Source organism: Saccopteryx leptura, chromosome 2 (genome assembly GCF_036850995.1).
Source record: "Saccopteryx leptura isolate mSacLep1 chromosome 2, mSacLep1_pri_phased_curated, whole genome shotgun sequence".
NCBI classification, from domain to species: Eukaryota; Metazoa; Chordata; class Mammalia; order Chiroptera; family Emballonuridae; genus Saccopteryx; species Saccopteryx leptura.
The window spans coordinates 137,432,483-137,576,661 of record NC_089504.1 but is presented as its reverse complement, the minus strand read 5'-3'; the positions used below and the strand labels follow the sequence as shown (position 1 = coordinate 137,576,661).

The 144,179-nt window shown below is 41.6% G+C and overlaps 2 protein-coding genes and 2 pseudogenes across 5 annotated transcripts; 2 read left to right on the top strand and 2 right to left on the bottom strand.

The window, feature by feature from the left end:
* Nucleotides 1-58,950: 58,950 nt before the first annotated feature.
* On the top strand, nt 58,951-108,068 carry AMN1 (antagonist of mitotic exit network 1 homolog). Of its 2 annotated transcripts, XM_066368910.1 has the most exons (7): nt 58,958-59,458; nt 76,996-77,128; nt 86,848-86,992; nt 88,812-89,026; nt 89,335-89,391; nt 98,665-98,776; nt 107,647-108,068. In XM_066368910.1, the coding sequence occupies exons 1-7, from the start codon at nt 59,421-59,423 to the stop codon at nt 107,718-107,720; spliced, it is 774 nt and encodes a 257-aa protein (XP_066225007.1). In that variant the 5' UTR covers nt 58,958-59,420; the 3' UTR covers nt 107,721-108,068. The 2 variants fall into 2 exon arrangements, with proteins under 2 accessions (XP_066225008.1, XP_066225007.1); XM_066368911.1 differs by lacking the exon at nt 76,996-77,128 and having other exon boundaries at nt 58,951-59,458.
* Nucleotides 67,005-67,094, top strand: LOC136396568 (U6 spliceosomal RNA; annotated as a pseudogene).
* Nucleotides 69,495-72,674, bottom strand: LOC136393899 (elongation factor 1-alpha 1-like; annotated as a pseudogene).
* A 3,443-nt stretch (nt 108,069-111,511) lies between the features above and the next one.
* On the bottom strand, nt 111,512-119,242 carry ETFBKMT (electron transfer flavoprotein subunit beta lysine methyltransferase). 3 transcript variants are annotated; one of them, XM_066368909.1, is made up of 5 exons: nt 119,043-119,242; nt 116,968-116,993; nt 116,216-116,654; nt 113,640-113,770; nt 111,512-112,451 (listed from the first exon to the last, which is right to left on the bottom strand). In XM_066368909.1, the coding sequence occupies exons 3-5, from the start codon at nt 116,539-116,541 to the stop codon at nt 112,108-112,110; spliced, it is 801 nt and encodes a 266-aa protein (XP_066225006.1). In that variant the 5' UTR covers nt 116,542-116,654; nt 116,968-116,993; nt 119,043-119,242; the 3' UTR covers nt 111,512-112,107. The 3 variants fall into 3 exon arrangements, with proteins under 3 accessions (XP_066225006.1, XP_066225005.1, XP_066225004.1); XM_066368908.1 differs by lacking the exon at nt 116,968-116,993 and adding an exon at nt 116,764-116,910; XM_066368907.1 differs by lacking the exon at nt 116,968-116,993.
* Between the last annotated feature and the right edge of the window lie 24,937 nt (nt 119,243-144,179).

Below are 144,179 nucleotides of genomic sequence, written 5' to 3'. Positions count from 1 at the left end.
CCTTTGGGGTGTTGGAGCCTTTAAGGGCGTATCCTAAAAGCTGGTAGTTCACCTGATCTCTATTGGGCTTTTTCTGCCTCTAGGTATCTTAAAAGCCATGCTCAGAAGATCTCGCTGAGGGGTTTGAGGATCCCCATCCGCCTATATAAACCTTTTTCATATATCTGGAGCTATTTGGAAAAAGACAAAACAGTGTTATTAGCTGGATCAAATAAAAGAAGTAGAAATTTGCAGGAGAAAAAGATTTGGCATCTCCTGTTCATCAACATTCAAAAGAAATTTAAAATTTTTAAAGTAAAAAGCATGATATGGTAGACCCGTAGGAGTTCCAGGATATGACTCCCCCCTTTAAAATTTTTTTAAATTGACCTTAAAATATTTGCTGAGTACACTTTAATAATACTTTGACTTTAAAGATTGTAGAAATACCCATAATTCGAAAGGTTTGACAAAATACAGTAAATGCTTTTGCAACATATGCAGGAGCATTGTCAATTTAACCAGTTTAGGAAATCCAATAATAGAAAAATGCATTCAGACAATGAGCTATAAATTCTTAGCAGCCTCTCCTGTTCTGACAGAGGTTACTATAAATCCAGAATAGGTATCCACTGTAACGTTGACATAGGACTGTTTGCCGAATGAAGATATATGAGTAACATCCATTTGCTAAAGTTGTCCTGGTAGGAGTCCGTGAGGGTTAACTCCAAATGAAGGGACAGATTGTAGTATAGGACCCCTTGGACAGGATTTACCAATCTGCCGTGCTGCTTCCCAAGAGAGTTGAAAGTGTTTACACAGGGCTGCAGCATTCTGGTGATGAATAGTATGAGACTGAATTGCTTGATCTGTCATGGTTGCTCCAAATAATTTTCTTTTGGGTAGCTTGATCAACAAGGGCATTCCCTTGTGCTAAAGCTCCAGGAAGCATGGAGTGAGCTTGAGTATGTCCTATAAAACATGGAGCTCTATGTTGACATACAAGTCTTTGAAGAAGGAGGAACTGCTGAAATAGTTCATCAGCAGTTCTCCCTAAGACAGCAGTCTTTATAGTGGAAACAACCATAAGTAAATATGCTGTCTTTATATAAATTAAAGGAGGAATATAGCGAATGCTGAAAAGCCATGATAATGGCATATAATTCTAGACTTTGAGCTGATTTTAAGTTGACAGTTTCAGTATAAAGTTGTCCATTGATTTGCAAGAGCGATTTGCCATTTAGTGGAAGTTTCCCAGAGCCATTGTTGTTGATCCTTTGAAAAAAAGAACAACAATAATTTTGAGGCTCAAAACCTATAAACTGTAAGGGTCGCCTATGCCCCTTGATAATCCAGGAGACAACAAGATCAAAATAAGGAAGTGTATTTCATGGGCTATTAAATGGTTCAATGTGCCCAAGCTGTAGCTGCTCTTGTACCAATTGAGCAGCTGCCCTAAGTTTCTCCTGAGAAAGGGGCCATTGGTCTACCCATACAGGATTATCTGATTTCCAAGTAATTGGGTCTGCACAATGCATAATTGGGGTAGCAGGAGCTACCAAGTCCCCTATGCTAAATTTTGATATCCTAATCCACACCTTCTGGTATTGGGTGCCACTTTTATGGAGGTGAGAATTCCTTGCTGTTCTTTCCCTAGTCCCTTAGTGGGCAAAAATCCCCGATCAAGCATCTGAGTTCTGACTAAACCATTAGGACTGACAAGCAATGCTCCCATATTTCTCAAAACATCTCTACTCCACAAATTAACTGACCATCCAGGGAGCACATAAGGCTTAAAAAATCCAGAATGACCTTCTTAATCTTCCCAATGTAAAAAACTAGAACTTTGTTGAGGGGATTTACTCTGCCCTATACCTTGTAATTCTGTGGCTCCTGCATGAGTGGGCCAGGAAGGAGGCCAATGTAGCTTAGCAATAACAGATACATCAGCTTCAGTATCTAAAAGTCCTTTAAATTTATGCCCATGTATTGTTAGTTCCATTTCAGGGCATTCCTGACCTATTTTTTAAAATCCAATTGGCAAAATCAGAGGAGCCAAATCACCAATTTTCTTGGAGTCTCTTTTGCAGGATGTGGCCTGAGAAGCAGAATTAGCATCCTTATACTATTCTTCTAACTGCCTGAATTAGCCATGAGACAAATTCTTTTTTTTTATTTAATTTTAATGGGGTGATATTGATAAATCAGGGTACATATGTTCAAAGAAAACATCTCTATGTTATTTTGACATTTGATTATGCTGCATTCCCATCACCCAAAGTCCAATTGTCTCCCATCACCTTCTCACTGGTTTTCTTTGTGCCCCTCCCCTCCCCCAACCCCCTCCCTCTCCTCCCTCCCACCCTGTAACTGCCACACTCTTGTCCATGTCTCTGAGTCGCATTTTTATGTCCCACCTATGTATGGAATCATATAGTTCTTAGTTTTTTCTGATTTACTTATTTTGCTCAGTATAATGTTATCAAGGTCCATCCATGTTGTTGTAAATGATCCAATGTCATCATTTCTTATGGCTGAGTAGTATTCCATAGTATATATGTACCAAAGCTTTTTAATCCACTGACAGACACTTGGGCTGTTTCCAGATCTTCACTATTGTGAACAATGCTGCCATAAACATGCGGGTGCATTTCTTCTTTTCAAACAGTGCTATGGTGTTCTTGGGGTATATTCCTAACAATGGTATAGCTGGGTCAGAAAGCAGTTCAATTTTTAATTTTTTGAGGAATCTCCATACTGTTTTCCACAGTGGCTGCACCAGTCTGCATTCCCACCAGCAGTGCAGGAGGGTTCCCTTTTCTCCACATCCTCACCAGCACATATTCTGTGTTGTTTTATTGATGAGTGCCATTCTGACTGGTGTGAGGTGATATCTCATTGTGGTTTTAATTTGCATTTCTCTAATGATTAGTGATGTTGAGCATGTTTCCATATGCCTATTGACCATCTATATGTCCTCTTTCGAGAAGTGTCTATTCATTTCTTTTGTCCATTTTTGGATTGGATTGTTTGTCTTTCTGGTATTAAGTTTTACAAGTTCTTTATAAATTTTGGTTATTAACCCCTTATCAGATGCATTGTCAAATATATTCTCCCATTGTGTAGTTTGTCTTTTTATTCTGTTGTTATTGTCTTTAGCTGTGCAGAAGCTTTTTAGTTTGATAAGCCCCATTTGTTTATTCTGTCTTTTATTTCACTTGCCTGTGGAGACAAATCAGCAAATATATTGCTGGGAGAGATGTCAGAGAGCTTACTGCCTATGTTTTCTTCTAAGATGCTTTGGTTTTACGACTCACATTTAAGTCTTTTATCCATTTTGAGTTTATTTTTGTGAATGGTGTAAGTTGGTGGTCTAGTTTCATTTTTTTGCAGGTAGCTGACCAATTTTCCCAACATCATTTGTTGAAGAGGCTGTCTTTACTCCACTGTATGCTCTTACCTCCTTTGTCAAATATCAGTTGTCCATAAAAGTGTGGGTTTATTTCTGGGTTCTCAGTTCTGTTCCATTGATCTATATGCCTGTTCTTCTGCCAGTACCAGGCTGTTTTGAGTACAATGGCCTTATAATATAACTTGATATCCAGAAGTGTGATACCTCCCACTTTATTCTTCCTTTTCAAGATTGCTGAGGCTATTCGTGTTCTCTTTTGGTTCCATATAAATTTTTGGAATATGTGTTCTATATCTTTGAACTAAGTCATTGGTATTTTAATTGGTATTGCATTGAATTTATGAATTGCTTTGGGTTATATAGACATTTTAATGATGTTTATTCTTCCTAACCATGAGCACGGTATATGCTTCCACTTGTTTGTATCTTCCCTGATATCTTTTATCAATGTTTTATAATTTTCTGAGTACAAGTTTTTAATCTCCCTGGTTAAATTTATTCCTAGGTACTTTATTTTTTTGGTTGCAATGATAAAGGGGATAGATTCCTTAATTTCTCTTTCTGACAGTTCATCGTTAGTGTATAAAAATACCTCTGATTTCTGAGTATTAATTTTATATCCTGCCACCTTGCTGAATTCATTTATCAGGTCTAGTAGTTTTTTGAATGTGACTTTAGGGTTTTCTATATACAATATCATATCATCTGCAAATAATGATAGTTTAACTTCTTCTTTTCTAATTTGGATGCCTTTTATTTCTTTTTCTTGTCTGATTGCTGTGTCTAAGACTTCCAGAACTATGTTGAATAAGAATGGTGAAAGGGGCCACTCCTGTCTTGTTCCTGATCTTAAGGGGATTGCTTTTAATTTTTGCCCATTGAGTATGATGTTGGCTGTGGGTTTGTCATAGATGGCCTTTATCATGTTGAGGTATGTTCCCTGTATTCTGACTTTGCTGAGAGTTTTGATCATGAATGGGTGCTGGATTTTATCAAATGCTTTTTCTGCATCTATTGAAATTATCATGTGGTTTTTCTCCTTTCTTTTGTTTATGTGGTGAATCACATTGATTGATTTGCGAATATTGTACCAGCCTTGCCTCCCCAGAATAAATCCCACTTGATCATGGTGTGTGATTTTTTTCATATATTGCTGGATCCGGTTTGCTAATATTTTGTTGAGGATTTTTGCATCTAAATTCATCAGGGATATTGGCCTATAATTTTCTTTCTTTGTGTTGTCTTTGCCTGGTTTTGGAATCAGAATTATGCTCGCCTCATTAAAGGAGCTTGGAAATCTTCCTTCCTCTTGAATTTTTTGAAATAGCTTGAGAAGGATAGGAGTTAGTTCTTCTTTGAATATTTGGTAGAATTCACTTGTGAAGCCATCAGGCCCAGGACTTTTCTTTTTGGGGAGTTTTTTGATAACTGTTTCAATCTCATTTGTTATAATTGGTCTGTTTAGGTTTTCTGATTTTTCCAGATTAATTTTTGGAAGTTTGTATGTTTCAAGAAATTTGTCCATTTCATCTAGGTTGTCTAGTTTTTTGGAGTACAGTTCTTCATAGTATTTTCTTACAATATTTTGTATTTCTGTTGTGTCAGTTGTTACTACTCCACTCTCGTTTTTAATTTTATTTATTTGAGTCCTCTCTCTTTTTTTCTTGGTGAGTCTGGTTAAAGGTTCATCGATCTTGTTTACCTTTTCAAAGAACCAGTTCCTGGTTTTATTGATCCTCTGTATTGTTTCTTTAGCCTCTATGTCATTTATTTCTGCTCTGATCTTTATTATTTCCTTCCTTCTACTAGCTCTGGGCTTTACTTGCTGTTCTTTTTCTAGTTCTTTTAGATGTAGGGTCAAGTTGTTTATTTGACCTTTTTCTAGCTTCTTGAGGTATGCATGTAATGCTATGAACTCCCTCTCAGGACTGCTTTTGCTGTGTCCCATAAATTTTGAGTTGATGTGTGGTCATTATTGTTTGTTTCTAGGAATTATTTAATTTCTTCTTTGATCTCATTGTTTACCCACTCATTATTTAATAACATGCTATTTAGTTTCCAAGTGTTTGAGTATTTTTCAGTTTTTCTGTTGTGGTTGATTTCTAGTTTCATTCCATTGTGATCAGAGAAAGTGCTCGATATGGTTTCAATCTTCTTAAATTTGTTGAGACCGCTTTTGTGCCCTAACATGTGGTCTATTCTAGAAAATGTACCATGAGCACTTGAAAAGAATGTATATTCTGCTGTTGTAGGGTGAAAGGTTCTGAAGATATCTATTTAATCGAGTTGATCTAGTATGTCCTTTAAGTCTGCTGTTTCTTTGTTAATTTTCTTTCTTGAGGATCTATATAGTGATGTTAGTGGGGTATTGAAATCCCCTACTATTATAGTATTGCTGTTGATCTCGCCCTTTAAATCCATCAAAGTCTGCTTTATATATTTAGGTGCTCCTATATTAGGTGCATAGATCTTTATAACGGTTATATCTTCCTGTTGGATTGCTCCCTTTATCATTATGTAGTGACCTTCTTTATCTCTAACTATAGTCTTTGTTTTAAAGTCCATTTTGTCTGATATAAGTATTGCTACCCCAGCTTTTTTTTCATTTCCATTTGCATAAAATATTTTTTTCCATCCTTTTATCTTCAGTCTATGTGCATCTTTTGTTTTAAGGTGTATCTCTTGTAGACAGCATATGTATGGGTCCTGTTTTCTTATCCACGCAGCTCCCCTATGTCTTTTGATCAGATCATTTAATCCATTTACATTTAAGGTTATTATTGATATGTAATTGTTTATTGCTATTTTATTCTTTAAAACTGTATTCCTCTTTTGCTATATTCTTTTTCTCCTTTGATCTGTTTACAACAGGCCCCTTAGCATTTCTTGCAGCCTTGGTTTCGTTGTAGTGAATTCCTTGAGTTTGTTGGGGGTTTTTTTGTCTGTAAAGCTTTTTATTTCTCCTTCAATTTTAAATGATAGCCTTGCTGGATAAAGTAGTCTTTGTTGTATTACTTTGAATATTTCTTGCCATTCCCTCCTGGCCTCAAGTGTTTCTGTTGAGAAGTTGGAAGTCATTCTTATGGGGGCTCCTTTGTAGGTGATAGTCTTTTTTGTCTAGCAGCTTTTAATATTTTCTCTTTATCACTTAGCTTTGGTATTTTAATTATGAAGTGTCTTGGTGTTTATTTCTTTGAGTTTCTCTTTAATGGATTTCTCTGTGCTTCTTGAACATGTGAGATATTTTTCTGCCTTAATTGAAGGAAGTTTTCAGCTATGATATGCTTGAACAAAGTCTCTATCCCTTGTTCTTTCTCTTCTTCTTCAGGAATCCCTATGATGCAGATGCTATTTCTCTTCATGTTGTCACAGAGCTCTCTTAGAGTTTCCTCAGACTTTTTGAGTCTCTTTTCTTTTTTCTGCTCTGCTTCCATGCCTTTATTTATCTTGTCCTCTAACTCACTGATTCGATTCTCAGTTTCATCCATCCTGCTTTTAATTCCTTCCATTGTGTTCTTCATTTCTGATATTGTATTTGTCATATCTGACTGATTCTTTTTTATTTCAATGTTCTTTTTTATATTTGCTATCTCTTTATTTAGGTGTTCATAATGTCCATCTATTGTTGTTCTAATATCTTTGAGCATCCTAACAATCATTATTTTAAACTCTGCATCTAGTAATTTGGTTATATCTGATTCATTCAGGTCCTTTTCTGGGGATTTCTCTTGATTCATTTGTGTTACATTTCTCTGCCTTCTCATTTTCTCTGTATAAAGGAAGGTTTTGGCCACTGGAGTCTACTGGGTGTGGCCTCTGTTCCCTAAGTATGGTCTGTCTGCAGGCCCGCCACCTCTTCTGCTCTTGCTACCTAGGGCGTTTGGGTATGGGCATTGCTGGTGCCGGCCCACTGGGGCTGTTGCTGTGGTTTCCACCTCTCCTTCACGGGAGTGGCTGTGATCAAGTGCTCGGGTGTACAAGCCTTGGTGGCCTTGACCTTTGCCCCTTCCCCATGGTGGCATTATGCTCAGCCCTGAGGACAGTGGCGAGCACCTTTTCTCAGCTGTGGGTCTCTGCCTGTTTCCAGGCTTTCACCCCACCCTTGCAGGAGGAGCCTGCCCATGGGACGGCTGCAAGCCTTGGCTCCAGAGGCCAGGCGGGACTGCGTGCCCACGCTCAGTAGCAGGACTCTGCTTGTTCTGGGTTTTTGGCTCCATCCCCGCAGTAGGAGCCAGCTCCCAAGTCAGGCCACAAGCCTCGGTTCCGCAGGCGGGGCAAGGCTGTGATTCTGTGCCCTTGTTCAAGGGCTGGTCTCCACCTGTTCCGGGGTTCCCGCCCTTCTCCCGCAGGCTGGATTGCAGGCTGCCTGCATCTGGGCTTGACAGCTTTTGCACGCCCCCTTCTCCCCAGCCGAGCAAGACTGAGCTCACACCTGGGCCCAGTGGTGTCCAGCTGGCTTCCGCCCTTGCCAACAGAACCATGCTTCCACATCCCGCCACCACGCACCCTCAGGCAAGCCCACAGCCATGTGGGTGGGGACGCTGCAGCTCATACCCTAACACTCACTACTGTAGTCCCGAAAGCTCCCTCCTTCTAAGCGACTCTGCTCTGAGTGCTGCGGGAGAGCTTGTTTGGCTGGCATTCTGCTTCGTTTTGCTGGTATTGCTGTTTCCAGGGGAAATATTCACTTCAGATTTGGGGAGTGACTCGTCCCAGGGGTTAGGGTGGCTATCTCTCAAAATGTTTCTCCCTGTGCCTTCTAGATTACACTCTCTTCCTGCTACTCCGGTACTCTCCTCTCTCCCCATCCCCTGGAGCCCCAGGTGAGTGGTTGTGAGAGAGGAGTTCTGCGCAGTCCTTTTAAGAAGAATCCTGGGTCTGAGAAATCAGTCTCTTTCTCACAAACAGTATCCTGACTTGTTTCCAGCTAAATACTGTCCATATGCCTCTTCTAGGCTCTGGGGCTGCAGGCTGGGGCTTTGTTCCTGAGATTCAGGACCCTCCCCTCTCTGCTAAACTCACTTCCCACCATGCAAATCTCTCCTGGCTGCCGTTAGCTCCGGGAAGCTGGGCAGCCCTCTCTGTGTTTCTGCTTTTCCTATCAGTCTTGGTGTGGCTTCTTCAGTGTTTCTTGGTTAAAGAGTCCTCTTAGTTTAGTCCAAAGTTGGTTTTTCCAGATGATAGTTCTTAAAGTTAGTTTGTAATCCACTTTGGTTATGGGAGGTGGATGTTGGTACGTCCACCTACTCCAGCGCCATCTTGTCTTCCCTCTGGTTACTTCTAATATGTCCATTTTTAATTTTTTGAGGAAACCCCATACACTTCACAGTGGCTGCACAAGTGTGCATTCCCATCAGCAGTGCAGGAAGGTTCTCTTTTCTCCACACCCTTGCCAGCACTTATTGTGTGTTGTTTTGTTAATTAGCACCATTCTGACAGGTGTGAGGTGGTATCTCATTGTGGTTTTAATTTGCATTTCTCTGATGATTAGTAATGTTGAACATTTTTTCATATGCCTATTGGCCATTTGTATGTCCTACTTGGAGAAGCGTCTATTCAGTTTTTTTGCCCATTTTTAAATTGGATTGTTTACCTTCCTGGTGTTGAGTTTTAGAAGTTCTTTATAAATTTTGGTTATTAACCCCTTATCAGATATATTGGTGAATATGTTCTCCCATTGTGTGAGTTGTCTTTTTATTTTGTTCATGGTGTCTTTTGCCTGCAAAAGCTTTTTAGTTTCATATATGTGGACAAGTCCCACCGGGGGTGAGGACAACAGAGATGCAAAGACCCAACTCTGGGGACCAGGTTCAGTGATGCAGATCCACTTTATTCAGGAAGTAAACTAGCTTATATATAATACATGGGTTCAGCCAATAGGATGTTATACTAGGACAAATGGCCAAAAAAGGTCAGGAGGCTGCCTGGCTATCGCTGAGTCATTTCCATATAGCAAGCGAGCTCCCTCTGAGGTGTGCTGGGGAGGGTTTATCCTTGCTAGAGTGTTTTCACAGCATAACATCAGCCACAGCTGCCAGGAAATGCTCTGCACTCTACCTATATCTCACCCTTCTCTTTTAATTAAGGCCAGTTGAACTTGCTTGATGACAGCTTGTTGCTGTTGTAGCTTCTGAATGCTATGCATTATGCAATGGAACCCTAGTAGAACTAAAACAACTATAATACCTATTATACTATATGCTAATAGATTAGCTGGATTAAATAATGAGACAAGCTCCTGTAATGTTTGACTAGTTAAGAAATAGAATGAGGGTCTTAAACAGGGGATTCCTCCTAGGGGTCAGGATGTCATTTCCCTCCCATTGTGTTACAGAGACCTTCTAGGTTCTGTTAAACACAGTTTCATTTTGATTGTAAAAAATGGACGTAGGTCCATGCACGCCCCCTTCCCACAAAGGTCCCAGCATCCAAACACGAAACGGATGGCTTGCCGTGGGCTGCATACTGCATATGGTTGCATTCCGTCTCTCATCCTCCGAAGCCAAACTCCGAGGTTGATGATCTGTGCATCCGGGCCAGAGGCAATGCGGCAATCTCTCCAGGGAATTCCTTCTCTCGGGAGTGTTCTTAGATGTTTGTCATACAGGAAGGGGCAAAGAGGTGACCCTGGGAAAGCAAGGTTAATGGGACAGGCCCAGCTGTTGGTAGCTAGGGGGAGGAGGGCTTGTAGGCCAAGTACTGAGCCTGGGTTGGTAGTACCGTTTTCAGCAAAGTCCCCATGGTATGATTTCGAAGGAGGACCCATAGCTCCGAGGGGACGGTGTTACTATTCAGAGTAAACTTAGGTAGCATTGGGTCACTGAGGTTACCCCATATAATGCCGTTCCACTGTTGGGATTCCCGGCCACTACTGTCACAAGGAAGACTAAGGGAGCAGTTACTGGAATATACTACTGGAAACTGTGGGCTATTAACTTAAACAGGCATAGTTATGCCAGGATGGGGAATAGCCGCCCAGACATGAGGATCTTCTTGCACCTGGGAGTTTGCTGTGATAATGGCACACATGAGGAGGAACAGAGTGAGGACCTCCACCAGGCGGCCATTCAAAGCTGAGGCTGTCCATCTCCTGAATTGGAGGGTTCACAGGTGTTGGAGGCATCATCAGTGGGGTCATCTTGGGATACCAGGAGTGGCCGTACATTCCTTCCTGGGATCCAAATTGGATGCCTTGCATTAGAAGGGGGTGCAGTCCCTGCCACTGAGCTGTGGCTGGGTCCTTCCAGTATACCAATGGTAAAGGAGTTGGGTAGCTACGAAGGCCTCCCCAATGTTTGTAGGCTGGGGTTATACCATCAGAATCAAAAGTTAAATTAAAAGGGTTCTCTGTTCTGTTCCATTGATCTATATGCCTGTTCTTTTTTTTTTTTTTTAAGATATTTCCATGTTGCTTTTTTTTTTTTAATAATTTTATTTTTTAATGGGGTGACATCAATAAATCAGGATACATATATTCAAAGATTACAAGTCCAGGTTATCTTGTCATTCAATTATGTTGCATACCCATCACCCAAAATCAGATTGTCCTCTGTCACCTTCTATCTAGTTTTCTTTGTGCCCCTTTCCCTCTTCCTTTCCCCCCTCCCCCCATAACCACCACACTCTTATCAATGTCTCTTAGTTTCACTTTTATGTCCCACCTACTATAGAATAATGCAGTTCCTGGTTTTTTCTGATTTACTTATTTCACTTCGTATCATGTTATCAAGATCCCACTATTTTGCTGTAAATGATCCGATGTCATCATTTCTTATGGCTGAGTAGTATTCCATAGTGTATATGTGCCACATCTTCTTTGCCCAGTCATCTATTGACGGGCTTTTTGGTTGTTTCCATGTCCTGGCCACTGTGAACAATGCTGCAATGAACATGGGGCTGCATGTGTCTTTAACGTATCAATGTTTCTGAGTTTTGGGGGTATATACCCAGTAGAGGGATTGCTGGGTCATAAGGTAGTTCTATTTTTAGTTTTTTGAGGAACCATCATACTTTCTTCCATAATGGTTGTACTACTTTACATTCCCACCAACAGTGTATGAGGGTTCCTTTTTCTCCACAGCCTCTCCAACATTTGCTATTACCTGTCTTGTTAATAATAGCTAATCTAACAGGTGTGAGGTGGTATCTCATTGCAGATTTGATTTGCATTTCTCTAATAACTAAAGAAGATGAGCATCTTTTCATATATCTGTTGGATCTATATGCCTGTTCTTATGCCAGTAGCAAGCTGTTTTGAGTACAATGGCCTTGTAGTATAACTTGATATCAGGAGGTATGATACCTCCCACTTTATTTTTCATTTTCAAGACTGCTGAGACTATTTGTGTTCTTTTTTGGTTCCATATAAATTTTTGGAATATTTGTTGTATATTTTTTAAGCATGTCATTGGTATTTTAATAGGAATTGCATTGAATTTGTAGATTGCTTTGGGTAATATAGATATTTTGATGATGTTTATTCTTCCTATCCATGAACGTGGTATATGCTTCCACTTGTTTGTATCTTCCTTGATTTCTTTTATCAATATTTTATAATTTTCTGAGTACAAGTCCTTTACCTCCTTGGTCAAATTTACTTCTAGGTACTCTATTTTTTTTGTTGCAATAGTGAAGGGGATTGTTTCCTTAATTCCTCTTTCAGACAGTTCATTGTTGGTGTATAAAAATGCCTCTGATTTCTCTGTATTAATTTTATATCCTGCCACCTTGTTAAATTCATTTATCAAGTCCAGTAGTTTTTTGACTGAGACTTTAGGGTTTTCTATGTACGGTATTATGTCATCAGCAAATAATGAGAGTTTTACTTCTTCTTTTCCAATTTGGATTCCTTTTATTTCTTCTTCTTGTCTGATTGCTGTGGCTAGGACTTCCAGAACTATGTTGAATAAGAGTGGTAAAGGGGGAACCCATATCTTGTTCCTGATCTTAAGGGATTGCTTTTAATTTTTGAGCATTGAATATGATGTTGGCCATGGGTTTGTCATAGATGGACTTTATCATGTTGAGGTATGTTCCCTATATTCCCACTTTGCTTAGAGTTTGATCATAAATGGGTGCTGGATTTTATCAAATGCTTATTCTGCATCTATTGATATTATCATGTGATTTTTATCCTTCCTTTTGTTTATGTGATGAATTACATTGATTGATTTGCTGATATTATAGCAGCCTTGCCTCCCCAAATAAATTCCACTTGACTATGATGTATGATTTTTTTCATGTATTGCTGGATTCAGTTTGCTAATATTTTGTTGAGAATTTTAGCATCTAAGTTCATCAGGGATAATGGCTTATAGTTTTCTTTCTTTGTAGTGTCTTTCCCTGGTTTGGAATGAGGATTATAGTTGCTTCATAAAAGGAGCTTGGAAGTCTTCCCTCCTCTTGAATTTTTTGAAATAGCTTGAGAAGGATAGGTGTTAGTTCTTCTTTGAATATTTGGTAAAATTCGCCTCTGAAGCCATCTGGTCCAGGACTTTTGTTTGCTGGGAGCTTTTTGATAACTGTTTCAATTTCATTTGTTGTATTGGTCTGTTTAGGTTTTCTGATTCTTCTAGACTGAGTTTTGAAAGATTATATGTTTCTAGGAATTTATCCATTTCACCAACATTGTTCAGTTTTTTGACATACAGATCTTTATGGTATTTTATTACAATCCTTTGTATTTTTGTGGTGTCAATTGTTACTTCTCCACTTTCATTTCTAATTTTATTTGAGTCTCTCTCTTTTTTTCTTGATGAGTCTGGTTAAGGTTCATCAATCTTGTTTACCTTTTCCAAAAACCAGCTCTTGGTTTCATTGATCTTCTGTATTTTTTTCTTTTTGTATTTTTCTGAAGTTGGAAACGGGGAGGCAGTCAGACAGACTCCCACATGCGCCCAACCCGGATCCACCCAGCATGCCCACCAGGGGGCAATGCTCTGCCTATCTGGGGTGTTGCTCTGCTGCAACCAGAAGCATTCTAGCGCCTACTATTATGGCCATGGAGCCATCCTCAGTGCCCGAGTCAACTTTGCTCCAATGGAGTCTTGGCTGCAGGAGGGGAAGAGAGCGACAGAGAGGAAGGAGAGGGGGAAGGGTGGAGAGGTGGAGAAGCAGATGGGCGCTTCTCCTGTGTGCCCTGGCTGGGAATTGAACCCGAGACTCCTGCATGCCAGGCCGATGCTCTACCACTGAACCATCCGACCAGGGCTTTTAGCCTCTATGTCATTTATTTCTGCTCTGATCTTTATTATTTCCTTCCTTCTACTTCCTCTGGGCTTTACTTGTTCTTTTTTTAGTTCTTTTAGATGCAGGGTTAAGTTGTTTATTTGAACTTTTTCTTGCTTCTTAAAGTATGCCTGTAATGCTATGAACATCCCTTTCAGGACTGTGTCCCATAAATTTTGAGTTGTGGCATGTTCATTTTCATTTGTTTCAAGGAAATTTTTTATTTATTTCTTGATCTTGTTGTTAATGCATTTGTTATTTAATAACATGCTATTTAGCCTCCAAGTGTTTGAATGTTTTTCAGTTTTCCTATTGTAGTTGATTTCTAGTTTCATGCCATTGTGATCAGAGAAGATGCTTGATATGATTTCAATCTTCTTAAATTTACTGAGACTTGTTTTGTGTCCTAATATGCGGTCTATCCTAGAGAACGTACCATGAGCACTTGAAAAGAATGCATATGCTGCTTTGGGGTGAAATGTTCTGAAAATATCTATTAAATCCAGTTGATCTAGTGTGTCATTTAAGGCCACTTTTCTTTGTTAATTTTCTGTCTGGAGGATCTATCCATTGATGTTAGTGGAGTATTAAAATCCCCTACTATTATAGTATTGCTGTTGATCTCATCCTTTATGTCCATCAAAATCTGCTTTATATATTTAGGTGCTCCTATATTAGGTGCATAGATATTTACAACAGTTATATCCTCCTGTTGGATTGCTCCCTTTATCATTATGTAGTGACCTTCTTTATCCCTTACTGTAGCCTTTTTTTTAAAGTCTATTTTGTCAGATATAAGTATTGCTACCCCAGCTTTTTTTCATTTCCAATTGCATGAAATACTTTTTTTCATCCCTTCACTTTCAGTCTGTGTATCTTTTGTTCTGAGATGGGTATCTTGTAGACAACATATGTATGAGCCCTGTTTTCTTATCCATACAGCTACCCTATGTCTTTTGATTGAAGCTTTTAATTCATTTCCTTTAAGGTTATTATTGATATGTAGTTGTTTATTGCCATTTTATTCTTTAAATCTACAATCCTGTTTTTCTCAATTTTTTTCCTTTGCTCTTTTTACTGCAGGCTCCTGAACATTTCTTGCAGTCCTGGTTTGGTTGTAATGAATTCCTTGAGGTTGTTTTGTCTGGGAAACTTTTTATTTCTCCTTCAATTTTAAATGATAACCTTGCTGGATAAAAAAGTCTTGGTTGTAGATTATTGCTTTGCATAACGTTGGATATTTCTTGCCAATTCTGCCTGGCCTAAGTTTTTCTGTTGAGAAGTCAGATGTCATCCTTATGGGGGCTCCTCTGTAGGTAATTAACTGCTTTTCTCTTGTAGCTTTTAGTATTCTTTCTTTGTCTTTTAACTTTTTTTTTTTTTTTTTTTTTTTACAGAGACAGAGAGAGAGTCAGAGAGAGGGATAGATAGGGACAGACAGACAGGAATGGAGAGAGTTGAGAAGCATCAATCATCAGTTTTTTGTTGCGACACCTTAGTTGTTCATTGATTGCTTTCTCATATGTGCCATGACCATGGGCCTTCAGTAAACTGAGTAACCCCTTGCTCGAGCCAGCAACCTTGGGTCCAAGCTGTTGAGCTTTGCTCAAACCAGATGAGCCCATGCTCAAACTGGCGACCTTGGGGTCTCAAACCTGGGTCCTCTGCATTCCAGTCTGACGCGCTATCCACTGCGCCACCGCCTGGTCAGGCATCTTTTAACCCTGACACTTTAATTATGATGTGTCTTGCTGAAGGCCTCTTTGGGTTCCTCTGCAATGAAACTCTCTGTGCTTCTTGAACTTGTGTGACTTTTTCCTTCATCAATTTAGAGAAAATTTTCAGATATGATTTCTTCAAACAGGTTCTCTATTCCTTGTTTGTTCTCTTCTTCTTTAGGAATCCCTATGATGTGTGATGCGGATGTTGTTTCTCTTCATGTTGTCACAGAGCTCTCTTAGAGTTTCCTCAGACTTTTTGAGCCTCTTTTCTTTTTGCTGCTCTGCTTCCATGCTTTTATTTATTGTGTCCTCTAAATTGCTGATTCAATCCTCTGCTTCATTCAGCCTGCTATTAATTCTTTCTAGTGCAGTCTTCATTTCTAATATTGTGTTTGTCATTTTTGACTAGTTCTTTTTTATGATTTCAATGTCCTTTTGGATGCTTGCTATCTCTTTATTTAGGTGCTCATTATGTCCATCTATTGTTGCTCTAAGATCCTTGAGCATTCTAAAAATCATTATTTTAAACTCTGCATCTGGTATTTTGGTTACTTCCATCTCATTCAGTTCTTTTTCTTGGGATTTCTCTTGTTGATTCATTTGGGTAGCATTTCTCTGTCTGTTCATTTTGTCTGTGTATTAGGTAGCGCTGTCTGACTTTGAAATTTTTGTGTGGTCTTTTGAAGATGTTGGGTTTGGTGGTAATGTCCTCCAGGCCACTTGTTTTCCTTGCTCTAGGAAAGCTTCTTGAGGGTACCATTTTCCTTCTTGTAGATGCAGTTGGTCTTTTTGTGGGTACATTTATCCCTTTAGGCTGGCTGGTTCTAAGGGTCAACCTTGATTATTTGTATTATACCCTGTGCAATGTCTGTCCTGTTGGGTGTATTTATTCTCCACAGTGTCTGGTGCCTGCTAGACTTCACCTTTGGGTGTGCTGCTTGTGTAGGTAGTTGAGTTTAGGATTGGTGCTTTCTGCCACCCACTACCAGTAGTGTTGGGTCTAGTTCTTCTTGGGTTGATGTCAGCTGTTGTTTGTAACCTGCTGTGGGCTACCAGTCTGCAGCTACTGCACTTTTTTCTGTTTGTGTCTGTGTTTTCTGTGTCTGGGTAGTGTGGGCAGGGCCAACCTTTGTATAAGGATTAGCTACCTCCTGCTTAGAGATGACAATATCTCTATAAATGCCACAAACTCTGTAAGATTTGTCTCCAGATCCAACAATAGACTCACAGGGACACACACTTTAAATGTCCATGCTCCAAGCCTCTCTCCCTTCCCTCTGTGGAATCTAGCCTAGTAGGACAGCATATCCAATGCCCAGGCTGCTGACTGTGAAGCTCCACCCTATTCAATGCACATGAGCCACTGTGCTGATGCTGATCACAGAGAGTGGAACTTGCCTCAGCTGGGCCCAGTGTGAGGAGCTTTTCCTTAGGATTCCACTGTAGCAAGGGTTGTCAGGTCCTGAACCAATGCTTTCCACAGCTGGCCCCTGGATGTGCCAGCCCTGGGCCTCCCAAGCAGGAACCCAGCACAGACCAGTGGGAGACACTGCCCGTGACTGGCCCTCAGTAACCTTCTTGTAGCTACAAGCAATTCAGAGTTTGTGGTTGCCTCTGCTGGGCCCAGGTTTACATGAAAATACCAGCTACATATCTAGGCTGGCTTTTACCCACCCTGGGACTGGGGGAAAGTCCACTCAAATGGCCAAGTTTCCCTGAGTCTCACGTCCTGCAGCCTGTCTGCTGGCTGCTTGTTGGGTTCAGCCAGAAAAACCCTCTGCTAGAGTCTAGAGCCCATGGCAATGCAGTGATTAGGAAGGGTGGTGGGTGTGGCTCTGCCTCTTGGCCTCAGGTGTCAGTTTGTCTGGACTTTTTTCACAGATATCAGTAAGGTGTGACCCCAGGAGTCCAGTGGGTATGGCCTCTGAGACCCAGAAGTGTGGTCTGCCCCCTCTCCAGACAGTTTAAGCTGAGTCTCTTGTGAGGTGGAAGCACTAGTCGTAGACTCCAGAGAGTATGTGTGTGTGTGTGTGTGGGGGGGGGATCTCTGGTCTCAACACCAGAAAACTGAGTCACTGCTGCACCATCCCCTGCTTCCTGGCCTCTCAGATGATTTGTCACCATCCCTGGTGTAGGAGAGACTCCTAAGGGCAGAGCAGCTTCTTTTCCCCAGACTGATACCACTCAGAGGGGATTGCTCTACCCAAGAAAGATGACGACTGCAGTGCTGGAGAATGACTTAGCACAGGGGTTCCTGTTTCCATCCCCCACAGTGTCTCTCCCTGGGCCTCCAACTTTACACTCTCCTCATGCAACTCCAGTCCTTTCAGCTCTCCCCCACCAGAGCCCCAAGTAAGTGGCTGTGAATGAGTTTTCTGACCGGGCCCTTTAAGATGGAGCCTGTGTTCGAGAGGTGTGTCTCTTTCTCACTGACAGAAACCTGGCTCTTTTCACAGCTAAATGCTGTCTGGGCACCTCTTCTAGGCTCTGGGGCTCTAGGCTGGGGCTCCGGGCCTAGGGTTGAGGACCCTCACCTCTCAGGGTAACCCACCCTATCGTGAGAGTCCCTCCTGGCCACCACTCACTCCTGGGAGCAGCGCAGCCCTTTCCGCATCTCCGCCTTTCCTACCAGTCTCGGTGTGGCTTCTTCTGTGATCCTTGGTTATAGATTCCTCTTAGTTTAGTCCAAAATTGGTTTTTAAAGATGATTGTTCTTAAATTAAGTTGTAATCCAATTTGGTCCTGGGAGGTGACAGTTGGAATGTCCACCTACACCATCGCCATCTCTTTTCTTCAAAACAATTTTGTTTTATGATGTTAATTCAGCCTACTACAAGTTAGATTTTTGCCTTTTTATTTGTTTGCATTTTTTTTGTTTCCCTTAGTAGTGAGTTAAAAGTTTTATTTATTTAGATTTTGCACATTTCTTGTTAGATTATTCCCAGGAATTCTTTCTTTCTTATTTCTATTGTAAATAGATTTTTTGACTCCTTGATATTTTGTATGTATGAAAATGACTGATCTATAAATATTAATTTCATATCAAACCACTTGATTCTCTTAAGATCTATAAAATTTTGTGTATTTCTCCTCAGTTTTCCAAGTATATGATCACATCAACTGCAAGTGATTTATAAACTTACTACCTCCATTCTCCACAAATAATTTTTTTCCTTTTTTGAGAATTTTATTACAATATAGTAAGGTAAAAGTTTAGCAATACTTTGTGAGCTATAATTAAAATATAAAGTATGATACACAATCTTAAAGTATGTAATTTTAAGTATAGTCACAAGGTTATATTACCATCACCACTCTTTAACTCCAGAACATTTTGCTACCCCAAAATAAAATCCCACAGCCTGGAATAGTTATTTCCCATCTTTTCGCCCCTCAATCTCTGGCAACTACCAGTCTATTTTTTATCTCTATGAATTTGCCTAGTCTGGACATTCCACAGAAATGGAATCATACAAATACTTGGCTTCTTGGTCATAGCTTCTTTCACTAGGCATAATGTTTTTGAGGCTTATCCATGTTGTAACATGCAGCAGAATTTCACTTTTTTTGTGTGTGTGGCAGAGACAGAGAGAGTCAGAGAGAAGGACAGATAGGGACAGACAGACAGGAATGGAGAGAGATGAAAAACATCAATTCTTTGTTGTGGTCTCTTAATTGTTCATTGATTGCTTTTTAATATGTGCCTTGACCTGGGGGCTACAGCAGACCGAGTGACCCCTTGCTCGAGCCAGCGACCTTGGGCTCAGTCAAGCTCATGAGCCTTGCTCAAACCAGATGAGCCTGCACTCAAACTGGCGACCTCAGCATCTCGAACCTGGGTCCTCCACATCCCAGTCCAATGCTCTGTCCACTGTGCCACTGCCTGGTCAGGCAGAACTTCACTTTTTTTTTTTTTTTTTTTGCATTTTTCTGAAGCTGGAAACAGGGAGAGACAGTCAGACAGACTCCCGCATGCGCCCGACCGGGATCCACCCGGCACGCCCACCATGGGGCGATGCTCTGCCCATCCTGGGCGTCGCCATGTTGCGACCAGAGCTACTCTAGCGCCTGAGGCAGAGGCCACAGAGCCATCCCCAGCGCCCGGGCCATCTTTGCTCCAATGGAGCCTTGGCTGTGGGAGGGGAAGAGAGAGACAGAGAGGAAGGCGCAGCGGAGGAGTGGAGAAGCAAATGGGCGCTTCTCCTGTGTGCCCTGGCCGGGAATCGAACCCGGGTCCTCCGCACGCTAAGCTGACGCTCTACCGCTGAGCCAACCGGCCAGGGCCAGAACTTCACTTTTTTATGGCAAAATATAACTTCATTTTAATGTATGTACCATATTTTTTATCCATTCATTAGTTGGACAGAAGGGTTGTTTCCACTTTTTGGCTATTTTAGACAATGTTTCTATAAACACCTGTGTGCAACATTGTGTATGGATATGTATTTTTATTTCTCTAAGTTTTATACCTAGGAGAAGAGTTGCTTGCTCATATAGTAACTATAGGTTTAACTTTTTAAGAAACTGTCAAACTGTTTTCCATAACCACCGAACCATTTTTTATTTCCACCATCAATATTTGAGGGTTCCTATTTTTCTACATTCTCGCCAACATTTGTTATTGTCATTAAAAAAAAATTATTATAGACCTTGGCCATTGGCGCAGAGGGTAGAGCTTTGGACCAGCATACAGATGTCCTGGGTTTAATTCCCTGTCAGGGCATACAGGAGAAGTGACCATCTGCTTCTCCCTCCCTCTTTTCCCTTTACTTCTCCTTCCCCTCCCACAGCGGGTAGCTTGATTGGTCCCAGCATGTCAGCCTCCAGAGCTAAAATAGCTTGGTACTCAAGCATCGACCCCAGATGGTGTTACCATGTGAGTCCTGGTTGGGGCACATGTGGAAGTCTGCCTCACTGTCTCCCCTCCTCTCACCTAAAAAAATATATATATATATTATTAGAGCCATGAAGTGGTATCTCATTGTAATTTTGATTTTCATCTCCCTAATGATTAATGGTGTTAGGCATCTTTTTATGTACTCACTGGCCATCTGTATACCCTCTTTGGAGAAATGTCTATCCAGATCCTGTGTCCACTTTTCATTTGTCTTTTATTGTTAAATTGTTAGAATTCTTTATATATTCTACATTACAAGTCCTTTATCATATATATGACTTGCAAATGCTTTATCCCATTTTATAAGTTGTTTTTTCATTTTCTGGTTAGTGTCCTTTGAAACAGCTTTTTAAATTGTAATGAAGTCCAATTTATCTATTCTCTTGTTGCTTGTGCTTTTGGTATACAATACAAAGTCACAAAGTTATATCTATGTTTTCTTATAGGAGTTTTATAATTTTAGCTTTTAGATTTAGGTTGTGATTAATTTTGAGTTAACTTCTATATATATAGTGTGTGGTACTCAGGTTCCAAATTCATTCTTTTGTATATAGATGTCTAGTTGTGCCAGAACCATTTGTTGAGACTATTCTATCCCCTATTAAACTGTCTTGATACCTATGTTGAAAATCAACTGACTAGCCTGATCAGGCAGTGACACAGTGGATAGAGTGTCGGACTGGGATGTGGAGGACCCAGGTTCGAGACCCCGAGGTTGCCAGCTTGAGCACGGGCTCATCTGGTTTGAGCAAAGCTCACCAGCTTGGACCCAAGGTCGCTGGCTCGAGCAAGGGGTTACTCAGTCGGCTGAAGGCCCGCGGTCAAGGTACATATGAGGAAGCAATCAATGAACAACTAAGGTGTCGCAACAAAAAACTGATGATTGATGCTCCTCATCTCTCTCCATTCCTGTCTGTCTGTCCCTAACTATCCCTCTCTCTGACTGTCTCTCTATCTCTGTAAAAAAAAAAAAAAGAAAGAAAGAAAGAAAGAAAGAAAGAAAGAAAGAAAGAAAGAAAGAAAGAAAGAAAGAAAGAAAGAAAGAAAGAAAATCAACTGACCAAAAATGTACAGGCTTATTTCTAGACTCCCAATTTATTCCATTCATCTATATGTCTATCCTTATACCAGTACCACAGTTTTGATTGCTATAGCTTTGAAGTAAATTTTGAAATGAGAAAGTGTTAGTCTTCCAACTTTGAACTTCTTTTTCAAGATTTTGGTTATGTAGGGCCCCTGTAATACTATGGGAATCTGAGGATCAGCTTTTCCATTTGTATCAAAAACACTATGGAATTTTAACAGGCATTGTGTTGAAATGATAGATTCATTTGGCGAAGTATTAGACATTCTAATTCATTAACATAGATACCTTTTTAATTAGCCTTCTTTAACTTCTTTCAATGGTATTCTGGTTTTTACGGTATGAATCATCTACTTCCTTTGTCAAATTTATTTTATTATTTTTTAAAATTTTTTATTCAGTGAGAGGAGGGGAGGCAGAGACAGACTCCCACATGTGCCCCGGCCGGGATCCACCTGGCAAGCCCACTGGGGGCGATGCTCTGCCCATGTGGGGAGTTGTTCTGTTGCTCAGCAACCAAGCTCTTCTTAGCACCTGAGGTGGAGGCCATGGAGCCATTCTCTGCACCTGGGGCCTACTCACTCCAATTGAGCCATAGCTTCTGGAGGGGAAGAGAGAGAGAGAGAGAATGAGAGAGAAGTGAGAAGGGGAGAGGTGGAGAAGCAGATGGGTACTTTTCCTGTGTGTCCTGGCCAGAATCAAACTCAGGACATTGTCATGCCGGGCTGATGCTCTACCGCTGAGCCAACTCGCCAAGGCGTATTTTATTCTTTTTGATATTTTTATAAATTGAATCTATTTTCTTAGTTGTATCTTTTGATTGTTATTGCTAGTGTATAGAAATACAAGTTTTGTATATATTGATCTTATATCTCTGTAACATCACTGATCTCATTTATTAGCCCTAATGAATTTTTTATGAAATTGTTAGTTTTCTTTATGTCACCTGCAAATAGAGATAGCTTGGTTTTTTCATTCTCTTGCCTAATTTTTCTGGAAAGAACCTCCAGTACAATGTTGAATACACATGGCAAGGGCAGGCATCCTTATTTCCAATATGTTTTAATTTCTCATTTTTCCCCAAATTATGAAGTTATTTTCATGTCCTAAGAAATGTTCCTAAGAAAATCTTAGTGGTAATTGTAGTCATTGTTTCTATAGCCTTTTTAATGAGAGTGCTTTTAATACTTTCATATTGAACATAAGCTAGCCTGGGGGTTAAAATAGATTCATGTCATCTATTCTTATTCTTTTGTGAGCAATTTTTATTTAAAAGTAACTGTTAAAAGTTTTTATGAACTCTTTTTTCAAAATTTGTAGTGATTATCTTCCTTGGATCTATTCACAAAATATAGATATGTAGATGTCCTAGTATTTAATCATTCTTGTATATATGAAATAAACCCCACTTTATTTTTTAAAGATATTACAGATTATTTTTTCTAATATTTTACTTAATATTGTTCTATCAATATTTGTAAGTGAAATTATAGTCTTTGTCAGATTTAGTATCAAAATTATTCTTGCTTCATATAAAGAAGGTGGAAGGTTTCTTTCTTTCTCTAAGTACTGGGATAGCTTAAATAGATTTGAAATTATCTGTTCTTTAAAAGTGCAGCATAACCAGCTATGGAAAGTACCTGGTTCTTTTTTGTAGGAGAGTTTTTTGTACTTTCTTTTATGGTAACTGATTTGTTTATACTTTCTGTTTCATTTGAGATCAGTTTTGGTAAGTTACAGTTCTTTTAAAAACTCATTTTATCTAAACTCTCCAAATTATTACATGAAATATATTTTTGCTTTTTCTTAACTAATTTAGCTAAATATTTATCTATGTATTTTATTTTTTATTCCTTTTACTTTTGTTTTGAACATTTATCTATTTTTTCCCATGCAACCAGCTCTGGGATTATTTAATTCCACCAAGTTTTGTTTTCTATATAATTAAGTAGTTACTATCTTTATCTTTTTAACTTCTTGTTTCTGCTTTCTTATTTACTTTTCTGATTCTTGTTTAACTTCATTTAGATGCTTACTTCATTGGTTGTTGTTGTTTTTTGTTCTTTTTTAGCAAGGGAGACAGAGACAGAGAGAGAGACAGACAGACAGACAGGGAGGGAGAAAGATGAGAAGCATCCATTATTTGTTGCAGTACCTTAGTTGTTCATTGATTGCTTTCTCATATGTGCCTTGATCAAGGAGCTACAGCCAAGCCAGTGATCCCTTGCTCAAGCCAGTGACCTCGGGCTTTAAATTAGCAATCTTTGGGTTCAAGTCAGCAACTATGAGGTCATGTCTATGATCCCATACTCAAGCCAGCAACCCTGCACTCAAGCTGTCAACCTCGGGGATTCGAATCTGGGTCCTCTGTGTCCCAGGAAGATGCTCTAACCACTGCACCACTGCCTGGTCAGGCTAGATGCTTACTTCATTTGTTTTCATTCTTCTATATTAGTTAATATTGTGAAAATTTTCCAAATGCATTGTGATTTCTTTATGGATAAAACCTAGTCTGGAATATTTGTAAAGTCAGATTCTAGGATATATTTGTATCATGATGACCTGTTATATTTGCTTAAAAAACCAAATTCATTTAAACAAGTACTGATAACCATAACAACAAAGCTGGTCAAACTTAGTGCTTGACATAATTTTGATCTGCTAAAAGATGACTGGGACTTGAATTTCATGCAAATTTTTTGCACGGTAACTTGTTTGCTCCATCTCAGACCCAAACTCCACACCATGTGCCTAAAGCCAACTGAAATATCCTGCTTTAACATTACTGTTTTTGCAATATTTGACACAGCTCATTAAATTCAAGACTGACCCCCCCCTCCCACCTGACCAGGTGGTTGCACAGTGGATAGAGCATCATATGGGACGCAGAGAACCAGGTTCAAAACTCCGAGATCGCGGCTTGAGTACGGGCTCACCAGCTTGAGCATGAATGAGATCATAAACATGACCCCATGGTCACTGGCTTGAGCCCAAGGTTGCTTTTGCGGCTTGAGCAAGGGTCACTCGCTCTGCTGTAGCCCTTGCAGGTATAGGCAAGGGCTTGCCTTACAGTTAAGGCACATATGAGAAAGCAATCATCAAACAACTAAGGTGCTACAATGAAGATTTGATGCTTTTCATTTCTCTGCCTTCCTGTCCCTCCCTATCTGTCCCTCTCTCTGACTCTCTGTCTCTGTCACACACAAAAAAGACTCCCCCTAGCAGTTTTAGTACACCCTTCCTCTTTGTACAACCACCTGTTCCATGGTCTCTGTATTTAAAAGTTTTGCTTGCTCCTTCCTTCTAATTGATGTTTCTAGCTTAGGTCTTGAGTGCCTCCTTATTATAATAGTCTCCCTTAATAAAGTCTTGCTGCTAATATCCAGACTTGCATTTTTTCCTTGATAACATAAGAGTTTTAAAGACAGTTTGATTACTAAAACGCCATTGATTTTGGACTATAATTTTGCTGCTAGCAATTTTTGCTTATTAAATATTATATTTATAAATGTAGTAGGTTTTTGGAATCTCCTAGTACAATCCCTAGGTATCTTGAATAAATCCAGGCCAATATACCTGCTATTGTGGCATGTTATAAAAGTATTTAAAATACAATGTTTCCTCTAAACACTACTTTAGCAGTATCACATGCGTTCCAATATATAATATTTTTATTATCATTATTTTCTAAATAGTCTACAATTCTATTTGGATTTTTCTCTTTTGCCCAAGAGCTGTTAACCCAAGATATTTTATTTCCAAGTGGGTAGGGGCTTTTTTTTTCTTGTTATGCTTTTGCCTTCTCATTTTATTGTATTGCTACTAGAGAAAGTTGTCTGTACTATCATATCTTTTTAGAATGTACTGAGGTTTCCTTTTTAATTGGGAACATAAATAAGAGGTAGATCTGTTTTCAGAATCACAGAATTTGACATGCATCAATTAGCTCTATCTTATTATGTTATTTAAGTCTACTATATATTTTTTTTTATTTATTCATTTTTTAGAGAGGAGAGAGACAGAGAGGGAGAGAGAGGAGAGAGAGACAGAGAGAGAGAAGGGGGGAGGAGCTGGAAGCATCAACTCCCATATGTGCCTTGACCAGGCAAGCCCAGGGTTTCGAACCGGCGACCTCAGCATTTCCAGGTCGATGCTTTATCCACTGCGCCACCACAGGTCAGGCCAGTCTACTATATATAGTATATATATATATATATATATATATATATACTATATATATATGTTGGAGCCCACCTGCTTTGCAAGGGATGATCTAGATCAGTGGTAGTCAACCTGGTCCCTACCGCCCACTAGTGGGCATTCCAGCTTTCATGGTGGGCGATAGCGGAGCAACCTAAGTATAAATAAAAAGGTAGATTTAACTAGAGTAAGTTGTTTTATAAAGATTTATTCTGCCAAACTTAGCGGAAATCCGACATAAAGTACTTGGTAAGTAATTATTATTATATGCTTTAACTTGCTGTAACTCTGCTTTATAAATTTTATAAAAAAAAGTTACTTCCCTACTTTATAAATCACCATTACTGTGGAACCAGTGGGTGTTAGAAAATTTTACTATTAACAGAGATACAAAAGTGGGCAGTAGATATAAAAAGGTTGACTACCCCTGATCTAGATGGTGAGATTCCCAAGGTGAAGTGCAAGGAGGAGTCAGAGGAAGGTGAAATATTCTGCAATATTTTATTCCTGCTTCATCTCTGCTGCTGCTTCTCCTATTCGAGCAATGCTGGCGTGGGTAGATATAGGACTTAAAGACAATAGTGTCATGGTACCAACATTACATCAACTATTACATCAGCGGTGATGTCAGCTGTTGAGTCAGGCAAAAGTCAGATCCAAAGCTGAGTCAGGAAGCCCAAATATGCATTGGAACTAGTGCCAGGGCAAGCAGCCTAGAAAATCATGGGAGCCGATACTGCTTCTGCAGTTTCTCATGTTAAGCAGAGTTCACATCCTGGATTTCACTATTAGGGTCCCCACAGCCGCATATAGTATATTGTACACTTTGTCATGGACTAAGGCTGAATAAAGTACCCTGCCACTAAATGTGTTTCTGTCTACTTCTCTGTGTTTAAGGGCTCTGTGCATATTGATGTGGTTATTTGTATGTACATATTCATAACTGTTATCTCTGTGAATTTTACACATTAGTTATGAAGTGCCCTTTTGTCTTATGTAATGCTTTTTGTTCTCAATTCGTAGGTTAGATAGAAAGACAGACTTCCACGTGTGCTCCAACTGGGATTCACCTGGCAACCCTGCCTGGAGTCCATGCTTCAATCAGCTGAGCTATTTTTAGTGCCTGAGGCTGATGCTGGGATCAATGAGCCATCCTCAGTGCCCCAGTCAGTGCTGAAAACAATTAAGACACTGGCTACAGAAGGAAAGAGAAAGGGCAGGGGAGTGAAGCAGCTGGTCACTTCTCTTGTGTTCCCTGACCCGGGAATCAACCCAGGAGATCTGCACACTGGACCGATGCTCTCACTACTGAGCCACTGGCCAGGGCCAACTCATTCATATTTGAAATTAAAATTGTGACTACTTTTGTCTAGTCTGGTTTACCCATTCATTTATCACTTTTTATCTCTTCATTTTCCATTCTTCTAATCTTTTAGTCTTAGGTTTCTCTCTTTATAGTGTACAATTTTTTTTGTTATCCAATACAACATTTCTCCTTTTAATGAGTGAATTTAACACATTTATAATTACTGCAATTATTTATAATTATTGATATGAAAGGTATGTTTAGTCATGGTTATGTCATGCTACTTTATGAAACAGTTCATGTTCCAAGTTAAAATATAATCACCTATGTGAGATTTTGCTTGTGCATTTCTTCTGATGATTATGTATGTTTGTATTTTTGCTTAATGTCTAATCTCTTTTCTTTAGACAGGATTATAAATGTCCTATTCTAAACAATAATGAAATTAGTACCTTTCCTTTCTTCCCATCTCTCCTTTCCATAATTTTCCAACTTTAGTTAATTATATGATCTTTATATTTATCTTCCTGTTTAGTAACAATTACCTCCACATTTGTTTTAGTCTTAGTCTTACTTATCAGCAGTTCCCTTACTATCTACCTTATGCTTTCTATAGTCATCTCTTCTTTGATAAAATGTGTCCACTGGCATATTCTTCAAATGAGTTAATGGAAACTCTAAGATCTTGTGTTTTCAAAACTGTTTGCCTTTATACTTAAGCAGCAGTAGGATTGGATGTAAAATCCCTGATTCACCCCTTTGTCCTTGAGGATTTTGTCTCTTTTGCTCTGTCTACAATGTCTTCTAGAGAGGAATGTTGTGAAGAAATCTGAAGTATCCCTAAGTGTTCCTCACTACAAGTGATATATTTTCTTTGACTTTCAAAATGGTTTTTTTTTTGTTTTTGTTTATTAATTTATTGATTGAGAGAGAAAAACATAGATCTGTTTCTGTAAGTGTCTTGACCAGGAATCGAACCTGCAACCTCTCTATATCAGGATAATGCTCTAACCAACCGAGCTTCCAGCCAGGGCTGTTTTATTTTTGAAATCTAGTCATTTTATGAGCATATATATTGGTGTTGACCATATGGGGCTATTTGTTAGTAGTATATGCTCTTTTACATTTTCAGACTTAAGTTTCCTATTTCTGTAATTTTTTCTTGAGTTATATCTTAATTTTTTTTTCCTATTCCATAATTTATTTTCTTCTTTGCTTTCAAATCTATGGATTTATATTTTCCTCAGTTCTGGTAAATTCATACTATTATCTCTTCATATATTGCCTCTCCTTTTTCATTATTATTGCTACTTGGAATTCTAAGTTTTAGATCTTCTCATTTTAGCTTCCATATCTTTTAACCTTTTTTTTATATTTTCCATTTCCTTATTTCTCTTTACTGTATTCTGGGTTAGTTCTTCTGATATGTCTTCTGGTTCACAAACTGTCACTTGAATGATCTAATCTAGTTAATCCCTCCACTGCAGTTATTTTGGGGAAAGGTTGCCACCAACAATTTTATATATTTTATATTGGGTTTCTTTGGAATTGTTTCCATAATGTTCCTGTTCATTCATTTCCAAAGTGTTTCTAGTTGAATGTTCACTCTTTTTAATTGCATGCTCTATTTAAACACTTCTTACATAGCTGTTTTATGTTGTATGTATGTAATTGTAATTTCCCATCCAAGAACTAAACAGGCCCGACCCTGCTTAGCTTCCGAGATCGGGCGTGTTCAGGGTGGTATGGCCGTAGACTGTAATTGTAATTTCAATACTTGAAATCATTGGGGAATCTAAATCTGTTGTTTCTTGTTTCTGCTGACTCTCACTCATGGTATTGTCCTCTCGTGTGTTTGGTAATCTTTTGAGTTCATTGCTCAATCATAATCTGTGGGAGTCCTGTGAACCAAATTTGGTGAGCTCTTCCAGACAAGGTTTGTTTCTATTTCTGTCAGTAACCAAGACCATTTCCTTCTTGGCATTTTTGGCTTAGAGCATCCTATATTGTTTGTCCACACGGCTGCTGTGCCAAGGTTTAGTACCCACAACAATTGTGTTGCTATAGGAATACTTTCTCAGGCCAACACTGTTCTTTCTGGCTTCCTGCCAATCCAAGTAACTTCCTGTTACTCTGGCTCACCACTGTTTCCAAAGCCAGTAGAAATTTGGCTTATGACCAAAATTTTGTACGGGAGTTTGACCTTGACTTTCCCCTAGCCAATAGAGATAGGACATTACCGGGGTGTTCACAATGCAAACTCCCTGTTCTCCCCACAGTCACAGGTGCAGGCTGTTCTCTGCGAATACAGCATGTCCATGTTGCTGCACTTTCTCTGCTTCTTGGAATATTACGCAGTCCAAGGAAGCTCCCACAATCAGCCTGTGAACCTCATTCCCCTCATTCCCACCTTTGAAACAAAAGATCTTAAATCTCTTCAGAAGAGATTTAAGTTATGTCCTTAACCTTCAAGCAATATATTTTGCTAAACCCTAACCCTGACCCAAATCCAATCCCAAACCCTAAATCTAATGAGACCTTTCTAAAATATGCACTCTTAACCTCCACCCATACTCAATCCTTATGCTTCTTTTGCAATTTAGAGATTTGTCTGATAGATTTTTCTTCTCATTCTGCTTGTTAATTTCAGATGATTATCCCCAAAAAGGAATAATGTTAACTTTATACCACTGCCTTCAAATCTTAAGTCCTGCTACATTCATGCCCTTATAAAACTGTGTTTGGCAGTTTGTCTCCACTAACATTCAATTACCAGGTGCAACTCATCTTGGTTTAAACATTTTCATAGCACTTTAATCTTATGTGTGGTTACCACTGTGAGGTCTTAGATCTCCACTGTTTAAAAAATGTTATCAAGGACTTTGAAAGTGTTTTTTCTAAAGTGAAAACATAATGATGAAATAGTAATGTTAATATTAAAGTTAAGAATGTCAAGTGTAAAAAATGAACAGGACTTCAATTTTCAGATAAGTGAAGAGGCCAATGTGATAATTTCATATAAACAAGTGAAAAAAGAAAAATATGAATAGCAGGGTAAGAGTCTATATCTGAAAATTAGCAATCCAGCTATTCTTTCTCATTGTGTTATCAAGAAACTGTCAACTTTTGGCAAGAAGTTAAGCAGACTTTCAGTTCAACTTCTAACAAAACACTATGACCTCTGGAAACCCAATTACATTTTTCAATACTAAAATAAACAATATGGTACAAAATTAAATAATTCTTTTTTGCTAAGGTCAGAGAAAGGCCAAAACTACAGACATTTTATTCAAAGTTGCCCTCCTCATATGGTAGTTCTCACTGTTGTCAAAAGGTTTGTAAAAATTAGCTGCAAGGTTATTGAAAATATGCTAAGAGTGAAAGTAAAACAAGCTACTGGCAAAATTTCATTGTCCACTTATTTTTCATTGTGTAATGTCAATGGCATTCAATGTGAAAAAGGAATTACTGGCCTATGCTAGTAAATAGTCTGTTTAGAGTTGGATGAAGCCACAAATTATTAATGGACAGAACATGAATCAATTCTTGGCATTTCTGTAGTATAGGAAAGAGAAGTATTAGAGAACTTTTTGTTCTGCTCATTACTAACATCTAATGCTTCAGAAGGAAGTGGTTTTTATTTACATAATCACTATTTTGTGAGCCAGAACATAGACTGGAAAGGATACACTGGATTCAGTTCTGATGGTACACCAGCTAATTACATGTAACAGTAGCAGGTACACATTAAAGCTAAAAATGCATTACTTCATAAAGAAGAATGAGTCATCAGTAACATGCCTCCTGATCTTATTAAGAGGAAACTGTGAAAAGAAATTGTGGATAAACTAAATGATGACCACTGAATGTTCAACACCACAGTGTGCTTTTTTTTTTTTTTTTTTTTTTTTTTAAGTGAGAAGAGGGGAGATAGAAAGACAGAATCCTGCACATGCCCTAACCAGGATCCTCTCACAACCTTATCTGGGGCTGATGCTAAAATCAACTGAGCTATCCTCAGTGCTCAGGCCAACGCTCAGACCAATGGACCCACTGGATGCAAGAGAAGAAAAGAGAGAAGGGGGAGAGGGGGAGAGGAAGGGGAAGAGGAAGAGAAGCAGATGGTCACTTCTCATGTGTGCCCTGACCAGAGACCAAACCCAGGATGTCCACACACCAGGCTGATGCTGTATCCATTGAGCCAACCAGCCAGGGCCCACAGTGTGTCATTTAAAGCCAATCACACCATTACCTGCTTCCCCTCCAACACAGCTCTTAATCAAAATTCCAACCATCTTTATCTTGTTATAGCTAACGATTAGCTCTCTGTCCAATCATAGGATCTCTTAGCACCATTTGACTATTCTTTATTCCTTGAAACATTTTCTTCTTTAAGCTTTCCTGAAACCACTCTCCTATTTCCCCTCTTCATCACTGGCCTGTTCGTCTCGCTCTCCTTTCTAGTACCTACCACATTCTCTGCCCATCTTCTAAATTTTAGCACACTCTAGAACTGAGTCCTTGATACTCTTCTCTTCTTTGTCTACACTCTTTCTTTGTATTCTCAACCAGTCCCATGGCTTTATGACAGGGATCCCCAAACTACGGCCCCGCGGGCCACATGCGGCCCCCTGAGGCCATTTATCCGGCCCCCGCCGCACTTCCAGAGGGGGCACCTCTTTCATTGGTGGTCAGTGAGAGGAGCATAGTTCCCATTGAAATACTGGTCAGTTTGTTGATTTAAATTTACCTGTTCTTTATTTTAAATATTGTATTTGTTCCCGTTTTATTTTTTACTTTAAAATAAGATATGTGCAGTGTGCATAGGGATTTGTTCATAGTTTTTTTATAGTCCATCCCTCCAAAGGTCTGAGGGACAGTGAACTGGCCCCCTGTGTAAAAAGTTTGGGGACCCCTGCTTTATGACAACCATATGCTACAGGTTCCCAAACATATACCTATACCCTGTTTCCCTCCCTAAGCTCCACATTGATATACCCAATTGCCTTTTTTGACTTCTCCCATTGGATCTGAAAGAGCTATTCAAATAACATACTGTAAAGATAATTTTGTTTCCCCTCCCAAAACTCTGCTCCTCCTGCATTCATTGCTGTCTCAGTTAATGGCACCACACTGTTGCTTCAGCCAAAACTCAAGGCTATCCAACTGGTTTTCCTGATTCGTTTTGTGTTTCACCATAACGTCTTCTCCACAGACAGGGTACTCCACTCAGTCTCAAAAGCAATTGTTTCCTATTTACACTTTAAAATCTATAAAATATATTTTACATACAGAAGAATAGGTACAATACATTATGAAGTACTAAATATCCATGCACAGGTTTAGAAATGGAACACTAGATACAAAAAAATGGTGTCGGGCTTCCGACCTCACACTATATACAAAAAGTAACTAAAAAATGGACCAATGATCTGAATGTAAGAGCTAAACCTATAAAACTGTTTGAAGAAAATACAGGAATAAATCTTTGTATTCATGGATTTAGCAAGGGTTTCTTATATATGACACCAAAAGCACAAGCAACAAAGAAAAAACTTGAACGTCATCAAAATTTTAAAATTTCACGTTTCATAGATGGAACAATTACCTTACAAGGCTACTTTCTGCTTACCTCTCCTCCATTCAGGTAGAGATAATGGCAATACTTTTTTTTTAATTCTCTCACTGTTTTTCAGTTTCATCACACCTACCCACCCATACACACACGCACACACGCTTAAACAATACAGTTTAATTTTATCAATCTTGAAATTATATGATATAAATGAAATTCCACTGTATATATATTTTTGTGACTTGCTTCTTTTTACTCAATATTATATATCTGAATTTCAACCATTTAATGAATATAACTGTAGCTCTGTATAAAATTTCATAATATACCTATAATTAATATAATTTAATTATACTATTTATGGACTATGGGATATTTTCAATTGCTAGTGTTAGAATGAACATTCTGATACCTGTTTCCTGGACTCAAATACAAGAGTTTCTCTAAGATACTAAGATATCTAGGAGAATATAGATACTGGACTGAATAAACATGAAGGCATGCAGCCCCAATTTTCCAGAAATGGTTATACCAATGTAATTAACACTCTGACCGTCAGATGATTTTGCATTGATATTGTCTAAGTTTTCTTGTAATGTTAGATTTCTTCCCCCATTTGAACCAATCTGGTGGCATATACAGGTATTTTATTGTGGTTTTAATATGTATTTCCCTGGTTGATTAATGAGATTGGACATTTTTCATGTTTATTGACCATCTGAATTTCTTCTTTGGGGGAAATTTCTTCCTTAAGTACTTTGCTAATTTTCTAATTGTGCTTTTTTGTTTTTTACCATATTGATCTGTAGAAGTACTTTTTATATTCTAGCTACTGACCTTCTTTAGTTATTTGTGTTGCAGATATTCACTCCAAATTTATGGGTCAAATTGATCTGTTCAAAATGCTTATTAGATTTAAAATGTTCTTGTTCAAAGACTTCCAGTGGCTTCCAATTGCACTTAGCTGTAAAAATAAACTTTCATGATCCTCAGGCTCTCTATAATCAAGTCCCTGCCTACCTCTTTGTTCTTATGTCCTTCCTTCTAAGCTCCAGCAACAATGGCTTTTTTTGTTCTTCAGTTATGTGTATGAAATAGTCTTGAGCTCCTTCTCTTGTACATCTTTGAGTAAGTCTTTGGCAAATGCTCACTTGCACATCTGTGCCTCTGCAGGAAGTTAGAAAGGCCTACCTGCAGGGTACATAACACTAGCTTTGATAAAGAACGCTTTCTTACAGCCCTGGCAGGTTGACTCAGTGGTAGAGCGTTGGCATGGCGTGTGGATATCCAAGTTTGATTCCCGGCCAGGGTACACAGGAGAAGTGCCCATCTGCTTTCTTCCCCCTCCCCCTCTCACTTCTCTCTCTCTCTCTCTTTCTCTCCCCCCCTCCCCTCCTGCTATGGCTCATTTAAACGAGTTGGCCCCAGGCACTGAGAATGGCTCCATGGCCTCTGCCTCAGGCACTACAAGAGCTCAGTTGCTCAGCTACTGATGGGCAGATGGGCAGAGTATTGCCCCCTAGTGGGCTTGCTGGGTGGATCCTGGTCAGGTTGCATGAGGGAGTCTGTCTTTGCCTCCCTTCTTCTCACTGAATTTTTTCTAAAAAATGCTTTCTTACAGCTGCATAAAACCAGAAGAAAAAACAAACAGCAAAAATAATCTCAACCACAAAAGAGGAAAACAGAAATCAACTTGTGTAATATCTATTGTTAAAGCTTATCTCCAATATAAAATTATCAGCTTAAGTAGCAGACCAGATGTCACATGTAAGAAAAATTATGTAAGTCACAGAAGAAGCCCTTCAAATGAGACAAGTCTCTTGAAGCCTAGAAAAACTGCATTCTTGGGAAGGAAATACCAACAGGAACTATCACACCTGAAAATATAAAAGTTCTGAAATTGAGTTCCATACCTTTGTTAATAGATGGACTATGACTAAGGCCTGCTATGAGAATTCTCAATTGAGTCTGACCCACTGAATTAAACAATTCTTGTGATTCATACCAAGTTTGTCTGGTCTCAAGGCATTTGCATTTAATGTTTCTTTTAAAATAACAGCTTTGAGATATCATTCATCTTATTATACAATTCACCCATTAAAATATATACATTAATAGATTTTTTTAGTATATTCACAGAGTTGTGAAACCATCACCACAATCAATTTTAAAACATTTTCATCACCCCAAAAAGACACCTGTTCCCATAAGCGGTGTGTTTGCTCTTCTTTACACTTAGGATGTCAGTCTCCAAATTTCCTAAGACTGGCAACTACTTCTTGACAAGACTCAAGTAAAACATGATCATCTCTAGGAACGTCACTTTACCACTCCTTTTAATTATTCCCTGACTCTCTGTGGATGGCAGTGTTTGTTCTTACAGTCATTCCCTCTCGTCCCCTCTTCTCTTCTAACAGAATCTTGATTTTGTTTAGGTATCCAGTAGCCATGAGCTACAGGGGTGGTCAGCCCCATCCACAACCCCATGGGATAAATCGCAATTGATCTTAGCCAAATATGATGTCTCATTTCCTCTGACAATGATTGGTTTAGTCATGGTATGTGCTAGGGATACTACTGGGGGGTTCTCCTAGGCAAAGATTTTTAGAACTTTAAAAAGAAAAAATGAGAAAGAATAGGTATATTTTTCCTGCCTCCAGACACCTTAGTGCAAGGATGTATTGCTTAGACCAGGGGTCCCCAAACTACGGCCCACGGGCCACATGCGGCCCCCTGAGGCCATTTATCCGGCCCCCACCGCACTTCCGGAAGGGGCACCTCTTTAATTGGTGGTCAGTGAGAGGAGCACATTGACCATCTCATTAGCCAAAAGCAGGCCCATAGTTCCCATTGAAATACTGGTCAGTTTGTTGATTTAAATTTACTTGTTCTTCATTTTAAATATTGTATTTGTTCTCGTTTTGTTTTTTTACTTTAAGATATGTGCAGTGTGCATAGGGATTTGTTCATAGTTTTTTTTTATAGTCCGGCCCTCCAACGGTCTGAGGGACAGTGAACTGGCCCCCTGTGTAAAAAGTTTGGGGACCCCTGGCTTAGACCCTTAGAGCCATCTTACAAGCATTTGAGGAAAACTCAAAAGAATCACAGAGATGCTGGGGTGGAGTCATATGTCATTGAACCACTGAGCAACCAGCCCAGGGCAATCCTATCCTGACTTTTCAAGTGAGGTAAAAAAAACTGAATGAATGTTAAAGCTATTTTGCACTGGGTTGGGTCAGCCAAATCTATCCTACATATTAATCTATTACATCAGCCTCTTTTATTTTCTTGTTAGCACTTAACATTTTCTGTCATACCTTGTTTGTTTATAGTTTGTCTCCATCAATTAAAATATAAGCACCTTGAGATCATGGCCCTTCTCTTGTTTGCTACTGTGCTTGAAGCATCTTAGATAGTACCTGGTATCTCATCCATAGCCAATAGTTATTAGTTGAAAATGAATGAACAATGCCTTGCTTTCTCTCTTTCCCTGACTTCCAATCCTTCAGGAAGTCTGTTGGTTCAACCTTCAAAATGTATCTACTCTGACCAGCTCTGGCTTTATCATCAGTGCATGTCCAGGTTGGAAGTATTGTCTCACCCTCCTGTTCACCTAGTCAACTTCTCACTTCTCTTCCTATTTTCATGGATTCCACTTTATTTTATAGGATTTATTTATTGATTTTAGAGGAGAGAGAGAGAGAGAGAAAGGCAGGGGAGGAGCGGGAAGCATCAACACATAGTTGCTTCTCACATGTGCCTTGACTGGGCAAGCCCAGGGTTTCGAATGCTGAGTGACCTCAGCATTCTAGGTCAAGGCTCTATCCACTGCGCCACCACAGGTCAGGCTGGACTCCACTTTTATGGAGGTGCATGCAGGGTACAGGGTTGCCCTCAGGAAACCACACTCTACTGGAGGAGGTAGGAGAGGGATACTGACACAGATCATTACTGTGCAAGAAATAGGGAATGCACAAGTGAGTATGGTGGTTTGGGCAGATGGAGACACGCAGTCCTTACTCCAGTTGTGCAGCAGACTAGGCAAGAAATAAGCAACCACTTCTCTAGGCTCTGTGCAGGGGTGAGGTGGGGGTCAGCATTGGGGTGGTTATAGAAGGAGAGGTCAAGCAAACAGTTGCATCTGTTCTTCCCCTCAGGTGATACTAAAAACAAAAATAATCCCTGAGTCCAGAGTGAGTACACATCATCATACCTCTCCTCTCATATACTTCGGTGGGAGGGGCCTGCTAGCCTCAGCTGGCAGATAGAGAAATTGAGGCTCAACAAGGAGAAGCATTTCCCCAGGGTGCATCTCTTAACAGTGAGGCCACAAGCAGACCAAATGCCTTTTTGCTCAGGAGCAGCTCACGTTACAGCTTGCTGAGCACCCAGCCAGCCTCCCGGAACAGAGGCTCAGTAAATAGGAACTGCTCATCCCCCTCCCTTTCTGGGCTCCTTTGAGAGGTCATTCTGTTAGAGATGAGGAAACTGAGGAACGACTTACAAGGAATAACAGAGCAGAGAGGTAGACCTGCCCCAGGACCTCTGATTCTAATCATAATAACAGCCAATATTTATGGAGCATTTCCAATAGGCTAAATCCTGTTCCAAGCCCTTGGCACACAGTATCTTTTTCCATCCTCCAGCAATCCTAGAAGGTTATAAGGTACAAATCCAAAATCTCTTATTGGTTTTTGGAAGCCTAAAATGCTCTGAAAACCAATAGACTTTTCCTATATTTGCTGCCCAAACTGTTTTGGTGGCAAAATTTATCCTTAATAGATAAGAGGCTATTTAAGTTATTTACAATTTTTAAAGAATTTTTTCTTTACAAATTTAAAAAATCAGGACATAAAGGCATGACTATCCATACCTTTATTAGTGTTCCCTTGCTGTGTAACAACATCACTACAAACTTAGTGAATTAAATCATCATATATTTACTATCTCTAAGTTTCTGTTGGTCAGGCTTCCCAACAGGCTTTCTCTGTTTAGGGTCTCACAAGGCTTCAGTCAAGGTGTCAGCTGGGGCTCTGTCTCATCTAGCTTCAAATGGGGAAGGACCCCCTTCCAAGCTCACTCTGTTTTTGGCAGAATTCAGTTCCTTGTTGGTAGGACTGAGGGCTTCATGCTGTTTTTTGTTTTTGCTTTTGTTTTTTCCCTGTCTTTCAGAGGCTGCCCTCAACTCTTAGAAGCTGCCCGCATTTCTTGCTGTGTAAGGTCCCCTGCCACAGCCATTGGCTTCCTCAAAACCAGCAAGGGGTTGGGGGAGAGAGGCTGAAACTCCAACAAGATGGATACTACAATCTTATATAACATAAGCACATAATAATGTTACATGTAATCACGTACTGCCTATTATCTCTGCTGTATTCTTTCCATTAGGAGCAACTCACTCCCAGGTCCTATCCACACATGAAGGCACAGTTCACATAAAGAAGTGAACTCCAGGAGGTGGAGATTGTGGGGCCACCTTACAAATTTGTCTACCATAATACTTTTCAGTGCAGAAATAGTAATGTTTGACTATATCCTAGACTCTCATGGTGGTGTCTCATAACATCTGACATATGCACCATGGTAGCATTCTAAAATCCTGAAATTTTAAATTCTGAGACATATCTGTCCTCATAGGTTATGGATAAGGTACTGAGGCAGGTTAGTAAGAAACCAGGAAAATTCCATGGCAAGTGGAATTAGGAAACTGAGACAAAGGGTTGAATAAATGGCTGGGCAATTAACAGCCAGATAATAAATCGCAAGCCCTCTCCTCCTTAACTGAAGGTGCCTAAGAGAAGATGATTTAAATCACCATAGTCAGGGAGGTAGAAAACAAACACCAGTTAGATCCAGTCTAATCCAAGACAGGTAAAATTGACCAGAGAATGACCTCAAAGCTTATTATACCATTATTATAATAAAAACTGACACCACAAGTAGAAGCCCCTCCCCCCCAGGACCAATTACCATAACACTTCCAGAATTGACCGTTTTTTTAGGAACAAGACCCCCTCCCAACAGGAAGGCAGAGTCAGAATTTGGTGCCACAAACTTGGAGACAACCCCACCTTGGAAACACTTAAAATCCCAAGAACTAACTGATCATGTTCACAACTCACTCGTGAGTCGGCCATTGACCCAAGTGGACTCATACTTTCACTTCTTTGACAGCGGAGCCTGTGCCCTGGCATCTTTTTATTTATTTATTTTTCTCTACCTGGATAAAACTTCCTTTGTTCTCACTCTGACTCAGCCTTGAAATTTTTCCTGGGCAAGTCAAGAACCTGGAGGTCACCTGACACGAAAATGGACCAGATGACCGAGGGGAGGCTTGTAACAGTACTGTATTACAACTCTCATTTTACAAGGGGAGAAACTGAATTACAAAGAGGTGACTCAGTCTAAGGAAAACTCACCTCCATGTGTTTCTCCTCTACGCTCAGTACTTTACGACTATACTGCTTCACTTCTGACCTCAGCCGTGGGTCTTCCACACATCAAGCAATTCTTCAACACCAGCTAGGTATCCTACAATGTAACTCAATTCTGACACTGTCTACCTGGAGATAGCATTAACTCTATCTACCTGGAGAGAGTAGTTTGGGCCCACAAGGCCCCTCCGCACCTAAAGGCACTTTAGGTGCCAATCACAAGTCCAGGTTGTTACCTGCCTTCTAACTTACTATATATAAATTGGAGTTTTCCACAAACCCCTCCTCAGGTTCAATTTTCTGTCAGAGCAGCTCACAGAACTCTGAAAAACATTTTACTTACTAAGTTACCAGTTTATTATAAAAGAATAGAACTCAGGAATGGCCTAATGGAAGACATGCACAGGGCAGGTTTCGTGGGAAGGGGCACGGAGCTTCCATGCCCGATCTGGGTACACCATTCGCCCCAAATCTTCACTCTTCACTAACCTAGAAACTCTCCAAACCTTGTCCTTTGAAATTTTATGGAGGCTTTACTACATAGGCCTGATTGATTAAATCATTGGCCATTGGCAGTAGAGCTTACATCCATCTGCTCTCCGCTGCCCAGAGGTGAGGAGTAAGACTATTAGATCCAACCCTCTAATTTCTAGTAGGTTTCCTCAGCACCCCCCACCCTTAGGAGTTTACCAAAACTCACCTTATTAACATAAACTCAGGTATGGCTGAAATGGCAGGCTTGTTAGGAATACAAAACACTCCTTTCAGGTTTTGTTATGGGATTCAAGACAAACCTCCTTCCTGAATCCCATACCCTTTCCTTCTCCCCACCTCTTTTCCTTTTTATCATACCACAAAGTTGAGAAATGATAGATACATGAATTTACCAGGAATTCCAACTGCCCTTTTGATGTTCCGCTTATCTGTCAGACCTCACCCTTACTCACTGAACTATCACCCCTGAGGCAGAGGAATTCCAAGAAGCTGGTCAGCCGCCCCAAGGAGGAGCATTCCGGACATACCAGGACTTTTGATTCAACACCCACTTGCTCAAGATTCTCCTTTACCCTATAAAATTCGTCCCCCTAGCTTGTACTGGTGCTCTTCTCCCTGGAGAAGTGCCCAGCAGGGTTCCTTTCTTCCTTTCAATAGAGCCTGTTACTCTGGTCCTTTTAGACTCCCATGGATTCCAACAAAAAGTAAGTTTGACTTTCAGGTCAGAGCCCAACTTTTGGCTACCTGCAGACTCCACGGTTCTGAGATTTAGGAGTCCATGATGCAGAGATCCCAAGAGCCATCAGTGCCATGACAGCAGCCTAGGAATGACGGCTGCAGAGCCCCAGACAAGGGGTCCTGTCGGTGCACTAGCTGCTTACCACCAGCACAGAGAATCCTTTCCCTGGAGGGCACCTTCTGTCTGCTTGTGAAGGGGGCTGAGGATGCAAAGTAGGGACTAAGGAGAGGTGTAGCTTTTGGGGAAGCCACCGCCAGGCTCGGCTCTGTTCAGGCATGCTGTGAGTCCCTCTGCACGGCCCCCTCCATCCTTAAACCTACAGCCCAAGTGGTATTAATCCCCTTCTTTAAACTTCCAATGTTTTCCATTTCATTTTGAGTAACATTCATATTCAGTCCTTTGATCATCAAGGTTTTACCCAGTCTGGCTTTTCTACTCCTACCTCCTACTATTCTACCCCTCATTCAGGTGCAAGGACCTCCTTCAGTCCTTCAAACTTTACAAAGCACATTTCTTGCTTCAGAGTCTCCCTTCCGTCCCCAGGTCTTGGTGTAGTTAGCTCCTTTCATCCTTCATATGTGTTAACTAATGAAGGAGATGGCTGTAATGCCATAAGCAAACCAAAATCTAAGCCTGGAAATGCCTCTAAGTTACAACATCAAAACACTTAGGGCAAGCAATTATAGTCAGCTAGGCTTTAAGTTATAGCCAATCAAATAACTCCTTTCTTTCACACTTTCTCTATACTCCTATCCTCCCTCAACATGCTGTGTCGGCAGAGTGCGCTACCTCTGGTGTGGCTGGGGATTCCACACAAGGGAAAGTATGGGTATAACTCGGGAGATACTGCGAGTTGGGTTCCAAACCCTTGCGGTAAAGCAAGTATCGCGAAAAAGCAAGTTGTAATCTTTCTGTTGATGGAGGATCTTGCCTCCAATTTGTAAAAATCTCACACCTGTGAAACACAATCAAGCAAAGCATAATAAAACAAGAAATATCTGTAATCCCTCTCCACCTCTCCCTTCCCGTCCCCCAATCCTATCTTGTTCTTTATAGTCCTCGTCTCCACATAGTTTTGTTTGTGTATTTGGTTTCATAGAAACCAAATGTAACTCCAGGAGGACCCCTTATTATTTTGGCTCGAAGTAAGCTATTATTCTTAGTAATTTTCAAAATGTTTGTGATATTTAAGTACTTTATCTAAAAACCAGTGGCCTGTTTTATGAAATGAAAATTTTCCACTCCTACTATTCTATTTTTTCTATTCTGGGCTCTAACAGACTGACTTTATAAACTGCATCAACTGGGATCCTTGACCTCTAACTTCCAGTTGGGTTGAAGCTCTGCGAGGCACCAGCAGGAGAGCAAAAGGAGGATGGAGAAGGGGTTAGAGTATTTATTCTTCCAGCTCCCTCCTAGCTGATTTGCCATAGATTATGTCCCTTTATCAACACAAAAGGCATAGCTTCTTTGAGATGGCCACTCTTTCCAGATTTTGGTGATTACTCACTCTCCACCCTTTCAGGATGAGGAGCGGTAAAGTGTGAGAGCCCAGCTATGAGCTAGAGCCCTGAGCACCTGCACAATAGCTATGCCAAAGGACATGACCCAGAAGGGAGAGTGCATGCACTGTAGTTCCCACAATTATATAACCTGCTGCCTTATCTATAGTTTACTTCAATAGAAGGGGCGTTGCACATGCATAAATCCTTCTACACCGTATAAGAAAAAGCCTTTGAAAATAATGTGCATAGTCACTTCTATAACTTTCTCTCCTCCATGTTGACTCCTTATACATTCTTTTCCCTCAGCACCACCTCACCTCCCAAAGGACCTCTTAACACTGACATAAAGGCTTCGTGCTATTTCTAGTCCTAGGATATTGAACTACTGTTATCCCTGTTTTCCCTTAATTCCACCCATTCCTTTGTAAATAGCCTCTTTATTATGATGTCTTTGCTTATCTTGTTGGAACTTGCAGCTTCTCCTGCTTGGATCCTGAATCATACATTGTATGCCTCAAACTCCTGGGAACTTGAAAGACACAGGCCTCCAGTGAAGGCTATCAAAGTTTTCCACACTGTCGCTGTCTTTTTTGGGATATTGATTTTAAGCTGCTTATTGAGAAACAAGACTCAGTTGGTGGGAGCATTGTCCCAATATGTCTAGGTTGCAGGTTTAATCCCCAATCAGGGCACATATGAGGCACAAACAAGAAGCAACCAACAAATGCATGAATAAGTAGAATGACAAACTTATGTTTCTTTCTCTCTCTTCCCCCATTTCCTCTCTAAAATCAGTCAATCAGTAATAAAAATGAAAAAAAATAAAGTAGTGGCTCATATGGCTTACCTTTATTCTGTTTATTTTCAGCCTTCTTCAGAGTTATAATCTAAAGATCAGCTTTAAAATTATAATTGACCAAGAGATTGGCAAACCAGGGTTCTAGTCTCACCTATGCCATTTGTCTGCTCAGAAATCTTGAAAAATCGGTCAACTTTCCTGGAAGTTTTTCAAGCTGTAAATTAAGATGTTGGAATAAATTATAGCTAAGCTCTTCATTAGTTCTATATCTTTAATGTCTATATTTTATAATTGTGAAGATGGCCAAGTTTTTGTTTTAAAAATGTAGGGGCAGCAATATACATGGTCATGCTTAAGAATTCAGCTTTTCATCCTAATTGCTTGGTTTCAAATCCCAGCTCTACAACTGACTAGCCACCTGAGTTTAGGCATGTTTCTTACCACCATTGAGGCTTTGTTTTCTCAGATAGAAAATGGGTGATAATGGTAAAAATACCAATCAGGGTTGCTTTGAGGATTAAATAAGTTAGAACTTGTAAATGTTTACTGTGTACAAGGCATTATTCTTACCACTCAGTAAATATTCACAACTATCGTTGATAACTGTTAAAAGAAAATTTTCCATAGACAATTTACTGATCTAAGAGGCTTTTATTCAGCAATTCATAATGAGGCGGCATCTACTCAGCAGCTAAAAAGGAGCTCTGATGAACTGTACAAGGCATGAAATATTTACAGACCAAAGTGAGAAGGCAGTTATACTGGGCATTTTCTGATTGGTTAGAGAAGGGTAACTTCCCTTATATGGAACAAAGGGAAGTCTAGGAGTGGGGTCAGGCAACTTATGCTGAGCAGGCAAGCATTGATTGGTCAACCTAGGACTTCCTTTTCTGGGAGAGCTGAGGACAGAAATTTTGTTAAATTCCAGTTTGTAGATTTGGGGCATTACATAACTGACACCATCTTAGGCCTAGTCTAGACATTTTAGCAATACCCAACTGAAATGATTTGAGAGTATTAATAGTTGATAATGTATATGTTATATTGAATTGAAAATTAATATTATAAGAGCAATTGCTATTTTGAATCAAAATAAAAATAGTATGGCCTACGAGTGAAGAACCTAACTTGTAGTCTGTTCTTGAGTTTGAAATATGACATGTAAAGATGATTTGAATAACAATTTATTGTCATCTAGCTGTATGCACACACATTCTTATTGACCCAATATTACATATATAATATATAGTGTAAGAGATATACTTAGTTTTATATACACAAACACAACTAAGAATGAATAGCATTATCTTAAAAAAGTAATATTGTTTATTATTCTTATATAACCTATCCAGAGGAACAAACTATAATAAAGGTTTTTTTGTTTTGGGGGTTGTTGTTTTTTTGGTAGAAAATGGGTAAGGTTCTGAGCTATAGGAAAATACAGTAAAGCGGGCACAGCAAGCAAAGAAGTGAGAAGGGAAAAATGAAATGATATCCTGCCATTAGCCTCCTGCCCTGTCCACAAATCACTTATCATGTACCAGAAAAGACTTTTTCTCTTAATGACCTTGCATTCCAAGATAAAGCATGAATAACAGGAACCTCCTAAAAGCCTTGACTAACAGGAAATCCTAAAAGCCTTGTCTCCCAAGATAAGCCACAAAAAATAATAACATCCTGTTTTCCTTACCAAAAGACAGGAACGTCTTGTTCTTACCCAATCTGAACTGTCAACTGCCATATCTGAGCTATAAATATCTGTCACATCATCTGATCTACAAATTCCTCTTATTCTATTGGATGAGCCACTACTTCTGAAAGCCCTAAAAATGTTTCTCTGCGTTAATATTTGTCGCTAAATTTTATTTTGACAGAGAGTTACTGAACAGTCAGTAGTAGAAACTGATTTTTTTTTTAACTCAGTGAGAGGAGGGGAGACAGAGACAGGCTCCCACATGTACCCCTACCAGGATTCACCTGGCAAGCCCATCTGGGGCATTGCTTGGTTGTGAGCAACCAAGCTCACAACCTGAAGTGGAGGCCATGGAGCCATCCTCAGCCCCCGGGGCCAACTTGCTCCAATCCAGCCATGGCTGCAGGAGGGGGAGAGAGAGAGAGAGAGAGAGAAGCAAGAGGGGAAGGGTGGAGAAGCAGATGGGCGCTTCTCCTGTGTGCCCTGACCAGGAATTGGACCAAGGACATCCACACACCAGGTCGATGCTTTACCACTGAGCCAACCAGCCAGGGTGGAACTGATTTTCTTCAGGAAGTCCTGAGCATGGAGGCACCAGGGGCCATATTCATGGATGGGTCACTTGTGCAGTTGCACAAGGCCCTGCTGTTGGTTTAATGCTCTACTATCTACCATACTGAAATTCTTTTTTTTTTTTTAACCATCACCAACTCAATTTTTATTTTTAATTATGGAACAATAAAAATATTATCATGCATTAAAGATCAAGATTTATCCCAACCATTACACTGCCATTGAAATTCTTTTTTTTTTTTTTTTTGCATTTTTCCAAAGCTGGAAACAGGGAGGCAGTCAGACAGACTCCCGCATGCACCCGACTGGGATCCACCCGGCATGCCCACCAGGGGGCGATGCTCTGCCCATCTGGGGCCTCGCTCTGTTGCATCCAGAGCCATCCTAGCGCCTGAGGCAGAGGCCACAGAGCCATCCTCAGCGCCCAGGCCATCTTTGCTCCAATGGAGCCTTGGCTGCGGGAGGGGAAGAGACAGACAAGAGAGGAAGGAGAGGGGGAGGGGTGGAGAAGCAGATGGGCGCCTCTCCTGTGTGCCCTGGCCGGGAATCGAACCCGGGACTCCTGCACGCCAGGCCGAGGCTCTACAACTGAGCCAACCGTCCAGGGCCTGAAATTCTTAATAACTTTTTTTAAAGGGTCTCTGAAAGTTATATTGCTGGTCTTAAATGCACCATAAATTTCTCTCCTGAGCAGCCAAGTGGAAAAGAACGTGGTCTTTGGAGTCTGACAGAAATCTTTCAATGTTATCTATAAAACAGCATGATACCTCAGACGTATTTTGTGATTACATGAAATCATGAGTATTTACCATGTTTGACACCTAGAGAGTCCATAAATAATAGTTCTGAATTGTCCCATTTTACTTTATTTTGAGCTATGTCCTTATACAATCTACATCTTTCCCTCAACATGAGTCTAAATAGAAGCAGCAATTCATTTGAACAAGTATTTATTATGAGAGTTTGGCTAGTTAGGTATTCATTTCCTTACATCCCATTCATTCTTCCTATTACAATCAGGCTGTATCCTCCACCATCACCTCAATGACCATCAATGACTTTCTCATTGCTAAATCATCTTCAAGTGTTATCTTACTTGACCTCTATGTAGCACATGATAATTTTGATCATGTTTATCTTCTGTAGCATCCCACTACTTTTTTCTCTCTTTGGATGCTATTTCTCAGTGTCAGTTGCCAACCAATGGCTGTTCCTCAGCTCTGTCCAAGGAATTCTTGTGGCTCTTGTTCTCACTTCACATATATTTGTTGGGTGGGCTCATCTATTCCTATACTTTCAATTTCCTTCTATATGCTGGTGAATCCTGCTATGAATTTGTAACTGTTTAGGTGTTTCTGACAGCAAGATATGGGGAATTCAAATCCACTGATTTTACCACAACAAAGGCAATTAACTGAATTATGTAACAGAAAATAGTGTTGAAATACAATTCTGGGCCCATGATGGAACCACTCCTGTCCAGGGTACCATCTCAGCACACCAAAACTTTGGATAACTTTCATGTTCCTGTCAATGTTCTGCTTGACCAGAGGCACAGTATATTCAGCCAGCCAATCCCCAACTGCCAAGAATCTGTAATGATTTTCTTATTCTCAGATATGCAACTTAAGCCAAATACTCTTTGCTTATTCCCTTATTAACTAGGTAGCCTTATATAGACATTTCCAACCTCCTAGCCAGTCACGCCATTTCCTCATTGCTGTTTCATGCTATAAAACTTGCTCTTTCCCAAACATCCCTCAGGAATAGTGCTCCACTGCTTGTGAGTCACTGTATTCCCCAACCCATGTAATGTTTCCTCTTGAACAAAGGACATCACACTTGTTGCTAAATTTTTTTTATTTTTGCCATTTGACAGTAGAAAAGACGGGTGGTATTCAGGTACAGTTCAATAAGGATGCTGGCTGTTCTCCTGAAATTCTCTTACTGTCTTCCTCTATTTAACTTTATTCAACATGATAATGATGAAAAAAGAGAGTATGTTGCTTGACAAAGCATTGTCATACATTTGAGGAAACTTCTTTCCCAGAAATCGTCAGCAAAACTTGTCCTTTTTCTTATTGGCCCTAATCAAGTGACATGCTCACATGCCCATTCTTGATCCTATCCTTGTGGCTGAGGAAATATCACGACTTCTCGATGGGTTTAGGCATGCCAATTCCTGAATTGATCACAGCATAATAATTGGTTAGCTTAATCTGGACCCACCTCTGAAGATGAAGTTAGTTCTTCAAACTATACTGTTCACAAAAATTAGGGGATATTCCAAAAATGAATATGAAGCGATAAAACATCCCCTAATTTTTGTAAGCACTGTACATGGCTGCTATAAAATAAGGAAGGAATGAAATGAGTATGTCAAGGCAACCACAACGTATGTCAGCTCTATCTTATTCAGGGGTAAGAGACTTCAAATAAACTCTTGAAATAGTTAAGTATCTGAGAGGCTGGTGTGGAGAGTTGACTGGCCCTAAAACCTGCAAGAAATCATTGTAAAAATTGTTCTAAGAATTTCGATATCACCAGGGATTATACATCTTTGACCTTTGAAATAATTGGCTAGAAATAACCAGAACTTACCCTGTTATGTAACTGATAGTCTCTTAAAACAAAAAAACAACAACAAAAAAACCCAGCTGTGATTACTTTTCCGACTACCTAGGAGAATGCAAGCACCTAAAGCTGAACACTACTTAATACTGGGGCAGTGACCTACATTTTTCTGAGTCTGAAGAATCAATCAATGGGAAGACCTGATGGACAGCCTGGGCAGCACTCAAGCTGGGCAGGATTCAAGCTGAGCAGCGTTCATTGTGTAGGAAGGCCCTGATCTATTCTGTCAAGTTCTTCCATAGTTTTCCATGGTATTCTAGGTCTAACTAGCTTCCAGAAGAACAGAGGCTAACAAAAAAAATTACTGTATTCATAAGTAAATGCACATATTATTAGTGCTACCTGACCTCTTCTTTAAAAGCAAAGCAGCACAATTTCCAGATCTATAGCTCCAAGCCAGTATTTTCCAAAGACGTGTCAATATCTACATGTCCAAAATTTAAAAAACCTCCCCCTTTGAAAAACCCTTGTAATCCTCTTAGCTCAATAAATGGCACCACCGTATGCCACCCAGCTCTCCAATCCCAAAACCTAAAAAGTAGCCTTGACTCTTCAATTTCCCCCAACCCAATCCCAATCAGTCTCTAAATCCTAACAGTTCTACCTCCATTACCTCTTAATCTGTCCATTCCAGTGTTGTTACTGTAGCTGAAGATATCAAAAGAGTCCAATGAGGTCTCTGAGCCTCTACCTGTCACCTCTACAATTCACTAACCACTGAACTGCTTTAGATATCTTTCTAAACTTCATCTTCCCTATGTATGCTCTGTCCTAGCTTAAAACCAATCTGTGAGTGCCAAAAAGACCTCCAAACAAAGCCTAAATTGTCTTACATAACACAGACTGTCAGACCCCATTTTAACTTTTTGATCAGGAGGAGGGCAAACCATCAGTCAGCCAAATCCAGCCCACTGCCTGTTTTTTGTAAAGATCAGGAAAAGATCAAAATGTTCAAAATAACAGGATGTGGGCTAGGCACTAACAGAACAGGGAACTTAAGTGTTAAAGGCAGGTCCTGCCCCTGACCGTTAGAAGTGCCTCACCCAAGGTTACTCAAGATGTTGACTTACTGCCAAAAGAATAACAGTATGTGTTTAGACTTGAAAAATTTCCATTCCTTATTAGGATAGTTATAATGTACAACTATAGCCAATAGCTAACTGCCACATTTGCTGCTTCTATGAACTGCTTGCTTGCATAGTTTATATAAGGACTTAGTTGTAAGCGCCAGGCGCGATTCCCAATTGCAGCTCCTTGTGAGTACGGTGTCTCCGGACATCAAGGGAATTCACCCCTGCGCAGGTTAAACTGGCCAATAAAGTAACATCTATACTCCTGAAAGTCTCTGATGTTTGTTCTTGTACCCGGTGAATGCTACATTTTGGGGGCTCATCCGGGATCTCCCTTGGTGGAGTTTTGGGTCGGAGACCAGAGGGACAGCTCGAGCTGAATAAGTATTCACTGAGGATCCTCATTTGGTTTGGCTCCAGAGCGTATAATCCTGAGGTAGTAGGTGGGACGCTGCTGGTAACCTACCCAGGGCTTTCAGAAGCGGGACACCGCTTTCTGAAAGGTGGCTTTGTTAACTTTAGGAGTGACCGGTCACATTAGGATTTTTTTTTTTTTTTTTTTTTTTTTTTTGCGCCGCGCTGCACTGTGTTTTGTCTGAACTCGAATGACTGGATTGAGTGTGAGAGAATCCATTACTGTTTGCATACTGCTTGTTGGTACTGCTGTTTCGCTTCTTGTTTTATTATCTCTTGAGTGTTTAGAGCAGGGGTCCCCAAACTACGGCCCGCAGGCCGCATGCGGCCCCCTGAGGCCATTTATCCGGCCCCCGCCACACTTCTGGAAGGGGCACCTCTTTCATTGGTGGTCAGTGAGAGGAGCATAGTTCCCATTGAAATACTGGTCAGTTTGTTGATTTAAATTTACTTGTTCTTTATTTTAAATATTGTATTTGTTCCTGTTTTGTTTTTTTACTTTAAAATAAGATATGTGCAGTGTGCATAGGAATTTGTTCATAGTTTTTTTTTTATAGTCCGGCCCTCCAACGGTCTGAGGGACAGTGAACTGGCCCCCTGTGTAAAAAGTTTGGGGACCCCTGGTTTAGAGGCAGACAGAGCGGGATACAGAAGAATGGGACAACAAGAGTCTGTGCCCGGTTCTCCGCTCGAATGCCTGTTGAACAACTTTTCTGACTTCCAGAAGAGGGCCCAAGGGTACGGTGGGCTACCTCCAGATCGAGAAATCCTCCGGACCTTAAGCCAATTAGAATGGCCCACCTTCAACGTAGGGTGGCCCACTGAGGGCACTTTTGATCTCCCCATTTTGTTTGCTGTTCGGGCCACTGTCTACCAGATGCCACATCCAGACCAATATTTATATATAGATGTGTGGATTGATATTGCCACTGAAAAGCCGGGTTATATCAGGAAGTACATAAAGAATAGCAAAAGAGGAAAGAGGGCAGTGTGCCTTGCTGCAGATAACCAGAAGGCAGGGCAGGGCAATAAGAAGGGAAAGGGAGAAACCAATCCCCCTGCACAGCCTAGCACGCCATCTAGACTTTACCCTGTTTTGCCCGGGCCGCAGGAAGACCACCTAGACCCAGTGAATTTCCCTCCACCCTATCAACAGCAGGAGGAACCTGATTCTTCGCAGCAAGATGTGAGCGGGCTTCTGAATCCGCCTTACACCCGAGGAGGGGCGGTTTACGGGGCGGAAGGCGCCGCCATTTTGCCTCCTTCGGTGGGAGGTGCCCAAGAAAACGCGGCCATTTTGCTGCTCAGAGAGGCGCCACCAGCACCAGATGCAGGTCCCCAAGCGCCACCTCGTTTTATCTATGTGCCCTTTTCCTCCAGTGATTTATACAATTGGAAACATCAAAATCCTCCTTTTTCTGAGAAACCGCAGGGATTGATATCTCTGCTCGAGACCATTTTTAGGACCCACTAAACAACGTGGGATGATTGTCAACAGGTCTTGCGAACTCTTTTTACTACAGAAGAAAGGAACAGGATAATGAGAGAAGCAGCGAAGGCTGTTTTAGAGGACGAGGGAGAGGAGGGAGAAGTTGAGAATGTCCTTCCTACAAAACCCCCAACTTGGGACCCGAATACCTCTGGGGGAAGGAAGACACTCCTCCAGTACCACCGGGCTCTGTTACAAGGTTTAAAGGCAGCAGCCAGGAGACCCACCAACTTTAGTAAGGTAAGTGAGGTTGTCCAGGGAAGGGAAGAGTCCCCCGTCGCATTTTTAGAGTGGCTAATAGAGACCTACCGGGTTTATACCCCTATAGATCCAGAGGCTGAAGAGAATCACAGGTTAGTGAATATAGACTTTGTGACACAAGCTGCATCAGATATTAGGAGAAAGCTTCAGAAGTTAGAAGAATTAGAAGGGAAAAATAGAAGTGAGCTGCTCAAAATAGCTCAGAAGGTATACATAAATAGGGATGACCCAGACATAGGAAAGGCAAAGGCGGTCGCCAAAATCCTCCTTGCCGCTCAAAAGCCCGAAGGGAAGGGAAAAGGAGAGCAGCAACGACGAGGCAAGGAAAGAGGCCTGTCACGGAAGCGAATAGACAATGGAGGAGAGAATGCCCAAGGTTAAGGGCTAACAGGGGCCAAAACAAGTCCCAGAGGTCTTGCTCCAAACCTTAGACTGACGGGGCCAGGGCTCCATTCCTGTCGGCTCCCAGGAGCCCATGGTCACCTTAACAGTCGAAGGAAAGCCAATAGACTTCCTAGTCAACACGAGAGCCACCTATTCAGTCCTAAAGAAACCACAGGGCCAAATGCAAAAGGAAACTACAAAGATAGTAGGGGCAACGGGCAAAGCGGAAGCTTACCCATGGGCCACTGCGAGAATTACTAATTTGGGCTGAGGCACCATCACCCACTCTTTTCTAGTCATTCCAGATTGTTTTTATCCTCTTATGGGCCGAGACCTCTTACAGAAACTTCAAGCCACAAGCACCTTCAAGCAAGGAGACAACAGTTCCTGAGAAGAAGGCGAGGAAGTCAGTTTAGAGGTAACGGTGCCCCTATTTGAAGAATACCTGATAGCAGCCCTCCAGGAAAGTAAGGACGAAGCCACCGGGGTCCCAGAGGAGTTGTGGGAAAAGGTGCCCGGGGTGTGGGCAGAAACCAACCCACCAGGCCCAGCCGCTCACCAGCCACTGGTCATAGTGCAGCTGCTGAGCACCGCCAACCCGGTGCGGGTAAGGCAATAATACCGCGTACCTGCACGGGCTAAGCAGGGCATAGCATGGCACTTGAAGCGCTTGTTGGAGGCAGGCATCCTCCGCGAATGCCAGTCGGCCTGGAACATACCTTTGCTCCCCGTCCAAAAGCCTAGGACCCAGGATTATCGCCCGGTGCAGGATCTGCGAGAAGAAAGTGCCCAGGTAGAGACCATTCACCCCACGGTGCCAAATCCCTACACTCTGCTAAGTTCGTTGCCCCCTACTCATACCTACTACTCAGTACTAGATTTGAAGGACGCTTTCTTCTATATTCCACTGGCTCCCAGGAGCCAGGAGATATTTGCTTTTGAATGGAATGATCCAGAAAATGGACTAGTGGGGCAGTATACATGGACCAGGCTTCCCCAAGGGTTCAAAAATTCCCCCACTATCTTTAATGAGGCTTTGAGCAAGGACTTGCAGGGTTTTCACGCCGCCCACCCATTGATTGTACTGCTTCAATATGTGGATGACCTCCTCATCACTGCAGCAGACGAAGGAAAGTGCAAGGAGGCCACCCGAGATCTACTCCAGGACCTCCAGCAAATGGGGTATCAAGTCTCTGCCAAGAAGGCCCAGATTGTCACCCAAATCGTGAGTTATCTAGGTTATAACTTACAAGGGGGACAAAGGACATTATCCAGTCAAAGGATTCAGACTGTACTACATATCCCAGAACCCACTAACAAGAGGCAAGTACGAGAATTTCTGGGAGCAGTAGGCTATTGCAGACTCTGGATACTGGGGTTTGCAGAGCTGGCCAGGCCCCTACACGAGTTGACTCGGGGCAAAGAAGAACAGTTCATTTGGACAGATAAGGAAAGGAAAGCTTTCCAAGCACTGAAGGAGGCCCTAGTAGCTGCCCCAGCATTGGCCCTACCAGATATGGCCAAACCCTTCCAGCTGTACATTGCTGAGAAGGGAGGGGTAGCCTTGGGAATCCTCAGCCAAGAGCTAGGGCCATGGAAAAGGCCCATAGCATATCTGTCCAAGAAGCTGGACCCCGTAGCGGCTGGCTGGCCAACCTGCTTGAGAGCACTTGCCGTTACCTCCACCCTAGTTAAGGAAGCTAATAAACTGACATTGGGCCAGGACATCCAGGTTATTGGAGAGCACTATCTAGAACAAGTGCTGCGGGCCCCACCGGATAGGTGGCTCTCCAATGCACGACTGACACAGTACCAGGCACAGCTATTAAATCCCCCAGCAGTACAGTTTTTGAAGATGGCAGCCCTAAACCCTGCCACCTTGCTACCTTTACCGGACCCAACAGTGGTCCATGACTGCAGACAAATACTGGACACTGTCACCGGGGCTAGGCCGGACCTTCGGGACCAGGCCTATGAGATTGCAGACCTCACGCTGTTCACTGATGGAAGCAGCTATGTCTGAGATGGACAAAGATATGCAGGAGCAGCGGTAACCACCAAGGACAAAATCTTGTGGTAAGGAGCGTTACCAAAAGGTACATCTGCGCAGCGAGCAGAGCTGATCGGACTGATGCAGGCCCTCCAGATAGCGGAAGGGAAGGTAGCCAACATCTACACGGACAGCAGATATGCCTTTGCCACTGCCCACGTTCATGGTGCCAGCTACAAAGAAAGGGGCCTACTAACCGCGGGGGGAAAAGAAATTAAGAATAAAGCTGAAATTTTAGCCCTGCTTGAGGCCATTTGGTTGCCCTCTAAGGTGGCCATAATTCATTGCAAAGGACATCAAAAGGGGGACTCTCCAATTATTCAGGGAAACCATTTTGCTGACATCGCTGCCAGAGAAACCACAGAAGGAATTGCAGAAACTTTTCTGCTCTTGCCTCAGCCCTTGCTGCCCCCAGACCCTAAGTATACTCCTGAAGAAGAGTAAGAAGGAAAGCAATTAGAGGGTAAAAGAAATAAGCAAGGATCGATAGAACTTCCAGATACCAGACTCTACCTGCCCCAAGGAGTTATAGGAGAAATTGTAAAGGAAATCGACGTGAGTTCCCATCTAGGGCAAAATAAGCTAGAACAACTAATTAAGAAATATTATTTAGGAGCCCGGATTAGGGATGTGATTCAATCCATAGTCTCTAGATGTAGGACATGTGCCAAGGTTAATGCTCCAAACAAGAAACTTCCCCCTTTAGTTAGATATAGAGGAAAATGCCCAGGAGAATTGTGGGAAGTAGATTTTACAGAAATGACTCCAGGAAAGACAGGGTTCAAGTATCTACTAGTACTCATAGATACCTTCACAGGATAGACAGAAGCCTTTCCCACAAAAGGTGAAACTGCTTCCACAGTTTGTAAGATTCTACTAAGGGAAATCATCCCTAGATATGGGATTCCCATAGCAATAGGATCTGATAATGGACCAACTTTTATCTCTAAGATCTCTCAGGAGCTAGCTAGAAGGTTAAGAATTAATTGGAGATTACATTGTATTTACAGGCCTCAAAGCTCAGGGCAAGTAGAGAGGATGAACAGGACTTTAAAGGAAACTAAGTTAAAAGAGGAGACCAGCGAAAACTGGGTAGAGTTGCTCCCTTTTGCCCTATTCCGGGTTAGATGTACCCCTTACACTAATAAGTGGACCCCCTATGAGCTCATGTTTGGACAGCCAGTTCCTCTAGTTCCCCAGCTCACCAGAGAGGAAATAGAAACATCTAACCACAACTTCCTCAAGCCCCTATAGGCACTGCAGCAGATCCGGAGAGAAGAGAGCTATGGGAGCAGAGGACTGCAGCATCGGGAGACAACACCCAGAAGTTTTCGCCACCGGACCCTGGACAGTGGGTTTGGATCCTTAACCACCGTCGAGGGAACCTAGAGCTGCGGTGGCAAGGACCGTTCCAGGTATTGCTCAGCGCTCCTTCTGCAGTCAAGGTAGCTGAGAAACCTTACTGGATTCACCTTTCTCCACGTGAAACCGGCTCACTCACCTGAAGAGGAGTCTCGAACATGGCAAGTCAAACAAACCCCTGGAGAACCTCTAAAACTCACCTTCTCCTCTGTGGATTGCTAGTGGTCTATTGTTTTTCTATTTAAGGGTTAGAATTAAATGAATGGGTATTAATCAGAACAGCTGATGGTGCAATAATAGCACAAAACAAAACATGGGGCAACCAAGTAACTCTCCAAGTAGATTTTTCAAAGCTTTTTGATGAAGCGTTTTGTGACTGTCCAGCTGCACAAAGATATGTAGGAGTAGTAGGGAGTAGAAATCCTTTAGGGATAGCACATTGGGATGAGCATGCCGTGTGCGACTCCTGTGGTATACTCCACATTATGCGTGCGTGGAGCCTCCCTCAGGGCAGCGCCGCACTTGTGGCTCTATAACTTATAAGGTGTGGGGATGTGAAACACTTGTTAGTGAATTCCAATGGAGGCCACCAAGACCTGACCCAGACATAAATCTCCTCCGCCTAGAAACCAGACTAGGGGGAAAAAGACCTTTAGATGGGATTACAATTGCTCTATAAACAATTGTAACTCTACCATTATTACCATCAAAAGGCCCCAAGACTCAAGTTGGAGCATGGGAAAAACATGGGGTCTAAGACTCTATGTGAAGGGGAAGGATCCAGGTACTTTTTTTACTATCAGAAGACTACCCACACAGAATAAGCTTCTTTTTCCAGGGGGAAGGAATAGGCTACCCCCTAGAATGCCCAAACCACCAGCCACCCATCTGACCAGCTCTTCTACAAGCAAGACGGACCCAGTTAGTCCAACCCCGTATAGTGTACCAGGGAGACAGGATCCTGAGGTACCCTACCAAACTCTCCGTCCGTCACTAGACGGACAGCAGGAAGAACTAGGTTTATTAGACAAAGTGTTTACCTTCTTTAATAACACGCAGCCTAACATCGCTGAGTCTTGCTGGCTGTGCCTTAGCCCTAGACCTCCATTCTACATTGGGATAGGAGCTAACACGTCAGAAGGAGGGAATTTAGTTCCTAGCACTCTAACCCCTCCCACAACCGGGAAACAGGATCAAATAAAAGATTGCTTCTCTGGGGGATCTCTCACTCTAGCTGAGTTCCATGGAAAAGGGACTTGTTAAACTCTCCTAGCAAATTTCACTTTACAAGGTTCTAATTACAGTGACTATTGCTTTAATCAAGAAACTCTGTTTAATGATACAGGAAAACCTAAGATAATGAAGGCATCGGAAGGACTGTGGTTTGTGTGTACTCAAGGTATATTCAAATGTATTGTTCCTACACACCCTGAACTTTGTGTAAGTGCGTACATTATCCCTCAAGTATATCTATATGGAGGCAACCCTGATTTCCTTCTTAAACCCCCTTTTAAGAGAAAAACGAACTCCGTATTTAATACCTATCAAAGCCACTTTAGGTATTGTAGGATCAGCAGCAGTAGGGACTGCCTCTCTGATTCAAGGAGATTTTGGTCTAAAGCAATTATCTAATACTTTCTCAAAAGACATTGCCCTGCTCCAAAACCAGGTAATTTTCTTAGAAAAGCAAATAGATTCCCTAGCAGAGGTGGCCCTACAAAACAGGAGAGGATTAAACCTTCTTTTCCTCAAACAAGGAGGGCTGTGTGCTGCCTTAGGAGAGGAGTGCAGCTTTTATGCCAATCATCCTGGAATAATTAGGGAAAATATTAAAGTGTTAGCCAATAGGTTAAAGAACAGAAATTTAGAAGAAGAGGATAACCCAGGCTGGTATGCCTCTATGTTCAGGACCTCTCCGTGGCTAACTACTCTCATATCCACAATTACTGGGCCACTACTATTACTTTTGTTAGCACTCACTGTTGGGCCTATAATTCTTAATAAACTCCTTGCATTTGTAAAAGAAAGAATTGAAACCATAAAGGTAATGGTTCTATCTCAACCCTACACCATCCTTCCATCCGATGAGGAATCAAGGGTTTGATTTATGCCCCAACAAGAGTAGGGAATGTAAAGATCAGGAAAAGATCAAAATGTTCAAAATAACAGGATGTGGGCTAGGCACTAACAGAACAGGGAACTTAAGTGTTAAAGGCAGGTCCTGCCCCTGACCGTTAGAAGTGCCTCACCCAAGGTTACTCAAGATGTTGACTTACTGCCAAAAGAATAACAGTATATGTGTTTAGACTTGAAAATTTTCCATTCCTTATTAGGATTGTTATAGTGTACAACTATGAATCAGCCAATAGCTAACTGCCACATTTGCTGCTTCTATGAACTGCTTGCTTGCATAGCTTATATAAGGACTTAGTTGTAAGTGCCAGGTGTGATTCCCAATTGCAGCTCCTTGTGAGTACGGTGTCTCTGGACATCAAGGGAATTCGCCCCTGCGCAGGTTAAACTGGCCAATAAAGTAACATCTATACTCCTGAAAGTCTCCAACGTCTGTTCTCGTACCCGGTGGATGCTACATTTTTATACAATTTAAGGTTTTTCTACATTTTTAAGCATTTGAAAGAAATAAAAAGAATGAATATTCCATGACACTGAAAACTATGAAATTCAAACTTCTGAGTCATAAATAAAGTTTTATTGGAGCACAGTTGCTCCCATTCATACTGTCTATGGCTGCTTTTGAGACACAAGTTGGGTCGACATGACTAAGCCAGGATGGCCTACAAAACCTAAAATAGTTACTATCTGGCCCACTGTAGAAAAAGTCTGCCAGTCCTGCTCTACACTCATCTCTCACCAATCTCCAATGTAGTCATCCCAAACTCTTCAAAGTCCCGAACAGATCTCCCTTTTCTCTTTGACATGCTTGGCCCAACCCTCCATGGGTGCTCTCATAGAACTAACTCCCATTCAGCATTTAACAGTTACTCTGATTGTCCTTTTACTTGTCTGGTACAAGTGTTCACCACTGTACCCTCAGCACCCAGAACAATCCCTGCCTTTCTTCAGTGCTTCATAAACTTGTGTTGATGAAGGAGCAGTATCCAGAAAAGATGAACAAGACTGGTTTCCAACTTTCAAGAGCTGACAAAAGGAAGACAGTAATATACACAACAAATTAATCTACACGTAAGAATGAAAAAGCACTAAAAAGTAGCACGTGCTCTGCAGTACATATCTAAGGAGAAACCATTCTATCTGAGGAAGGAAGCTCCCCCTTTTTTATGAAGAAAGAGTTAAGAGATAAAACGGAATCACTATGGTCAAGTTGCTAAATTTTAAAATCAGGTAAGTTGAGGAATTATGAAGCAACTCTGTTCTTGCTTTAAGTAGCCTGGGAACTTAATTTTTTGAACTTCTCAGTTGTGCCTGGAGATAAATATATATATATATTATTGACACTTGTGTACTTTATGATGTGATCACTACACTAAGTCTAGTAACCATCTGTCACTGTGCCAAGTTACTACAATCTTAAACTGAGAGTTTTTATAATAAAAAGTCATTTAAAATAAAAAGTATAATATATATATGTGTATATATCAGTAATGAAAGAACATCCAGTCGAAAAAGTCTTATAAGAGTTCATTTGAACCAAACTGACAATTGCCAGGAAGCAAAATCTCAATGGATTGAGATGGTAGGCAGAGAACAAGAACAATGAGGGGTTCTATGGTCTCATGCTCTGGTGCTCCTGGCTGTGCCTTTAAAGGGTCTGAAAAAACAAACTACTATGACATTTCAAAGATATGTTATCTTAGATGCACAAAGACAACAGACATTTCAAAGGTAAAGACTGATCTTTATCAAGGAAGCTACAGGACTAAGACGTGACTACCCACCATGACCATCTTTCAACTAGGAATTTTTACGTTCAGACCACCTTGTGTGACGTTCCCTCTCTGGGTTTGTAAGGCCAGCAGACCTCCCCTGAGCTTGTCAAGTTTATTATGTGGTCCCTTGTTCAAACTTTATGAAGAACCTGAGAAAGGATGTTAACATCTCCAGACCACCTGACGTCTGGCTGATTACCATCTTGAACGAATCTAAAGGCTGAGAACACAGAACTGATTCTTCTCAAAAATGTGACTTTTTATTATAAAAACCCTCAGTTTGATTGTAGTAACTTGGCACAGTGACAGATGGTTACTAGACTTAGTGTAGTGGTCACATCATAAAGTACACAAGTGTCAAATCTATGTTGCACACCTGAAACTAATATATCATATACAACTATAAGAATTTTTTTTTTTAACTCTCTGCTTTTCTTTGCAACATTATGGGTAGTACCTAGTTCTGTTTCTGACTTGAATATCCTAAGATCCTTTAATAATTCTTTGTCATTTATTCCTAATCAAAGCCTCCTAACTGTGCTGGGTGGACATTTAGAATCCTTTCTGATTTGAACATTAAACCCCTACCTCCGTGATGAAATCGTTTCGAGCTTTTTTTTTGTTGGCACGTAATGTCCTCATCTGTGAAATAAGGCTCAATAATTCCAACTTCATAGGATTAAATAAATAAATATCGTTAATTACTGAAGTACGTGCCTCACAGAAAGTTCTCAGTAAACCAGTCATCCCTGGATCCTCTAAAATGCCCCGTTTAACCATAGTGGAGTCTGTATCCAGCGGGCTCTCCAGTGTACACCGCCACATGTATGGCCCAGCATCAAACGCATCCCTGTTCTAAGAGCAGCAACGCGCAACTCAGAGGTGCAGCTGGCCAGGCTGCGCGTGGTTGGAACTCCCGAGAAACCGCCCAGAACTGGAGCCCGCGAGGTAAGAAAACTACAACTCCCATAGTGCTCCACGCGAGCTATATTTTATCACCCCAGCAGCCCAAACCGCGAAGCTCTCCAAGACTCCGCCCCAAGGATTCTCAGCCTTTTCAGTCCCCAGCGTGGTCCGGTCCCAGTCGCTGAAAGAAACTGTGTGACGTCACGAGGTCCTGCCCGTTGTGTATGGAGCTGGAGTTGAAGGACCGTTTCTGTCTGGGTGTCGGCAGCCTTGGAACCGCAGACGAGGCTCTGGTGGACCGCCGCCATGCTCCAACCGCGGGAAGTCAGCGATCTCCGGGATCTGTGAGTCCACCCTGACCCCGCCTCTTCCTCGCCCGGCCCAGCACCTCCCCCGCCCGGCCGGGTTCAGCGCTGCTCTCCCTCCCGCCCCCTTCCCACCGCCGCACCTCCGTAGAGGCCCGGCTGGTGTTTTTCTTTCTAGGTTTCTGATGTGTAGTCTCCTCGTGTTGACAGCCGGGCCCAAGTGGGCTGCTGGGCAGGGCTGCCCCTCCGTCCTCTGCTGTGGACGTCCGCAGACGGGGGTCCGAGTTCTCACCCAGCCTTGACAGTTCGACGCCGGGGCGGTGTCTGGCAGTGACCGGTTTGTGACGGGAGCTGAGAGCCTTGGTGGAACAAAACGCTAGATGGGGCTGTCAGAAGGCCTCAGCCAAGATCCACCCAGTTACTGTAACTGGGATAAATATTGATTCTGTGCAGCAGCGTGGATTCTTGACAGCGATTGCGAGGGACAGCCGTGTCACCGTGGAAGAGCAACAGTCTTTCTTGATCTATAGAATTAGTATAACAATACCTATTGCAGGGAGTTGTGGTGAGGAATAAATTTAACCTATGCCCAGTATCACAAGAAATTTTAGAGAGCTTTACCTGATATGTATGTTGTGTTGAGGGAGAAACAAGTAGCTCAGAGTCATGTAGTTAGAATGGTTTAAAACAGGGTCCCCAAACTACGGCCCGCGGGCCGCATGCGGCCCCCTGAGGCCATTTATCCAGCCCCCACCGCACTTCCGATAGGGGCACCTCTTTCATTGGTGGTTGGTGAGAGGAGCATAGTTCCCATTGAAATACTGGTCAGTTTGTTGATTTAAATTTACTTGTTCTTTATTTTAAATATTGTATTTGTTCTCATTTTGTTTTTTTACTTTAAAATAAGATATGTGCAGTGTGCATAGGGATTTGTTCATAGTTTTTTTTATAGTCTGGCCCTCCAACGGTCTGAGGGACAGTGAACTGGCCCCCTGTGTAAAAAGTTTGGGGACCCCTGGTTTAAAAAGTGAGGGTGATGAAGTTTTTTAACCTTTAAGATGATTATTATAATGAGAGTTTACAGACAGCAGGGGGTTGGCTAAAAGTGGTTACTTACACTATTTTAGGAAGACTTAAGTTATCAGAAGCATTTACAAGAAATAATCTGTTAAATTTTCACTTTGTTCATGAAATAAATGAAAGTTTAGCTTATGTGGCTTAATTGGTTTGGTCTAGTCGGGGGATTTTCAAGCCTGGGCTCTTTATTTTATTTTTTAAATCCCTCCATTTGGTTATTCAGTAAGCTAAGGGTGCAAAGCAATATTGTGTTACTCTTGCTACTGCCCTTGTAGTCATTGGAATGGATGGTTATATAATTATTGCAATACCTACAATTGCCCAGTCATCCTGGACATGGTTTGTGGGATCTTTGAATTCTTCAGGCCGTCTAAGCCTGATAAGTAACATTGGATATAAGTGGTTGCTGAAAGGCATTTAGAACTCTTGAGAGGATACAATGCACTAGGGAGGCTAAAATGGTGGTTATGAGGAGAATAATAGCTAGGGATTGGAAAATTCCCAGAACAGAGATTCGCAGGAGCCGAGATTTAAGCAATTAGATAAATCAAGGAAAGAACTCTTGCCTATTTGATGAAAGATCGGTATCTGATGTTTAAGACCTTTTAGGTTTTGAGTAAGAATCCTTCCTCCCTCCCTCCCTTCCTTCCTTCCTCCTTTCTTTCCCAGATGAGAAGCATCAACTCATAGTTGTGACACCTTCAGGTGTCCCCAAACTATGGCCCTACGTATGCGGCCCCCTGAGGCCATTTATCGGCCCGCTGCACTTCGGAAGGGGCACCTCTTTCATTGGTGGTCAATGAGAGGAGCACTGTATATGGCGGCCCTCCAATGGTCTGAGGGACAGTGAACTGGCCCCCTGTTTAAAAAGTTTGGGGACCCCTGCTTGTTCACTGCCGGGGTCCAGCCCCGGGGGGAATCCAGGGGTCCCACAGGAAGAGACGGTGTTGGCGTGAATCGAGTGAGAGAGCCGAATTCTTTTCTTTCTCTTTATTCTCTCGTTAGCATTTACTGCCAGGCATCTCTGCCAAATGCTGGTCTAGCTTTCTTTTTATACATACACACTAAGTTACAATCATATGATATTCAGAATACATTGATCAATCATTGTTTTTGTTTCACTATGCTTACATTTTTTAGGTAACTATAAATCAGGTGGTAAGTCATTCAACGTACAGTTATATTGAATACAATAACTTGAACAGCAATAACAATGTTGGTACAAACTTCTAAAAGGTCAGTACTGAATAACAACTCTACCTTACCTATGATGCTATTGTCTAGTCAAATTTTATTTATTACTATATTCATACACTAGTTAAGTTCTAACTCTACTTTTCTCAGAGTGTTCCACCACCTGCAGGTCAGGTATGCAAGAAGAAAGGAAAGTTTCTTTACTCTACTGCATGAAAAGGCTCAGGGAGGTAAAGTGATGAATTAAGTGAAGGCTGAAAGGTGCTCTGTGTATAGTTACTGTTTCCTACCTATTCATAAGTCACACTCTATTGTTTCTAACATGATTAAGAAGAAGAAGTTCTCCTACTAACTTAACCCTTTACGAGGGATATCATAGCCAGCCTCTTATGTCTATGAGCCCAGTTCAAGGGGCTTACAGGCTTTTCTGTGGAACTCACACCCTCTGTCTCATTTCCAAAGACATTACTACGAATCTACAGGGAAAGCACGGTACTATTATCCCTGTGCCATAAATGATAGCACACACCCAGAAAAGGGGGGATATAAGGCCAGATTAATTCAAAAAGGTCAAAGGGGGAAGTATCGTTGTGCCTTTCCTTTGCAGTGACTTTGTCAACCCGCAGCTATTAGTATTCACTGCGGTGACTTTATCAACCAGCAGCCATTGGTCTTCTTCTGCTGTGACTTTGTCAACCAGCAGTTGTGGATCTTCTCCTGCTGTGACCTTGTTAGCCAGCATTAGTGGATCGGCTCCCGACAGTTCACTGATTGCTTTCTCATATGTGTCTTAACCCGGGGGCTCCAGCCAAGCCAGTGACCCCTTGCTCAAGCAGAAAACATGGGATTATGTCTGTGATGCCATTCTTAAGCAGGCAACCCCGTGCTCAAGCCAGATGAGCCTGCACTCAAGCAGGCTACCTCAGGGTTTCAAAGCTCGGTCCTCAGCGTCCCAGGCCAACACTCTATCCACTGCTCCACCATCTGGTCAGGCAACAATTCTTGGTTTATTAATATAAATTTTTTTTTTTACTATTAAAGCACATGCACCTCATTGTTGGATGGTTAGGGTGTCTGAGGCTATGCAATTGTCTAATATAACTTGGCTAGAGTTTATAGATTCTTGCTGTAATTGTTGAGATTTTGCAGAGGATAAGATCTCTCCTAATGAGGTTTAAATGCAGTCCTTTGTTGATGTCTTCTCCAATAAATTCTTTAGATTCTAATCTGTGCAGCACATTGTCATTTTCTTTTCTTTTTTTGATTAATTTTAGACAGAGAGAGGAAGGGAGAGAGAGTGAGAAGCATTGATTTGTTGTTCCACTTAGTTGTGTATTTATTGGTTGCTTCCCATTGATTCTGTGCGGCAGCGTGGATTCTTGAAAGCGATTGCGAGGGGCAGCCATGTCACCGTGGAAGAGCAACAGTCTTTCTTGATCTATAGAATTAGTATAACAATACCTATTGCATGGAGTTGTGGTGAGTAATAAGTTTAACCTATGCCCAATATCACAAGAAATCCCTGACCAGGGATCAAACCCACAACCTTGGTGTTTCGGGAAACACTCTAACCCATTGAGCTACCCAGCCAGGACCATTTTTTTAATTTTTAGATTCCACATATAAGTGAAATTATATGGTATTTTTCCTTATCTGTCTAACTTCTTTTACTTAGCATAATAACCTCTAGTTCCATCCATGTTGTTGTAAATATAACATTTTATTCCTTTTATGGCTGAGTAATATTACATTTTGTATGTGTTTGTGTGTGTGTGTATATATATATATGCCATATTTTCTTTATCCATTTATCAGTGGACACCTAGGTTGCTTCCATAAATTAACTATTATAAATAATGATACAATGAACATAAGGGTGCATATGTCTTTTCAAAATTGTGTTACTGTTTTTTTTGTATAGATACCCAGAACTAAAATTATCGGGTTGTCTGGTAGTTCTATTTTTTATTTTTTGAGGAACTTCCATGCCGTTTTCCACAGTGCCTGTATCAGTTTACCAACTTGAATATACCATTTCCACATGACCAGCAAAGCCTTTGGTTCTTTCTCTTATAAGTTATAGAGTCTGAGTTGATTCATTCATTTAAGGTATCAGACCATACAGTCACAAAGACTCATGCTCAGGCATTCAGTTTCAACAAAGGCTTGTTATCAGGTTAATAGCTGTGGTGGCAGCTGCACTGGGCAGGTAGTAATGTTGTACAGGTATACTTAATTTAATTGCACTTTGTTTTATCGCACTTTGCAATTTTTCAAATCAAAGTTTGTGGCAACCCTGTGTCGAGCAAGTCTATCGGTGCCATTCTCCCAACAGCATTTCTTCACTTCATGTTTCTGTGTCACGTTTTGTCATTCTTTCAATATTTCAAACTTTATTATTATTATTATATTTGTTATGTGATGTGTGATCAGTGATATTTAATATTACTATTGTAATGGTTTTTGGGTGCCACAAACTACACCTGTATAAGACGGCAAACTTAATTGATAAAAGTGTGTGGTCTGACTGCTCTACCAAATGGCTATCCTCCTGTCATTTCCCCTCTCCTCTATTTCTTGAAACCCAACAGTATTGACATTAGGCAGATTATTAACCCTACAATGGCTTCTAAGTGTTCAAGTGAAAGGAAGAGTTACATGTCTCACTTTAAATCAAAAGCTAGAAATGATTAAGCATAGTAAGGTAGGAATGTCAAAAGCCAAAACAGGTCAAAAGTTAGGCCTTGTGCTTCAAACAGCCATGTTATTGGATAAAATTTAAAGTGCTAGTCCAGTGACTACATGAGTGATAAGAGAGTGAAAAGCCTTATTACTGATATGGAGAAAGTTTTAGTGGTTGGGTTGAAGATCAAACCAGCCAAAACATTCCCTTAAACAAAAGCCTAATCCACAGAAAGTTCCTAACTCTCTTCAGTTCTGTGAAAGCTGAGTTGAGAATCCTGCTGAAGAAAAGTTTGAAGTAGCAGAGGTTGGTTCATGAGGTTAAAGGAAGGAAGCCAAAGCCATAACATAAAAATGCAAGGTAAAACAGCAAGTGCTTATGTAGAAGCTGCAGCAAGGTACCCAGAGTTCTAGCTAAGATAATGAAGGTTGCTACACTAAACAACAGGTTTTTCAATGTAGACAAAACAGCCTTCTATTGGAAGAATATGCCATCCAGGACTTTCATAGCTATAGAGGAGAAGTCAGTGCTGGTCTCAAGCTCCAAAGGACAGGCAGGCTCTCTTGTTAGGGTCTAATGCAACTTATGACTCCAAGTTGAAGCCAATGCTCATATACCATTCCAGAAATCCTACAGTCCTCAAGTATTATGCTCAGTTTACTCTGCCTGTGCTCTATAACTAGAACAACAAAGCCTGGATGACAGCACATCTGTTTACAATGTGGTTTACTGAACATTTTAAGCCCACTGTTGAGACCTACTGCTCAGAAAAAAAGATTCCTTTCAAAATATTACTGCTCATTGACAATTTAATTAGTCACACAAAAGCTCTGATGGAGATGTACAGGATTAATGTTATTTTCATGCCTGCCAATATAACATCCATTCTGCAGCCCATGAGTCAGGGGTGATTTTGTCTCTCGTGTCTCATTATTTAAGAAATATATTTTGGAAGGCTATAGCTGCCTTAGATAGTGATGGGACTGGGCAAGGTAAGTCGAAAACCTTCTGGAAAGGATTCACTATTCTAGATGCCATTTATGACTCATGGAAGAAGTAAAAATATCAACAGCAATAGGAGTTTGGAAAAAGTACCATAAGTTGATGAATGAATTTAAAGGGTTCAGGACTTCAGGGAGGAAGCAACTGCAGATGGGGTTGAGCAAATAGCAAGAGAATTAGAATTTTAAGTGAAGCCTGGAGATGTGACTGAATTGCTGCAATCCCATTTTAAAACTTCAATGATGAAGAGTTGCTTCCTATGTGCAAACAAAGAAATTGGTTTCCTGAGATGAAATTAACTCCTAGTGAAGATGTGAAGGTTGTTGAAATGACAACAAAGGATTTAGAATATTACATAAACTTAGTTGGTAAAGCAGAAACAGGGTTTGAAAGGACTGACTCCAGTGGTGTTTTTACTCTAATTCTAAAAGGAGTTTTACAGTGGGTAAAATGCTATCAAAAAGTATCACGTTCTACAGAGAAATTATTCATGAAAGGAAGAATTATCAATGTGGCACACTTCACTATTTTCTTATTTTAAGAAATTCCCTGTGCCTGACCAGGCAGTGGCGCAGTGGAGAGAGCGTTGGGTGGGATGCCGAGGACCCAGGTTTGAGACCCCGAGGTCTCCAGCTTGAGCACGGGCTCATCTGGTTTGAGCAAAGCTCACCAGCTTGGACCCAAGGTCGCTGGCTTGAGCAAGGGGTTACTCGGTCTGCTGTAGCCCCATGGTCAAGGCACATATGAGAAAGCAATCAATGAACAACTAAGGTGTTGCAACGAAAAACTAATAATTGATGCTTCTCATCTCTCTCCATTCCTGTCTGTCTGTCCCTGTCTGTCCTTCTCTCTGACTCTCTCTCTGTTTCTGTTAAAAAAAAAAAAAAAAAGAAAGAAAGAAATTGCCTGTTGCTCACCTCAGAGGCACATAGAGGCAGTCCCTGGGTTACAAATGAGATAGGTTCTGTAGGTTTGTTCTTAAGTTGACTTTGTATGTAAATTGGAACAGGTGCATTTACCTATTAAATGCAACTTAGATGTTTGTCTTACATAGTATTTATTTATACCTTTCTGTGCATATAAATACTTAAACATTTTCAAATACCATCTTAAACAATCTTAGATGATGCAGAAGATGATGGACTTGTTGGAGATGATGGGACTGGTGTTAAGAGAGTCAGGGTTTGATTCTGCTGCTGGAGTCCATTCCTTGAAGTAGCATCAAGGGAGGTTTATACAGAACTTTCCTTTTTTTCATCATAAATGGTCCTGTACCATCTCAGGCCTTCGTTAACTATACGATAAACTTTTGTGAACCTCTCTGTATTAGCATCTTGCTCCTCTGACTTTGCCATTCCTGCTCCAGTGAGACAAGAGGCATGAGCTAACTCTTTTGTAGAAAACTTTTTTTTGGTTCTGGAGTTCTAGGTCACTGTTTTCTTCCCTAAATGCTATCACCTGCTGCTCTGATTCCGTAAGGTCTTCAGTGGCTAGGTCTTTGTCATGGGAGTCAAGTAACTATTGATATACATCATTTTCACTGATGTCCAACTGCAGTTGATTACCAATAGCCCTTATGGCACTCCATTCATAAATATGAGTTGTACTTAAGGCAGATTTTTCTAACTCAGAGACTTACTATATACTAAAATTGGAATGATACATAGATTAGCATGACCCCTGTGCAAGGATGACATGCAAATTCATTATTCTGTATTTAAAAGAAAGAGAAGAAATTGCCACAGCCATCCCAATCTTCTTTAACCACCACCCTGATCAGTAGTAGCTCTCAACATCAAGGCAAAACCCTCCACCAGCAAAAAAATCACAATCCCCTAAAGGTTCAGATGATGGTTAGCAATTTCTTTTTAGCAATAAAATATTTTTATATTAAGTATATACAATTTTAGACATAATGTTACACACTTAATAAACTATAATATAGTGTAAGCAACTTTTATATGCACTGGGAAACCAACAAAATTCATGTTAAGTCACTTTATTGCAATATTCGCTCTGTTGTGGTGGTCTGGAAATGAACCCGCAATATCTCTGGGGTATGCCTGTACTTGAAAAAAGGCTTGTCTGAATACTTGAGCAGCTTTAAAGTCTTTAAAGCTGTGATTTCTCTTTCTCTTCTTGGGATTATATATTGTTTCTGCTGGACTCCTCAGGAGTGACAGAGGTAAGCAAGGAGGCTACTTACATGTACCCTGTTACCTTTCTACATGTGGCTGTTCTAAACAGGAGAATCGGTTCTGATACTTATGGATTAGAGAAGTATAACCATGGAACACATTAATATCAATTATAAATTCAGTAGTGAAACCCAGAACAACAGTATATTGATAGATCCAAAGGGCTTCACTCATAAGGTCACTTTAGCTTCTCTTCCTCACTGAAAACTTGACCCAAACCCCATGATTGAATTTAGGTGCCTTTTCTCCCTAAGGCAGTGGTTCTCAGTGTGCGCCAGGGTGCAGTGGTGCATCCTAGAAGATTTCCAGGTGCGCCTTAGGGTATTCCAGAGAAATATGTGCCTGTTGGGGAGCAAAAAACCAACAGGATTTTGGGAGTTTAGATTTTTAGGGGACAGAGGTGTGGGGAATTGACGGTAAGCTGACAGTCTGTCCAACCCCCCACCTCACTTGCCTGATTAGGTTGCAAAAGGCTGTTAAGCTGTGGTTTACACTACCCCCCATGTTCCCCAGAAAGACCGGAGGAAAGTTTCTTCTATCCTTTGGTGTCAAGTTAAGATGATATGTATGGTGGGGGTTTTCTGCACTCAACACAATTAAGAGTAAAAAGAAAGGAACTCTTCAATGTATTGATGAGGAAATGAGAGTTTGCCTTTCAAATATATGCCCAAACATTGAAGAAATTGCTAGGACACATCAGGCTCATGTTTCTCATAAACACAAGAATGAAAAAACTTAACACATTTGTACCAGGACCTGCCGAATTTACTAAATCTTACTAAGAATATATCTATATATATAAAAAGATAACTTTTTTGTCATTTTTTAAATTTTTTAACTCCTCTTTTTTACTAATTCTAAAAAGCATAACTCAAAAAATGTAACATAAAAATGTTTTTTAATGTCAGAATAAATTAATTTTGTCATATTTATTTTGTTTAATTGCCATAAACGCACGCTTGGACTTTATTTTTTTTATTTAATATTTGACTTAATTATAACATATTTCTCAGAAATTTGTATACAGTGCACCTACAATTATGTAGGATTTTAAATGCGCCTCAACTTCAAAAAGTTTGAGAACCACTGCTCTAAGGCATCAGAGCCCAGAAGCTTAATGCATGCATAAGTTATGAATTACAGCAAAAGTGAACAGATGACTGTGTTATTCCCTAACTACCGTGTGGGGATTGCGGAGTGGTGGGAGAATGTTGGGAATGGCAAGGATGCTTTTTTCTTCCTTGGCCCCCACTTCAGTATTGGTGTCTGAGCATAGGCACTGCTTCTTCTTTTTTTCAACTTCCAGTATCATTTATTTTTCCTACAATCTGGATATAATTAACTGTGTCAGGATAATGCTCAGTACTATTTATGCCTCATTTTAGGTGTTTTAAACTACCTCAGTCCTTGTAAATGTGAATTCACATTCCAGTAAAACTGGGAAATTAAAAACTGACATACCAACAAATTTACTCAATACTGATGTAGCTATAAAATTTTATATGTAACACATGGACTTTAATTTAACAGAATTTGACATTTATAAACTAACTTGCACATAAAATTACTCTGCTTATCTGTCCTAACCTATTTAGTGCTGCACCAGCAGACCCCCTCTAGACCTCTTCCTGTAGCTTTTTACTGTGTAAACAAATAATTTCTCCCCTTAAACAAAGTGAAAAATCCAAAAGTTCCCACCCAGAAAGAAAAAGTTAACAGAATTATCCAATTCTAAAGTATCAGCAGACCTAACACCAGAACTAGGTTATGGGCAGCTCTTATCTTTTACCTGAATAGTATAATAGAAGTTACAGTGTTGACCAAAAAATTGCCACACACACACAAATGGTCCACAAAACATTCTCCATTCCTTTTGAAGATTTTATGACATGTTATCTTAACCAGTCTTTTTCTACTAAACTTAAATGGCCAATTGAGACAAACAATTCTGATACTGTTCTTCCACCACTGAGTAAGACTGGTGTGGCAGGTATTGGGGATAAGGTTCATTTAGCCTTTGTGCTCTCTGGGCAGACTTGGTGACTTTGCCAGCTCCAGCTGCCTTCTTATCCACTGCTTTGCTGACACCCACAGCAACTGTCAGTCTCATGTCACGGACAGCAAAACAACCCAGAGGAGGATAGTCAGAGAAGTTATCAATACACATGGGCTTGGCCCTGGCCAGTTGGCTCAGTGGTAGAGTGTTGGCCTGGCGTACAGGAGTCCCGGGTTCAATTCCCAGCCAGGGCTCACAGGAGAAGCGCCCATCTACTTCTCCACCCCTCCCCCTCTCCTTCCTCTCTGTCTCTCTCTTCCCCTCCCGCAGCCAAGGCTCCATTGGAGCAAAGTTGGCCCGGGTGCTGAGGATGGCTCTGTGGCCTCTGCCTCAGGTGCTAGAATGGCTCTGGTTGCAACAGAGCAAGGCCCCAGATGGGCAGAGCATCGCCCCCTGGTGGGCATGCCGGGTGGATCCAGGTCGGGCGCATGCAGGAGTCTGTCTGACTGCCTCCCTGTTTCCAACTTCAGAAATATACAGAAAAATTAAATAAATACACATGGGCTTGCCAGGAACCACATCAATGATGGCAGCATCACTAGATTTCCAAAACTTTGGGCCATCTTCCAGCTTTTTCCCAGAACTGATTTTTCCAGCACTAATTTGGCCTGGCTGATTTGGGATAATCACATCCAGCTGTTTCCTTCCATTGGTGGCTCATTTTTGCTGTCACCAGCCGTATCTCCACACCAAACATCTTCGACAGACACGTTCTTGATATTGGAGCCCAATTGTCCCCAGGAAGAGCTTCACTCAGAACTTCATGGTGCATTTTGACAGACTGCTTCAGTTGTAGTGTGGACTGGAGCAAGGGTGATCACCATCCCAGGTTTGAGAACACCAGTCTCCAGTTGGCCCACAGGGACAGTACCAATACCACAAACTTTATAGACATCCTGGAGGAGCAGGGCTTGTCAGTTGGACAAGTTGGTGACAGGATGCAAGTTAGAGCTTCAAACAGTGTGGTTCCACTGGCATTGCCATCTTTACAGGTGACTTTTCATCCCGTGAGCCAAGGCATGTTGGCCCTGGCTAGCGGGCTCAGTGGATAGAGCATCAGTGCAGCGTGTGGGCATTCCAGGTTCTATTCCCGGTCAGGGCACACATAAAAAGTGACCATCTGGTTCTATCATCTTTTTTTCTTTTCCTCTTGCAGTCAGTGACTTGGTTGGTCCAAGTGTTGGCCTCAGGCACTGAGGGTAGCTCGGTTGATTCAAGCATCTGCCCCAGATGGAGTTACCAGGTGAATCCCAGTTGAGGCACATGCAGGGGTCTATCATCCCTCCTCTCAAAAAAATAAACAAACAAACAAAAAAACAACAACAACTAAGACATGTTAGCAAGCACCTGGCTGCAGACAAGCATGTTGTCACCATTCCAACTAGAAATTGTCACAAATGCTACTGTGTCAGGGTTGTAGCCAATTTTATTAATATAGTTGCTGACTTTAACAATTTTCTCACACTCTTCTGGCAGTAGGGTGGCTCAGTGGAATCTATTCGTTAATGTCCACAATCAGTTGTTTCACACCTCGTATGTAAGCCAGAAGGGCATGTTCACAGGTCACCTGTTCTTGCAGATACCTGCTTCTAATTCACCAACCCTAGCAGCAACAATCAGGACAGCACAGCCAGCCTAAGATGTGCCTGTAATTATGTTTTTGATAAAGTCTCTATGCCTTGGGGTGTCAGTGAGGGTCACATAATCCTTGCTGGTCTCAAATTTCCATAGGGATATATCAATGGTGATAACATGTTCACGGTCAGCTTTCACTTTATCCAAGTCCCAGGCATACTTGCAGGAGCCCTTCCCCATCTCAGCAGTCTCCTTCTCAAATTTTTTGATGGTTCTTTTGTCAGTCCCACCACATTTATAGATCAGATGGCCAGTAGTGTTGGACTTGCCAGAATCTATGTGTCCAATAACGACGATGTTGATGACTCTTCCTCCCCATCCCCATTTTGGCTTTGGTTTAGTGCTGATTTTTACAAAACCTGTGTTCTGGAGGCAAACCCATTGCAAAACAAGAAAGTAACTCTGCTTCTTCTCCTGGCTATCTCCCAGTGATCAATCCTACTCAGCAGTCCCTTTCTTTCTGGCCCAGTGGACACCACTGCATTTTACCTTACAGATCTTGGTAATTTTGGTCACCTTGAATGCTCAGCACACCATCATTCTCACCTGTCACATTGGACTATGGTAGGAGCAAGATGCATAAGCAGCTGGCTTGGCACTGTTAGGCAAGGCTTTATTATTCACTTTTGTGTTGAGGAGCTATTCCCTGTTGCTCAACAAAATGAACCTCTAATAGTTTTGATTCATCCAAAACTCTGTCAAATAGCAAGGTGCTCACTACTGATACCATTTATTTCAGCATTAAGGTTTAATTGCTTCAGAAGCCACAATAATGATGCCTTTTAATAGGAGCCACAGGGTTTGCTACCCTAATTGTCATAATAACATCCCTTCCTCCTCCCATATGGAGGAGAGTGAGCAATAGCTAAAACACCATTCAGGTGGCTTGTTTCAATCCTACTTCTCATCACTCAGCCTCATCAACAGATAGGGCAGTGGAGACTCCTATTCCTTTACCCTTTACCCACCAACTGGGGGAGAGCATTTGCTTCTGAACCTCAGGGAGTCTTGTATCTCCAGACCCGTCCCACCAGACCCTTGTCCTTCCTCTTCCCTAAAGCCATTGTGGGGCAGTTGTGTCAGGCTTGCTCACTGGCTTACCAGCTGCAAGCCCTTTGCCTGATTGGTGCGTGAGTGTGTGGCAGTGCCATGTATGTGTGGCCTATGTAAGGCTATGGGTCCTTGCGCTCAGGGGGATTGTGGGTGGCAGATTGCTTGACCGCCACTGTGAGGGGCCATTTTGCTATTTCTTTGCCTGAGAAGCAGTTTTCCCTGTCTGTGTGCTTGTCCGCCGTTGTAAGACTTTATTAAAACAGAATGGCCCAATGCCTTTTGGCTCTGCAGTTTCTCTACCATCTGCCTGAATCCAATGTGGACCTGCCTGGCCTCAGCCACCAGCATTATAGCCATGTTTCAGTCAGCATCCAGTTCTCATTACCAAACTGTCAGATCAAGGGTTTGATTTTACTTAACACACTAATAAATTAGACTGCTACTGTTTCATGGATGCTGGCAGAGACACAAGATTCCTGGACCATGGACAGAGGACTTTGTTACTCACATTGCATCAAGCAGTGTGACCATTAATATGTTTGCCTCAGTTCCCTTTTCCCAAATCCCATGGGGGTGACACAGAGGGCTCAGATGCTTGCACATATCTGTGGGTGCATTAGAGAACACAGAGCTTGGGTAATAAATTATTTTATAGCCAACAGTAAGAGTACTTACCCTTTGTCCTGGAGGGAGACAATATCTAATCCATCCAGGTGAGTGTAGCCAAGATGATGGGGCTACCTCTCCTCCAAGCTCCTAGCTGAGGGCTTCCGTAGCTTCCTGGGAAAGGCAGAATGCCAGTGTTTTTCATCATCTCCCTCCCTGCATATCTGTTTGCAGGCTAAATTATAGTTGAGTATGGCTAAAAGGTTGGGGGATTGCTACTTCCACCTATCCCCCCCCCCATACATAGGACAGAGGCTTATCTCAGTATGTTATGCTGAATATATGGGGTCACAATCTGCCTTATCTGAGCTCATTCATGGGTGGAGTTTCCATCCTAGAAAAGGCAAGCCAAGAAGACCCAGAGGTTACTGCCCAACATCCTGCCCCTAAATCAGAAGTGTCCCTCAGAAGCACATTGTTATCCCTGCTCCCAGCTCTGAAACTGGCTCAGAGCTTTTCTCCAGAGGGAGAGGCAGGCTGCAAAATACCGAATACCAAAGTTATTAAGAAACTGACTTTGAGAGAGCGGGTAGGTGAAGTTCATGCCTAAGGGCACTCTCAGAATCAATGGAGATTCTGGTATTAAGTAATTACAAAGAGACTGATAGGTTCATGTGAGACACAAACTAAACACAGGCCAGCAAGTTTATTAGAGAAAACCTAGGAAAGAAACATCTTAGAAGAGTCTGCCTGAGGTCAGAACAAACCTTAGAAACAAAGGAGTCCAAAATGAATTGGATGACATTGTGGAGCAATGTGTACTCCCCGCATTGTTGAAAACATTAATGTAACCAATTGAGGCTTAACAATAATCAGAGATAGTCAAAGAGAGCCCTACACAGTCAGCACTGGATATAAGTATTGTCACCCTGGGATGACTGTGATACAGAGCTGTGCCTTCACAACACAACCAACACAGGAATCTTTTGCAAAACTACGTGTGCAAAAGAAGAGTTAACAGTCAAAGTTTACAAAACATGTAAAGGGAAAAAATAGCATGAAAGAGACTAAACAGAAAATAGAAATGATACTTTAGGAACTGTAGACTATAGAACAATTAGAAAGTTGGGGTTTTTTTATAACTTACAGAGAGGAGTGGGAGAAAATAGAAAGTATTAACTCATAGTTGCTTCATTTTAGTTGTTCATCAATTGTTTGCCCAGGGTTTCAAACTGACAACCTCAGTGTTCCTGATCGACGCTCTATCCATTGCACCACCAGAGGTCAGGCATTGCAGTGTTTTTGTTGTTGTTTATTTGTTTTTAACAACAGAGATGGGGGGGGGAGACTGGAAAGGAGAGAAATGAGAAGCAACCACTCATAATTGTGACACCTTAGTTGTTCACTGATTGCCTCTCATACGTGCCTTTACCAGAGGGCTCCGACTGAGCTGTGACCCTTTGCTTAAGCCAGCGACCTTTGGGCTCAAGCCAGTGCCCATTCTGTGATCCCACACTCAAGCCATCAACCCCATGCTCAAGCTGGTGAGCTCATGCTCAAGCCAGATTAACCTGCACTCAAGCCAGATAAACCCACACTCAAGCTGGCAACCTCGGGGTTTTGAATCTGGGTCCTCAGCATTCCAGGCTGACGCTCTATCCACTGCACCACCACCTGCTCAGGCTGCAGTGTTATTTATAATAGCCAAGATTTGGAAGCAGCCCAAGTGCCCATTAGTGGATGAGTAGATAAAAACGCTGTGATACATTTACACAATGGAATACTACTCGCCCATAAAAAGGGAATCTTACCTTTTGCAATAGTACAGATAGACCTGGAGAGTTTATGTGGTGTGAAACTAGCCAGTCTGAGAAAGACAAGTACTATATTATTTCACTTGGATGTGGTATCTAATGAACAAAATAAACTAACAAACAAAAGAGAAACAGACTGACAACTGTCAGAGGGGGTGGGGGTTGGGAGCTCGGTGGGAAAGGTAAAGGGGTTAAGCAAAGAAAAATAACGCATTGAAACAAACAGTATGGTAATTATAAGAGGGAAAGCAGGTAGAGGGAAGCAGAAGAGGGTAAGGGGGGAATGGAAGGAGACTTGACTTGGGGTGGTGAACATACAATACAATATACCAGTGGTCGGCAAACTCAGTCAACAGAGCCAACTATCAACAGTACAATGACTGAAATTTCTTTTGAGAGCCAAATTTTTTAAACTTAAACTATATAGGTAGGTACATTCCTTATCGAGGCAGCACCTGCACATGGTATTTTGTGGAAGAGCCACACTCAGGGGGCCAAAGAGCCGCATGTGGCTCGCAAGCCACAGTTTACCGACCACTATAACACACCAATGATGTATTATAAAATTGTACACCTGTAACCTATATAATATTAACCAATGTCACCCCAATAAATTCAGTTTAAAAATAAATGAAAAGAAACATGAAGTGTTACAGGCTTCCTGGAAAACAATCTGACAATATATGTTAACATAACCTAGAAACAGTGGAATGTTTACCAATAGGAGAATGACCAAATAAATCATCCACACTGTGCAATATTAGATAGCCATTAAAGGAGAATTAAAACTGGCCCTGGCTGGGTGGCACGGTGGATAGAGTATTGTCCAGGCACACCAGGTGACAGGTTTGATCCCTGGTCAGACACATATGAGAAGCATCCAATGAGTACACAATGAAATGGAATAAAGAGTTAGTGTTTCTCTCTCTCTTTCACTCTCCTTCTCTCTCTCCCTTCCTCTCTCAAATCAATGGAAAATTTTTTTTTAATAAATAAATATTTAAAGGAGTATTAAAACTGTATTTGATGCTTTAAAGAATTTCATAGGAGGCCCTGGCCAGTTTGCTCAGTGGTAGAGCATTAGCCCGGCGTGTGGATGTCCCAGGTTCGATTCCTGGTCAGGGCACACAGGAGAAGTGCCCATCTGCTTCTACCTCCCTCCCCCTCCCCCTTCTCTCTCTCTCTTTTCTCCTCCCCTCCTGCAGCCATTGCTCAATTAGAGCACGTTGGCTCCAGGTGCTGAGGCTGGCTCCATGGCCTCCGCCTCAGGTGCTAAGAAGAGCTCGGTTGCTGAGCAATGGAACAATGCCCCAGATGGGCCCAGCATCACCCCCTAGTGGGCTTTCTAGGTAGATCCCCCATCAGGGCATATGTGGGAATGCAGTAGTCTGTCTCTGCCTCCCCTGCTTTCACTGAATAAAAAAAATTATGTCTATGTGGGGGTATTTGTAGGCAGAAATTAAGATTTATATTTATTTGTTTGTTTAGTATGAGTTTCTCAGACAGTTAAAATTTTAGGCCATATATGTGTATGTTGGTCATAAAGGTCTTGGTTGTTGCCTGCTCTGATAACTCTATTTTTAAGCATATACAATACTGGTACTAAGTTTGTTTTCTCCATGGTTTGTACTATTTGTGGAATCTTTGTGGTTATAGTTTTCTCTAATGATATTACCCACATAATTTTTAAGAAAACAGTGAAAACAAGTTTGATAGGTTAATAGATAAAACTTGTCAATTAATAGGCCCTAGTTTAATGTTTACTTAGGAATATGGGACTGAAATCTTGTGTCTTTGGAATTAGAGACTGACTCAGAAAAAACACTTTTTTGATCATTTAGGATGCATTTTAGTAAATGAGGTATACTGAGAAAAAAATTAAAACTCACTCTTCTAAGAGAAAGAACAACTTGTCCATTACTGAGCACAGACTAAGTTTTTGACTCTTATGAAGCTTACGTTGTAAATATTAGTATAAAATGTATACCCTCTTTAACAATATTGTAATAGCTATGTATGGTGCCAGGTGGGTGCTGGAAATGTCGAGGGGGCACTTTGTAAAGTATGGGATTGTCTAATCATTCTGTTGTATGCCTGACATTAACACAAAATAATATTAAATGTCAATTATAATTGAAAAATAAAAATTTTAAAATGTACCCTCTCTTTATGAAAGGACTAAGTGCTAACAGACAGCATTAAATATTAAGGATCAGTACTAGCACAGTATAATTAACTATATTGCATTTGCATTTCAGATGTCTTTGGTTCTTCTCGGAGAATATTTCCAGATATATCACAGACATTAAGTCTTTGCCTCCCAACATAAAAGACAGACTGCTTAAAATAATGAGCATGAAGGGGAGCATAACAGATTCAAATATAAGTGAGGTAAGAGTATGTACAACTATAAAGCAAGCATATTATATTTTACTTTTCAAATAGGGTTTCAGCTTTCTAGAGCAATGGTATATAATAGGATTAGTAATAATTTTAAAATATAAAAATGCATCAGAGTTCTTTTTTTCCCAGATAACCAAAATGTTTGTGTGTAATATTTCCTAAAAAATCTTCTCCTGCCATTCTTTTGGTTACTCCCTTGTCTTCCTAGTACCAGTATCCTTTATTTCCATGTTTTTAAAATTTTTAAACTTTTTTGATCAATTATACCTCAATAAAGCTGGAAAAAGTAAAAAATTAAAAGCAGGATGAATAAACAAATAGAAAAAAAAAAGAACCATGGTAAGAAACATGTTACATCTTGATTCTAGTACACAAACCATACTTACCTAACAATAGAGCAGGTCCTCAGATAACATACTTTTGTTACAATGTTGATGAGGTGCCATCGGAACTTAACACGTTTCTATCAATTAGCCTATGGTGAAATGATTTCAGTTTAGGTCATTTGGTAGTCACAAAGCCTATCAATGACGTGAAGAGAGGACCCACTGTACTGTGTGCCGTGCCCTGGGATGTTCTCTATTTTATTCTGTTATGTCCTATTTCCTTTAAAAATGTTCATTACAGCCTACTAAGTTGATGTTATCTATTCATGGATAACCATCAGCAGTTATAAATCACTCTTCTAAGCTCTTCTCATTCCTCTTCTGGATACTTCACTCCTACTAATTAATACTTACTCCCCTCCCTAACTAAGCTAAAACAGGCTATTCTTTAAGGCAGTAAATATACACTGCTTACAAAAATTAGGGGATATTTTACCACTTCACATTCATTTTGAAATATCCCCTAATTTTTGTAAGCAGTATATTAAGGGTCTCCAACCTGAATTAAAATCCTAGCTTTGGCCTGACCAGGCAATAGCGCAGTGGATAGAGCGTTGGACTGGGATGCGGAAGACCCAGGTTCGAGACCCTGAGGTCGCCAGCTTGAGCGCAGGCTCATCTGGTTTGAGCAAAAGCTCACCAGCTTGAGCCCAAGGTTGCTGGCTTGAGCAAGGGGTTACTCGGTCTGCTGAAGTCCCGCAGTCAAGGTACATATGAGAAAGCAATCAATGAACAACTAAGGTATTGCAATGCACAATGAAAAACTAACAATTGATGCTTCTCATCTCTCCGTCCCTGTCTGTCTGTCCCTGTCTATCCCTCTCTCTGTCTTTGTAAAAAAGAAAAAAGAAAAAAATCCTAGCTTTACTACTCTGTCTTAGATTGAACCTCAGTTTTCTTAACCATAAAATAGGGCTGTAGCCGTCATTACTGTCTACAGAGACTAGAACTACAGTAGCTCCCCCTATCTTGGGGGGATACATTCCAAGACTACCTGTGGATGCCTGAAACTGACTAGTCCTGAACCCTATATATACTATGTTATTTCCTACACATACATACCTTTTTACTTAACAGAAGTACTTTATGGCTTCTCTTTGGCATATGTGAATTGCCAGGTCACCAGAGGTGGATTTAACGGTGGGCACCCTGGGCGCGCTCCCTGGGCCCCGACTTCTGAAGGGCCCCACAAAACCCCAGCTTTACCCTTTTTTCTTTTTTCTTTTTTTTTATTTTTTTTATTTATTTATTCATTTTAGAGAGGAGAGGGAGAGACAGAGACAGACAGAGAGAGAGAGAGGAGAGACAGAGAGAGAGAGAAGGGGGGGAGGAGCTGGAAGCATCAACTCCCATATGTGCCTTGACCAGGCAAGCCCAGGGTTTCGAACTGGCGACCTCAGCATTTCCAGGTCGACGCTTTATCCACTGTGCCACCACAGGTCAGGCTTTACACTTTTTTCTAATGACACCAAGTTTGGTTTCATATGTGCAATTTTAACATTAATACTACATGATATTTTTTATTTATTTAAAAATATGGTTAACATGTATTTTTATTTTCCCAGGTTCTCTCTTTTTTTTATTTTTTTTTATTTTTTTTATTTTTGTATTTTTCTGAAGCTGGAAACGGAGAGAGACAGACAGACTCCTGCATGCGCCCTACCGGGATCCACCCGGCACGCCCACCAGGGGGCGACGCTCTGCCCACCAGGGGCGATGCTCTGCCCCTCCGGGGCGTCACTCTGTCGCGAACAGAGCCACTCTAGCGCCTGGGGCAGAGGCCAAGGAGCCATCCCCAGGCCGAGGCCATCCTTGCTCCAATTGAGCCTCGCTGCAGGAGGGGAAGAGAGAGACAGGGAGGAAGGAGAGGGGGAGGGGTGGAGAAGCAGATGGGCGCTTCTCCTGTGTGCCCTGGCCAGGAATCGAACCCGGGACTCCCGCACACCAGGCCGACGCTCTACCACTGAGCCAACCGGCCAGGGCCGGTTCTCTCTTTTTTTTTTAAGGGGCCCAATATTTTCTTCTGCACTCGAGGCCTCAACTGACCTTAATTGGTCTCTGCAGCTCATTACTCTTATGCTTTGAGACCATTATTATGTAAAAGAAGGGTTACTTGGAACACACGCACTGCAATACCATGACAGTCAATCTGATCACTAAGATGGCTACTAAGTGACCAATGTGCAGGTAGCTTATACAGTGTGGATAAACTTGGCAAAGTGATGATTCACGTCCCATGCAGGATGCAGCAGGACAGTGCAAGATTCCATCATGCTACCCAAAACAAAGCACAATTTAAAAAGTGTGAATTCTTTACTTCTTGAATTATCCATTTAAATATTTTTTTTTTAATTTTAAGCTCTTTTTTTTCCTTTTATTTTTATTGTGACAGAGAGAGTCAGAGAGAGAGACAGATAGGGACAGACAGACAGGAATGGAGAAAGATGAGAAGCATCAATTCTTCTTTGTGGCACCTTAGTTGTTCATTGATTGCTTTCTCATATGTGCCTTGACCCGGAGGCTACAGCAGACCAAGTGACGCTTTGCTCGATCCAGATGAGCCTGTGCTCAAGCTGGCGACCGCGGGGTCTCGAACCTGGGTCCTCCACGTCCCACTCTGACGTCCTATCCACTGCGCCACCGCCTGGTCAGGCATTTAAAATTTTTGAAGTATGGTTTACCACGGATACCTGAAACTATGGAAAGTGAAACCACAGATAATGGGGGACTACTGTACGAATTGCTGTTTTGCCACACAGTCTCCCCAAAGCCTGTGATCAAAAGGAAGCAAACTAATGATGCACTCCAGCGTATGGCGATCCCTGTGACTTCACATTGTCTTGTGCTCATGTGTCTTAGTGTTGTTTCTACATTAACCTGAAGTACCTTTAATGCTTTATTTTCTTCATGTTAGCTTGCATTAGAACACAGACATTTTAGTGTTGCAGTCTGCTTGGCTATACAGAGGTAGAATAATTTACTGTTGATGTATATAATTTATGCATGGCTCCCAGATCAAACATGACACTACAGAAATCTAGTGAGCTTTCTCTTCCCCACCACCCCCATTTTGTTCTATCTCTTTCATCCAGTGATTTTCAACCTTTTTCTTCTCATGGCAGACATAAACTAATTACTAAAATTTTACGGCACACCAAAAAAAATTTTTTTTGCCAATCTGACAAAAAAAATAGGTATAATTTTGATACATTCACACCAGACAGCTGTTGTGTTGGGTATTGTCATTTTAATTTTTGATTTGACAATCTAAGGGAAAACAGGTCAGTGCCCCTGCTAAATAGCAAGTATTGCATGTTATAAAAATTCTTGCGGGACACCAGTGTGCTGCAGCACACTAGTTGAAAATTGCTGCTTTCATCTATATTTCAGTTACTTAAATCTTGAATATTCGTTTAAACCTAATTTTACCTAAATCAGAATGGGCTAAGGGGATGAATAAGATAGAAAAATGATTTTCCTTGGTGCTCTTTCTTTAATCCCCTTCCTTATGTGTGGACAAGGCCCGCCGGGGGTGAGGATGACGGAGACGCAGAGATCGAACTCCGGGGACCAGGTTCAGTGACGCAGATCCACTTTATTCAGGAAGTAAACTAGCTTATATACATGGGTTTAGCCAATAGGATGTTATGGCCAAAAAAGGTCAGGAGGCTGCCTGGCTGGCGCTGAGTCATTTCCATATAGCAGGCAAGCTCCCTTCCTGGATATGCCCAGGAGAGTTCCGGGAGCTGGAGTATTCTCACAGCATTGCGTCAGCCACAGCTGCTAGGTGAATGCTCTGTGCTCTGCCTACACTTATGAGAGTCCCACTTATCAACCAGGTCTAATTTCTGTTGCAAAGTTGCACACATCTTTGGATAGATTTTTTTGAAATGCTTCCTAAATCTTTTTATCTCTGGATGAAGAGGTGTTTTTTAACGTAGCACTATGAGAGTAAAACAGCAAAATGGAGTTGATATTGTCAAGAGCAATCTAACATGGAGCCAGAAGGCCTCCAGAAAGCTGAGCTAACACAACCCCTCCATGGGAGGTTGAACTTTTGAAGTTGGCCAAACCGCAAATGGCTGCATCCTGGTACAGTTTCTGGAACTAGATCTGTATCACTGAACTATGAGATAAACTTCCACATAGCGATGGACATAAGCAATCAATCATATGTAGCACAGTATAAGTCCTCTTGCCAGCACCAATCTCAGCTCTTTCAAAACTTGAGCAACCCATTTGGATGCCCTCCTTTTTCTGTTTTGTTTTGTTTTTTTATAAACTCTCTTTCTTTCTTTCCCCTTTGGAACAACAGTTGGGTTTCTACCCAAATCTGCATGTCCGGAATTGCAATTTCTAAGGACTCCAAATAAAGCTTCTGTTTGCTTTGCAGTTCTTGGTCAAAATTAATTGACATTACATGGTATCAAAAAGTGAGATTCAGAATGACTTACCTCCCCTTCCGGTGCCTTCGTGGATTGAATAAGGTGCCAACAAGAGTCCATTGTACTCTCATCTTCCCGCTGGCCCCAGGTCATGTGGTAAGTCCTCCTGGATCTGAATCCCCCACCTTGGTTGAGGTTCACACTATATTTGGGCATCCTATGTTGTGGCTTTTTGTTTTGCTTTGTTTGGTTTGGTTTGGTTTTCTCTATGGGACTTAAAATGCCTATCTGGTGAATGATTCTCTTTTGAAAAATGGGAAGTTCAGTTGCTAAGGGAACACTGCTGAACAGCTACCCTTCTGGAACTTGTGCTGCATCTATATACAAAAATTACAGGACCTCCTCATCTTGCAAATTTCTATCCCACTGGACCATAATTACCTGGGACAATTTACAGTTAAACTGGCCAACTTCAGCTCTTTTGAAATCCCTAATTTAGTCTATCTGCCCAATTAGAAAAAGGCTATAAAACTAAGTAACCTTGCCTGTCCTTTGGTGGTGCAGTGGATAAAGCGTCGACCTGGAAATGCTGAGGTCGCCGGTTCGAAACCCTGGGCTTGCCTGGTCAAGGCACATATGGGAATTGATGCTTCCAGCTCCTCCCCCTTCTCTCTCACTGTCTCTCTCTCTCTCTCCTCTCTAAAAATGATGAATAAATAAATAAATAATTAAAATAATTAAAAAAAAACTAACCTTATAGGAAGTATATTTTAATTGGCATTTTGAGGTCTTCAAATGTACAAGTGATCCAAAAATTGCTTCACTCCAAAACACAAATTCTAAATAAACCAAACCAAATTCTGAGTTATCTGAGAGGCTTACTAAACTGGAAGAAACTTGTGAATGTTCTTCTGACATCCCTTTATCTGCACAGTCTGCTCCTTTGCTGCCTGCCTTTTCCTTCCCTCTTGGCCCTTTATTCACTGATCTCCCTTTTTATAATGATGAGCCTGAGACTTCATTAGACACCCTCCTGCTCTTACCACCCCACTGAAAGTCAAGCCACTGATCGGATGGGTCCTGGCCCAGGATGAAAAACCCTTATTTCTTCCATCCCATGGACTAAAGCTAAGTTCTGTGCCATTACTAAATTTTTTCCTAAACCCAAAGAGGACCCCACTGGGTTTGCTAAAGAATTTCTGACCAAACATATGCTCCAGGGTTCTCTGATCTCTGTCAGCTTATCCACATGCTAGTCGGAGGAGGACATGCTGGAGAATGGATAAACAAGGTGGACAGAAAGAGCCTCTGAGGGACTTCTCCCATCTAGGACAAGAACCATAATGAAGTCTCAGAACTGGCTAAACAGCTTCAGGAAAGATACCTGAGGCTTTCCTTCCAGTCATTGATTGGAAGAAAATTCAAAAATGTGTTCAAAAACACGATGAAACTCTTTTTGATTATCACTATGATATATTTGAAAAGTTTTAAACAGTATTTCAGCACAGATGAAGTCCACGAAGACACTTCAGTGCTTTTTAATCATCCTTTGTCAAGGATCTATAAGACGAACTAAAACAACAGGTTTAAAAAGTTACGATTAGTTGAGCCACCAGGCAAACCATGCTGAGCTACTCTCCTGTGCTATGTGAATAGATACCAGAAAGAAGGCCACGTAAGACCTAAGTGCCCAAATCCACAGTGTAAGTCTGCTCGACAGCACCAACCACAGCTCTTGTAAAACAACTTGTACAACCCTGTGGCAGTGCCCTCTTCCTGTCATTATATACTCTCTCTCTTTCCCCCTTGGAACACAGTTGGGTTTTCTACCCAAATTGCAACTCCAGAATTGCAATTCCTGAGGACCCCAATTAAAACTTCTTTTTTAAAAAAAGATTTTTTCCCATTGATTTGAGCAAGAGAAAGGAAAGGAGGGGGGGATGGAGAAAGAAAGAAGCATCAACTCGTTGCTCCACTTTGTGTACTCGGTTCTGGAAATGCTGAGGTCGCCGCATTCTCCTACATGCCCTGACAGGGGATTGAACTCATGACCTCAGCACACAGGGACAGTGCTCTACCCACTGAACCACCCATCCAGGGCCCAAAACTTCTTTTTGCTTTGCAGTTCTTGGTCAAAATTGACAACAACATTAGAAACCAGGAAGAAAAAGATTGATATATTTGATTGCATCAAAATATAAGCTGCCTTGTAGCAAAAAGAAAAAAAAGAAGTAAAGTCAAGTAACCAGGAAAAAATATTTGCAATACATATGACATTTTATGGGTTTTTTATTTTAACAATATGAAGAATGCCCGCAAAACAATAAGAAAAATCAAAACAAATCCTAAAATAGAAGAATTAGAAAATACTCAAAGGAAAGAAATATAGATCACCAATAACATATAAAAGAATATTTAACCTCATTAGAAAGAAAAGTCACACACACACACAAAAGAGAAGTCACAATTTGTCTTTCAGTTTGGCAGAGACTTAAAAAATAGAACTTCCCAGTGTTGGCAATAGTGTAGGGAACTGTCACTTTTATCCTCTGCTGATGGAGTGGAAATTGATGAAAGCCTATATAGGAGAACAGTTTGGCACTATCAAAAGTCTGAAGTTTTGCTTACTATTGACTCAACTAATAGTACTGCTGGTATTTTTTTTCCAGTTTTATTGAGATATAATTGATATATAACATCGTGCAAGTTTAAAGTGTTAATCACACATGATGATTCGATACACTTAATTATTGCAAAATGATTACCACAATAGGGTTAGTTAGCATCTCCATTACTTCACATAATTATCATTTATTTCTGGTATTAATCTCAAGAAAATAATAATTGGGAAAGCACACAAGTATGCTCATCATAATGTCATTTATAATCATGTGAATAGTTATTTCTCACAGAATGTTATCCCTGTTTTAATAATGAGGATAGTGAGGAACAAAAACAAACAAAAAAACAGCTTGATCACACTCGTAGAGTTTAAACTCAGGCAGTCTGCCTCCAGAATACAGCTCTTAATCACTCTACTATATTGCCTCCTAAATCAGCCTAAATGTTCAGCTTAAGTGTTTGCCAGTGTAAGATGCATTTACTAAATTATAGAATGGTATGCAACCACGTTACTTTTATAAAAAGTGCTCATAAGTACATATGATCTAATCTATTTTCTTCAAAGTTTTTTTTTAACTCAAAAAGCATGAAAACTATAATTATGTTTTTCTTTGGTTATTGGTGTTGTGGGTAATTTTAGTTATAGTGGTTAAAAGCATGGCCTCTGGGATTAGAAAGACCTGGCCTGGTTCCCAAACCTAGCTCTGCTCCTTTTCTGGTTGTGTAGTTTGTGTTGCATGTGTGCACGTGAGAGAGAAAGAGCAAGAGAAGGAATACTAAATGACAGTGTATACGGCACACTTAGTGCTCTTCCTGCTATGTGCCCAATAAATAGAAATATATAGTTATTCTTATCATTTGTATAATTTTTTCTAAACTGGCTGAATATTTTATGATACAATAATAATGCATGACTTTTCTATTAAGGGAAGTAAAGCTATTTCTATTTTGGGGAAAAAAGAAAAGAAAAATACTCCCAGAGAGAAAGCTCAGCATGCTTTGAAACTGATCTGTTTATTGCCCTCAAGTGACTATTCAATAACACTGGAGTTGTTTGTACTATGTTCCAAAAGTAAGAATGAAGCAAGTAAATGTTCTAGATAAGCAATCCTAGTACAGGAGGCCCTTGGGTTACAACAGTCTCGACATACATTTTGAGTTTACAACACTCACTCCCATAAAAACTAAAAAAGAGACAAGTGTTTTGGCTTACGCCATTGTGTCGTACTTTGGACTATGTGGGTGAACTATATAGTTTTGCTGTGTATGGCGGAAGAATACACAGTAATGCAGCATATGAGTGAGGGAGTTGGTGTCCCCCAGCACGTTTACCCACGCCATTTTGGACTGTTAAAAGCACAAGTGTTCCGTTTGTGTTGTGACTTTTTGGCCCATATTATGGCTCCTATATTTATGTCCTTTTCCTTTTACTGTGACTTAGTTGTGTTTTTATGTTCTAGTTTACAATTGCACAGCTGTTAGAATAGGTAAGTGACTTAGGCTAGGGTGTGTTTCGACTTACACCAAAATTCAGGTTATGTCACTGTTGTAGGAACAGAACTGTGTCAGAACCCAAGGACCCCCTGTACTCAGAAGCATTTGGTACATAAAAGGCGCATAGCTAAAATCTCTGTTAATAGGCAGGAACTCTCAGAAGAGTTGATTCTGCTTCTCAAGTCTAGCAGGACTTTACTCTGTATTCAGTTGTGTGTGCTCAATAGTGCTGTTTGTTCCAATAAAGACATTAGAGCAGGGGTAGACAACCTTTTTATACCTACCACCCACTTTTGTATCTCTATTAGTAGTAAAATTTTCTAACCGCCCACCGGTTCCACAGTAATGGTGATTTATAAAGTAGGGAAGTAACTTTACTTTATAAAATTTATAAAGCACAGTTATAGCAAGTTAAAGCATATAATAATTACTTACCAAGTACTTTATGTCAGATTTTCACTAAGTTTAGCAGAATAAATCTTTATAAAACAACTTACTATAGTTAAATCTATCTTTTTATTTATACTTTGGTTGCTCTGCTACCGCCCACCATGAAAGCTGGAATGCCCACTAGTGGGCGGTAGGGACCAGGTTGACTACCACTGCCTTAGAGGCATTAGAAGCTATACCTCCAGTGGGAAATAGGCTTGGTTTTCTTTTCCTGCTTTATATATCTGTCTCCGCACAGATATGTTTCTGTATTCTTGGCTGAATTCTTCATCCTCCAGTTGTCTGTTATAACTGCAAAACACTGAATATGGAATAAACATTTTTATTTATATGAAAAAATTAGTTTTTCATAATCATTTATTTATTACAGTTTTTACATCCTGGAGTCCAAACTATAAATCTATGGAGTTGTGATATTTCAGATACCGCTCTCCTGCACCTGTGTAACTGCCGAAAACTGAAGAGTTTAAATTTAAATTCCTTCAGTAAAAACAGAGTTTCTGTAACTACAAAAGGTATGTTTATTAACACAGAATGAATTGGTAGATTACTATTCAACATCTGGTATAATTTAGGAGCAAAAAAGGAAGGAAATGTGTGAAAAGAAAGTATGAAGATGTCAAAGAAATAGATGCTATATTTATCAACAGTAATTTTAAAATTAAGACAAAGACTCCAAATTAGAATTCTTGCTTATGACCAGTGCTGAAAGTTAAGAAGTACACTCAATAAGTCACTGCCTTGTATTTTAAACATATTTAAAACGAACATGGATGAAGACCTCCACATTTTAAATATTTTGCCGGACAGCGGAACAGGAAATGACCAGTTCATACTTCGTTAAGACTTTTTGGATCTGATATTACAACATCAAGTTAAATTATCATCGGATTCAATTTACCAGGCACTCTCCTATCAGTCTGTACAATCCATAGTTTTTAAATATAACATAACCAGACAACAGCCTTTTTCAGTGTCATTATTACATGAATTAGTGGATTTTTACCATTTTTTTCCAAAGTAGTATTTTTACCTTTTCCTTCAATATAAAAAAGTTGGATTTATTTGGCTAAATTTTGGAAAATGTTGTGGGTCATTGGCTATATTTTGCAATCATCTTGGTTAGCAAGTTAGGATTTTCACAATATTGCTAAGAAGCTTAAGTTTTTATATTTTTTTCTCTCTTTTTAAAAATTATTTATTTATTTATTTATTTTAGAGGAGAGAGAGAGAGAGAGAGAGAAGGGAGGGAGGAGGAGCAGGAAGCATCAACTCCCATATGTGCCTTAACCGGGCAAGCCCAGGGTTTTGAACCGGCGACCTCAGTGTTCCAGGTCGAAGCTTGATCCACTGCACCACCACGAAGCTTAAGTTTTTAAATGTGTACACAAATAATGACTCACTAAAAAGAACTTCCATTCTGTGCAATGAAGAATAAAACAAAAATTCTTTCTTAAGATATGAAAACAAAAATTATGTATAAATTTACTGTCTTCTATTTTGTATATTTTTCCCATAAAGTTATCTTTTCACAGTAGACTAAGGGCTCAGGATCCCATTCTACTCTTTTATTTATGTGGCACCTTATCATGTACCAATCTCGAACTGCATTTGCATCGGTTTAATTTTTTTTTTTTTTCGTATTTTTCCAAAGTTAGAAGCAGGGAGGTAGTCAGACAGACTCCCACATGTGCCCAACCAGGACCCACCCAGCATGCCCACCAGAGGGCAATGCTCTGCCCATCTGGGGGCATCGCTTTGTTGGGGCTGGAGATTTAAGGACTCCTCTTTTCTTGATGTTCATCAGTAAGATTGGTCCAGGCTAACAGAGAGGGAGCAGGGTGGTAGGAAAGGGCAGAATCAGAGGGAAGAGAGAATGCAGACAGGTATGATTCCAAAGGACAAGCTGGGAAACATTACCTAAGACTGTTGGGAAGTTTGACTTTGACTTTTCTTCAGAGGCTATAAGAAAATTGACTATTACTTTAAAACTTTTGTTTAAACAAAAAGGAGAATCATTTATTATTAAATAACCTAATATGGTTCTGAATGACTTTGCTATTTCCTAAAAACAAATCTGCTCTCTACTTGTAAACAATAAAGACTGACCATTAATGGCAGATGTTCTGAAGAATATACTACAGACTGTAGACAATTCCTAAAACATTCCAAAGACTTAAATAATGACAGCATCATTGGAAAATAAGTATGTCCTCACAGGTGGACGACTTAGAAAAGGGCTATCATGTACTGGTGATTGCTAAACTAAAAATCAGTCACATTTTTCATATATATACATTTTTAGCTATTGATACATAATTGTATTTCCCCCAGGAATAAAAGCTGTGGCTTCATCTTGTTCGTATCTGCATGAAGCGTCTTTGAAGAGATGCAATCTCACTGATGAAGGAGTGGTCGCTCTTGCACGCAGTTGCCGGCTGCTGAAGTTCGTTGATATAGGCGGCTGCTTAGGAATCACCGATGCGTCCTTACATGCACTAGGAGAAAACTGCTTGTATTTGCAGTTTGTTGATTTTTCAGCTACTCAGGTAAATGAAATATAGACTTGAAATATAGAGATGTGTGTTTGACCAATGTATTTTCGATGGCTCATTAGAAGAGCATAATTATTTTTGTTGAAATTGTTGACGACTTCATGCTTCACTGGTTAAATAATGGCAGTATAATTTGGCACATTCCGCTCAATTGTTTTAAGTAAGGGGGGAGGCATTGTGCCTAAAACACATATTTGTTGAATGGGAGGCAATAATGCTGTATCTAAATGATTAATTATTTATAGAAAATTTTACTTCCATCACCTCCATTTATGTACTTTGTTGCTTTTTCCCTTTCTTAGGTATCTGACAATGGTGTGGTTGCGCTTGTTAGTGGACCTTGTGCCAAGAAATTAGAGGTAATTAAAAAATATCTATAAAGAGGCTCTGGTGGGTAGCTCAGTTGATTAGAACATCATCTCAATACGCCAAGGTTGTGGATTCAATCCCTGGTCAGGGCACAACCAAGAATCAACCAATGAATGAATGTACAATAAGTAAATCAACAACATTTCTCTCTCTCTGTTTCTCCTTCTCCCTTGCCCTCTCTCTAAAATCAATCAATAAATAAAAAAATTAAAATATCTATAAAGAAGATGCTAACTAAATTTTTATATTATCTTCAGAAATTATTTTTTAAACCTAGCAGACAACCAGTGCCTTATTATCAATTAGGTATTTCCATGGACTTCTTTTTCTCTACTTCTTTATTCCCAGAGTAAAGAAAAACTGGTAAAACAGGAGATAAAGTAAAATAAAATAAAAACCAGTTTTCCTTCCAATGAAAGTTCTTACTTTCTGGAAGTTTTAGGTTCTAACATATTTAAGTATAATTTTATTTTGGATGAAGACTGAAAATTTATCACTGTAAAATGATAAAGTGCCTGACCAGGCGGTGGCGCAGTGGATAGAGTGCCAGACTGGGATGCCAGGACCCAGGTTCGAGACCCCGAGGTCACCAGCTTGAGTGCGGGTTCATCTGGTTTGAGCAAAAACTCACCAGCTTGGACCCAAGGTTGCTGGCTCAAGCAAGGAGTTACTTGGTCTGCTGAAGGTCCGCAGTCAAGGCACATATGAGAAAGCAATCAATGAACAACTAAGGTGTCGCAACAAAAAACTGATGATTGATGCTTCTCATCTCTCCGTTCCTGTCTGTCTGTCCCTGTCTATCCCTCTCTCTGTCTCTGTAAAAAAAAAAAAAAAAAGATAAAGTGATATTCTTTAGCATTTTCAAGTCTGTCTGATATTTCCACTAGGAGCACTTATTCTCTTGCCATCGTATATTTATAGATCCATAAAGGATTCCACTATGGCATAACAATTATTTTTAGCTGAAGAGTTTTGAGAATCAGCCCATGCAAAAAGAAGCCTTTTCTGAACCAACATCTTTGCCCAATTTACCGAAAAGCAGAGCCTTTCAAAAGAATTTACTTGCCATCAACCCCCCACCTTCCAGGAAGACTTTCCATATCAGCAGAGATCAGTCCTACACTGGAGAAGTCAGATGAGAAATTGCATTAAAAAATTGTCACAAGAGTATCATACCTCCCATGTACTCTCCTAAATTCCCATTTGTCTTTCCCAAGAAACATTTGGTTTTCCTCATGTCCTTGCTCCCCTCCCCTTCCCCTACTAAGATGGTATATAAACTCTGAATTCTAGCCATATTTTTTAGCCACTTTCTCTGTAAGCATGCATGTGAATAAACTTTGTCTTTTTTTTTCTTGCTAATATGTCTTTTTTGTATTTTTCCAAAATGGGGGGCAGACAGACTCCAGCATTCACCCAACCCAGATCCACCCGGCATACCCACCAGGGGGCGATGCTCTGCCCATCTGGGGCGTTGCTCCACTGCAGTTGGAGCCATTCTAGTGCCTGAGGCAGAGGCCATGGAGCCATCCTCAGTGCCTGGGCCAACTTTGCTCCAATGGAACCTTGGCTGCAGGAGGGGAAGAGAGAGACGGAGAGAAAGGAGAGGGGGAAGGGTAGAGAAGCAGGTGGGCGCTTCTCCTGTGTGCCCTGGCTGGGAATTGGACCCAGGACTTCCACACACCGGTCCGATGCTCTTCCGCTGAGCCAACCAGCCACGGCCCTAATATGTCTTTTGTCAGTTTAATTTGTAGGCTTCCAAAGACAAAACCTCCAAAAGGATTAAAAAAAATGTTTTTCCTGTCCAGTACCACACTATACAATCATTCAGTCTTTGGACTTAATGACTCATTTCTAAATATATTTAGAAGTCTTTTCTAGTATTTGGGGTTCTTCTTTCCCAGCTTATAGTGTGTGTTTTTAAACTCACATGTATAATATAGCTGTGCTTGTCAACAATAAGTCACATAAATCCTTTTTGGAAGTAAGAATGCTATAATTGAATTGTAAATGTTAGTAATAACTATTGTAATAGAATGGTGGTGCCAAGTTTTTGCCAAAATATTTCTCCTTATGTTAGTGCCCAAAGAGATTATTTTTTTATATTTTATATATCTGCATCCTGCTTATATGTATCTCTGTGTGTGTAACAAATAGCTTATATTTATTTTTTATAAATCTTTTAATTAAGAAATTACCATCTTTTTCTTATACCAAGTTCCAAATTCCAAGTTGCATCCTAACTGTAGAGGCAATAAAATTCTGCCATAATTTTTACTATTTTAAATACTAACATTATTGAACTTTCTACATTTTAGTCTTCAAGCTACTTTTTTATATTCATTAGGTTGTTTAGTTCTTATAATGAAATAATCACCATCATTTTTGTGTGTGTGACAGAGACAGTAAAAGAGACAGAGAAAGGGACAGATTGGGGCAGACAGACAGGAAGGGAGAGAGATGAGAAGCATCAGTTCTTCGTTGCAGCTCCTTAGTTGTTCATTGATTGCTTTCTCATATGTGCCTTGACTGGGGGACTACAGCAGACCAAGTGACCCCTTGCTCAAGCCAGTGACCTTGGGCTCAAGCCAGCGACCTTGGGCTTCAAGCCAGTAACCTTTGGGCTCAAACCAGTGACCATGGGGTCATGTCTATGTTCCCACACCCAAGCCAGCGACCCCTCACTCGAGCTGGTGAGCCTGTGCTCAAGCCGGATAAGCTTGCGTTCAAGCCAGTGACCTCAGGGTATTGAACCTGGGTCTTCTGTGTCCCAGCCCAATGCTCTATTCACTGCGCCAATGCCTGGTCAAGCCATAGTCACCATCATTTTTAATAAAGTTCTCAGTTAACTTAGTTTATCACTTTCTAAAGAAAACATCAGGAAATTAGTTGATATACAGTGTTAGGAAGTATATTTACATATTTACTTTTAGCATGATAAAATTGGAGCACCAACCTAAGCAGACTTAGGAAAAAATCCAATAACAAATTCGGTATTGACAATCATAGTGCCATATCATTGAATTTTTTATTTTCTTCAGTTTTCCAAGTCTTATTTCTGTAAGTGCTTAAATGAGAATCTTTCTAAAATTTGATAGAATTTAATCCCTTCCTTAAACAAAGTACGTAGCGTGAATAGACTTTAACCTTTGACTTACAGCACTTTTGTGCCCACAGTTTTCTTCCATTGCTATCATAGACTCCCAAAAATGGAACAAGAAGATCCATGAATATGAATATTTTTTAATGGTCATAGATTCATATTGCCAAATTGTTTCCCACAGAGGTTATATTGTGAATTCACAGTTTTTGCCAGAACACCAATTTACCAAATAGAATATTTTCTTATTTTGAATGCCTTAATTTAATACATTTTACTGAGTGGTTTTGTTGTTGTTTTTAATTTATTTATTTTAGAGAGAGAGGAAGGGGGAGAGACTGACAGAAACATCAGTCTGTTCCTGTATGTGCCCTGACCCAGGATCAAACCTACAACCTTTGGGCCCTGGCCGGTTGGCTCAGCGGTAGAGCGTCGGCCTAGCGTGCGGAGGACCCGGGTTCGATTCCCGGCCAGGGCACACAGGAGAAGCGCCCATTTGCTTCTCCACCCCTCCGCCGCACTTTCCTCTCTGTCTCTCTCTTCCCCTCCCGCAGCCAAGGCTCCATTGGAGCAAAGATGGCCCGGGCACTGGGGATGGCTCTGTGGCCTCTGCCCCAGGCGCTGGAGTGGCTCTGGTCGCAATATGGCGACGCCCAGGATGGGCAGAGCATCGCCCCCTGGTGGGCAGAGCGTCGCCCCATGGTGGGCGTGCCGGGTGGATCCCGGTCGGGCGCATGCGGGAGTCTGTCTGACTGTCTCTCCCCGTTTCCAGCTTCAGAAAAAATGAAAAAAAAAAAAAAACAAAAAAAAAAACCTACAACCTTTGGGCACTGGAAGGTTGGCTCAGTGGTAGAGCGTCGGTCCGGCATGTGGAAGTCCTGGGTTCGATTTTCAGCCAGGGCACACAGGAGAAGTGCCCATCTGCTTCTCCACCCTTCCCCCTCTCCTTTCTTTCTGTCTCTCTCTTCCCCTCCTGCAGCCAACGCTCCATTGGAGCCAACTTAAAGTTGGCCCAGGTGCTGAGGATGGCTCCATGGCCTCTGCTTCAGGTGCTAGAATGGCTCCTGTTGCAAAAGAGCAACAGCCCAGATGGGCAGAGCATCGCCCCCTGATGGGCATGCCAGTGGATCCCAGTTGGGTGCATGTGGGAGTCTGTCTCTCTGCCTCCCACTTCTCACTTTAGAAAAATATAAAAACAAAAAAACCTACAACTTTTGCATATCAGGATGATGCTCTAACCAGCTGAGCCATTTGGCCAGGGCTGATTTTAAATGGAACCTGAGTCAAACATGGTTCCTTCAACCTGCTGCTCTCAAATTATATTTCTTTGTCAGTAGCCTTTGCCACTTTATAACAAGGATACTTTTTGCCTCAATTTTTAAGAGTTTTCAGTATACTCAGGTTTTCTCTATTTCTAATATACAATTAAGTATAATATGTACACTACCAACTTAATATCAGCTTTTCAGGAGAAAAGAAATAGTACTACCATAAATATACACATCAACTATTAGCTGAATCTTCCAGAATTGTTAAAATTTGTATTAAATTATGGTCAAATATACATAATCTTTTGATATTTGTTTCCACCTTTTGACAACTGTGAATCCCTCCGCTATGAACATAGGTGTGCAAATACCTGTTTGAGTTCCTGTTTTCTGTGCTTTCAAGCGTGTACGTAGAAGTGAAATAGCTAGATCAAATGGTAATTGTATGTTTAATTGTTTGAGGAACCACCATACTGTTTCCATAGCAGCTGTACCATTTTATATTCTTAGCAGCAATGCAAAAGGGTTCCAAGTTAGAGCATCAAAGGATAGATATTATATCAACTATATGGAAAAGTATAGAAAGTAATATCACAGAGCTCTATGGGCCAATCACTTGAATTTTAACATTTTCTGCATTTACTTCAGTTTTTTTTTTAAGTTATTTGTTATATCTAACACCCCCCCCCCCCTTATTTATTCTCCCGTTCTTTCCTCAGAGGTAACTGTTATTCTAAAGATGCCTACATATCTTTTCTTGTATGTTTGGGTACTTCATTATTCTCTCTCTGTAGTATTGCTTTAAAATTTTACATAGTAAGTTCATAATGTATGTGTTCTTTAAGTTTGTTTTTATTCAAATTTTTGTTTTAATTTTTCAAACTTTATTGAGATATAGTTTAAATACAATAAAATTTACCCTTATTTTAAGTGTATAGTTTGATGAATTTTGATAATTGTTATATAGCCATGTATTATTAAGATTAGAACATTTCATCATCCTAAAAAGTTTTCTCCCCTACCTTTGTAGTCAGTCCCCTGCCATGGCCCTCCCCTTACGCAACCACTGATTTACTTTGTCATTATAATTTTGCCTATTCTAGAATTTTATATCAATGGAATCATGCAATATATAGTCTTTTGAGTTCTTCACTCTTTTCTTGTACTTCTTTCACTTAGCATGTTTTTGAGGTTCACCCATGTTGTTGCATGAGTTAATATTTCATTCCTTTTTGTTTCTGAGTAGTATTTTGTAGTTTGGATATAACACAATTGTTTCCACACTGACCATTTGATGGGTGTTTGGATTGTTCCTTTTTGGACTGCTGTGGACATCTGCATACAAGTCTTTATGTAGACCAGGGGTCGAGAACCTTTTTGGCTGAGAGAGCCATGAATACCATATATTTTAAAATGTAATTCCGTGAGAGCCATACAATATGTTTAACACTAAATACAAGTAAATGTGTGCATTTTATGTAAGACCAACACTTTTAAAGTACAATATGTCTCTGAGTTCTTTTTAATAATGTTGTTATGCTGTTGCTAACCAATGATAAATAAAGTACTTCTTACCATTAATGTGACTTCTGGTGCTGCATGGTTTTGCTGATGGCTTTGTAGTCTAGTTGATACGTGGTGAGGTTAAGCTTCATGCAGGTGTTGAGACTTCCATCCGTTAAACGTGATCGTAGGTTGGTCTTAACGTTCTTTTTTTTTTTTTTTTTTTTTTTTTTAAATTTTTTATTTATTTATTCATTTTTAGAGAGGAGAGAGAGAGAGAGAGAGGAGAGAGAGACAGTGAGAGAGAAGGGGGAGGAGCTGGAAGCATCAACTCCCATATGTGCCTTGACCAGGCAAGCCCAGGTTTGCGAACCGGTGACCTCAGCATTTCCAGGTCGACGCTTTATCCACTGCGCCACCAAAGGTCAGGCGGTCTTAACGTTCTTTAGATGTGAGAAAGACTGCTCACATGCATACGTAGAGCCAAACATTGTCAGTACAGCAATACTCACACGCTGCAGTGTGTGTTATGTGACAGGAAGGCGTTCCAAGTTTTGACAATCAGCTGGTCTGCGGTTGAAGTTTTCTCATTTCTCCCCACTTGTGTTTACTCACCAACTCTGCTTGCTGTCATGCAAGTCTTTCCAAATCTTCATTCAGTGACTTGAACTTATTCACCCACATGTCTGAGGCCTTCAGGTCAGCAGCTTGTAGCTCAAAATCTCTGATGGAGACACCGGGGATGTAACTCAGGTCAGCGCTGTCCACTGCACACTCGGGTGGATGGGTGATGAACTTAAAAAGACGAGTACGGGCCTGACCTGCAGTGGTGCAGTGGATAAAGCGTCGACCTGGAAATGCTGAGGTCGCCGGTTCGAAACCCTGGGCTTGCCCGGTCAAGGCACATATGGGAGTTGATGCTTCCAGCTCCTCCCCCTTCTCTCTCTCTCTTCTCTCTCCCTTTATGTCTCTCTCTCCCTCTCTCTGTCCTCTCTAAAAAAATGAATAAATAAATAAAATTAAAAAAAAAAAAAAAAAAGACGAGTACGTTCACGAAATTCTCCAAAGCATGCTTTGAATGTCTGCAGGAGATTAGATGTGAAGCCCACTAGCTGCTGGAGATCAAGATGTTGAGCAGGGTCACTTGCTGTGCATGCATCTTTAATCTCTCCCAGTTTTTCAAAGTGTAGTAAACGATCTGTTTCAGTGTCGGCGATGAAGAGTTCCAGCTTGTTTTCAAATGCAAACACTGCTTGTTGAAGGGATAAGACTATTTCCAACGCCTTGCATTTTCACGTTGAGCTGGTTCAGATGTTCAGTCATGTCCACTAGATAGTAGAACTTCAGGAGCCACTCAGTGATAGCTAACTCAGGATGCTTGATGTTTTTCATTTCAAGAAAAGTCCGGATTTTGCTCAGACAAGCCGTGAAACAACTGAGCACCTTCCCTCTTGACAACCAACACACATTGCTGTGCAGAAGCAGACCAGGATAATTATTCCCAACTTTATCCAGCAGTGTTTTAAACTGGTGATCCTTTAAAGCAACATTCGGGCAACAATAAAGTTGACCACCCGAATGACCAGCGACATCACCTCACCAAGCTGCTCACCACACATCTGAGCACAAAGCGCCTCCTGATGTAGGATGCAGTGAAAACTTAGGATGGGTCTCTTTTCATGTTCACGAAGAAGCACTACAAATCCTCTGTTTTTCCCCACCATGCACGGAGCACCATCAGTACACATCGAAATAAGTTTATCCATTGGTAGATTTTTTTTCTTTAGCGAACTCAGTGAAAGACTTGAATAAATCCTCCCCTCTCGTTGTCTCTTTCATAGGCAAAACAGCAAGACTTTCCTCACATAGTGTCTCACTGACAGCATATCTTGCAATCACGCTGAACTGGGATAAATTGCTTACATCAGTTGACTCATCCAAAGCAAGAGAAAAGAATGGTGCTGCATTTATGTACTTCACTTATGTTGCCTCAATTTGATTTGCCATCATGATAGTACAATCGTGAACAGTTCTTGCCGACAGAGGCATGTCTTTTATTCGTTTGATTATCATGTCTTTATCCAAAAAGTCGTCAAAAAGATCATTGGCAACATCAAGCATGAATGTTTTGGCATACTCCCTATCTGTGAATGGCTTTCCGTTTCTCACAATTGCAAAAGCACCAGCAAAGCTAGCCGAATTCCAGTCACCTTGTTGGGTCCAAACATGGAGTTGCTGCTGACTAGCTTGCGCTCTGCACAGTAGCTCTTGACATGCTTTCTTCCTGCTGTCCCCCGCTGGATATTTCGATGCAAATGTAGTATGGCGTGTGTAGAAGTGCCACTTTATATTTGATCATTTCATCGATGCAATTTTATCATTGCATATTAGACACACTGCAGAACCTGCTCTCTCCACAAAGGCGAATTCCTCTGTCCATTCCTGCTGAAAAGTACGAAACTCCTCATCTTTTTTTCTTTTAGCCATCTTCTTTGTCAAAAGCGTTTCTGCAATTAGCTAGCTGACTACTTGATTAAAAGGAGAGAAGTTTACTTTGACCTCACAATGACCCATGTACATTACGCATTATCCAATAAAAATTTGGTGTTGTCCCAGAGGACAGCTGTGTTTGGCTGCAGCCACCTGCAACCATGAATATGAGTGGTAGGAAATGAATGGATTTTAATACATGAAAATGTTTTATATTTTTAACTTTTTTTTTTATTATTAAAGATTTGTCTGCGAGACAGATGCAGCCATCAAAAGACCCACATCTGGCTCACAAGCCATAGGTTCCCAACCCCTGGTGTAGACATACATTTTTATTTTTTTCTAGGGTAAACACCGAGGAATGGAATTGCTGGGTCACATAGTACATACTTGTTTAGTTTTATAAGATAGTACCATACCATTTTCCATACTGTTTTCCAAAGTGTCTCAAACATTATGTTCAAGATTTGTCTATTAATACAAGTAATTATTTTTCATTTTAACTCTTTTAAGTTCTGTTATATTAATGAACCACCATTTATTTACCGAGTCACCAGTTCTTTACTATTACAAATATTGCAATGGGCATATTTATAAATTGTTCCTTGCACACATGTACAAGAGTTTCTCTACATAATGGGTATCTGCAGTTGGAATTGCTGGGTTCTAGAGTACACTCATCTTCAGCTCTAATAGATATTGTCACATTACTTTACAAAATGGTTGGGAATTTAACTTACAAAGCTGCTATACCTTCCAAATTACTGAAAGCACACATTGGTCCTTTCTGTAAACTTTTTCTTGCAAGTAGATATTTGGTTCTTTATGTATTAGAGTATTTCCCAAGCTTTTTCATACTGTTATTAAAAACCTATTTTTTTCTTTTGATTATTTTTAAATAGGAAATTAATATGGGATATTGTGTGAATCTGACTGATAAGTCTGTAGAAGCTGTCCTTACTTGCTGTCCTCAGATCGATATATTACTATTCCATGAATGCCCTCTCATGACAGGTTAGTATGATAGCCTGCTTGGGCTCAAATCCTGGTTTTGTCTTTTAGTAACTGTGTGGTCTTGAGTAAATTATTTTACCCATTCCATTATTTCGTTTCCTCATCTGTAACGGGTATAATGACAGTACCTATGTCATAAACTTGGTCACGATGATTAACTGACAACACATTATGTTGGTGCCTAATATTGTACATCGTAAGGGCTCAGTAAATGTCAGGCATAGAGGTGGTGGTGGTACTGGTAAGTGTTAATAAGTGTTAACTATGATGAGGAGGATGATAGTGGTCACGATACTAATCATAATCCTTTATATAGACAATAAAAAGTTTATATCAAGTATGCTAAATGATCTGTTATCTATAATCTCATCAAGTCATGGTCATTGAGATTGACAATAATTTGGACTCTTAGGCTAACATGATACATCACCGAAGGAGAACAAGATTGTCACAGCCCACTTGGCCTGGGTAAGAACCGTGACACCACCGTGCTCCGGCAGCCTCAGCCCCTCCCCCCTTTCTTACCTGGATCTCACCTGTAAATCAGTACTCATGCCCAGTCCTTTCAGCTCATCTCTAATTACAGTCTAAACAGTTATTCTCTAGATTAAGTTGCCATCCTTGAAGTCCTTTTTTTTGTTGTTGTATTTTCTAAAGTTGGAAACGGGGAGGCAGACAGACTCCCGCATGCGCCCTACCGGGATCCACCCGGCATGCCCACCAGGGGGCGACGCTCTGCCGCAGTCAGAGCCATTCTAGCGCCTGAGGCAGAGGCTACAGAGCCATCCTCAACGCCCGGGAAAACTTTGCTCCAATGGAGCCCTGGCTGCAGGAGGGGAAGAGAGAGTCAGAGAGGAAGGAGAGGGGAGGGGTGGAGAAGCAGATGGGCGCTTCTCCTGTGTGCCCTGGCCGGGAATCAAACCCGGGACTCCTGCACGCCAGGCTGACACTCTACCACTGAGCCAACCAGCCAGGGCCCCTTGAAGTCCTTTTGACAGCTTCTGGGGGTTTTTGTTGTTGCTGTTTGGACCGCCCATCTAAACCAAGCCTGTAACTGCTAATGTGTGGTTGTCAATGACATCTATAACAGTCTACGTCTTATTTGAGGCAAACAGTTCTCAAAAAACTAAAGCCAAAAGGGTCATTAGAACCTGTTAACAGTGGTTAACTCTGGGGAAAGTTGTGGAAGAACAAAATTAGGAAAAAACCTTCACTGTATATCCTTTTCTGCCTTTTGAATTATATATCATGTGGATGATTTTACCTATTAAAAACTAATAATAATTTTAAGAAAATAAGTTAGAACTGGACTGAGAAGGGGAATAGTACATGTGTATATGACTCGGGATTGTGGGAAGGCCACAAGAGGTTCTCTGGTCATCAAACAAGGCAAAATATTGTATTCTAATAGGTAGGCTATTATTATAAGGTGGAGACCACAATATGTGAAATGTAATAATAGCAACATTTGGTAATAGATATTTTCAGAATACTAACTAAAACTGTGTAAATGGACCTACTGAGCTATGTGTACATTTCATCAATACATTGAAACAGCAGGTAGTCCTTATAAAGTGACTGTTTTCCTCACAGTTTTAATTACAGATCTGCTATAAAGGGGCTAATTTTCCCCAAAGCCAGATGAAATATCAGACATGTGCCATTGACTTTCCTTATTCTCAGATAGTTAAAAGGTTTATCATTTCATATCACTGAAACCCTCTCATTTCAGTAATTAAAATGTCTTAGGCCCATATAATACTCCAAACAAGTTCAAGTTCAGACTTTCTGCTCCTCCAGTCAGCTCCGGTTTGCTGTAGGTGAAGAGGCTGTAGGTATGGGGACGTTGTTAGTTTCTCCGTTTTACCACCTCATGATTCTCTTCCTTGGCCTGCCCACCATGGTTTCTGACCCCACCAGTCAGTACAGGGCGGTGAGGGGGAGCAGGAGGAGGGATAGGACAAGAAACAGCCCTACTTGACCACTACTTCTGTGGCCTGGTGTCAGCACGCTGGGCTCCGTGGGTGAGCTGAGCCTGAGCCATGCTCTCCCCAAAGTGGGGCACTTTTGAGGTTCTTCAGAGCCCACTTCCTACCCCCGCCCCCACCATTGCATATATATATCTTCTCTCTGCAGCGCTCTTGATTCAAGCACACATGTCTCTTCCGGCTAGTGGAGAGCGTTTTCCTCCCCGGCCCCCAGACATCCAGCAATACACCTCAATCTCTTTTAGTTGAGGTTTGCTTTTGCTGGGGCCCAAGACAGGCCACCCCGAAATATCCCACAATGGCATGCTGATTACTTTAAGGTTGCTGGATAAGCAGCCAGTGCCAGAAGGTCACCTTGACACCCTCCCCCCCCTTGTCTCCTTGAGTGCAGGAAATAAATCTCCCCTGTGAAAGGTGCCCGCCCTGCTCTAAGAGGACTGAGAAAGGCAACCTTATCACAGAGCTAAGAGATGCAGAGCCAAAGAGCTTATATAAACACTTTCTTAACTTACTGCTTACACTCCAACCTTGTTTAGATTCCTCACTAATGAATACCCAAACCTCGCTTAGATTCCTTCCTAATGAGCAGTAACTTTTTTTGTCCTGTCAATTCTTTACAAATTTATTGTTTGTTGGTCCCAAAAGTATAAGAAGTTGCGTGGCTCAGTTATTCCTTGGAGCCTCGTTTAATGATCTGAGTATCATATTGTGATTCTCCAGGGAGCATGTGTTAAATTGCTTTTTCTCCTGTTTATCTGCTCTTGTGTCACTTATTTTATTACTACTCCAGCCATAAAAATGATAGAGGTTTACAGGGAGAATTCTCCCCTCCGTGACACCTTCATGAGCAAAATATAAGGCAGTCACATGCCGGCTCACATCTGTACACAGGAAACAATGCTTTTTAGGTCATGAGAGTGCAGGTACTTCCCAACTTCAGTCATCTCTGTAGCTTCATGGACTCGGGCCATAGTCTTTTGTCCGTTAGTTTTCTTAGGTGTGGGTCTGATACTAGTGTCCTCTGTCCCCTAAACTACAAGGGACATATTAGTGTGCTGTGTCCCCTCAGTCTCCAGCTGATCTCCTTAGAGTCCCTTTCTCATTAGGCTTAGGGGGAAGAGCAAGCAGCTCCAGCCCTCTTTCTAGAACTCAGATCACAGCCGTCTTCAAATAATCCTTTCTTTAAACTCCAGCTCTTCATCCCTTCCCACTTGAACACTTTTATATCTTTGAGTGGATGAAACATCATGGATCCCAAAATCAGTTTTCAGTCAAACATTTGCAAGTCATGTGTTGACAGCCTGGCATCTCATTTTGGAATGGGAGAGAAGCTGGTGGCTGTGGTCCTGAAACATTAGCTGAAATAGTTCCATTTTAACAATCTGTTATATTTGTCACAGGACAACTGGCTACACAACATGTTATAAAATCAACTTTTGCTAATTTTACCATGATTATCTTTCTGCTTACCATTTGGAAATAATTAAATTGGCATTTTCCCTCCACTTTCAATAGAAGTCAAATAAAAAACAAATGTATACACTCAAGCAAGAAAATTTATCCTTAGGCATACTGCTTAAAGCAATTACCAAAGATCTTGATGGGTAAGGAAATCTTTAGAAGGTACAACCAAAAACATATTTTGAGTATAATAACAACAATATTAAAATGCTTACATGTGCCTATATTAATATATAAATTACTGACAAATACCAGTTTTCAAGTCTGGAAAAGATGTTGTACAGTCTTATCTGATTTTAAACCAGGAGCCTTTTGAGATAAATTACATAATTATTGAAATCACTGGTAACCAAAGATACATTGTCAGTTGGTGAATTTAAGAGAAATACCTAGCTAGTATGATTCCAGACATTAGGAAAGCTTAACCCTAATAAATTGTTCCCCATTCACATAATGTCTCCAAATACTGAATTTACCAACTCAACTTTAAGATCCTAAAGGGCAGGATAATGTCTTATAATTCTTTTCTAATTATTTTTGTCGTCTGTATCTAGCACAGCATTATGCATATACTCAATAAATACGTATAATTCTAGATTACAAAAGTAAAATTAATTATATTCTTCTGTACAATATAGCTACCTTATTGAGGCATTAAAATGGCAATTTCAACTAAAGGCATCAAAATACAGTAGGTGTAAAATTCAAAAGTGAGAGGAATGCCAGAGATACCACCTTTTAGAAGAAATACCTGAGAACGTATTTCACAACCCTAGAAAACCATCAGCCACAAAAAAAGTTTTGAAGAGTAGAGATGATGCCCTGGCCGGTTGGCTCAGCGGTAGAGCGTCGGCCTAGCGTGCGGAGGACCCGGGTTCGATTCCCGGCCAGGGCACACAGGAGAAGCGCCCATTTGCTTCTCCACCCCTCCGCCGCGCTTTCCCTCTCTGTCTCTCTCTTCCCCTCCCACAGCCAAGGCTCCATTGGAGCAAGGATGGCCCGGGCGCTGGGGATGGCTCTGTGGCCTCTGCCCCAGGCGCTAGAGTGGCTCTGGTCGCAACATGGCGACGCCCAGGATGGGCAGAGCATCGCCCCCTGGAGGGCAGAGCATCGCCCCTGGTGGGCGTGCCGGGTGGATCCCGGTCGGGCGCATGTGGGAGTCTGTCTGACTGTCTCTCCCTGTTTCCAGCTTCAGAAAAATGAAAAAAAAAAAAAAAGAGTAGAGATGATGATTATTATTAAGAAAGATGTTACTGCCTGATCTGTGGTGGCGCAGTGGATAAAGCGTCTACCTGGAATGCTGAGGTCACTGGTTCAAAACCCTGCACTTGTCTGGTCAAGTTGATGCTTCCTGCTCCTCCCCTTTCTCTCTCTCTCTCTCTCTCTCTCTCTCTCTCTCTCTCACTTTATCTCCTCTCTAAAATGAATAAACAAACTTTTTAAAAAAATGTTACTTCTGCAAAAGAGACAAAAAACTAAGCTGCTATTTTTTTTCTATTGTTTTTTTTTTAATTTATTCATTTTAGAGAGGAGAGGGAGAGACAGAGAGAGAGAGAGAAAGACAGAGAAGGGGGGGAGGAGCTGGAAGCATCAACTCCCATATGTGCCTTGACCAGGCAAGCCCAGGGTTTCGAACCAGCGACCTCAGCATTTCCAGGTCGACGCTTTATCCACTGCGCCACCACAGGTCAGGCTAAGCTGCTATTTTTAAATACTGTAAATCATACACAGGAAGCAGGAAAATAATTTTTAATCTTATTAAGTTTTAAATTTATGTCTACAATGATTATCACTGATTCAACTCACACACTTTTGTTAATCTCCTACATGTACATGCATTTCAGTTTTTCATAACTATAAAAACAATGTTCCACAGTATTCACAGTCATGGAGGGTTAGAGTTTAGAGGGCAATAATGCATGAAACAGTACCAGTGCCCTTGTGTTTGCATTAGAGGCAGAAAACCCAACAGGAAATCTGCTGCTTTGAATTGACTGGAAGTTAGTGATACCTGAGGATTTGTTTCAGATTGGTTACTTTACAAGCAAGTTCTTTACATCAGTGGTCCCCAACCCTTTTTGGGCCACGGACCGGTTTAATGTCAGAAAATATATTCACGGACTGGCCTTTAGGGTGGGACGGATAAATGTATCACGTGACCGAGACAAGCGTCAAGAATGAGTCTTAGACGGATGTTACAGAGGGAATCTGGTCATTTTTTAAAAATAAAACATCGTTCAGACTTAAATGTAAATAAAACAGAAATAATGTAAGTTATTCTTTCTCTGTGGACCGGTACCAAATGGCCCACGGATCAGTACCGGTCCAGGAGTTGGGGACCACTGCTTTACATGGATTCCTAGAGGAGAACATTGTGAAGATTTGCCACAAAGAGCCAAAATAAAATTTTGTTTGTTTGTCTGCTTGTTTTTTGAGAGAAGCAGGGAGAGAGACAGGAACATTGAGCTGCTCCTGTATCTGCCCTGACGGGAGAATTGAACTGGCAACCTTCACGCTCCAGGACAATGCTCCAACCAACAAAACAAAGTATTTTAAGACCCCCGTAGTCTTGGGCGGTGAACACACATACAGTGTACAAAAGATGTGTTGTAGAATTGCACACCTGAAACTATAATTTTGTTAATCTGTCACCCCAATAAATTCAATTTAAAAAAAGACCCAAGTAGCTTGCTTCAGTTTCCTTGTAATTAAGCTGATTCCTTGCTTAAAAGTCACTCATTTTTTATTTCATATTTTTCATTTTCTAAATAAAAATTGTTCCTTATTTATTCATTCATTATTAATCCAGTACAACAGAACTTTTTTTTTTTTTTAAGTGAGAAGAGGGTAGATAGACTCCCGCATGTGCCCCCACGGGGATCTACTTGGCAACACTGTCCAGCTCTTGAGGCCCAAGCACTTGGACCAACCAAGCTATCCTCAGTGCCCGGAGCCTTCACTCAAACCAATCCAGCCACTGGCTACTGGGGTTGGGGGCAGGTGGTTGCTTTTCCTGTGTGCCAAAATCAAACCCAGGATGTCCGCACACCGGGCCAGTGCTCTATCCACTGAGCCACCAGCCAGGGCTGTAACAACTTCTTTATGAAGCATTTAGAACTCTGATCATTGTTTGTAAAAATGAGCCCCACCTTCTTTTTGCACTGTGTATTCTATAGAAACGTCTAAATTATATCTTTCTTGATCATTTGAAATAGTTTGTTAATTTATATTACTCGTGGTTTCATTCTCTTGGTGCTCCAAAAGCCCTTACCATGAATCTCTTTAAAAAAGTGATCTCAGCTTGAGTGGGTAGCTCTGTTGGTTAGGGCAATGTCCCAGTACACAGAGGTTGCAGGTTCCATCCTGAGTCAGGGCACATACAGGAACAGATGTTTCTGTCTCTTCTCTTTCTGTAAAATCAATTAGTTTTTTTTGTCTGACCAGGCGGTGGCTCAGTGGATAGAGCATCGGACTGGGATGCGGAGGACCCAGGTTCGAGACCCCAAGGTCACCAGCTTGAGTGCAGGTTTATCTGGTTTGAGCAAGGCTCACCAGCTTGGACCCAAGGTCGCTGGCTTGAGCAAGGGGTCACTTGCTCTGCTGTAGCCCCACAGTCAAGGCACATGTGAGGAAGCAATCAATGAACAACTAAGGTGCCACAATGAGAAATTGATGCTTCTCATCTCTCTCCCTTCCTGTCTGTCTATCCCTCTGATTCTCTCTCTGTAAAAAAAAAAAAAAAAAAAAAAAAATCAGTTTTTTTTATATGTTAGTCATAGATTTTTAGAGATGGTAAAAGATTCCTTAACGTAATGTAAACAATTCCCTTGTTTTAAATAAGGGAACAGAAATGTAATGATGGTGAACTCCAAAACTTGACAATACTAAATTTGTGTTGTTTTAAGCCATTAAGGGTGTGGTGATTTATTACAACAGTAATAGGAAACTAATACAATGTATTAATTTTTTTTAAGATGTTAAACCAGTCTTGCATTCCTGGCATAAGTCTCAGTAGATCATAGATGGCATATAATTCTTTCTATATGTTGGTAGGTTTGGTTTGCTAGTGTTTTGTTGAGTTTTGAGTACATATTTCTAAGAGATAATTGGTCTGTATTGTGTGTGTGTGAGTGTGTGTGTGTGTTTGTGTGTGTGTGTGCGTGTTTGTGTGTGTGTGTGTGTGTGTGTGTGATGTGACTGGCTTTGGTGTCAGGGTAATACTGGCCTCATGAAATGAGGTGGGCAGTATTATTTCCTCTTCTATTAGTATAGCCACTGGCTTTTTTTTTTTTTTTTTTTTTTTTGCATTTTTCTGAAGCTGGAAACGGAGAGACAGTCAGACAGACTCCCGCATGCGCCCAACCGGGATCCACCCGGCACGCCCACCAGGGGCGACGCTCTGCCCACCAGGGGGCGATGCTCTGCCCATCCTGGGTGTCGCCATGTTGCGACCAGAGCCACTCTAGCGCCTGAGGCAGAGGCCACAGAGCCATCCCCAGCGCCCGGGCCATCTTTGCTCCAATGGAGCCTCAGCTGCGGGAGGGGAAGAGAGAGACAGAGAGGAAAGCGCGGCGGAGGGGTGGAGAAGCAAATGGGCGCTTCTCCTGTGTGCCCTGGCCGGGAATCGAACCCGGGTCCTCCGCACGCTAGGCCGACGCTCTACCGCTGAGCCAACCGGCCAGGGCTAGCCACTGGCTTTTTTATAGTTGCTGTTTGCATGAGCATCTGCCTTTCCTTTTACTTTCAACCTATTAGAAATCTGTCTTTAGTCTAGATTTCCTATATAATAAATTTCAAGCTGTCCTATTCTAGTAACTGCTCCCTCCCTTAACCTTTTCAGACATGTTGCAGTTTCCCAAGGTGCTGTACGGTATCTGTTGACATCTTTATTCCTGCTCACTACTTTGTAAATAGTTATTTCATTAACCCTGTTCAAACACCCCACTTTAGTGTGTCATCTATTTCCTGACAGGCACCTGAGAAATTAATGATGAAATTACACCATTACTCCCTGGATGATGAAATTAGAGAAAACAATATATGCCTATTTTTTAAAGGATTACTATGATATGTGCACTACAGCTAATAATAACAAGGGTTACTATTAATTAAACGTATTTTAGTTGTAAACTATTCTTATATATCATCTCCTTTAATCCTTTAAGCCCTGGCCAGATCACTCTGTTGGTTAGAGTGTTATCCAGGTACACAAAGGTTGCCAGTTCAATCTCCGTTCAGGGCACATACAGAAATGGATCGATGCGCCCCCCCCCTCTCTCTCTCTCTCTTTCCCTCCCCACTCCTCTAAAATCAATTTTAAAAACCCTATGAGATATGTTATTATCCCTAGTTTATACATGAGGATACATGAAGTATCTGATTACTGTGAATGAAATATATTGTCATTGTTTTCTTTTATAGATTATTCACGAGAAATCTTGCAGCAATTAAGAGGTCCAAAGAAATTTAAGCAAGTGACATGGACTGTTTATTGATGCTATCAAAGCTTTGTTCTTCATACTATCAGGAAATGATGGTCTTGGAGATTTGCTTTCCAACATGTAATATAGTGTGTGGTTTACCAGACTCTTAAACCCTTTATTAATGCTGTTATTCCATGTTTGTTTGATAAGTCAATGTTTTTGAATGTTAATCCTAGCATACCCTCTGATGGATTTAAGGTGGAAAGGGAGGTGGTAAGGGCACTGTGTTTCTTAAATAACAAATTTTCAGAATTACCTGTTTTCCCTGGAGTTTTCCTTTACCTACCTAGGTATTTGAGCTGTTGTAAAAGAAATGTACCAATATGGATATATTCTAAATAAAGTATTTCTAAAAGCATAGTTGCCTTTCTAGCTATTTTCTGGCTCCTACCTTCCTGAAGTATTTAAATGCTGGTTGAAAAAAAACAAAGCTAAACATCAGCCTGTAAAATCTTTATACAATTCAGTATTTCAGTGAAACAAAGGAATAGAACAGTTAATGTCATAATCCGTGACATCATACACCTTAGCCACTCAGCATCTGCATGTTACTGAGACCCTTCCCCAGTTGCTTATTTCACTGATTTTTATGGCTTTTTCTGAAAAGAGTTCAGAGACGTGATTGCAACATGGGGTGAAGGAGATGGAATCAGATTCTTTTCTATTTGGAGATAGAAACATTCCACAGGTTAGGGGTTCGGTCCTACAAGACTGCCTCCCTCTTTCAACTCCCCCCCAACACACACACACACTTCAGACGCCAGCTGCAAGTCCAGGTTGTTACCTGTGCTTCCGACCAATTGCTTACAAGTTGGAGATTCCAAGGACCTCTTCCTTGAGTGTGATTAATTTCTTAGAAGGACTCACAAAACTCAGGAAAACCTGTTTACTCACTAGATTACCAATATGTCACGAAGACTGCTAAAGGCTAAGAATCAACAGCCTGATTAAGAGATACATAGGAAGAGGTCACAAACAAGAGATTCTGTCCTTGAGGAGCTTGGGGCCCTCAGTGGTGGCAGGTGGAAGGCTTCCGGAAGCTCTCTGAACCCCCTCCTTGTGGGTTTTTATGGAGGCCTCATTACTAGGCAAGGCTGGTTTATTCATTGGCCATTGGTGATTGATTCAACTCTAGCCCCTCTCACCTTTCCAGAAAATAGAGGTGTGACTGGAAGTCCCAGTTCTGTGTCCACGGTTGGTTCGTGGCATCCAGCCCCATCCTGAGGTGCTTTGCAAAAGTCACCTTCATTAACATCGACCCAGTTGTGGTGGAAAGGGCTTGTTATGAATAAGACAACCTTTCACCTTTATGGCTCTGTTTTCAGGAACTTAGGACAAGAGACCAAGTTTACAATAAAATGCTCCATTGCTCTTAGTGCCGAGGAAATTCCAAAGGTTTAGGGAGCTGTGAGCAGCCAGGAACTGTGAATGAAAACCAAATACAGGGGTCCTCAGGTTACAACAGTCTCAACATACGATGTTTCGAGTTTACAACGCTCACTAACATAAAAACTTTAAAAAAAAATGAGACCTGTTTTGGCTTACACCGTTAGTGTCGTAATTATGGACTGTGGATGAACTAGTTTGGTTGCGCACGGTGGAAGAACACGCAGTAACGTGGCGTATGAGTGAGGGAGTGGGCGTCCCCCAGCACGCTTACCTACATCATTTTGGACTGTTAAAAGCGCAAGTGTTCCATTTGTGTTGCTTTTTTTGGCGACCTTTTGGCCCCTATCATGGTTCCTTTATTTATGTCCTTCTCTTTTTTCTGTGGCTTAGTTGTTTTTATGTTCTAGATTATGATTTTACAACTGTATTAAGATACGTAAGTGACTTAGGCTAGGGTGTGTTTCAACTTACACCAAAACTTGGGTTACATCATGGTCATAGGAACGGAACTGTGTTGTAACTTGAGGACCCCCTGTATGTCATAGAAATATATTTTGGTCATCTGAATAAACATTTTTATAATTTATGTATTTATAAGCACTATATCTCCTATAAATCACAATATCATATTTCTCAAATATGTACTATCTATGAACTTTCATCCTTAAAAACTGCATTCAGGCCCTGGCCCGTTGCTCAGTCCGTTTGAGCGTCCTCCCAAAATTACGTGGTTGGAGTTCAATCCCCAGTCAGGGCACATATGGGAAGGGACCAATGAATGCACAATGAAATGGAACAACCAATGCCTCTCTCTCTCTCTCCTACTCTGACTTTCTAAAATCAATCAGTTTTAAAAAATTGTATTCAGGAATGTGTAAGAATGAGCAAATACAAACTATCATTACAGAGGTTGTATCCTGAAACTCTACTGGTTTCACATTGTGAAATGAACAGCACAGGTTTTATTTTTCCAATGAAATATACTACCCTTCTTTAATCACAAAATTCTCAATAGGTATTGTCAAATGAACTCAAAAAGTCTAGAGGTCTTGCTAGAAAAATATGACCAAGATTTATTCAAGGGTCTTAGAGTTTGCAAACTAGAAACACAACTAGGCAAAAGCCCAGAAGTATTCCAAAGAAGAAAAGAGTCCTTATAGTAAAAGTCACATCTTTGAGAATAATCAGTCCTGCATTCTTAGCACTAGGATTGGTCCAGGATGGTCATCAGCCAGGTATCCGAGGTCTGGATGATGGATGCCAGGGCACATCGTGAATTCTTTAGGGGGTAATCAGTGGGTTATCCGAAAGGAAATAAATGTTCAGCCATTGACATGGGACTGGAGAGTTCAAAAGTTTAAGTTCCAGGCTACTTAAGACAAGAAAAAGAATCATTTCCTGGAGATTTGACTTGGGGTGGTGAACACACAGTACAATATACAAATGATGCCTGACCAGTGGTGGCACACAGGCCAGAGCATTGACCTAGGACACTGAGGACCCAGGTTCGAAACCCTGAGGTTGCTGGCTTGAATGTGGGATCATAGACATGATCCCATAGTTCCTAGCTTTGAAGCCCAAGGTCATAAGCTTGAGCAAGGGGTTATTGGCTCAGCTTGAGACCCACAGTCAAGGCACATATGAGAAAGCAATCAATGAACAACTAAGGTGCCACCACTGAGTTGATGCTTCTCATCTCTCTCTCTCTCTCTCTCGTCTCTGGTTCTCTCTCGCAAAAAAATACACACACACACACACACACACACACACACACACGATGTATTATAGAATTGTACACCTGAAACACATATAATTCTGCTAACTAATGTCATCCAATAAATCAATTAAAATTTTTTTAAAATAATTTCCTTATGCCCCAACCTTCATAATGTTAATAATTTAGCAGCTTGGTTAAAACGACTCCATTTGATTATATTATATTTTCCCTATCTTCATTCTTTTCCTCAATATATACGTGCATCCTTTTTCAAGGATTTTTTTTTTTTTTTCTTTTTCTTTTTCTGAAGCTGGAAACGGGGAGAGACAGTCAGACAGACTCCCGCATGTGCCCGACCGGGATCCACCCGGCACGCCCACCAGGGGCGAAGCTCTGCCCACCAGGGGGCGATGCTCTGCCCCTCGGGGGGAGGGGGGGGGCTCGCTTTGCCGCGACCAGAGCCACTCTAGCGCCTGGGGCAAAGGCCAAGGAGCCATCCCCAGCGCCCGGACCATCTTTGCTCCAATGGAGCCTTGGCTGCGGGAGGGGAAGAGAGAGACAGAGAGGAAGGAGGGGGGGGGGGGGTGGAGAAGCAAATGGGCGCTTCTCCTATGTGCCCAGGCCGGGAATCGAACCCGGGTCCCCCGCACACCAGGCCGACGCTCAACCGCTGAGCCAACCGGCCAGGGCCTACGTGCATCCTTTTTATATAGTGGCATACTATACACATCCTTCTTTCCATTGTTACTCATTTATATCATAGTGTTTTTATTGGTATATAAGAACCTGAAAACCTGGGACATGGTTATGGTGATATAACCAATTTCTGGCTAAACTTAGTAAGCCAAAAAGAAGCATAAGTTGTCAGTACAAAGTATGCAGGAAATTCTAAAAGCTTTATTATTATCCGTGGTTCTCAATTAAGGCCCTATTATATACTCAATACTATAGTCTTCCTATATTTTGTGTTTTAATACAATAATACATCATACAGTTGTCCTCAACCACAGAAACTGACCCTGCTACAATATCTAATTCTCTCCACAACTTGTTACATGTTACTACCATTGCGTATTGCCTTCTAGAATTATATTCCCATGGCAGTAACAAAATTACAGATAGAGAGTTGTATATTTGGCATAATGCAGAACTAATTACATGACAAAACCTTAAATCTTCATATTCTGGAAACAAGATTTGCCATTTAACAAAACCTGTGTTCTTCAAACTGGAGAGTCTTTTAGAGTTAAACATAAACATAGCAATATCCATACTTGGAAGCATTTTGACAATTCAAGGCTGGAAATTCCACACTGTGCTTGTTGTCAGCCCATTGTTTTCCTGCCTCGTAGGTTCTGGAAGTGAGTATTCTACCACTTTCTGCAGTTGACGCTGAATGCTGTGTCCTTTGAACTGGGGTCGGCCAGGGTCACCAATCAGTACTTGAGTTCTGTGGGTCCAAAAGCAACCCTTCAGCCACCAATGAAGTCTGTCTGCGAGGTCTTCATCATAAAACATATCTCCAAGGACAACCAGGTCCCACTTATCTTGTTCCAAATCCAAAATGTTTTTGGTTAAAATGGGAAAAGGACTCAGTTGATTCAATTCACAATTCAGTGTGATAGCCATCCCTGCAACTTTAAAAAAGCACATGATGAACTAGTGTATACCAAGCTGTTTTAACTGGCTATTGATTAATTTAAGTAATTTAGAAAATCTCCTAACAATGTTTTTTTTCCTTTTCTTGTTGAAAGATGTTTTTTAGATAAGGAAGCCTAAAGTTTATGCCAATGTTAGCTATTTACTGCAGTTTTCAAATGTCTGAGTGGATATCCCTAATACAAAACAATATAATACACCCAGAAATGTTAGGTTTTTAAGGAACATTTGCTGATCTCAAGAACCATGAGGTTTGGACTGTTATAGGAGAAAGGGAAACAAGCCTTGTGCTTGGGCAAGGCAGCAAGTTAAAACTGAGCCTCCTGTATAAAATAAGAATCTCCAAGGACTAGGTCCTCACTGAAAGGGAAGACTAGAAAAAAATCAGATAAAAATAAGTTACCTGTCTCAGCTTGGATTCTAATGGAGCAAAATGGCCCTCAAAGACATGGACCTATCCTCACATGGGTTTGGGGTCAAATAAACACACCTATACATTTAAATAAAGTCCTAACCCAGCAATTAACAGTAAGTGTTCTCAGGCAGGTATCACCGTGGGACATCTGACACACAAATACAAATCCACTTGGGCAAAAAATGTACTGTCAACTCATGTCTCATGGGATTCCCACAGATAATGTCCCACTGAGCACAAGTTCACAATATCATATAAAATATTCATGGTTATCAGCTCTCATGTTGAGGCAACTATAGATACTTGTCTTGGGAAAGAGAAAAAGATAAGCTTTACATTTGTTTTTTGGGTTTTTTGGGGTTTTTTTTTTGAAGTGAGAACTGGGGAGGCAGAGACAGACTCCTGCATACTCTCAATGGGGATCCACCCGGCATGCCCACTAGGGGGCGATGCTCTGCCCATATGGGGCGTTGCTCCATTGCAACTGAAGCCATTCTAGCACCTCAGGCGGAGGCCATGGAGCCATCCTCAGCACCCAGGCCAACTTTGCTCTAATGGAGCCTTGGCTGAGGGAGGGAGAGAGAGAGAGAGAGAAAGGAGAGTGGAAGGGGTGGAAAAGCAGATGGTCGCTTCTCCTGTGTGCCCTGGCCGGGAATTGAACCCAGGACACCAACACTCCGGACCGATGCTCTACCACTGAGCCAACCAGCCAGGGCCTAGCTCTACATATTTTTCAATATGAAGTTCTTACTAGGGTCTGTGTCGTTGGCCAGGATCCTCGATGCCCCACTCATCTTGGCGGCAATAGCTGTAGCCCCACATCCGCTCCCAAGATCTAACACGGATTTTCCCCTGACAATGTCAGGATTGTCCAAAAGGTACCTAATTAGAAAGACAGGGAGACCATAGCTCAGAGATGGGAGCAACTCAGTAAAAGCTGTCCAAAATAAATCATTTCTTTGGATCCAGTGGACAAAGAAATAGTGGAACTTAGCAGAAGAATTTGGTCTAACCTTGGCAAGTCTGGCCTGACTAGAGTGAAGCAAATGTTGATCTTAAGAGCTGGACCAAGGTGCCAAAGAGAGGATCCAGTCACTTGATTTCTCTTCAGCAGGTGTGAAGAGCAGTTCCACACAACTGACTATTCAGGCTCTTCAAGTCAACTGTTTTGATCAACTTTTACTATGACCTAGAAACTACCAAGAACCAAGAATGCAGACTGATGAAATACTACCATAATCAGGACTCAGGATACTAGATCCCACATCCACCATCTCCTCCTGATTGTTCATCAGAGCAGTTTTACCTACTGCTTGAATTGTCTTATGATGAACTCTCTAATAAAGGACCATCCAAGTCCAGCTTATCCAAAGAATTTGATCCAGGGCTAAGCGGTTACAAAAGATGAGTGGGGGAACACTAAAATAATGAATTTCAGCCAACACTTGATGTTAGCATTGGAATAACATACTGCTCACAAAAACTAGGGGATATTTCAAAGTGAATATGAAGCAATAGAATATCCCCTAATTTTTGTGAGCAGTGTGATAGCAGGGACTATGGTAAAGTAGGGGTGTACATGCCATGTCTAAAGGGACACCTGCTGCCATCTTCAGCTAATTGTTGCCACCCAGAAACCCCATGTTATCAGAGATTATTCCTGTTTTTCAAATCAATGTATATTTTTACATGAATCTCTCAAGTTTTAAATGTTAGCAACTGATTGTTTAAAAGTATTAAAGTGTGTTGAGTGAGAAGCTGGAGCTGGGGTATTGAATTAAGAAAATGCTGATTAGGGCCTGCTGAATTAGGGGGCCCAAGTCCCCAACACAGGGCAGCAGGTAGCCAGCTCCCTCTGCATGCGAGCTTTCCCTTTGGGAAGGTGAGCACAGCAGGGTTTCAATACACCCACAAAGGAAACAGAATCACAAGATTACTTCCAGGTCCCAGAAGCAAGGAGGCACAATGAGTTTGGCAAGAGCAGTCCTCTGTCCCAGGTCACAAGCTGGAGAAACAGCTAGGTACATAAGGTGAAGCAGAGGTCACTAACTTTTCAAGGGCTTAACTCTAAGCGGTTATTTTAAAAGGTGTCCTGGGAAGAGCAAAGCAGACCCTTAATAGCAGGCATCCTAAACTCAGGTCCTTGTAAAGATGCCGGGACTCTGGCTGTACGCAGGGTCATCACACTATAAAAGGCCTTGGCAGCAACTCTTTTTTCTTATCACAGGAACTAAAAGTCAAACAAAATACATCTGTGGATCCCTAGTTTGTATTTTCTGATTCAAAAAGTCTCTTAAGGAATTTGATTGTATATTTGGAGTTGATAAACAAAAACTTTAATAGAAAACAGTCACTTACAATGTCAGTACTTGTTAAGTATGATGTGAGTGGTAAAGTTTAAAAGTTTGGCAACACAACAATCAGAAAATTGAAACTGTGTGATACCACCTGAAAAGCTTTCCAGTCCTCGGTATTCTCCAAAAAGCGCTGTTTGCATTTATTTATTCTGCATTTAAAACTATGTACAGCATTAATTCCATTTGGCCACACCACCTTATCCTTTTTGTTTCACAGCTCTATAATCTCAATGCATAAACAGATGAAATCATTTACCAATCCAAGAGCAAAGGCTAGAGTGAAAGCCGCAAGTTCTAGCCTTTGTTTCAGTGGCATTGCTTTTAACAAAAAGCATAATGTGACTGTATGAGAAAATTTCCCTAAAGACCTCTTCAATGTAGAGTTGGAAGAAAGGACCTCAAAAATGCGGATTCAAGTGGTGAGTTCACCTGACAGGTCAATAAACCACTAGCGAAGAGGGAACCCTTGAGCAGTCCGTCCACTCACTCCCATCTCTTGTTCTTTGGGAAACTGAAAAGAGGCAATGATGGAGGGGGTGTGAGGCTTAAGCAGCAGCATTTACAGCATTAAAGCTAGAAGAGACCAAAGACAGGACTCTAGGTTCTATCTGGGATCTCTGCACTGGTCATACGTTATGAACCACGAACCTGAGACTAGTGTGAGATCTGGTATTTGTAGCTGTCTCTGGTCTTGAGAGCTGACCCTAGGGCTTTTCTCTTGGGGAAGAAACTATATTTGGGGAAACAGCTTGATAAGCTTGGAGTAGAGGGTAAAACTGTGTAGCAAAGCAACCAATAAATATGTTTTAACTGCTCTAAATTAAGAAACAAGAAGAATGTTGGGTTTTCCTCTGTTGTGTGTGTGTGTGGGGGGGTAATGAGGAGTTGGGGAGAATGCAGAGTTGGGAGGGGCTGAAAAGAGAAAGGATTGTAGCAACCTTAAAGGTTCCTGTTTCAGTGAAGGCAGTACCTAGACAGGGCCTGGCCCCCCGGCCAGTAGATTGCCCAGTAAGGATCGCTGTGGGGCCACAGGTCAGCTCTTTCCCACCAGAACTTGCATCTGGGGGTCAAAAGCCGCAACCGGATTTCGGGGGTGAGGCTGCCACTGCTGGTGACTTCAGTGTTCTCCTCCAGGAAAGCTTTCATCTCAGGGTCCAGAAAGCTTCCAGTCCCCCTCCAGGGACAGTGGCCCCAGGGAAACAAGGAAAGACCACTGCTTCCCATGGCCTTCAGAAAGACACTGCAGTGGTTCATCGGACACAGTGCAAATCCTCTCCAAGCTGGGCTCAAAGCCATCGCCCCTTTTCCAAAACACAGGTTCTGTCACTGCTGTTGATAAGAGCTGCTCCTCGGGGGCCAAGTATAAGGAGTTGGCTGTCAACTTGATCTCCACTGGAATCTCTAGATCTCTAAAACAGAAATAATAACTGAAAATTTCAAGGCTCACCGACACTTCCAGATCCTATTACATAGTAAAATATTACAGTGTAAGCGCCGTAGCAGATAATCCACAAGTACCAGTTCATTGCAGATGAAAGCATTGGTGCATCGATTTAGGAAAATCCAATCTTAAAAGCATGCCTTTCCGCAACGGAATCCTTTTAATGATTTCCAACATCAAATATACAAGCATTTGATTTTGAGAGAAATCTTCAGGAATAATGCCTGTTACACAAAATAAGGCATACCTTTAAAGTTCTTTCCTACTTTTTAATCACTTACCTTTAAGCAGGCACTGTGCTTGGCAACTGTGAACAAAATAAACAAAAGTCTAGGAAGCTTAGATTCCAGTGGTGGGACGGAGCAATTAACAGGCAAACACAGTTCTTGCCTTTATGAAGACCAGCCAAGAATTGTGGAGGCTAACCATGATTTTCTGTAGGCATAGGAATACAAGTTACACTGGCCACACTGTATTTTAATGATTGTCATAGCATAAAACATCTATCTAAACAGATTCAGAGTTTTTCCTTAAAAAAACAAAACAAAAATCTTTATAGGTTTCATTGTGTAAAGCCAGTAGCCACGGCCACCATCACAGCCACCTGGCCATTGCAGGTTTGCATTTGATTGGGACAGACGGTAATGAAACAACAAAGCCAAGAACTGGTGGGCCATTAGCTCTAATCCTAGCTTGCACCCGGTGGGCAAGAAATACACACAGTGGGAAAACACTTCCCTTTCCATTCAGGGCTCCCAAAGCCACTGACTTATCCAAGTTTCCTAGAATCAAAGTTTCTACCTTGCTAGCCTTATTCACCTCTGTTCCCCATCTCCTTCTCTCTGCACAAACACTGCACAAACTGGCTTCTCCTTCTGCACTCTGCCATCTTGGCTGCTCTCCTCTCCTCCACGTGGCCTTTCTCTACTCTCCTTTCTCTGCTCTCTCCTCTAATGCTAACCTCAGGAACCGAGAGGGAGCAAGCTCCCGGTCTGCCCCATTTTATACTGTAGAAATCAAAACTTTTAATCCAATATACAAACAAGGAAGTCTCTGATACAAAGTCACTTAGGGTGGGAAAGGCTTAGTCTTAAAACTAAGCCTTAGGGTATAATGACCCTGCCTGCTTACAGCCTGTCCCCCACACCTAATGCAAGCTATAAGCGAGCAAACCTATATATCATATTTATAAACTTATTTGACCAATAAATTGTAATAAAGAAATTGTTTTTATGTAAATATCTGTAAAGATTCATCTCTACCAAGCCTGGGTTGAAAAGACTTGTTACAAAAGAAAACCACCTAGAAAAGAGAAAAAGTAGCAGTTGAAATACCAATTATACACACAGTAGTTCGAGACCTCTAGTCTCTTCTGCATAATTATTCTTAATAGTCTTATATCCACCTAAGTCAGCGATTTTCAACCTGTGGCACAAGAACTTGTAAAACAAGCAATGCTTGACTATTTAGTCAGCATCACTGATATTTTTTTCCCTTAGATTGTCAAAAAAGAAGAAAAAAAAAGATAACAGCCAATACAACACAATAGCCATCTAGTGTGAATGAATCAAAACTATAATTAATTTTTTTTTGTAACATCAGCAAAAAATATTTTTTGGAGGTGCTGAAGAATTTTAGTCATTGGTTTAGGTGTGCCATAAGATGTCGAAAATTGCAGACCTGAGTATGTGGAGTAAGGGCCCACAACTCAAATGCCTACCAGGAGGCAGACCGGTGGTAAAGGAGCAATGGAGGCTCATGGCAGGGTAACAACAGAGGGGCTGTGGCAAAGTGGAAACGGCTTTTAATAACTGGCCCAAAGTGGCAGCGACATGCTGTCAATCAGGAAGCCAAGCCAGATCTTCCAAACGCTCAAAAGAACTCAGGTATGGATGCATAAGCTCCTACTTTTAAATGCTGGCGGTTAAGATAAAAAACACCGGGGTAGGATGCCTGCGAACTCGGGATAGATTTCAGTGGGTGTTAGTTATCCCGTGCATCAGTCCTGGGAATACCCTGGAGTCTGCGGGCCCGACAGCCCATTGCATGAATTCTGTGGGAAGATTCGGTTTAGCCCTGGCATCGCACAGCCTACGGTTTAAGAAGAGCAAATGGGAGATGGTTTTGGTTTTGAGAACCACGTCATAGACGGACGCTTGCTCCTCCCACCCCAGCACCAATCGGTTATGAATATGTGCTTACATGAAGGGCACTTCGTATATGTATGTACTGATGGATCATAAAGAGGACAGGTTATAACGGGTAAGTTCCAAAAGTGTTTGTGACCGCGGATTTCCCTCCAACGAGGGCTGGCGTCGATCTTAAAGGGACAGGCAGTCTTTCCCTTTCGCCTTACCTGGCTTTGCTAACATCGCCCTGGAAAGCTAGAGCACAGGGCACGTCGGTCACTCGCCGCGCGCCTTTTCGCGCATTTTCTTACAATTGTTAGTGAGTCTCGCTTCCGGAGCCCGAGGCTTGCGCGAGCCGGGAGGAGAAGCAGCGGAACTCCGAGACTCCCCACGACAGCGGGACGCCCGGCGGCAGGGGGACCCCGGCTTCAGCGGGATCCCGGGCGGCAGGCTCCGCCCTCCTTCCCAGCAGCGTTTTCTCTGACCTTTCTTGCGCTTTCTTAAAGGGACAGGAGGAGGGGGACCAGAAAGGCGTCCTGACCTCGCTTTGGAAGGGAACATCAAGCTCTGATTTATAAAAGAATCATTATGAAACCATTTATGACTCTTTGTGCCAATCACACTTCTAGGCACTGGGCAGAAAGTGGTTTGCAAAATAGAGTATGTCCCCTTTTTTGATGCTTACATTTGAACTACGATTTAATAATAATGTAAGCCCTCTCTTTTATAATTAACGTTAGTAAATGTATAATCTAAATCTATTTGCAACTTAACTCAAGTTCTGGACCCAGATGTTCATCTCCCAACTGGATTCAGATATCTCACTGGCCCCTCAACTCCACACATTCCAAAATTAACTCACTATCCCACCTTACAACAATTAAAACCTGCTTCGCATGCCAAAGGAAAAAGTATTGTCCCAAACCAAGAACTAGGCAAACCATGTTTCTGCTTCTTATTTGGTAGTTTGATAATGAACTCGCAACCACCTCTTCAAAATTAGAGTTTGTCACTTATGTTCTCTGCTTCCACAAACTTGTTTGACCAAGAATCAGACACTCAGATAACTTAATCATAGGAAAGAGAATTTATTAAAAGCCAGCAGAGCCTGACCAGTAGGTGGCACAGTGAATAGAGCATCAGACTGGGACATGGAGGCCCCAGGTTTGAAACCTCAAGGTCGTTGGCTTCAGTAAGGGGTCATTCAGTCTGCTATAGCCCCCTGGTCAAGGCACATATGAGAAAGCAGTCTATGAACAACTAAAGAGCCACAACAAAGAATTGATGCTTCTCATCTCTCTCCCTTTCTGTCTGTCTGTCTTTATCTGTGTTGTAAAGTACCTTAATTCCACGGGTTATGTAGAGACACCAAGGCAAGATACAGAAGAATTTTTAAAAGGAGATTTATTAATAAGCCAGCTGCATATGACTTACACGAGTTATAGTTGACCCAAATCGTGTAATCTCAAATATAGCTCTGAGGCTAGTTATATACACTTGATCACATACAGGTTGGGGGAAAAGGAAGGGCTTACATGATGTCAGAGGATAAGCCTTTGTAAATCGCCCACGAAGGAGAAAGAAAGGGGAGAGGAAAGGGCTATTTAAATCTTTCTTTCTTCTCCCACATTCCTGGCTAGCTGTTTATCTTCTTCCTCACAGATGTGGGGAAGAAAGGGGGTCCAAGTCTCCTTCCTCCTTCCATTCAAAACCTAGTACAAAAACTCTCTATTTACAATACAATAGCCCTTCCTAAGCATGAATGTGATCGGCCATCTTGAGCTGGTGTAAATCATACACAAGTATAAAAATCATATTTACAAAATCTCTCTGAATGCTTGGTGTAAAGCCAGAAGCCACGGCCAGGGCCACCACTACAGCAGCCTCCTGACCCATGCAGGTTCACATTGGATTCGGACAGTCGGTAAAGAAACAATGGAGCCAAAAACTGATAGGCCATTTTCTTTAATTCTAGCTTGCACCCGGCGGGCAAGTAAAAACACACACTGGGCTCTAAAACCCACTCACATTCAGTGCTCCAAAGCCACTGACTTATCCAAGTTTCCTAGAATCAAAGGTTTCTAGCTCACCAGCCTTATTCTCCTCAGTTCCCCTTCCTTCTCCAGTGTCAAACTGCACAAACTGGCATCTCACTCAGCATTCCACCATCTTGCTTCTCCTGGCCACATGGCCTCTTTCTGCTCTCTGCTCTGCTCCCTCTGCTCTCTCATGCTAATCATCCCAGGAACCAAGAGAGCAAGCTCCCGCTCCATCCCCATTTTATACTGTAGCTTCACAACCTCTAATCCAATATACAAAATAGGGAAGTCTCCAATACAAAGTCATTTCTCTGAGGCATGATTGGATTGTACCGCCCCACATCAAAAAGGGTAGGAAAGGCTTAATCCCAAAACCAAGCCCCAGGCTACAAGGATTCTCAACACACATTAATATCACCAAGGCGACGGCCTCCATGTGGGCAACGTTATCCTTTACAAAGTGAGCATAATATATTTTATCTGCCCAACACTTGGCCTAAATCATAAAATGCCTTTTAAGCCTCTTAGTAAAAGGGGGTTTCTTATCTCAGTACATAGTACATCCTTTTAAGCCAAAAAGCTTCTACTTTCTTCTCCCTCCATTCTCCACAGAAAGGAGGGGGCAAGAAACCTGACCCTTCCTTCTAAAATATTAATATTAATTTTTGCAATTCTTCAGTACCTTATCACATCTGTCCCTCTCTCTGTCTCTTTAAAAATAATAATAATAATGGCCCTGGCCAGTTGGCTCAGCGGTAGAGCGTCGGCCTGGCGTGCGGGGGACCCGGGTTCGATTCCTGGCCAGGGCACACAGGAGAAGTGCCCATCTGCTTCTCCACCCCTCCCCCTCTCCTTCCTCTCTGTCTCTCTCTTCCCCTCCCACAGCCGAGGCTCCATTGGAGCAAAGATGGCCCGGGCGCTGGGGATGGCTCCTTGGCCTCTGCCCCAGGCGCTAGAGTGGCTCTGGTTGCAACAGAGCGACACCCCAGAGGGGCAGAGCATTGCCCCCTGGTGGGCGTGCCGGGTGGATCCCGGTCGGGCGCATGTGGGAGTCTGTCTGACTGTCTCTTCCCGTTTCCAGCTTCAGAAAAAAAAAAAAAATACAAAAAAAAAAGTAAAAAAAAAAAAAAAATAATAATAATAATAATAAATAAAAGCCAGCAGAGCACACAAGACTAGAAACTCCAAAAACACGTGCTCCCCAAAGTTGATTTTCTTACATTTCATATACCCTTTACAGAACACAGGTTTACATGCAAGGGGCTCGTGATCCCTTTGTCTAGTGGTACCCGTCAATCACACAACACCAGGATGGGGGGATGAGTTTAGATGTGGTCAGAAAAGGGGAAAGGGTCTCAGCTATGTACAAGTTCTATCTGCCTTGCTTTGTGTAACAAGTGGCCCCAGGCAACCTTTCAGAGAACTATAGGAAGTAGTTAATCTATAACTGGCTGACTCAGTTACCCCTACGGGCTCCTTTCCCTTGAATTCTTCTTGTTTCTTCCTCCTCAGAGAAGAGGGGTAGGGGCCTGACTTCTCCTTTCTTTTTTTTATCTTTTTTTTTTTTTTTTTTTTTGTATTTTTCTGAAGCTGGAAATGGGGAGAGACAGTCAGACAGACTCCCATATGCGACCAACCGGGATCCACCCGGCATGCCCACCAGGGGGCGACGCTCTGCCCCTCCAGGGTGTCGCTCTGTTGTGACCAGAGCCACTCTAACGCCTGGGGCAGAGGCCAAGGAGCCATCCCCAGCGCCCGGGCCATCCTCGCTCCAATGGAGCCTTGGCTGCGGGAGGGGAAGAGAGAGACAGAGAGGAAGGAGAGGGGAGGGGTGGAGAAGCAGATGGGTGCTTCTCCTGTGTGCCCTGGCCGGGAATCGAACCCGGGACTTCTGCACGCCAGGCCGACGCTCTACCACTGAGCCAACCGGCCAGGGCCTGACTTCTCCTTTCTTAACATGAATATGGCATATTTATTTCTGATAGGCTACACACCTGGCATTTCAGAGTATTCTGCTCTCCGTTTTATTATAATTACCAGTATGATGTTTTTATGACTGTGAATAAAACTGTGTTCATTAATATACTGGCAGCTTTTTTTTGTTTTCATTAGCTGCTGATGTAAACTTTTGTTTTCTCATCTATGACTCCTCATTTCCAGACACTTACCAATTCTCTTGTGAGCAATAAACTGTAATACATGTTCAAGATCAATTTGTCTAAGAATTGTTCTTGGCCCTGGCCGGTTTGCTCAGTGGTAGAGCGTCGGCCTGGCGTGCAGAGGTCCCGGGTTTGATTCCCGGCCAGGGCACACAGGAGAGGCGCCCATCTGCCTCTCCACCCCTCCCCCTCTCCTTCCTCTCTGTCTCTCTCTTCCCCTCCCGCAGCCAGGGCTCCATTGGAGCAAAGATGGCCCGGGCACTGGGGATGGCTCCTTGGCCTCTGCCCCAGGCGCTAGAGTGGCTCTGGTCGCGGCAGAGTGATGCCCTGGAGGGGCAGAGCATCGCCCCCTGGTGGGTAGAGCATTGCCCCCTGGTGGGCGTGCCGGGTGGATCCCGGTCGGGCGCATGCGGGAGTCTGTCTGACTGTCTCTCCCCATTTCCAGCTTCAGAAAAATACAAAAAAAAAAAAAGAATTGTTCTTAACCAGTTTGTGTTCTAGCTCCGTGAAAGGCAAGAACATCTCAGTCATTACCCAAGAAACCAGAGACAGGAGACAGGTCTAACATTTCTACAAAAGAGAATTTCCAGTAAAAAATTTTGGCACTGTCAACATAAGAAACATCCAAACCTGTAAGAATTCTTATGAGTTTACTTGGGCCAAACTGACGGGAAGCAGAATCTCAACAGATTGAGAAAATATTTAGGAAAATGGCAGTTTCACCACTTATTTTATACATCAGACTCAAAAGGGAACACCTAAGGGGGTTACATGAGATCCATTGGTGATAGATAAGGGAGAGGGGAGAAAGCAAAGAGGAGAAAATCTCTGGGAATGGATAAAAAATAAAACTTATAGACTGTAAAGCCAGTAGCCACGACCAGTCACCTGGCCCATGCAGGTTCACATTAGATTTGGAAAGACGGTAATGAAACAACAGAGCCAAAAACTGGTGAGCCATCACCTTTAATTCTAGCTTGCAGCCGGCAGGCAAGAAATATACACAGTGGGAAAATACTTCCCTTTCCATTTAGGGCTCCCAAAGCCACTGACTTATCCGAGTTTCCTAGAATCAAAGGTTTCTAGCTCACCCACCTTATTCACTTCTGTTGCCCATCTCCTCTCTGCACAAACTCTACACAAACTGGCTTCTCCCTCAGCACTCCATCATCTTGGCTGCCTCTCCTCTCTTCCACGTGGCCTTACTCTGCTCTTCTTCTCTAGCATGGGCTCCTCCTAGCATGTAATCACTCTTCTTACCAAACAACATGATCTCTCTTCCTTTTAAAACCTTTTGGCATGAAAGCCCTCCCCCAACACATATTAACATAATCATGCCCATCCCAAGCAAGAAAGGCAACTGATATAATCACCTGGGTAACAGGCTTCCACGTGGGCAGCACCATCTTTAACAAAGTGAGCATCATATATTTTATCTGCCCAACATAGACACATAACTGCTTTTGTATGTTAGTTAACATACAAAAAGGATATTAACAATGAGGGGATTTGTGGCACTGTTGGTTGTGCCCTAAGGAGTCAGAAAGAGAAGATGACTGACATTTCAAAGGCATGTTTACTCTTCCACTTTAAAAGTATATGACCAGGTATGTTATTGTAGATGCAAAAAGACAAGACATTAAGGTAAACACTGACCTTTATTGGGGGAAAATACTGCCCTAGGACATGACTACTGCCAGGGTCCAGCCCCGGGGGGAATCCAGGGGTCCCACAGGAAGAGATGGCGTGGGTGCGAATCGAGTGAGAGAGCCGAATTCTTTTCTTGGCTTTTTATTCTCTAGTTAGCATTTACTGCCAGGCATCTCTCCCAAATGCTGGTCTAGCTTTCTTTTTATGCACACACACTAAGTTACAATCACATGGTATTCAGAATACATTGATTAATCATTGTTTTTGTTTCACCATGGTTACATTTCCTAGGTAACAGTTAATTCATTTCTATAAACTATAAATCAGGTGGTAAGTCATTCAAAGTACAATTATACAATAACTTGAACAGCAATAACAATATTGGTACAAACTTCCAAAAGGTCAGTACTGATTAATAACTCTACCTTATCTAGGATTCTATTGTCTAGTCAAATTTTATTTATTTACTATATTCATACACTAGTTAAGTTCTAACTTTATTTTTCTCAGAGTGTTCCACCACCTGCGGGTCAGGTATGCAAGAAGAAAAGAAAGTTTCTTTACTCTACCACAATAAAATGCTAGGGAGGTAAAGTGATGAATTAAGTGAAGGCTGAAAGGTGCTCTGTGTATAGTTACTGTTTCCTACCTATTCATAAGTCACAATCTATTCTTTCTAACATGATTAATAAGAAGAAATTCTCCTACAAACTTAACCCTTTACGAGGGATATCATAGCCAGCCTCTTATATCTATGAGCCCAGTTCAAGGGGCTTACAGGCTTTTCTGTGGAACTCACACCCTCTGTCTCATTTCCAAAGAAATTACTATGAATCTACAGGGAAAGCACGGTACTATTATCCCTGTGCCATAAATAATAGCATGCACCCAGAAAAAAGGGGGGATATAAGGCCAGATTAATTCAAAAAGGTCAAAGGGGGAAGTATCGTTGTGCCTTTCCTTTGCGGTGACTTTGGCAACCCGCAGCCATTGGCAGCCATTGGTCTTCACTGTGGTGACTTTGTCAACCAGCAGCCGTTGGTCTTCTCTGCTGTGACTTTGTCAATCAGCAGTTTTTGATCTTCTTCTGCTGTGACCTTGTCAGCCAGCAGTTGTGGGTCTTCTCCTGCTGTGACCTTGTCAGCCAGCAGTTGTAGATCGGCTCCCGACAGACTACCTGTCTTGAACTGATTTTAGTTAGGGAGTTTTAATTTCAGACCATCTTATGTGGTTACTTTAGGTCTCTGAGATTGTAAGCCCATCAGGTAAGCCTCCCCGACCTTGTCAGGTTAAGTGTGGGGCCCCGTTTTTATCCACAGTGCTCATCACTGAAGATGAATTTAATAATGTGAAGACACCTCATCCAAAACTTGGAACTAGCCTAAAGACATTGCTAGATGCCCTTTCCCCTTCTTTCTAGTCTTAGAATTGATTCACTTCCCACATGTAAATTATCTACATAGTTTTGTGCTTTTACCTGTCAGATGACTTTTTTTCATATGCATATAAGCTTCATTTCTTTCTTTTTTTAAATTATTCAATGAGAGCAGAAGAGGCAGAGAGACAGACTCCTGCATGCACCTGGACTGGGAACCACCTGGCAAGCCCACTGAGGGGCGATGCTCTGCCCATCTAGGGCCATTGCTTCATTGCTCCAACCCAGCTTTTTTTAGTGCCCAAAATGCAGACCATAGCAGTGGTTCTCAAACTTGTTGAAGTCAGGGCGCATTTAAAATCCTACAAATAATTGTAGGCGCACTATATACAAATTTCTGAGAAATATGTTATAATAATTAAGTCAAATATTAAAGAAAAAATATAAAATTCAAATGTGCTTTTATGGTAATTAACAAAATAAATATGACAAAATTAAATTTATTCTGACATTAAAATATATTTTTATGTTACATTTTTGAGTTATGCATTTTAGAATTTGTAAAAAAGAGGGGTTAAAAAATGACAAAAAAGTTATCTTTTTATATATATAGATACATTCTTAGTAAGATTTAGTAAATTCAGCAGGTCCCAGCGCTAATGTGTTGTTTTTTCGTGCTTGTGTTTATGAGAAACATGAGCCTGATGTGTCCTAGTGATTTCTTCAATGTTTGGGCATATATTTGAAAAGCAAACTCTCACTTCCTCATCAATACATTGAAGAATTCTTCTCTTTTTACTCTTAATTGTGTTGAGTGCAGAAAACCCCCACCATACATATCTTAACTTGACACCAAACAAAGGATAGAAGAAACTTGCCTCCCTCTTTCCGGGGAACATGGGGGGTAATATAAACAATCCAGCATCACAGCTTAACAGCCTTTTGCAACCTAATCAGGCAAGTGAGGTGGGGGGTTGGGCAGACTGTCAGCTTACAGCCAATTCTTCACACCTCTGTCCCCCAAAATTCTAAACTCCAAAAACCCTGTTGGTTTTTTGGTCCCCAACAGGCACATATTTCTCTGGAATACCATAGAGTGCACCTGGAAATCTAGGGTGCACCAGTGCGCCGTGGCACACTTTGAGAACCTCTGCCATAGACCCATCCTCAGTGCCTGAGGCCAAGTTGCTCCAATCGAGCTTTGGCTGCAGGAGGGGAAGAGAGATAGAGAGAGAGAAGTGAGAGGGGGAGTGGTGGAGAAGCAGACGGGGGCTTCTCCTGTGTGCCCTGACCAGGAATTGAACCCAGGATATTCATACACTGGGCCAATGCACTATCACTGAGCCAATCACCCAGGGTCGCTTATAAGCTTCTTAAAATTTGGTTTGAGAGAGAGAGAGGAAGGAATGAGGGGAAGAGAGAGAGAAGCAACTCGTTGTTCCACCTGATAGATACATGAATTCACCAGAACTTCCAAGCTGCCCTTCTGCTCTTCCGCTTGTTTATCTGACCCCACCCTTACTTACTGGACTATCGCCCCTGAAACAGAGAAGTTCTAAGAAACTGGTCGGCCACCCCGAGAAGAAGGGTTCCAAGAAGCCGATATCATAAAACCACAGAAGGAAGCATACCAGGACTTTTGACTCAACACCCACTTGCTTGAGACCCTCCTTTTAACCCTATAAATTCATCTCCTGTAAAGCCAGTATCCACGGCCACCATCACAGCCGCCTGGCCCATGCAGGTTCGCATTGGATTCGGACAGTCGGTAAAGAAACAATGGAGCCGGCCCTGGCTGGTTGGCTCAGCGGTGGAGCGTCAGCCTGGCGTGTGGGGGACCCAGGTTCGATTCCCGACCAGGGCACATAGGAGAAGCGCCCATTTGCTTCTCCACCCCCGCCCCCTCCTTCCTCTCTGTCTCTCTCTTCCCCTCCCGCAGCCAAGGCTCCATTGGAGCAAAGATGGCCCGGGCGCTGGGGATGGCTCCTTGGCCTCTGCCCCAGGCGCTAGAGTGGCTCTGGTCGCGGCAGAGCAACGCCCCGGAGGGGCAGAGCATCGCCCCCTGGTGGGCAGAGCATCGCCCCTGGTGGGCGTGCCAGGTGGATCCCGGTTGGGCGCATGCGGGAGTCTATCTGACTGTCTCTCCCCATTTCCAGCTTCAGAAAAATACAAAAAAAAAAAAAGAAACAATGGAGCCAAAAACTGGTGGACCATCATCTTTAATCCTAGCTTGCAACCAGCAGGCAAGTAAAAACACACACTGGGCTTGTTGGGCGGATAAAATGTATTATGCTCACTTTGTTAAAGATAACACGAGGAGGCAGTCGCCCAGGTGATATTAATGTGTGTTGGGGTGGGCTAAAGGCAGGCAGAATCCTTTAGCCTGGGGCTTGGTTTTGGGATTAAGCCTTTCCTACCCTTTTTGGTGTAAGGTGGTACAATCCTATCATGCCTCAGAGAAGTGACTTTGTATTAGAGACTTCCCTATTATGTATATTGGATTAAGGGTTTGGATTTCTACACTATAAAATGGGGACGGAACGAGAGTTTGCGCTCTTGGTTCCTGAGGTTAGCATGAGAGAGCGGAGAGAGTAGAGCCAGCAGCTAAAGGAGGCCACGTGGAGTAGGCCAGGAAAAGCAGCCAAGATGGCGGAGTGCTGAGTGAGATGCCAGTCTGTGTAGAGTTTGTATCTGGGATAAGGAAGGAGATGGGGAACTGAGGAGAATAAGGTTGGTGAGCTAGAAACCTTTGATTCTAGGAAACTCGGATAAGTCAGTGGCTTTGTGAGCACTGAATGTGACTGGGTTTTGGAGCCCAGTGTGTATTTTTACTTGCCCGCCGGGTGCAAGGTAGGATTAAAGGTTATGGCCCATCAGCTTTTGGCTCCGCTGTTTCTTTACCGACTGTCCGAATCCAATGCGAACCTGCATGGGCCGGGCTGTTTTGATAGTGGCCCTGGCTGTGGCTGCTGGCTTTACAGGGCTCCAAAACCCACTCATTCTGTGCTCACAAAGCTACGGACTTATCCGAGTTTCCTAGAATCAAAGGTTTCTAGCTCACCAGACTTATTGACCTCTGTTTCCCGTCTCCTTCCTTCTCCCTGCACAAACTCTGCACAAACTGGCTTCTCACTCAGCACTCCGCCATCTTGGCTGCTTCTCCTGGCCTCCTCCACGTGGCCTTTCTCTGCTCTGCTCTCTAATGCTAATTTCAGGAACCGAGAGAGCAAGCTCCCGTTCTGCCCCCATTTTATAGTGTAGAAATCAAAACCTTTAATCCAATATACAAAATAGGGAAGTCTCTAATACAAAGTCACTTATCTGAGGCATGATGGGATTGCACCACCCCACATCAAAAAGGGTGGGAAAGGCTTAGTCCTAAAACCAAGCCCCAGCTACAAGCATCTTGCCTGCCCACAGCCCGCCTCCAACACACATTAATATCACCTGGGCAATGGGCTTCCTTGTGGGCAGCGCCATCTTTAACAAAGTGAGCATAATATATTTTATCTGTGCAACATCTCCCTAGCTTGTACTGAGGCTATTCTCCCTGGGAGAAGTGCCCGGCAGGGTTCCTTTCTTCCTTTCAATAAAGCCTGTTACTCTGGTCTCTTTCGGACTCCCATGGATTCCAACACTACCTAGTTATACAATCATTGGTTGCTTCTTATATGTGTTCTGACTGAGGATTGAATCCCTGACCTCAGCATGCCAGAATGATGCTCTGTCCACTGAGCAACCCAGCCAGAGCTTTCTTTATATTTATTTTAGAGAGAGAAAAGGGGGGCAGCTAGAAACATCAATTTGTTGTCCACTTATTTATGCCTTCAAATGTTGATTCTTATATGTACCCTGATTGGGAATTGAACTCTCAACCTTGGCACATTGGGACAATGCTCTAACCAACTGAGCTACCATTCTTTATACCGTAGCTCAAATGTTTTTTTCTAAAATGTATGTTACTATAGTTCAGAAAAGTCCTTACATTCTAATAGTTGCAGATAAGCCATGAAAAACAGACACCTGGGTTTTCTGTTGTTTGGTGTTGATGTGTTGCTGTTTTTTTAATTAAAAGAAAATTTTAATTGTTTTTATCAAAACTGGCCTAAATGCAACCAAGTAGACTTATCAACTGATAACAATTTGAGCTATCTTCTGACCTTGTGATTGGGGGGAGGGGGGATCCAGAATGAATCACCTTACCTGTGCCTCTGTGGTATGCAGATTGTTTTGTGCCAAAGGCAACTTTAGCCACAGGCTCAAAAGAAACTTCTTAACTACCTAGAAGAATTTGAATTAGAGGCCTTGCCCATAAGAGATTATCCGAGATAACTTTTTTCCACCTATCCATGGGGCAGGCAAGCTTCTACTTACTAAAGGTCTGTTGTTTTTATCCTGCAATGACCTTTGGAAGCCCCCAAAGCCTCTTACCTCATCCCTACGTCAGCATGTCTTACATACCCATATTTCCTTTCTATCTCTGAACCTTTTATGCATGGTGTAAAGCAGTGGTCCCCAACCTTTTCTGGGCCACAGACCGGTTTAATGTCAGAAAATATTTTCACGGACCAGCCTTTAGGGTGGGACGGATAAATGTATCACATGACCGAGACAAGCGTCAAGAGTGAGTCTTAGACGGATGTAACAGAGGGAATCTGGTCATTTTTAAAAAATAAAACATCATTCAGACTTAAATATAAATAAAACGGAAATAATGTAAGTTATTTATTCTTTCTTTGCGGACCGGTACCAAATGGCCCACAAACTGGTACTGGTCTGCAGCCCGGGGGTTGGGGACCACTGGTGTAAAGCCAGTAGTCACGGCCACCATCACAGTCACTTGGCCCATGCAGGTTCGCATTTGATTCGGATAGACAGTAATGAAACAACGGAGCCAAGAACTGGTAGGCCATTAGCTTTAATCCTACCTTGCACCAGGTGGGCAAGAAATACACACAGTGGGGAAACACTTCCCTTTCCATTCAGGACTCCCAAAGCCACTGACTTATCCAAGTTTCCTAGAATCAAAGGTTCTACCTCACTAGCTATATTCACCTCTGTTCCCCATCTCCTTCTCTCTGCACAAACTCTGCACAAACTGACTTCTCCTTCAGCACTCCGCCATCTTGGCTGCTTCTCCTCTCCTCCACATGGTCTTTCTCTGCTCTCCTCCAGCATGGGCTCCTCTGCCCCATTTTATAGTGTAGAAATCAAAACCTTTAATCCAATATTCAAGCAAGGAAGTCTCTGATACAAAGTCACTTAGGGTGAGAGGGCTTAGTCTTAAAACTAAACCTTAGGGTATAATGACCCCGCCTGCTTACAGCCTGTCCCCCACACCCAATGCAAACTATAAGCGAGCAAACCTATATATCATATTTACAAACTCATTTGACCAACACATGGGGTGGGGTGAGGTGGGGGTTCCTGACACTTTTAGGTTATGTGGAGTTCCCATTCTTATACATTTTTTTTTTTAAGTGAGTGGAGAGGAGATAGAAAGACTCCTGCATGCACCAGGACCAGGATCCACCCAGCAACCCCTGTCTGGGGCCAATGCTCAAATCAACCAAGCTATTTTTAGCACCTAAGGCTGACACTTGGACCAACAAGCTATCCTTAGTGCCTGAGGTCTACACTGGAACCAATCAAGCCACTGGCTGTGGGAAGGGAAGAGGGAGAGAAGGGGGACGGGAAGAGGGAGAGAAGCAGATGGTCACTTCTACTGTGTGCCCTGACCAGGAATTGAACCTGGAACATCCATACCGGGTCAATGCTCTATCCACTGAGCCAACTAGCCAAGCCTATACATTCTTATATATTCAATTTATTTTCTTTTGCTAACCTATCTCATGTCTATTTTATTATTAGACCAGCCAGAAGAACCTTGAGGGTAGAAGACAGTTTGTTCCTCCCCCACATGACTTATGTTCTTAAGTATGGGCCTATCATTCGGTTCGGGTCCATGGTCTCTTACCAAAAGCCTCAACTAGCCAGGTTGAACTTAAGGTGACCTGGCGCCAGGGCAGTTCTGTAACTCGCCACCTGAGGGATCCTGATTGATATCTTACCTCTCCCCTCCTTCCTGGCACATCCTGCCAATTAATCACCTCCCCATCACTTACCTGAACATTCTGTTGCTTGGTCATTAATCACCACCCCCTCCATTGTTTAACTGCTACAGGGAACAAGTTTTCGCCCTGCAGTGGGAAATACCACCAAACTCCCTCCTATATGGGCTGAGGCTTTTCTTACTCTCAGGATTGATGTAATTTTTTTTTTTTTTTTGTATTTTTCTGAAGTTGGAAACGGGGAGGCAGTCAGACAGACTCCCGCATGTGCCCGACCGGGATCCACCCGGCACGCCCACCAGGGAGCGATGCTTTGCCCATCTGAGGCGTCGCTCTGCTGCAACCAGAGCCATCCTAGCGCCTGAGGCAGAGGCCACAGAGCCATCCTCAGCACCCGGACCAACTTTGCTCCAGTGGAGCCCGGGCCATCCTTTGCTGCAGGAGGGGAAGGAACAGACAGAGTGGAAGGAGAGGGGGAGGGGTGGAGAAGCAGATGGGCGCTTCTCCTGTGCGCCCTGGCCAGGAATCGAACCCGGTACCCCTGCACGCCAGGCCGACTTAGGCTGTCTGTTCGCAGGTACATAAATAAATTTCTTAAAAACTCATCAGGCCTGGTGTGTCCCTCCTTCGGCAACCTAATACCTATATTTTTGTTCAGAGGATGAGTTCTCTCATAACTGATGTATTTTGCAAGTACAAGTAAAATATATGCATTTCATACTCAAATTTGTCTATAAAATTTGGGGGGGGGGGGAGTTTGGACAAGTTATTCAATTACACCTATTGGCTGTATGACCTTGACACATTATTTTGTTGTTGTTGGGACTTTGACTGGGATTGCATTGAATCTATAGGCAAAATTAGGCAGAACTGACTACTTGGCAATAATGAGTCTTCCTATGGAATATCTCTCCATTTATTTGGTTCTTTGATACTTTATCAGAGTTTTAACATTTCTTCATACAAATCTTATACATATTTTGTTAGATTTATATGTAAATAGTTCACTTTTGGAGTGCTAACGTAAATGGTATTGTGTTTCTAGTTTCAAATTCCACTAGCTCATTGGTAATTTAAGGAAATTTTTCTATTTTTATTGAATTTATTGGAGTGTCATGGGCTGGTACCAGGTACATTATTAAACCTTCCTTCTTTGGTATAAGAATTGTTTTGAACTGAAAGCATTTGAGTTCCTGAAATCCATTATCTGCCTAAAGCAGAGCCTCCAGTAAAAACTCAGTTGTCATAACCTATCCAGGAGCAAGTCTTCTTGACTTGAAAAATAGACACCACACCCAAACAGACATCTTAACAAGACTAGCTCTCATCTATTCTAAGGGAGAATTTATCTTTTTCTCCATTTATCTTTCCAAAAAGTCATTCCCAGCCTGACCTGTGGTGGTTCAGTGGATAAAGTGTTGACCTGGAATGCTGAGGTCACTGGTTCAAAACCCTGGGCTTGCGGCCCTGGCCGGTTGGCTCAGCGGTAGAGCGTCAGCCTGGCGTGCAGGAGTCCCGGGTTCGATTCCCGGCCAGGGCACACAGGAGAAGCGCCCATCTGCTTCTCCACCCCTCCCCCTCTCTTTCCTCTCTGTCTCTCTCTTCCCCTCCCGCAGCCGAGGCTCCACTGGAGCAAAGATGGCCTGGGCACTGAGGATGGCTCTGTGGCCTCTGCCTCAGGCGCTAGAATGGCTCTGGATGCAACAGAGCGACGCCCCAGAGGGGCAGAACATCGCCCCCTGGCGGGCATGCCGGGTGGATCCTGGTCGGGCGCATGCGGGAGTCTGTCTGACTGCCTCCCTGTTTTCAGCTTCGGAAAAATGAAAAAAAAAACAAAAAAAAAAACCCTGGGCTTGCCTGGTCAAGGCACATATGGGAGTGGATGCTTCCTGCTCCTCCCCCCTTCTCTCTCTCTCTTTTCTAAAATGAATAGTCTTAAAAAAAAAAAGTTATTCCCATAAGTGACCTTTCTCCCCTTTCCCATTACCTGCTAAGTTAGGTATATAAGCCCAAATTGTAACCACCGCTTTGAGTTATTCAAAACTAAATTCTCCTGCATGTATGTGTGTTGTGTGTGTAAATATTGTTTTTTCCCTCATTAATCTGTTTTTGGATTTTTTTTGTCAGTTTAATTCACATATCCCCGATACTGAACATAAATGGGTACAGAAAACTTCTTCCTCCCCTACACTAAGAATCTGTTTTCTCGCCTGTAAAGTAGTGATGATGATAATAATAATGTATTGGACAATTTGATGAGATAAAAGTAAAGTGCTCAGCACAGTTCTGGCCTATGGAAAATAATTGATAGTTGCACTATTATTGTGATTATCATTATTGGAATGATAGAGATAGTGCTGGTTAAGGAGCAAGCCTGGGGACTGAAGATCAGGTTTTCAGCTAAGAGGATCAGATCTGAGTCTTAGAATAATGTTTTAAGCTGCAAGTAACAAATAGTTTAGAAGACAGGCAGGACTGAAGAGACCACCAGTTTGAGGATAGTGTGGTAATCCAAGCAAGCGGTTATGAGGATCAGAACTAAGGCAACTAAAGCAAGGAGAGAAAGAATTGGACACATCTGAAAATGTGTGTGATTCAGGAAAAGCTATTAGCAAGATTTGGAGACTAATATGCTTGCTTAACCATAACAACAGACAACCTAAGGACAAGATGTCAGTTTTGCTTTCTCAACTTGACCTATCTGTGCTCTGAATGATGTTGCCATCTGATCATGTAGTCCTTGCTTAAAACCTTCCCTGGCTCCCCAAGCCTTCAATAGCAGAGCCAAATTCCTGATCACTAGGCTCTTAGTGATCAAGATTTACTTACTTAATCCTGTCTTGTTTCAAAAACCTCCTCTTCTCCACTACAGTTTTCTTTCCTTGCACAGGACCTGTTCTCTCTAGGTTTTGCTTAAGACAGATAGCTGCCACAACCACCACACATACACACCCCTCCTCACTGCCCCTAACCCCCTCCTTATCCTTCAAAATGCCGCTCAGGCTTAAGGTCCTCTGAAAAGCCTTCTCCCACACACACACTGATCTTGACATTTTCTTAGTGTCCTATGGGTATATTCAACAAGGATATCCTGTAGACAGTCACAGCCTAGCTCCTGGACTGGACTTAGAGACAAACCATCTTATTTCTCTTTTATCTTCTGGCATAGTTGGACACTCAATAAATCCTGTTAAATTAAAGAAAAAGCAAACAAATGAGTAAATTAACAAGTATCACACACACATTGATGTCTCATTATTAAAGTTCAGCAGCTTACTGAGGTACAGTTGACCTACAATACTTTATCATTTTAAAGTGTATAATTTAATGTTCTGATATACGTGTATACTCATGAAGCCATCACAGTATATATAGGTAGTGAACATATTTAGGATCTATGTTAGGATCTACTGTATTCTCCCCTCCTGTCCTTCTCCATATCCTCCTGACCCCAAGCAACTACTAACAAGCTTTCTGTCACTATAGATTAGTTTGCACTGTAGGCTCTTATATATATTCAGTCATACAGTATGTACTCTTTTTTTTTTTTTTTTTTTTTTACAGAGACAGAGAGAGAGTCAGAGAGAGGGGATAGATAGGGACAGACAGACAGGAACAGAGAGAGATGAGAAGCATCAATCATTAATTTTTTGTTGCGCATTTCGACACCTTAGTTGTTCATTGATTGCATTCTCATATGTGCCTTGACCACGGGCCTTCAGCAGATCGAGTAACCCCTTGCTTGAGCCAGCGACCTTGGGTCCAAGCTGGTGAGCTTTGCCAAACCAGATGAGCTCGCACTCAAGCTGGCGACCTCGGGGGTCTCGAACCTGAGTCCTCCACATCCCAATCCAACGCTTTATCCACTGCGCCACCACCTGGTCAGGCAGTATGTACTCTTTTTCGGTCTCAAAGAAAAAAAAATTGGCCCTGGCCGGTTGGCTCAGCGGTAGAGCATCGGCCTGGCGTGCGGGGAACCCGGGTTCGATTCCTGGCCAGGGCACATAGGAGAAGCGCCCATTTGCTTCTCCACCCCCCTCCTTCCTCTCTGTCTCTCTCTTCCCCTCCCGCAGCCAAGGCTCCATTGGAGCAAAGATGGCCCGGGGCGCTGGGGATGGCTCCTTGGCCTCTTCCCCAGGTGCTAGAGTGGCTCTGGTAGCGGCAGAGAGACACCCCAGAGGGGCAGAGCATCGCCCCCTGGTGGGCAGAGCATCGCCCCTGGTGGGCGTGCCGGGTGGATCCCGGTTGGGCGCATGCGGGAGTCTGTCTGACTGTCTCTCCCCGTTTCCAGCTTCAGAAAAATACAAGAAAAAAAAAGAAAAAAAATTATTTTGAAATTCATATATGTAATTTGTGTATTAATAGTTCACTCCTTGGCTCTGGCCGGTTGGCTCAGCAGTAGAGCGTCGGCCCAGCATGTGGAAGTCCCAGGTTCAATTTCCACCCAGGGCACAAAAGGAAAAGCACTCATCTGCTTCTCTACCCTACTCCCCCTTTTCTCTATTTCTCTCTTCCCCTCCCACAGCCAAGGCTCCATTGGAGCAAAGTTGGCCCCAGGTGCTGAGGATGGCTCCATGGCCTCCACCTCAGGCATTAAAAAAATGGCTCTGGTTGCAATGGAGCAACACCCCAGATGGGCAGAGCATTGCCCCCTGGTGGGTTTGCTGGGTGAATCCTGGTCAGGTGCATGTGGGAGTCTGTCTCTCTGCCTCCCCACTTCTCACTTCAGAAAAATACAAAAACAAACAAATAGTTCGCTCCTTTTTGTTGGCAAGTAGTGTTCCATTTTATGTAGATATAAAATTGTTTATCCATTTTCCTATTGATTAGTATATGGGTTTTTCTGGGTGGTTGTTGTTGTTACAAATAAAGCTGATATGGACATCTGTATACAAGTCTTTGTATAGGCCTCTGCTTTCTTTTCCATTGGAAAAGAAATGGAATGGCAACCAGAGGAATAAAGGACAGAGGGAAAGGGGATGATAGAATGAGATAAACCTGATGGGAAGGGGGGAGGGTGCTATGGGGAGGGGGGCAAGGGGGATGTTGAGGGGAATACAGTGTCGCATTCAGGGCAACACTAGAATCTATGTAAACACAATAAATTAAAATCAATTAAAGAAAAGAAATGGAATGGCAAGAAGATACAACGATGTGATTAACTGCAAACTTTTCCCAAAATGGCTGTCACTTTACATTCCTACTGTCAGTTTACCAGAATTCCAGTTCCTCCACATCCTCACCAACACTTAGAATTGTCTGTCTTTGATCATAATCATCTTAGTAGGTAAGTATGAAACTGTATCTCAGGTACCTCATCATGGTTTTAATTTTCATTTCCTTAATGACTAACAACATTTGAATGTTTTTTCCATAGGCTCATTTGCCATCCGTTCATCTTTTATTCAAATTATATCTCATTTCAAATTCAAATTGTTGAATTATTTTTCTGATCTTACATAATTCAGGTACATTAAAAATAAGAGCTTTATTTTTCCTAAGTGCTGGGAAACAATTCAATAAAACTAACGAAGTTAACTAGAATGACAAGAAGAAATAATTTCCTTTACCAGTTTTGGAGTATGTTATTTATAAATATAATTTATAAATGGTTATAAATGTAAATTCTAAATAAAATTGTAAACATATTTCTGATAAAATATTGCCACTTCAGTTAGTTTTCAAATCGGCATTGAAAGGCAAACAACAGATAAATTATACCCAAGCAAGTGTGACTTGCCCCTGCAATTCCAGAATGTATTTCTCCTCAGACTTTCTTTTCTTTTTCTTTTCTTTTCTTTTGATTGATTTTTAACAAGCGAAGAGAGAGAGACAGTAACATCAATCTGTTCCTGTCTGTGCACTGACCAGGGATCGAACTAGCAGCCTTTGTGCTTCCAGACAATGCTCCAACCAACTGAACTAGGGCTTTCTTCAGACTTTTGAATCAAGTGTGAAGTTTTGAGTTTTCTAGGGCATCAGCTTCCTTCTAGCTTTTTCTCTCTACCTAAATGTCCTTGTAAGTTGTAAGGAATCTGTAGGAAGCTGTAGCCCCAAGTTTGTGTAAGTTTGTAGGTTTCCTCTTTGGTTTCTTATCTGCTATTTGCAGTTGACGATCCTTTAGACCAGTGGTAGTCAACCTGGTCCCTACCGCCCACTAGTGGGTGTTCCAGCCTTCATGGTAGGCAGTAGCAGAGCAACCACAGTATAAATAAAAAGATAGATTTAACTATAGTAAGTTGTTTTATAAAGATTTATCCTACCAAACTTAGAGAAAATCTGACATAAAGTACTTGGTAAGTAATTATTATTATATGCTTTAACTTGCTGTAACTCTGCTTTATAAATTTTATGAAAAAAGTTACTTCCCTACTTTATAAATCACCATTACTGTGGAACCAGTGGGCAGTTAGAAAATATTACTACTGGCCCTGGCCGGTTTGCTCAGTGGTAGAACGTCGGCCTGGCGTGCAGGAGTCCCGGGTTCAATTCCCGACCAGGGCACACAGGAGAAGCGCCTATCTGTTTCTCCACCCCTCCCCCTCTCCTTCCTCTCTGTCTCTCTTCCCCTCCCGCAGCCGAGGCTCCATTGGAGCAAAAATGGCCCGGGCGCTGGGGATGGCTCTGAGGCCTCTGCCTCAGGCGCTGGAATGGCTCTGGATGCAACAGAGCGACCCCCCAGAGGGGCAGAGCATCGCCCCCTGGTAGGCATGCCAGGTGGATTCCGGTCGGACGCATGCGGGAGTCTGTCTGACTGCCTCCCCGTTTCCAGCTTTGGAAAAATGAAAAAATAATAATAAAAAAAGGAAAAAAAGAAAATGTTACTACTAACAGAGATACAAAAGTGGGCAGTAGGTATAAAAAGGTTAACTACCCCTGCTTTAAACAGTCACTAGGCAAACTTCTAAACACAGGTCCCTAATTCATTTCTAAAAATCCTGATTGCTGGCTCCTTAAGAACAGTTTGCTATAAAAGAAATTGAGCTCCCACTGAGAATTGAAATCTTCAATAAACTAAAGCTTGTTAGATTCAAGGAGTACTGACATGCTGGGGCTGCCAAGAGTGTACAAGGTCCCTGTGACGCCGAAAACAAAGAGTTCAGCAACATCCTGCATTGAGTCAGAGACCCTTATCAGAAGTTTATGTTTGAAATTCTCCACTGAGTAATACCCCCCCCCCCCGTAACTGCGCACGACCTCCCTAGCCAATGACTAACAGCCACATCAGCTTCTGTATGATGCTTGCTCATCCTAGATAGCCACCCTATAAAAAGGAGCCATTTTAGAAGCTCGAGGCTGCAGTGCTCCAGTCTCTTCGGAGGCGTGGGTTGCCTGCAGTCCCTGCGCAGGTTTGGGGGGCTGCAGTGTTCCCCTGTGTGGGTTACCTGCATCCCTGTGCAGGTTTGGGGGGCTGCAGTGTTCCCCTGTGTGGGTTACCTGCAGTCCCTGCGCAGGTTTGGGGGGCCGCAGTGCTCCCTTGCATGGGTTGCCTGCAGTCCCTGTGCAGGTCTGCAATAAAACTTATAAAATTTACTTTGTGTCTGCTGTGGCCTATCTCCTAGGATGTAACAAAGCTATAGTGCCATCTAGTGATGATTTAGCTTAATATTGTCAGGGTCAGTTTGTGTAAAATGGTAAAAAACAAAACAAAACAAAACAAAACAAAAAAACCCTGTGAAATAGACTTAGTTATGTGTAAAGAGCAAAGATTCTCACCCAGAATGTTACCACACATTGGCATGCTTGTATTTATATATATATATATATATATATATAATTTTTTTTTTTTTGTATTTTTCTAAAGCCGGAAACGGGGAGAGACAGACAGACTCCCGCATGCGCCTGACCGGGATCTACCCGGCACGCCCACCAGGGGGCGATGCTCTGCCCACCAGGGGGCGATGCTCTGCCCCTCCAGGGTGTCACTTTGACGCGACCAGAGCCACTCTAGCGCCTGGGGCAGAGGCCAAGGAGCCATCCCCAGCGCCCGGGCCATCTTTGCTCCAATGGAGCCTTGGCTGCGGGAGGGGAAGAGAGAGACAGAGAGGAAGGAGAGGGGGAGGGGTGGAGAAGCAGATGGGCGCTTCTCCTATGTGCCCTGGCGGGGAAATGAACCCGGGTCCCTGCACACCAGGCCGACGCTTTACCGCTGAGCCAACCGGCCAGGGCCCATTTATATATATTTTTAATACTGTTTACACTCAATAATATTATTTTGTATTAATTTCTAGTGTACAGCAGAAATGCTTGTTTTTAAGATATGGTATAAAATTTATCACTGGTAATAGTTAAGGCCTAATGTTTAAGAAAGATTTGGTTGTTTTTTTTTAAGATTTTATTTATTCATTTTAGAGAGAGGGGACGAGAAAGAGAAGAGGGGAAGAGCAGAAAGCATCAACTCCCATACGTGCCTCGACCAGGCAAGCCCAGGGTTTTGAACCGGCAACCTCAGCGTTCCATGTCAACGCTTTTATGCACTGCGCCACCGCAGGTCAGGCAGATTTGATATTATTTATGACACATTCTGTCTGTCTGTTTCTCTGTCTCTCGCTCTCTCACACACACACACGCACACACACACACACACTCCACAACTAATCCACCAGCAAATCTTGTAGACTCTACCTTCATCGTATACGCAGAATCTGCCCACTGCTCACCACCTGCACTGCTTCCCTCTGGCACAAGCCACCATCACCTTAGCCTGAGGCATTATTATTATATAATAGTCTCACTAACCTCCAGATTTCTATCCTTGCTCCCTGTGGTCTATTCTCAGCAGAAAACTGAGGGGAATCCTTTTAAAAGGAAGTCAGATCATGTCAATTCTCCACTGAAAAACCTCCAGTTACATCCCATCATGACTTTCCATCATGTTTCTGACTTCTACTCCTACTACTTTCTCCCTGACAACAACTTTTCAAACACTCTGGACCAGTGGTGGGATTCAGCCGGTTCACACCAATTCGGCAGAACCAATACCTAATTTTTTGTTGAGTTTGGTAAACCGGTTGTTAAAATGGCACTTGTAATCAGTTCTCTCTAAGGTGGGCACCTGGGCGCCCAATGTCAAAATCACAAATTTACATTCCTTACTCTTTTTTTTCTTCTTTTCTTTTTTTTTTTTTTTTTACAGAGACAGAGAGAGTCAGAGAGAGGGATAGATAGCGACAGACAGACAGGAACGGAGAGAGATGAGAAGCATCAATCATTAGTTTTTCATTGCAACACCTTAGCTGTTCATTGATTGCTTTCTCATATGTGCCTTGACTGTGGGCCTTCAGCAGACCAAGTGATCCCTTGCTCGAGCCAGTGACCTTGGGTCCAAGCTGGTGAGCTTTGCTCAAACCAGATGAGCCTGTGCTCAAGCTGGCGACCTCAGGGTCTCGAACCTGGGTCCTCTGCATCCCAGTCTGATGCTCTATTCACTGCACCACTGCTTGGTCAGGCTCCTTACTCTTTTTTAATGTTCATCTGTGCAACAGCCTATTCTAAGCACCTGTAGTGAATGATGTTCTTTCTGTCCATAGACGAAAAAAAAATGCAAGTGAGGATGCCAAATAAGAAGCAATATGGAAATATCTTCAATAATAGTTTTATTGTTTTTTGTCAGGTATTACTTAGTATTTTTTCATTAATATTTTAAAATTTTTTTTATAACAATCTAATTCTGTGTACCTCTTTTATTGTTCCTATTTAAGTATTAAATGAATGAAATAATAAACTACCTTTCAGTATATCTTTTTTATATATATACTTAAAACAGTCAGTAGGGCAGAGAACTGGTTGTTAAATTATTTGAATCCCACCACTGTTTGGACCTACCAGCTTGTTGTTTTGCAAACCCATCTGGCTGTTTCCTGCTTCGGAGTCTTTTACACTTGACTGTACGTCTAGCTTGGATGGCCTTTTCTCAGACCCATGCCCAACTAACCTCTCATCCCCTTCCATTTTGTCAAATGCTTTTTCATATCAACTGAGATGACCATGTGGTATTTTCCACTTCATTCTATTTATTATTACACTGATGCATTTTCATATGTTGAATCATCCTTATCTCCCAGGAATAATTCCACTTAGTCATGATCTATAACCCTTTTAATATATGCAGCCGAACTTGATTTCCTAGGGTTTCATGCAAATTTTTTACCCCTCATCTCCTTTAAGGTTTTGTTCAAATGATACCATCTCAACATGGTCTGAGCACCTTATTTAAAGTTGCAACTCTGTCTTTCCCTGCTTTGCTTTTCTCCATAGACATTCATCACTGGTTTTGCTTATTGAACTCTCTTGAGAACAGGAACTTGCCATGAGGACAGAGATTTTTCTTTTCTTTTTTTCTAATTGAGGTCTAATTCACATACACTGAAATGCACAAATCTCAGGTGATTGGTCTGATGAGAGCCTTGATAAATGTACGCACGAGAGTAACCCACACTTACAGAGATAAAGTTTCCATTGCCCAAGAAAGCTCCCTGCCCACCTGCCCCCAATCTCATCCATCCACCCACCCAGCTATAGGCAACCAGTGTTTTGTTTTATCAGAATAAGTTAGTTTTACTTGTTCTAGAGTTTCATATAAATGGAATTATTCAGTAGGTACTTTTTTGTATCTAGCTTCTTTTGCTCAGCATAGTATTTCTAAAATCCAGCATGTTGTTGCTTAGTATTGGCACTCCTTTTTGGGGTTTTTTGTTGGTTTTTTTTCTTTTTTTTTTTTTGCATTTTTCCAAAGCTGGAAACGAGGAGGCAGTCAGACTCCCGCATGTCCCTGACGCGGGATCCACCCGGCATGCCTACCAGGAGGGCAATGCTCTGGCCATCTGGGGCGTTGCTCTTGCATCCAGAGCCATTCTAGTGCCTGAGGCAGAGGCCACAGAGCCATCCTCAGCACCCGGGCCATCTTTGCTCCAGTGGAGCCTCAGCTGCGGGAGGGGAAGAGAGAGACAGAAAGAAAGGAGAGGGGGAGGGGTGGAGAAGCAGATGGGCGCTTCTCCTGTGTGCCCTGGCCGGAAATCAAACCCAGGACTCCTGCACGCCTGGCCGACGCTTTACCACTGAGCAAACCGGCCAGGGCCGGCACTCCTTTTTGTTGTTCAGTAGTATTCCATTACATGAGCATCCTTCATTTTGCCTGTTTTTCTGTTTATTGACCTTTGTGTTGTTTTCACATTGGGACCATAATAAATAAAGTTATAAAGCTACTATTAACATTCTTGTAGAGCTCCTATGTGTTCGTTTCTCTTGGGTAAACAGCAAGGAGTGGAATTTCTAGATTATAGGCTTGTGATAAGGTGCCAAGAAATTGCAAAAGTTGTTAATATTAGTATTTTAAAAGGAAGAGGCAGGCCTCCTTACCCCTCCTTTCTAAGGAGAAAAAAAAAAAAACAAGAGAAAGATTAAAGGGGCAAAAGTTAGTTAGTAGTTAATCTTAGTTTAACTATAATTCTCTGGAAGGACTGAGGCCTCTTGCTAGACAGAGCAAAGAAGGTAGAATTATCTGAAAACTTCCTCTTCCTCTTCCTCTTCCTTAAGAGCCTTTAGGAGACAGTGTTTACATATCTTAATTAAAAATCCTACACTGATCCTAACTCTTCCTCCCCCCCTGGAGTCCTGAGAGTGACTGTATACTCCTACAAAGGGATCACGAGCCCACTCCCCTTGCTTGAAAAACCCGCATTCTGTAACATTTTATATGCTTTCTAATAATCATCTCTTTTGAAATTCTTTATGTGTATAAAACTCGTAAACTAAGCAAACAGGGACTAGCTTATTAGGTTTCCTAATAAGCTAGCCCCAAACTTTTAGCAAAGATAATTTAGTTTAGCTTCTTTCCATATCCTAAGCTAAACATTTCATTTCCCACTATTGTGGTGACAGAGATAGGTGGTAGACCCTAGGAGATTTGGGAATGTCTTTGCTGGGTATGTAAAACATTTATCACTACCGTGTTATCTTGTGGTCTTGATATGTGGGAATGTTTTTTCCTTTTAATAAATCCTATAGATAAATGTTGTAAGCTCATTAGTAAATTACTTTAATGACTATTGTATCATGTTCCCCCTCCTTA

What these genes read in the sequence shown, in the direction of transcription:
- AMN1 (XM_066368910.1), top strand. Translation starts at nt 59,421, where the DNA reads ATGCTCCAACCGCGGGAAGTCAGCGATCTCCGGGATCT. An exon ending in AGTTTCTGTAACTACAAAAG is followed by an intron (nt 86,993 to 88,811) that starts GTATGTTTATTA and finishes TATTTCCCCCAG; the next exon opens with GAATAAAAGCTGTGGCTTCA. An exon ending in CTTGTGCCAAGAAATTAGAG is followed by an intron (nt 89,392 to 98,664) that starts GTAATTAAAAAA and finishes ATTTTTAAATAG; the next exon opens with GAAATTAATATGGGATATTG.
- ETFBKMT (XM_066368909.1), bottom strand. Translation starts at nt 116,541, where the DNA reads ATGGCTTTGAGCCCAGCTTGGAGAGGATTTGCACTGTGTCCGATGAAC. An exon ending in GGGGGCCAGGCCCTGTCTAG is followed by an intron (nt 113,771 to 116,215) that starts GTACTGCCTTCA and finishes CTTTCTAATTAG; the next exon opens with GTACCTTTTGGACAATCCTG. An exon ending in GGCCAACGACACAGACCCTA is followed by an intron (nt 112,452 to 113,639) that starts GTAAGAACTTCA and finishes GCTTTTTTAAAG; the next exon opens with TTGCAGGGATGGCTATCACA.